The 121,896-nt window shown below is 42.1% G+C and overlaps 1 protein-coding gene across 1 annotated transcript; it reads left to right on the plus strand.

Moving 5' to 3' along the window:
• Positions 1–4,382: 4,382 nt before the first annotated feature.
• LOC308293223 (protein NLRC3-like) lies at positions 4,383–120,084 on the plus strand (the record flags this gene model as incomplete). Its single annotated transcript, XM_080735659.1, has 8 exons — positions 4,383–4,455; positions 95,203–95,383; positions 96,017–97,759; positions 104,665–104,793; positions 106,991–107,031; positions 107,893–107,942; positions 119,549–119,865; positions 119,956–120,084. The coding sequence occupies exons 1-8, from the start codon at positions 4,388–4,390 to the stop codon at positions 120,082–120,084; spliced, it is 2,658 nt and encodes an 885-aa protein (XP_080591785.1). The 5' UTR covers positions 4,383–4,387.
• Positions 120,085–121,896: the final 1,812 nt, after the last annotated feature.

Genomic DNA, 121,896 nt, shown 5'->3' on the forward strand with positions numbered 1-121,896 from the left:
CTAGAGCAGTGGTTCTCAACCTGTGTGGTACATGAGCCCCCTCTGGTGGTACTCAGAGGACTCTCCCAAAAATAAGAAAACATATCCACCTGTTTCTGCGGGAGTTTACTGGAGATTATTTGGACCACATGTTCTAGACATTCTAATGATCATGAAAAAAATATTACAGGCATTTTACTTTTTGTGAGGAATAGCTTCAGTTAAAAAGTGAGATGTTGTTCGTCCAGATGCTGGAATTTCAACTTCTCCGGGAGGTGTGAATGTCAGTCTCTGTGGGGGGTATTTATATGCAAATATCGTGTAATACAAAACAATAGGATTTAATGGTGATGTTAATGTGAAAAAAGAACAGGAAAACTAATTATAACATTTTATTTAAAAATGGTTTAAAAAATGTTGCCAAAAAGCAACGCTGGGCCTTGCAGGGTTAACATCAGACATACAAGCTCACGTCGCGTCGCAGATGCAGCCCGTTGTGAGCTTGTAAATCACACTCGGCTGCGGCACCGGAAGCTCGGTACAGCGTCTGCGCAATGCACTATGGGGCGTTGGAAACCTGTGGATATAAGTGTAGTGAAATATTGATGTTATTCTACAGGTAGTTCTTCTGACCAAGCAATAGGCTCTCCAGCCATGATGAAATGAGGATGAGGGCACACCTAGCCGTTAATAAAGAATTAGAAATATCATCAGTTTGCACAGGATGTTCACACATGTAGTAGCTAAATGTGTCTGATGACCCGGTCATCAAATGATTGGTTTAGGAATGCAACCAAAACAACTACAGTAGGTTACTGTTGTTTCTGTCAGGAGCTTCAAAAGGGCACCTCTCTGTCCCTATCAGTGGCTATAGGTACCTCTCCAGCCACTCCCCCAGATTTTCTCAGCCGCGCCCCCTGGCTATATTGTATCTTATTTCAATGTGTAGTGTGGCTCTTCAGCCAGGGGGAGGCACTTTTTTTAGTGAGCAAGGGAGTTAAGCAAGCAGATTTCTCTCTGTTGATTTCTCCATGAATTCAAGGAATAAATGGTCCTCCTGTGTTAACTGTGCATAACTGAATAGGATGTGGTGGGTCTATGGAACCTGTATTTTAACATCAGTTATTATGGTGGTACTTGGAGAGAGACATATTTTCCAAGGTGGTGCTTGGCTTAGAAAGGTTGAAAACCACTGCACTAGAGGATAATCATGCTCTACATTTGTTCTTGATTTAGGCTCGGGAACAGAATACAACAATAATAGAAAAACAATAACACATATTTAAAAACTTGTCCTCTAACATTCTTATGATAATTATAGAAACATTTATATCTTTCCAGAAGTCTTCACCACAGACCAGAGTCTCCAACAGCCAGCTATGTGTCTATGAAGAGTGACTGGTCTAGAAGAGAACCTCTTAACTTCAGTAATGAACCTGGACCTCCACACACACAGTATGTCAATCCTCCTATACATTACACTACATTGTAAAGCTGCACTCACAACTATATGATTTAAAACACTCTCCTCACATCCCCACCCAGAAGGTTGAAAATGAATGAATATTGATTGGTTGCTTTGTTACGAGATGGTCAGAGTTTTTTCTTGTAAGTTATTATGATGTGTGCTGTAACATCATAATCACATAATTAATAATATAATTTTGCTGTTCTGTTTTCTTTTCTTGTTACTGCAATGTTGTGTGGAAAAACTCATAACCTTTCCCTTTCAAATGTACAATGGCACTTAACAATAATAGAATAATACTAACAACAATAACAAATATTGAACAACTTCAATTTACATTCACATGATAATTATAGAAACATTTGACATCATTCCAGAAGTCTGTATGAGTCTCCAACAGCCAGCTATGTGTCTATGAAGAGTGACTGGTCTAGAAGAGAACCTCTTAACTTCACTAATGAACCTGGACCTCCACACACACTGTAAGTCAATCCTCCTATACAATATATAACACCAGGGGTTTTCAAACTTTTTTGACTCAACACACCCCTGTAAATAACTTTTTCACCCACGGTTACACTGTTCATTTTTAAAATCTTACGTCATATTATTGGAGAAATATCCGTTTCCATCAGAACTGACTGAGAATAACGTTATACTTGACGTTTAACCACTTGAACCCCAGCATGCCTATTCTGGGGTGGGGGGGGAGGTTCACCAAAAACAGCCGATCTACAAGCTCACAACGTGTCACAACGTTTCACAATGTGACACGTTGTGAGCTTGTAGATCGGCTATTTTTGGTGAAGAGAGTTGTCGTAGATAGAAAAATAACTCATCAAATACAGTGCAAATCAGGTCTGTTTCACTAAGCATAGTGAAGTGATATTGATTTAGTGATATTGATGATGAATTCCAAATATTATCAAATTATCTCACCGCACCCCTGGACTGGCATCACGGCACCCCAGGGTGCCCCGTCACCCACTTTGAAAACCCCTGTATAACACTATAAATCATAATCGACAGTATCGACAGATAAATATCAACCGATTGAAAATCATCGGGACAGCCTCGAATGTCTGAGAGCAAATCTGCAAAAAGATTAGATTGTTGAACCTCTCACACTAGAGGATAATCATGCTCGACATTTGTTCTTGATTTAGAATTTAGAATAACAATAACACATATTAAACAACTTGACCTCTTACAATCTTATGATAATTATAGAAACATTTATATCTTTCCAGAAGTCTTCACCACAGAGCAGAGACTCCAACACCCAGCTATGTGTCTATGAAGAGTGACTGGTCTAGAAGAGAACCTCTTAACTTCACTAATGAACCTGGACCTCCACACACAACGTAAGTCAATCCTCCTATACAATATATAACACTATAAAGCATGACGAACAATAGCGATACAGAAAAATATAAACCGGTTGAACATTGTCAGGACGGCTTCGAATTTCTGAGAGCAAATCGGCAAAAAGATTGGATTTTTGAACCTCTCACACTAGAGGATAATTAGAGTTGGAAAGAGTACTAGAAAATCCTACTCAAAGTAAAAGTATTGTTACTTTTGTGAAATACACAAAGTAAGAGTAAAAGTACTTGTCCAGTAAATTACTCAAAAGTAAAAAAAAACATTAATTACATGTTACCGGTTACTTAAGCTGTCCCTATGCGATGTCATTAACCAGGAAGAGAAAAACACTATTCAGAAAACCACTTTTAACTCATTCGTAGTTTACGGCCGTAAAGCCCGTTAATTTCTCTGTCTTTCACTGCCGGCTTCTCCTACCTGTTAACGTGGGCGCTCGTCCAGTTCCCATCGTGCGTGATCGGACACTGCTATGCATCGTGTGTTCGCGTATTCCATCAGCTTCTCAAATCCGTTGAAACTTTTTCAATTGATCAATAAGTTCTCCATCTGTAAGCCGCGGAGTTCAGACAGAAAGTTAACGGGCCAAAATAGAGGAAGGACTTCCGCTTCCGGTTCAGGGACTCCAATGTTAAAGTTGTCCGCTCAATAATGTGTCCGTGTAGAAACCGATCACGGAGCATTAGTTCCGGCCTATTTTAGTTCGGTTCGATAAAAAAATGTTTTTTAATTATTTTTTATTACATTTACGGGTTCTACGGGCATGGCAGAGAAGGGGTACAAAGGGGGATTTTGATGGCAGAGTTTGAGTTTAATAACATTTGTTAATGAGTAGTTCAACCCAAAATGTTTTTTTTATTTTTTTTGGATTACTCACGCCTTGGAGATTTGAGTTCAATAATGTGTTTTTGTATTTGTTGTATTGCTGAGACAAACATGTGATTATAGTAAATGTATCCGCATTGATTCTGGTTGGGGACCCAAATGCATGGCACATGGATGGGGAAGCCATCAGGGAAAATATTATAGAAAAATATATATATTATTATTTAATTTTTGTCTTAGGAATGCGACAAACATAAAAAAAAAATATTATTGAACTCAAGTCTCCATGGCATGAGTAATCAATAGGAAAAAAAGTCATTTTAGGGGTGAACTACTCCTTTAAGAAAATATATGTATTATTTACTGAATTTAAATTACTCTTACTCATTGTCCAAATGAAAAGTAACAAAGTACAAGTATTTACCATTTAAATTACTCAAAAGCAACAGTAAGAGTAGAGCATTTAAAAATGACTTAGTACAGATGCTCAAAAAAAACTACTACTACTGAGTAATTACTTTTACTCGGGTATTTTCCACATCTCAGGATAATCATGCTTGACATTTGTTCTTGATTTAGGCTGGGGAACAGAATACAACAATAATAGAATAACAATAACTAAATTATTAAACAACTTGACTTCTTACATTCTTATGATAATTATAGAAACATTTATATCTTTCCAGAAGTCTTCACCACAGAGCGGAGCCTTCAACACCCAGCTATGTGTCTATGAAGAGTGACTGGTCTAGAAGAGAACCTCTTAACTTCAGTGATCAACCTGGACCTCCACACACAACGTAAGTTAATCCTCCTATACATTACACTACATTACACTGCTTCTGTATACTCTACTCTATGTAATAATCTATGTAAACTATGTATAGACTGTACTGTATTTATCAACTGTTATAGCACAGTATTGTTTGTCAAATGTTACTGTTTCTATTTTTAATAGTCATACTTTTGATGTTTTGTTGTCGCTGCAAAAGCAAAACATTTTCCAATTTAGACTTAACAATAACAAATCTGAACAAATTGACCTCTTCATTCACATGATAATTATAGAAACTTTTTTTTTGTGACTCCACTTGAATAGTAGCTATCCAGATATGATTGGTTCTGTTTTCTTGTTGCTGCAATGTCATGAGGGAAAACTTAATACTGAATAAATGAACATTCACATGATAATTATAGAAACATTTATATCATTCCAGAAGTCTGTATTACAGACCAGAGTATCCAACACCCAGCTATGTGTCTATGAAGAGTGACTGGTCTAGAAGAGAACCTCTTAACTTCAGTAATGAACCTGGACCTCCACACACAACGTAAATCAATCCTCCTATACATTACACAACACTGTAAAGCTGCGCTCACACTGCAATATTTAAAAAATCTCAAAGGATTTGTATTTCTGGTAGCGTCACACACTACAGGTGTCAGGATCTTCCCCTGTTCTGACGTGACTGTCTTGGCCCGGCCATTGTCTTGTTTTCCACTCTTTGCTTCTACAATTTACAATTTAGGCATTTAGCTCTTAATCCAGAGGGATTTACAATTAGAGTTCTCAACAGGCCTGAAAATTAAGGCCCGGCCCTAACTGGGCCCGAGTGGGCCGACCCGAAAACCCAAAAGCCAGAGAGAGAAAAAAACAAACAAATCGTCAGTAGGCAGCACCAGTGTCTCACATTGCAACAGTGAGAGAATGGACATATAATAGTTGGTGAAATGGCAACTTCACGTGTTAAATTGTTCATGAAACATGCAAGGTTCTGCACAAAATGGGCTAACGTTAAATCCCTGTTGTTGTCAACAGTCAATCTCAGTAATACAGCTCTCATTCTCTCTCTTTCTGCCGTTGTCGCTGCCTGCGTGATTTATGTTTCGTCCTTTCAACTGTGACGCATCAAACACAGGCAGCTGGCTCGGCAGATCTATAAACCCAAAACGTGTTCATCTTGCTTGCATTCTGGGCTTGCAGATCTGTTATGTTTAGTGCGCGACACCACCTGACCACCATGCTTAAACATACACAACTCAGGCATGTAATAAGCAGCGAGCTGTGGCTGTAAAGTATTTCATATAAATGCACACAGCAGCAAAGGACACTTGATTAACCAGAAAGCATAATGGAATTAATACTATCTTACCAGACGAGATGATCGTATCTATAAGGTAAGGCTGTCAACGTATGGTGCTTTTAGGTTGATCATGTTGATGTTGTTGTAATACAATCCTCTTAAGTCCTTGTCAATATATCCAGGTTGGTTCCGCTTTGAATGTACTTTTCTTGTAACTTATTACAAACTTGTGAAATTGCCTGCTGCCTTTTAATTTAAAATGCAGCTCGAAACTTTCATCGCAGCCGCTCCACACAGAGCTAACGCTGACTCGCTGCTGTGGCAGAATTTCCGTATATCCAAAAGGTTTCGATTGTGACGTCATCACAACAACCAGACTGCTCTATGAGACTGATAGATTATACTTCCGTATGTGTCACCGATTATCCTTGGTCCATTGGTTAGGAACTTAGGCAGTCTTCAGTGCTGCACTGCAGACGGGCAGACAGAGATATGCGCCTGTTCTCTGTTGCTTGAGTGACGGAGCCCGAGGCCCGGCCCGGCTGACTAATTATTGTAATTTTTGGGCCCGGTCGGGTAGGGTCGGGCTCGGGCCGAATTTGAGAACTCTATTTACAATATGCAAGGACGGTGTTGTGTCTTACAACAACCATATTCCCAGATATTCTTTATAAACTGTAAAACTATATTCTGCACATCTTGCTAATCATGAGTTGATTCTGCCATCTGGATGTGAAAACACATGAGGACATCCTTGATTTCTAGGTTGGATAGAAGATAAGAGACCGGGTAGGATATGAACCAGTATTAGCATTGCTTTGTTAAAGGGATATTTCACTTTCGTCTGATCAGGCTTTTATGAACACCCTGAACAGTTTTTAATTTGCTTGATTCAGTATTTAGATATTTAATATTCATTTTATCAGACACCATCATCCAGGGCCCCTTCCCACACACACCCATTGTAACTTCAAACTCCATGATTCATTAAAAACACCCATTATTTTTCATGGTGAGTCATAACTCCTAATACGTGAGCTGGCCGTATGTTTGTGATAATGTTTTTAGTTTATTTTTTAATATTTTTTATTGTTTGTAATAAAGAATTATTACAAATAAATTAAAAGGTTATAAAAATAAAACAAAACACGGCCAGCTCACGTATTAGGAGGGCAGTATGAGCCCTCAGAAATAAGGTTTTAATGCATCTTGCATGGTTAACATGGAGTTTGAAGTTACAATGGGTGTGTATGGGGAGGAGCCCTGGATGGGGCCCCGACTGGTAACATTTACATCAAATATCTAAATTCTGAATCAAGAAAATTAAAAACTGTTCAGGGTGTTCATAAAAGCCTGATTAGACGATAAAATGAAAAAGTGAAATATCCCTTTAATCTCTATGCAGCAGGGCATCGGCTTATTGTTTAGTAAACCGACATCCTGGGAACATCCCTGTGGCTTCATGCAATTCAATTCAAATGAGCTTTATTGGCATGAGAAAACATACGTTTACATTGCCTAAGCAAGTGCCAAAAATAAAATAAGAACAGTTGAAAATGGGGAACATATATACAGTTACACAGCAATGTGTAAACAGAGCTATGTTGCATTGTGGCCTTTTATAAAATAACGGTTTAAAATGAATTTAAACGTAGCAGCTCTGTTTCATACTTTACTGTGTGTGCAGTAGGTCTAGATATCAATCCATGGTCGGTAGGTGGTTGTGTTCCTACAAATCACAATGTGGTGTTCAGTGGTGAAGCTGCACTAGAGCGATTCCTTTTGCCCTGGATCTTTCTTTCGTTCTTGACAGTTTCTTCATGTGTTAATCTATCTGGAATATCTAAACCCATTTTTATTGCTGTTTCTACTGCTATTGTTTTGTAGTTTTTGCTGTTGTTTCAACATTGAAGTGCCAAAACCCCAAAAAGTGGTAATCTCACATACTGGATACAACTTTTTTCATTCACGTGATAAATGTAAAACATTTGTATGATTCCAGAAGTCACAGAGCAGAGTCTCCAACACCCAGCTGTGTGTCTATGAAGAGTGACTGGTCTAAAGAATTCAATCCTCCTGTCTTCAGTGAACCTGGACCTCCACACACACAGTATGTCAATCCTCCTATACAATATATAACACTATAACATGACAAAGTGATCTCATGCATGTGTAAACTACTATAACACAATACATTAATAACAGTGTGTCCTCCCTGTTCAATCTGTATCTATATTATCAGTTACTATGTGTGCAGTTTGTGAATGAAGTTGTACAAATCACAATGTGGTGTTCAGTGGTGAAGCTGCACTCTAAAGACTGACTGCTTGTTTACATGACCTATCTATGGATTACACTATGTTATATCTATCTATGTAACACACTATGTTATATCTATCTATGTAACACACTATGCTATATCTATCTGTTATATCTATCTAGGAAACCCCTTTTTATTGCTCTTTCTATTGCTATATTGTTTTGCAGTTTTAGCTGTTGTCCAAAAGGTTATACACTCTCATACTAGATACAAATAAAACAACCTTTTCATTCACATGATAAATGTATACACGTTTGTATGATTCCAGAAGTCACAGAGCAGAGTCTCCAACACCCAGCTGTGTGTCTATGAAGAGTGACTGGTCTAAACAATTTAATCCTCCTGTCTTCAGTGATCAACCTGGACCTCCACACACACAGTATGTCAATCCTCCTGTACAATATCTAACAATAACATGACCAGGGGCGTCAGTGGGACTGAGTTACTAGGGCCCAAGGTGGAGGGGCCTGGAATTATGTTATACTTTAGCTATTGAAAAAATAGCAGATATACAAGCTCACAGCGCGCCACCGAGTGTAGGGGTGCTGATCATAGATATAAAAAGCTGATGCCTCGTTCTCCTCTGCAGTTCATTGGAGCGACTGCAACAGTTGTAGTCTGTACTTCCTGGAAGAACCAAGGGATCAATGTCAGTCAAGTGACTACTGGCAAATCACATCACGTTTTTTTTCCGGGACTTATCCAAGGACTACAATTCTCAGCTGTTCTTACAGGCTGCCTACGTAAAGACCCGCCCCCACCTGCCTCTGATTGGCCCAGCAACTTCCCTATGGGTGACAAACGTGGAAGCGATGGACACAGATTCCCTTGGTCCCTCAGAAGGAGGTGTCTACCTCTCTATGTCTATGGTGCTGATCTCCATCACTGAGAAGATTCGATAAGCATCTCGATACACTGCCAGCGATACGATATATTTGCGATACATTGAAATCCTGCCGATACGATGCATTACAAATCATACTTGACCCCGATACGATGCGATACGATTTACCCCTGTTCCCGATACGATGCGATACACCCCTTTTCACGATTTTATTGTGATTTGGACTTAACATCACTATACAATAACAATACCAGTGATTCTCTAACGTTTACATTTTAAGGACCATCATAACTCAGAGAGTACAAATGGAATCAAATTAACCTGTAACAAGAGTTAAACTAAATGTAAAACTTACTGGCAGTCACAGCTGCAGTAAACGGTTCAAGATGCCTCGGAAACACAGGATAGAATGAAATACTACATCAAAAACCCATTCAGACATGCATCAAACGATACATCACAATATGATACGATACATCACTAGAGAATACGATACATCACGAAACGATACATCACGATTTCAGATGTCAATTGTAACGATACACACTGAATGAACTGATTCACTCCTATCGTGCACATTTGTATCACAATTACGATCCGTATCGATTAATCTCAGCAACCCTAACCGAGTGCCGCACTGCGAGCTTGTAGATCAAATCTTTGAATATAAGTGAACATTTGTGACTCAAATTTTGCTTCTGAGGGGTCCCTGGAACAAATTAATTTGAGATGGGGATCCGTGGCCAAATACATATCATTTTAGGGGTCCTTCACACGAAAAAGTTTGAGCACCACTGACATATCAGATCTACAAGCTCGCAGCGTGGCACTCGGTGCCGCGCTGTAATAACAGTGTGTTCTCCCTGTTCAATCTGTATCTATATTATCAGTTACTATGTGTGCAGTTTATGAATGAAGTTGTACAAATCACAATGTGGTGTTCAGTGGTGAAGTTATATAGGTCATGTACACAAGCAAAACCCCCAAAATCACTGTTTCATTCACATGATAAATGTATACACGTTTGTATGATTACAGAAGTCACAGAGCAGAGTCTCCAACACCCAGCTGTGTGTCTATGAAGAGTGATTGGTCTAAAGATTATCCTCCCAACTTCAGTGATCAACCGAGACCTCCACACACACAGTATGTCAATCCTCCTATACAATATATAACATTATAACATGATCTGTCTGCCTGGATGGACGTGTCTAATCTAGCAAGCTACTAGCCAATTTTCTTGTACATTATGTTTATATCTTCATGGTGGCGCTATACTAGCCCACTTTACATTTTGGCCTTTAAGTCTTGTGTCATCGGTCTTTGACCGAAAGAAGTGGTACAAATCACTATCTATGTAACACACTATGGTGTATCTATATGTAATATCTATTTATGTAACACACTATTTTACATAGGTCATGTACACAAGCAAAACCACCAAAATAACTGTTTCATTCACATGATGAATGTATAAACATTTGTATGATTCCAGAAGTCACAGAGCAGAGTCTCCAACACCCAGCTGTGTGTCTATGAAGAGTGACTGGTCTAAAGATATTCCCCCTAACTTCAGTGATCAACCGAGACCTCCACACACACAGTATGTCAATCCTCCTATACAATATATAACACTATAACATGACCAGGGGCGTCACAAGGGGGGGGGGGGGGGGGGGAGTTATTAGGGCCCAAGGTGGAGGGGCCTGGAATTATTGTATACTTTAGTTATTGAAAAAATAGCAGATATACAAGCTCACAGCGCGGCACCAAGAGTAGGGGTGCTGATCACAGATATAAAAAGCTGATGCCTCGTTCTCCTCTGCAGTTCATTGGAGCGACTGCAACAGTTGTAGTCCGGACTTCCTGGAAGAATCAAGGGATCGCTGTCAGTCAAGTGACTGACAAATCACAACAACTCATTCATAAACTGCAACTGTGACTGACAAATCACAACAACTTCATTCATAAACTGCACACATAGTAACTGATAAAGATTGAACAGGGAGAACACACTGTTATTAACTCATTCTGTGCCAATGACGTCTCTTGACGTTTTTTTTGACGGCGTTCAGTGCCAATGACGTCTTTGACGTCTTTTGAGTTTTTTGTATAAAAAAAAAAAAAAAAATTCATGGGTGGCACATGAACCTTGGAGCCATTTTGGCATTTGGCACAGAAAGAGTTTTAATGTATTGTTTTATAGTAGTTTAAACATGAATGGCATCACTTTGTCATGTTCAGGGGTGTCGCACCAATGAACTGATTCACTCCTATCGTGCACATTTGTATCGCGATTATGATCTGTATCGATTAATCTCAGCATCCCTAACCGAGTGCCGCACTGCGAGCTTGTAGATCTGCTATTTTTGAAAAGCTGTGAAAATGTGTGCAAATCTTTGAATATAAGTGAACATTTGTGACTCAAATTTTGCTTCTGAGGGGTCCCTGGAACAAATTAATTTGAGACACGTATCATTTTGGGGGTCCTTCACATGAAAAAGTTTGAGCACCACTGACATAGCAGATCTACAAGCTCACAGCGTGGCACTCGGTGCCGCGCTGTGAGCTTGTATATCTGCTATTTTTCAATAGTTAAAGTACCCAGGGCCCAGAATTTGGTGTGACACCCCTGAACATGACCTAGTGATGTCATGCATGTTTAAACTACAAAACAATACATTAATAACAGTGTGTCCTCCCTGTTCAATCTGTATCTTGATTATCAGTTAATTTGTGTGCAGTTTGTGAATGAAGTTGTACAAATCACAATGTGGTGTTCAGTGGTGAAGTTATATAGGTCATGTACACAAGCAAAACCCCCAAAATCAGTTTCATTCACATGATAAATGTATACACGTTTGTATGATTACAGAAGTCACAGAGCAGAGTCTCCAACACCCAGCTGTGTGTCTATGAAGAGTGATTGGTCTAAAGATTATCCTCCCAACTTCAGTGATCAACCGAGACCTCCACACACACAGTATGTCAATCCTCCTATACAATATATTATAACATGATCTGTCTGCCTGGATGGATGTGTCTAATCTAGCAAGCTACTAACCAATTTTCTTGTGTTTGTATTTTCATGGTGGCGCTATACTAGCCCACTTTACATTTTGGCCTTTAAGTCTTGTGTCATCGGTCTTTGACCGAAAGAAGTGGTACAAATCACTATCTATGTAACACACTATGTTGGATCTATATGTAATATCTATCTATGTAACACACTATGTTGTATCTATATGTAATATCTATCTATGTAACACACTATTTTACATAGGTCATGTACACAAGCAAAACCACCAAAATCCCTGTTTCATTCACATGATAAATGTATAAACATTTGTATGATTCCAGAAGTCACAGAGCAGAGTCTCCAACACCCAGCTGTGTGTCTATGAAGAGTGACCGGTCTAAATTTGAACCTCTTAACTTCAGTGAACCTGGACCTCCACACACACAGTATGTCAATCCTCCTATACAATATGTAACACTACTGTATAACATGACAACAGTGTTGGGAAAGTTAATTTGTGGGTACTCTGAACGGGGCGATCAATGAACTGAGAGGGCCGTGTGCCCGGACTGATGCGAACACTGATCGCTGAGCTGAGGCATTACGGAGATAACAACATGGAGATTGATCGTAAACTTTGATGGAGAGACTCACTGCCCTATACAGAGGACCAGGAAACGGACATTAGAGTGAATACTCTATTCTATTTCACTCGCTCTAAAACAAGCTGAATTCAACGGATTGGACCCCCCCCCCCCCATTCCCGCAAGGTTCCCATTGACACTGTGAAGAAAGCCTATCCCCCCCACACCCCCTCATGCTTCCCACCCTCCCACCCTCAAACACCTGTTGTTGTGTCTTCTGGACTGTTCCAGCCAAGGATGTCTCATAGCCCAAACATCGCGGAGAGACAATTATCGCACTGACACCAGCGGAAAAGACATTCTGACCTAGGCTGCTATCTGGAAGCCTCTACACAGACTCACGCTAACACAAACATGACTCCCAGACGTACACGCATGCACACACACAACCATACACCCGCCTTTCAACCCCCCCCCCCCCCCCCCACGCAACCCCCCCCCCCCCCCCCTCCACATTATGCCTTTTCTTTCTTCCCCTCCTGTGTTTTTGTTCGTCAACCTGTTTTGGTTTTTGTCTTCATGTGGGGACTACGGATGAAATTTAGCATTCTTGCTAATTCCGGTGTATTTACATTGCATTCATGTAGTGTTCATTAATATGCATTGTCCCGTCTAAATAAACAAATAAATAAATAAATAAATAAATAAATTTAAACATGAACAAGTTCAAGTTCAAAACTTCTAAAATTAACTAGTTTTATAGTTCACAATTCTACATTGGTTCCCCAAAATGAACTAACTTAGTTCTTTTTAGTTCTTTTTTTTTTTGCCATGATATTTTTATTTTTGGCTATTCAAATGTATTTTGAGCTACAGAAAGCACCGCTCAGGTACTCACATATCAAAGTTAGCGAGGTCTGCGAGTCTGCAGCTGGGTGCTATTGGAGCATGTGAATGAAAAGAAAGACGAGAGGGCAGACGACCACTGACCAAACCACTGCACAAACAATAACGTTCAAGCAGAAACAAAGAATGTTAAGTTCATGTTCGCCCAAAATATGAACGTGTTCATGAATGATCATTCATTGAACGGGTTCAGGTACAACACTGCATGACAAAGTGATCTGTCTGACTTGAAACCATGTTGCATGTTGACAATGCTTGTTTGCACACTTGTGAATGTAGGTCACATTTAGTATGAAAACCTGCAGGTCATAAGCATTCTGGGTGACGTCACCATCAACAAGTGCAACCTGATATAAATATCAGGGCGCGCTCTGCTGGAGCACAAGTAGGCCATACATGGCCATGAGTGCACAAGGCACAAGTTGGCACCTCGACAGAGTGCAGTCTAGTTTTGGTCAAAGTTGATTCCATGCCAAAGCACCAGCGCTCACCCAGCAGTCTGCTGTCACCCAGGTCCATGCCAGCTCCACATGGCCTGGCTGCCACCCAGCAGTCTGCCTGCGTGCGCTGATGTGCCGGAGGAGACGAGTGGCACCGCCGTCTGGCCAACGCAAGTCACACTTGCAAATTCATTCCGTCCTTGGACCCTTTTATGCCCATATATGGACATATTGTGTCAGTCTCATATGTGGTCTATGACTTCAGCCATCTCCATATTAAGGAAAATATGGACACATTTTGGCCACGTTTTGGCCACATTAAACAATCAACTTGGTCTGTGCATTCTTTGGTCAAAGTTGATCCCATGCCAATGCGCCAGCACTCGCCCAGCAGTCTGCCATCACCCAGGTGGATGCGTGCAGTGGTCGCTTCTTGGCCTTAGGGCGTCTTACTAGTATTAAGTTGAGGGCCTTGGAGTGATATTGATATGTATTCATAAGTCATTGTCTATGTTCATAATAAGTTGTCTATTCATCTACACAGAGAGAGGAAGAGGAGTGGTTGTGTTGTGACAGAGCAGGCGTCCAAGAGATCCAGAACCACACCTGGACAAAGTAAGACTAGATATAATTTGTACTAATTACAAATTCATATTAATAAATTGAATGCTTACATTTCGGAAATCATAGACTTAATATTCAAAATATTGTCAGTATCAATATCTATGTGCAAATAATGAAGCTAAACAACTATCAACATCTGGACAAAAACAACTGATATTGTGTTGTTACTTTTGGCTGGTTTTCTTAAATTGCACATTTTCTGGAGGGCATTTATTTAATAATGTGTGCATGTGTGCTGTAAAGATCCAACATTTTATATTAACCTGAATGTTTAAAACATGTATTTTTCTTATTTTCTCTCATTTCAGATGTCAGTCCGCAGGGTGATTTGAAGGATTATAAGGACAGTTTGGAGAGTCTTGATGAAGTGAAAGACCACATGACGGAAGAGTCTGGAACCTCCCTCACCAGCACCTACACAGAGCTCTACATCTCACATGGAGAGAGTGAAGGGGTTAATAGGCAACATGAGGTGATACAGCTTGAGACAGCGTCCAACATGAGGACCTTCCAAGACGAACCAATCAACTGCTGTGACATCTTTAAACCCCGCCCTGGCAGAAAGACACCCATCAGAAGAGTTCTGACCAAGGGCATCGCTGGCATTGGAAAAACATTCTCTGTGCGCAAGTTCATTCTGGACTGGGCAAGGGGTTTGGAAAATCAAGATATAGATCTCTTAATTCCCTTCTCATTCCGGGAGCTGAACTTGGTCAGAGATGAGCAGTACAGTCTTCTCTCACTGATCCATGATTTCCACCCGACATTAAAGAATGTCACAGCAGAGCAGCTCGCTGTCTGGAAGGTTGGCTTCATCTTTGATGGTCTGGATGAAAGCAGGTCTTCATTCCACTTCCAAAAAAACAGTTTTTCTGATGTGACATCATCAGTGGATGCTCTGTTGACAAACCTCATCGAGGGGAATCTGCTCCCCTCAGCCCTCCTCTGGATAACCACCAGACCTGCAGCAGCCAATCAGATCCCTCCTGAATATGTTGACCTGGTGACAGAAGTACGAGGGTTCACGGACCCCCAGAAGGAGAAGTACTTTAGGAACAGATTTGTTGATGAGGAACAGACCAGCCCAGACCCCCAGAAGGAGGAGTCTTTAAAGAAAAGTGAAGAGAAGTTGGCCGACAGAATCCTCTCACACTTGAAGACATCAAGGACCCTCTACATCATGTGTCACATCCCACTCTTCTGTTGGATCATTGCTACCGTTCTGCTGGACATGTTGATGACACACACGATAGGACAGCTGCCCAAGACCCTGACTGAGATATGCTGCCACTTCCTGTTGGTTCAGACAAAGAGGAAGAAGCAGAAGTATGGTGAGACAGATGAGGTTAATCAACAGCACCTCACAGAGACTGACAGGGAAGTTCTTCTGAACCTGGGAAGGCTGGCATTTGAACATCTGGAGAAAGGTAGCATCATGTTCTACCAAGAAGACCTGGAAGAGTGTGGTCTTGATGTGAAAGAAGCCTCACTGTACTCAGGAGTGTGCACACAGATCTTTAAAAGAGAGAGTGTGCTGTTCCAGAAAACGGTCTACAGCTTTGTTCATCTGATCATCCAGGAGTTTATGGCTGCAGTCTACCTGTTCCACTGTTTCACACAGAAGAACATGAAGGTACTGAAGACATTCCTGGAAGACAATAAATACAAGAGTGACAGCTCCCTCTCAGGCTTCCTGAAAGCTGCCAAGAAAAAATCCCTGAAGAGTAAAAATGGCCACCTGGACTTACTTGTTCGATTCCTTCATGGCCTTTCACTGGAGTCCAACCAGAGTCTTTTAGGAGGACTATTGGGTCAGACAGAATTCAGTCCAGAGGAGATCCAGAAAGCCATCAAGAACTTGAAGAGGATGTACTCAGGTGATGCCTCCCCTGACAGATGTATCAACATCTTCCACTGTTTGATGGAGATGAACGACAACTCAGTACATCAGGAGATCGAGAACTACCTGAAGTCAAAGAACGGGTCAAAGAAGAAACTGTCTGGGAGCCAATGTTCAGCTCTGGCCTTTATGCTGCAGATGTCTGAGGATGTTCTGGAAGAGTTTGACCTGAAGAAATACAACACAGCAGAGCAGTTTCGAAAAAGACTGATCCCAGCTGTGAGGAACTGCACAAAGGCTCGGTTAGTAGTCAAGTGAATAGAAACATCCTAGAGTCAATCTGCCATTACAGTTAACTTTTTAAACTATGACGGGTAGCAGTGGCTCAGGGGTGGGTAGAGAAACCGTCATTAGAACACAAAGGGTTCCCAAAGGATTCCCAGGCAGTTCGATCCCAGGCTTCCCCAGAGTTAGTGTGGAAGAGTCCTTGAGAAAGACTCTGAACCCCTAGTTGCTCCCTATGATCAGGTTGGTGCTTTGCATGGTTTCCTCCACCATCGGTGTATGAATGTGTGTGAATGGGTGAATGTATTGAATGTGTGTGTGAATGGGTGAATGTAATGCACAATCTCTCTAAAGTACCTTGGACCAAGGCACTATATAAATATACCATTTACCATTGATAAAGATTTATTAGAATTTAGGGTAGATAAAAGTTCCAATAATACTGTTAAATCCCCTTCACCATGGTGAAAGCACTCTGTAGTACAAGTTCAAAGATGTCTCTTGTCAACTACAAGCTTATTAGTCCCTCATGTGATGGATCAGTTGATTGTGAATAAATTATCCTTTTAAGGTTCAATGGAACAGAATTCCAAATACTAGGCTCATAAACAGTTGCTCACCTTTGCTAAACAAATAGATGATACTGGGATGCAGGACACTGGAACACTGTTACCTTATAGATTATGATACTAGGATGTATAGGACACTGGAACACTGTTACCTGATAGATTATGATACTAGGATGTATAGGACACTGGAACACTGTTACCTGATAGATTATGATACTAGGATGTATAGGACACTGGGACACTGTTACCTGATAGATTATGATACTAGGATGTATAGGACACTGGAACACTGTTACCTGATAGATTATGATACTAGGATGTATAGGACACTGGAACACTGTTACCTGATAGATTATGATACTAGGATGTATAGGACACTGGGACACTGTTACCTGATAGATTATGATACTAGGATGTATAGGACACTGGAACACTGTTACCTGATAGATTATGATAGTGGGATATATAGGACACTGAACACTGTTACCTGATAGATTATGATACTAGGATGTATAGGACACTGGAACACTGTTACCTGATAGATTATGGATTACTTTATATTCTTCACTGAGAGGACAGGAACATTTTAAAATAAAAGCTTATCCCAGAAAGAAATAATGGGTGTGTTTAACCCCCTGACCGTTAAAATGGAGTTTGAAGTTACAATGGGTGAAGGAAGACTGATAACATTTACATAAAATATCTAAATATTGAATCAAGCAAATTAAAAACTGTTCAGAGTGTTCATAAAAGCCTGATTAGATGATAACAAGACCAACAGCTTTTTTGAAAGTGAACTGTCCCTTTAATCTGCATTTACAGACTTGTTGGCTGTAAACTCAGAAAGGCAGAGGTTGAAGTTGTGGCTTCAGCTCTCAGCTCTAATCCTTCCCATTTGAGAGAATTGGACCTCAGTGAAAACGACCTGAACGACCCAGGACTTGTGGAGCTGCTCTGTGAAGGACTGAAGAGTATGCACTGTAGGCTGGAGATTCTACGGTAAGATACATTTACCTGATTTATATTGATCACTTCTGTAATATGTACTGTATTATGTGAATGTAATATGAATGCTGTGGTGAGAATATATAAGCTTGATATCATGATAACCCAAGCCTATGTGCCTGAGTAGACGTTACAATGACCACAAACATGTTTGACACAAAGCTCATGTGAGCTTGTAGATTTGCTACTTTCAACGTGTGACCCCAATGGGGTCCCAAAACTATTTTTGGGCGTCCCCAGCTTAATGTGCAACACACAGTATAGGTGTATACAGGGTATCTGCACATTTATAAAGGTACAATTTATTAACTTTAAAACCAAATTGACCAAATTGTCAAATATTCTGGAAGGAAGAGGCAAACATTCCGAAATAGCTGATCTACAAGCTCACTGCGAGGCATTGTTCCTAGTGCTTGTAAGGGTGGGGATTCCCAGTTCAAATATGATTATGAATCAATCAATCTGGTGTTTCATTCTTCATTCAGACTGGCTCACTGCAACTTGTCAGAGAGATGCTGTGAACTTCTGGTCTCAGCTGTAAGCTCTCATCCCTCCCTAAGAGAGCTGGACCTGAGCTCCAACATGATGGTGAATGTTCCAGTCCTGGAGAACTGCAAGTGAGTAGACTTGAGCTGTGTCCATGTTAGTGCACTGAATGTGCAGTGTTTCCCTCATGTGTCTCTGAACAGAGTATTCACTCTGACACAAAGTCACACATAGATGTGTACATATTTGTGTATTTAGTAGGGCTGTCAAATTTAATGTGATAATAACGAGTTAGCGCCCATTCCTTTTAGCGTGTGATTAGCGTGCTGTGGTGTTTAAAACGTGGTCTACTCCAAGCGCTGTGGTCCACTCTGTAGATTGATTAAACATAACATGCCACGAAAAAAAGAAAACTCATAGATTATTACCTCCCAAGTAAAGCCTAACTAAAGGGCTGTCCATTCTGTCTCCGACCACCAAACCTTTTGCAGCTTTCCCAACTCCATTTCGGGGTAATGCTTTTCAGTTGTGAGTGGCGCCATTTTGTAGTTTAGTTGAACCGGACCTTTCCGACGAAAAGTTTGTTGGTCGAAACAGTATGGAAAGGCCTTTAGACTTTGTCGTAAGACGTGTTGTATGCTGATCTGCAAGCATGCAAGGTGTGATTTAGCAGATTGGATATTTCCACTTGCAGGATGTGAGACGTTCAGTTCAGAAACGTTTGCCTTCACAATGATAAGCCTAATTGTTAGTAATCATTACTGCAATGTTACAGTTAGTAAATCAATATGCCATCTGTTGGGCTTGAGCTCTGGTCCTTAGTGTTAGAAGGAGTTCTCCTTAACAGTTTCTCAGCCAAATCGCCAAACATCGCCATTTTGAGGAGGCCCAGCCAGCCAGATCGCCAAACGTCGCCTTGCTGATGATTTTCTGATTTTTTTGGTATTTTTTTGACATTTTTAGAGCAAAAACTGACCTTTCTAGCTTCATTTCAGTCTAAAGAAACATATTACGATGGAAATGACATCATCGATGACGTAACCCGGAAGTCGTTCGGCCATAACATAGCATAGGCCTTTCCATAGCATTGAAAGCTGACGTTTTTCTTATCAAACTTTACCATATGTGTCCCAATCTCATTGAGAGCTAGTCATCTCGGCAAGTACAGCTTTAGACAGGGACTGAAAATACCTCTTTTTTTTTTTCTCACTAAAATGTGATAAAGCCACTAAAGCATTTCATAAATTTCAGGCTACATTTCACTTAAACGCCAGAGCTTAACTAATGTAATTAATGTGAGAGATCGGTACATAATTCTGTTAGTCCTCCCAGTTGATATTAGCTAAAATGCTAACTAATGCTAACAAAATATGCCTTTGTTAGCCGTTTGTAGCCAAATGCGGTAATATCGGGACTCCATTACTTAGCGATGCAACCCACAGTATTTATCCCATTAATTTAATGCCACGTGTGTTCCAAATGAACAATTATTAACCACGTAATGTTGTTATAATGATTTAGTGTATTATTTTATTTATTATTTTTCCGCCGTTCACTTCCGCTGTTTCTTCTTCTACGCGGGTGAAAATGATCCGTTCCTGCCTGGAGGCGTCTGTGACGTATGCGTTTGTCTTCCGTGAAGCCTTCCTTTGTCACTGAGTTAGCTTAGCATTGAATAGAACAGTGTCGTCGTCAGTGGTGAAAGTGGTTTGAAATTCTTGCCGGAACTGTCCCAAAATTGGCCGCGCGGCGAAGCTGCGCGGCCGGAAAAAAATTGGGAGGCTCTAACCCACCAAAACCCATGAAATGCATAGAAAACTGCATTTTGGCATAGTTATACACACAATAAAAACAGTACAGGTCCTACACCTGAATTAGGCAACGGCATTACACTTACTGTAACATGAATCATGATTGAAATCCTAAAGGAAATATCTATAATAAACCTCCTCAAATTGTTCATTGTTCCATACAGAAGGGTAAGCATGCAGGGCTAGCATTGATTGATTGATTGATTGAAGACTTTATTAGAAGTTTGCATAGGAAAAGGTACAGTTTCACGACGGTACAGTTCACTGGTACAAGGTCTAGGCCTACTAAAAGGAGATCCATGAAAAGACTAAGCTTATTTCCACAGGAAACCATTTAAGTATCTCATAAAAACAAAAAAGCAGAATCACCTAAGATAAGATAAGATGTTTATGGTCACTGTACAACAACATTTTGTTTAGTATATCCACATAAACACATATAGTAGCAGCATCAACAAAGAAAGAAATGCTGACAGAGCAACATTATTCTATCCTAGTCTAGTCACCATATCTTGCTCTCTTATTTGTTGTCTCCCCAGGCCCCCACACACATGTAAAGCATGTTTGAAAGCTTTATATAAATTCCAGATAATATAATATATTATTATTAATATTATTATAACCAGTTATCTAAAGTAACTAAGTACATTTACTAAAGTACTGTATTTAAGTACAGGTTTTAAGTATAGCCTAGCCTACTTTACTGGAGTATTTCCAATATTTAAGCTAGATGCAGAAATTAGAATGGAATCATTTTGGTCTATTCTGCCTTTGGTCTAGGCTGCATCGCATGCAGGCACCATGGCAGGCACAGTGCCACAGACACGACGAGTCTCTCCTAGAGATGGGATTTATGGCTCTTTGAAGTGAGCCGGCTCTCTGGGATCCGTTCCTTTCAAAGAGCCGTTCAAAAAGACTGGCTCATTCGAAGGAACGGCTCCCTACTGTGAACCGAATCCTATCGTTCATTTCAAAGAGCCGTTCAAACGACTCGATTCGTTCACGAACGTCCCACCTCTACTCTACCCGCTCCGTGTCAAACACTGAAACAGAATCGATTACACTGACCTACACAAACCCACGGGAATAATTTAGAAGCACTTCATCAGAAAATATAGTCTAACTAGTTACACTTGTGTAGCCTACTGTATGTTAATCTGACTTTAGTATAGGCTATTGTTTTCTTCCTGGACGTGCGTTTGTGGCAGGTTATTTAACATGGGATTTTGACAGCTGGCTTCTCCTTTTCTTAACGGAACTCCGTTCCGGCCCCAAATGTTTTAACGGAACGGGGGTTCCGGCCGTTCTAGCTCACTTTCACCACTGGTCGTCGTAACGTTCAGAGCGTTGTTTTTTTTTTTGGACAATAAATTGACAGCCAAGAAAACATGGATGGAATGCAATCGTTCACTCGCCGTCGGAAAGTTGACTTTAGAGTAGACTATTCTGGTTGACTGGCTAACTGGCTATGAGTGGCTAACGGCTAACGCTAGCTAGCGTTAGCTAGCGCTAGCTGCAGGCTAACGCAGGCATCGTATAAACAAATAAAACGTGACCCAACTATATTGTTGCTCTCTTCTACAAGCTCACAACGTGAGGCGGTTAAGCCTGTAGATTGTGTTTTATTATCAGGTCAGATTATACTTCTGACTGAAGTTACACAAACACTCATGTAACATGAAGCACTTAGTTAGCTATTAGCAATTAGCATAGCTACAGTTATCTATTGTTAGATGTTAGATGTATAACAACATTGAATGAACGGGATAAATACTGTGGTTTGCATCGCTAAGTAATGGAGTTCCGATATTACCGCATTTGGCTACAAAGATAAGATAAGATTGGTTACGAAATAATTCACACACAGTAACCAGTGGTGGAAAAAATAGCCGATCTACATGCTCACATGCGACGCGTTTTGAGCTTGTAGATCTGCTATTTTCAAATTACCGAGGTATAAAATAGGGCTAAAGTGGTCCGTGCATGTTTTATAATATTATAATTTATATCTGCAAAGTAATTAGTAACTAAAGTTTTCAAAAATTGTAGTGGAGTAAAAGTACAATATTTGGAACCGAGATGTAGTGGAGTAGAAGTAAAAGTATTGGAAATTGGATTTACTAAAGTAAAGAAATAGCCAAGTTCTCTAAGTTAGAGTGTATGTAAACGTTTGTGTTCTCATGCCAATAAAGCTTTTTGAATTGAATTGTGCCTCTCTACTTCCCCATGTGGCGGAGTCACGTCATTGCAGGTTAGAATTATATTTAAAAGGTAAATATCTCAGAAGTAGTATTTTAGCATGGCATCATTCTATAAGCCATATCTTCAAAACTGTTGGGTCAATCTCCACAACCAATATATCATTTTGTAGCTATGATCCCCAGCTTTCAAATGGAATGACAAAATGAAAATGAAAAAAATTGCAATGACTGGCTCTCAGTGAGATTGGGACACATATTTAGACAGATTTTCATTCGGAAAAAAATGGCAGGCTGACAGAGCGGTCACTCAGGAGCAAAAACGAGTGTGCACGGCGTGCGCACGACGTTCAGGGCGTGCGGGATCGCTCCCGTTCGGCGGACCGGGAGCCATAATGGCGGCTCCATAGGCGGCCATTATGGTCCACATGCTGTCCAGGCTTAGTCCAGACTGCAAGACCTAATCGTTGGGCACACTCTAGTGGTATAGTACGTGTACTACATTCTGCAATCATATTATCCCTGCTGGGTTAGGCTACTGATAACTTGGAAATTAATAATATTCCTGGCAGTATAGGCGCACAAGCATATTGTAAATGGCTGAGAGAGAGTTAACTCACTAAGGAAAGTACGCTTTCAACCTCAGATCTGTCTTTGTTTTGGTGAGTAGTTAAGTAGTCTACTTTTTATTTAAGACAACAGATGAGAGGCTGAGCAGGCTGGGCTACCGTGGCTGTGAGTGCAAGGGCTCATCGGTGACATAGCGTTAAGGATAACACCTTCTAACGCTATGGACCAGAGTTAGAACATGTAGAAATGTGTCCCTGCCCTTATTTACACCCTGCAAAGTGTAAATAATAACTTAACTAGACTGCAGAGAGAATAGTTTAGTGCCTCAAAGAAACTAGTTCTTGTGGTTGAGAAATAACAAGACATAGCCTATCCAAAATAAATCTGCATAGTAAAGTTGCATCAAGAAGGGATACAAGGAGAGTGGAGTTCTCTAGAGGTTAAGGTGGAGTCTGAGGAGGAGATGAGATCCAAACTGGGCAGCAGTGAGTACTGTATGTCTGGATGGGCTGCAGGACCAAGATAATGATAGGAGAAACACTGTAGTGTCAGCTAGTGGAGACGTTGTGTTAGACACTGAGACATTGATGCATTGTTGTTCTACTTCCTGCAGAGTGAAACATGGAGGAGAAGATTGGCTTAATCCTCAACTCATTACCAGATGTGAGTATCTGTCACACCCACCAGTTCACCGGGTTTTCACCTTAGCACCACCCACCACCCACAAGTGTACCAGGTTTTCACCTTAGCACCACCAACCTGAACCAGTCCCTCCGCCTCCTACAACAAGACCACCCACCTGTCCTAATCCCTCCTCATTCTCATGACAGGCTTTAAAAACTGTGCTCTCATTCAGTGTCAACTGGTAAAGTGTGAAATGTTTGATAGCTGTCAGCAGCATCTGGGCACAGAGCATAGAGCAACCTGGAGTTTCCCTGCCCACAAAGGTTGTACTAATATAATGAAATGATGATGAGGGGAGGTGCGTGGGTGGGTTCGATTATATTACGTTAGTTAATCGCTCTTTTTGCATTGGCACTTTTTACCCCAAGGTTTCATCCTCCAGGAAGAAATCCAAATACAAAGGGAATACATAATTGCTCATAGCAACCACACCAGGGGGTCTAATGAAATACTGTCAACCTCCTAGACTCATGAAAACCAGAAAAAGTAGAAAACTATGGCACCACCTCATTAACATTTCATAAACTATTGCAGGGATCTTCAACATTTTCAGGCCAAGGAACCCTTAGTTGAGAGAGAGACGATGCAGGGACCCCCACAACCTTGTCATAGATTCCATATGTTTCCATAAGTGTATTTTGGATTTGTGTAAATTTGAGTTTTCAGATATTTAATCACTTGAACTGTCAATACTTAATAAACTTGACCTTTGACCTTCTTAGTGTGTGTGTGTGTGTGTGTGTGTGTGTGTGTGTGTGTGTGTGTGTGTGTGTGTGTGTGTGTGTGTGTGTGTGTGTGTGTGTGTGTGTGTGTGTGTGTGTGTTGTTTTCTCATCAGATTTCCAGAGTTTAACAGGGAGGAACATGAAGGTCCTGGAGACATTCCTGGGAGATACTGTATATTCCCTCTCTGACTTCCCAAAAGCTGCTATGAAGAAATCCATGGAGAGTAAAAATGTCCACTTGGACCTCTTTGTCCGCTTCCTTCATGGCCTCTCTGTGGAGTCAAACCGGAGTCTGTTGAGAAGCCTATTGGAACAGACAAAGAGCAGTCCATGGGAGATCCAGAAAGCCACCAACAACCTGAGGGAGTTGTTAAAAGATGCCTCTCCTGATAGATGTGTCAACATCTTTAACATCTTCCGCTTTTTGATGGAGATGAACGACCACTCATTACATCAGGAGATCCAACAGTACCTGAAGTCAGAGAACAGAACAGAGAAACTGTCAGAGATCCAGTGTTCAGCTCTGGCCGTCATGATGCAGACGTCAGAGGAGGTTCTGGAAGAGTTGGACCTGGACAAATACACCACATCAGATGAGGGGCGAAGGAGACTGGTCCCAGCTGTGAGGAACTGCAGGAAGGCTCGGTTAGTAGTCATGTAGTCTCGAGTGGCCAGACTGTTGACTCCCACTATTTGAAAATGCTCCCGTCATACAGTTTGGGGGAAAGGAGGTCTTTGGATGAGTACCAGTTAAAGCGGAAGTGAAGCCTCCTCCACACTTTCGCAAATCACAACCTCCACCCCTCATTTCTCACCTGCCCCTCTTCTAGCGCCACCATGAGGTTGCCAACCTGACGATCGCTTATATCCCGATTAGATAGTCTTACTGGTTTTATATAGTGTATATAAAATGATTCATCGACGACTCGCATTAAACCCCCCGACTTGCCCTAATTTAGTTTTAGTAATATTTTAGTCAGCTGAAAAGTTACTCACTTTCTTTTAGTCTGGTTCTATTTGATTAAATACCATAAAACTATAGTTGACTAAATCTACAGTTGATTTAGTCGACTAAAATGCTTTTTTGAGGGCCGTGATAGTGTTGAAATGCCAGATTTTTACTGCTGTGTGCTGAAAATAACAGATCTACAAGCTCACAAGATGTCGAAGCACCACAAGTTGAGAGCATGTAGATCTGCTACTTTCTGAGAGAGTGACATCTGCACACAACTAAACAAAAAATGACTTGTCTTTTAGTTCTACTGGATCTCTCCTCCACTAGTCCCTCCCTAACAGTTTTGTTGAGGAAATAGTACGTATATTTAGTCATAGTTTTAGTCATCGTATCTTAGTTTTTATTTAGTTTTGTCATTGAAAAAAGGTAGTTGTCGAAAAGTTTTCATCATAATTTTATTTTTATTTGATTATTTGTGTTGTTAAAAAAAAGAAAAAAACTAAAAACTATTTACACCTCATTGGATATTTGTTATCTCTGTACCTGTGATGCTCTGTGTGGGAGCATCACTGGTATTTCCTGGTTCTGTCTCTTGTCTCTTCACATAACCTCCATATTGTAGCTTATGAAATGTTATAATATTGGGGGAAATGCAAACTAACGTTGTGTCGGTGCTCCGCCTCGAAGCCAGATCAAAGCCTGCAGTTGTGGCCCAGCTTGAGGAGACAGGGATGAGAAATAGAGAGACTGAATGCTGGTCTCTAGCAGCTTGTTTGTAAAGCTTTTACACAGTTTAGGCATTTATATACAATGTAGTTCAGTCTTCATTTCACACCTTTAACTGCTGGTTGAAAGCTTTAATATAAAATGTTTTATCTTCCTCCGTACAGTCATTCTGTGCTGTCAAGTGGTATAGTTTATTCCACACTCTGCTCCACTAAATACTGTTTATGTCTGGATAACTAGATAGTAGATCTTTTATTTAACTCCCATGACAGTAACAGTGTATAATTTGTTTTGATAATCTCTTATTTAATATGCATTTACAGACTTGTTGGCTGTAACCTCGGACAGACAGAGGTTGAAGTTGTGGCTTCAGCTCTCAGCTCTAATCCTTCCCATTTGAGAGAATTGGACCTCAGTGAAAACGACCTGAACGACTCAGGACTAGTGGAGCTGCTCTGTGAAGGACTGAAGAGTCTGCACTGTAGGCTGGAGATTCTACGGTAAGATACATTTACCCCGTTTATTTAGATATTTCTGTTTTATTATGTATGGAATTGTGTGAATTTAATATGAATGGTGTGATGAGAATGTATTACTGAGCTTGATGTCATGATAACCGAAGCCTATATGTGCCTGAGACGTTAAAATGACCCTAAACATGTTGGAAAGTGTAATATCCCTTTAAGGCAAATGTATAAGATACGTCATCATACAACAGGATTGCACATCTAAAATAGCTGATCTACAAGCTCACAGTGAGTTGAGGAAACAACACTTGTGAGCTTGTAGATCAGCTATTTTCAACATATGATATGACCCCCAAGGGGGTCCCCAAATTATGTTGTGGGGTCCCCAGATGATTAGCTTAATGTGCAACATACAGTACAAGTCTATACAGGGTATATGCACATTTAAAGAGGTAAAATGTAATGGCTTATGTAATGACCATTTAAAAAACAAATGGCCAAATTGTCAAATATTACAGAAGGAAAAGGCAAACAATGTCAAAATAGCAGATCTACAAGCTCACTGTGAGGCATTGTTCCAAGTGCTTGTAAGGGTGGGGGTCCCCAGTTCAAATATGATTATCAATCAATCAATCTGGTGTTTCATTCTTCATTCAGACTGGCTCGCTGCAACTTGTCAGAGAGAAGCTGTGAACTTCTGGTCTCAGCTGTAAGCTCTCATCCCTCCCTAAGAGAGCTGGACCTGAGCTCCAACATGATGGTGAATGTTCCAGTCCTGGAGAACTGCAAGTGAGTAGACGTGAGCTGTGTCCATGTTAGTGCACTGAATGTGCAGTGTTTCCCTCATGTGTCTCTGAACAGAGTATTCACTCTGAGACAAAGTCACACATAGATGTGTACTTACTGTATTTGTGTATTTAGTAGGGCTGTCAAAGTTAACGTGATAATAAAGAGTTGGTGCACATTCCTTTTAATGGCACAATTTGTTTTGATGTGCAATTAACACTTCAGCTGCCTTTGTCGATACTCCTCGTCATTGAAAGGGTTAATATCATGACACTGTTGACGACGCTCCTCGTCAGTCTTACTGTATTTACAGTAAAATAATTATTACTTACTATACAGTGCTCCGGTCCAGTCCACATCAACTTTTTAATCCCAAAGCTGGCATGTTTACAGCACAAACTAGGCTTGGATGGCGGCCGCCATGACACACTGTCATATGACACACTATGTTACTAGATGGACTAAACGTTGAAGTAAAGTGATAATCCATCGACGCAAAAACAATCCCGCCCGGCCCTTCAAAATAATAGCGGCGGCCTACGATGGAAGCGGCGCGGCACCAAGCATCCTTTCAAAGTAAGGGGCAGCAAAAGTGTTAATTCACTGTGGTGTTTGAACCGTGGTCCATTCCAAACTCTGAGGTAAACGTATTGTTGTAGTTTGATTAAACATAACATGTAGTTTGATTAAACATAACATGTAGTTTGATTAAACATAACATGCCAATGAAAAAAGGCTCATATAGCTTATTATCTCCCAAGTAAAGACACCTGCACAATAAAAGCCAGATCATTAGTAATCAATGTTCCCTCTAAGCTGCGCGCATGCACGCCCGCGCACAACTCAGGAGTGTGTCGCGCACAAGACATCTTTGTCGCGCACGGCACTTTAGTACCGATAGATTTGTGAAACGTAGTTGATTATTTTGTGGGTAAGCCTACTCATTCTCTGTCTGTCTGCAACTATAGACAGCGCTCTCTCTCTCTCTCTCTCTCTCTCTATCTCTCTCTCTCTCTCTCTCTGTCTCTCTCTCTCTGTCTTTCGGTGCCTCCCCCTCTTGCCAAAATCTCTCTCCCTCGCTCTCGACTCTCGCCTCGCCCAGTCGTCCTCTCTCACGATTCTCTCTCACACACGCACGCACGCACGCACGCACGCACGCTAAACAGAGACTTCTTCTGACTACTTTGTTTTACTGCCGTCATAAAACTGTCTCTGTAACTCTATGCGTGCGGTGCAGCTGCATTAACGTTAGCCCGTCTTCAAGTTTTAGCCACGCAACATCGTGGCAAAACAAAACAAACGCATGCGCTTTGCGAGTTTGCGTTGCGTATCCAGAAGCTCTGTAAAGGAGTCCATGAATGGATATAATGTGCAGTTTCATAAAGGTCTCAGAGAAAGAAATAGCCTAATCCATAGCCTAATGCATGTCAAACAGGCGGTCCTTGACATTAAAATGGAAGGGAATCACTGCTAAAGCCATACAAATATTATCTTATGGGGGTCCCTGGGATAGCTTTTCAAATGAGGGTCTGTGGGCTTGTCAAGTTGTAGGTCCTTGACATGAAAACGTTTGAGAACCACTGCTGCTTCACTGTCCCACAATGAAGGAGAGAGAGAATCTTTTTGCTATATTCCACCAATCTGTAAGGCCATAGCTATGTTTACATTAATGTTATTCAATATACATTTTAGCACAAACTAATGGCTATTCAAACCAGGTCCAGTTTCCATTATGTTATTGCATTTTCTGTGAATTAATAATTCTACACAATCTGCATTTGCTGTGAATTAATTATATTCTGCACAATCTACAGTTTAACCCAGTGATTATCTGCTGTTTCCTTCTCAAGGACCCCCAATTTGATATAAATTAGCCTAGCTGCCTAATGCCTATATATATATATATATATATATATAGGGCATTATTTGATATGATTTTAATCTTTGGGACACCAATGTACATGGTCAAAAGCCAGTGTTAATTTAATTGAGTGTGAAAATGGTAGGCCTATACCAAATGTTCATATCATATGCATGCATGCTTAAATTGGCACCTTGGCACAGACAGTAGGCTACACATACTGTATGCTCTTGGACTGTATTTTATTCATAATAATGCCACTTCATAGAAATGGCTAACCTTCTTTAGATGTGTCAATATCAATATGTCAATGTATTGTTATTTTGTTGGCTCATATTTTTTTATGCCCATTGTATTTACACAACATCAACCTGTGTATATACCAAGATCGATAGATATGCTACCTGTATTATCCCAAGGGGGAAAATCAGTCTGTAGGCCTAATACTGAATAATAATGGATATAAAACCCTTTAACCCTAACCCTTTTCCCTCCTCTTTTTGAATTTAACTGTCATAGTAGCCTACAGCCTATTAAAAGTAGTCAAACCTCTATTACTTATTCTGTAATTAGATTTTAATAAGCCATAACTTGACATGACTTGACGCACTGTGACGCGGTATACACTTGTGCACTTGTTGCTCAGCAGTGCTCAAGTTGTGCTCAGAAGGTTGGAGTGTTTGCTCAGACCAATGAAAAATTAGAGGGAACATTGTTAGTAATCAATACACCAACACGGAGCTAGAAAGGAACGCCCATAAACGTCACATCCGCTTTTGCCGTGGGGGAAAACAATGCACTTTTCTCCATGTAGTTAATACAGCGTACAGTACTACTATCGTTTTAATCACGTTCAGAGCGATTTTTTTGGACGATAAAACACTCGACAGCCAAGAAAAATCCATCAGAAGGACTTCTGGAACGCAATCGTTCACTCGCCGTCGTAAAGTTCACTTATTATTAAGATAACAAGCCTATTATGAATGACTTGATTGATTGATTGAACAGACCGCTGTGCTGCACGGAGCTACTTTACCTCGCCACCTCGTCTAAACTACTACTCCTCCCTCTTCAAAACCTCTGGAATAAAACGGGACACAATTTTACTCTTTACGTTGACCACATATTCAGTCTACTACACCAAATCTATTTTTGCCAATCTATGCAGTGCTGGCATATAGGATATAGAAGTCGGAGTTCAAGTGGTTTGTAGTCAGAATAATATTGCAAATTACATAAGCACTGACTGAGATGGAGATCTGTCGTTTCTGGAGGCTCCAAGTTACACAAGCATGAGATGAGTTCGGAGATCTGTTTTTCTACTTTTATCTACTCTACTCCCTGTGTTACAAAAAACATGTTTGCACATGCAGTGTTCAATCCTGGTAGAGACACTAATATTAAATTAAACGTGCCACAACCACAATATAAAACCAACAGCCAGGCCCATTAGTCGTCCATTGCCTAATACACTTACAATGGCATCCTCCTCCTGTGTCCTTCCCGTGTTCCATGAACATCATTGCTGAATTATATGGCCTTTGTTTTTTAATATTGTGATAAGTGTAATTGATCATGTTCATGAAAATGTGAAAGTGTGTCTCTTACCAGGTGATTAAATCAGTCAGATAACCATGGCATTGATCCGACCAGTCCTATAAGGACAATAATTAATCCCGATGCTACTGCAGATAGTTTTTGGTCCATTTGCAGTAAGGAATCAATGTAATTAAGTGGTTTATAATGATCAGACTCAGATTATCCCCCGTGCATGCGTCAAAGTTGCACAATACGCACCCGTGGGTCCCCCTCTTCCCTCTATGCTACAAAACCTGTTTACATTATGTCTTTAATCACCTAGTAGAGACACAATTACAATATATGATCAATTAAACTTACTATAATATCAAAAAACAACAGTTGTTAAGTCGTCAGTGATGTTTATAGAACACGTCGTAGTGAGTTCAAGTAGGATAGAGACCTGATCTTTGAATATATGGCAGGATCGACGCCAGTTTAAAAGTATTTTCTGCAGGTTTGAAATTAGGATAGAATTGTTGTGTTGTGTCGTGTCAGTGTGTAAATCCTTGCATGATAACAAGCTGTTAATGGCTGTAGACAACTGGAATTAATTTAATGTGCTCTATAACCATCATTGATTAATTAATGCTTTTCGTTTTTTGATATAAGTTTAATTTATCATAGAAAATGTAACAGTGTCTAATACCAGACGGATAGTCTAGATAACCCATGGTCTTTGATGATGCGACCAGTCCTTAATAATATCAGACAATATTTAATCCCAATGCTGTTTAATTTTAAATGCATCATTTTTTGTCCATTGGCAACCAAGGAATCAATGTAAGACATTGCAATTAATTAAAACATCGCTATACTATTACAAAATCGGATTTGAAAACATGGAAAACCCCATTCTACTAATGGGGGTTGTTAAATATTTCCCCCACGCTTGACTCCGCCCCCAGCTATGACGCGCTGATGACAAAGCTCCGTGTTGGTGTATACTGCAATGTTAGTAAATAAATATGCCCATCTGTTATTTGTTGGGCCTGAGTTTATCATTTCAGCTTTTTTCTCCCATTCACACCTTTTGTTACTTGAAGATTCCGGACTGTAGTTGTCATTGTTCCAATATTAATTAACTGTTATTTGCATAAAGCAAGCATTTGTCTACTGCCATGTTGATCATAATCATGTGATTAATTGTATTTTACAAAAAAGTGAAGAACAGTAAAAGTGCAGTAAAAAAAAGGTAGTATAGCCTAGTAGGAACTAGGCCTGGGGCGGTATCGACATTTTGTTACCGCGATTACCGTCTTCCCATTTACCGACGGTACTGCGCTAATTACCGCACCCCCGTATCTATTAATTAAGGTTCGGCGATAAGCCAAAATATTGCAATCATCTTCCCTAAAGTCGCCTCTCCACTGTGGAGAGGCGACACAGCCTGACCGCCCGAGTTATACTTCTCCGTACAGCACAGCGGGTATGGCTTTGAAAGGAGCAGATCTACAAGCTCACAACACATTGCATCCGCGACGCGTTCTGAGCTTTTAGATCTGCACTGTCGGGTTACCATAGTAACGTAGGCTAGCTAGTAGGCTTTTCAGACACAAACAGCTGTGTGAACAAACCAGAAGAGGACGGGTAGTCAGATCGTGTACAGTGATTCTGTAAACTCACGTCACGTCTCAACTCTCAAATCCCAGTGATTGGGTGCTGCTATATACAGGTTTTAGTTACAAGACTTGACAGAAAAGGTTATAAAATCTCCGACGCGCCGCCGAACGGGCACAACGTGCGACGCGATGGAAAAAGTAAAATAGTTTCACTTTCGGTTTTAGTCCACGCGGCCCACGTTCCGCCAGTAATCCGTATGAATAAAAAAAGATATGCCACAACACAAGGTATGTATTAACATCCTTGTGTCGTGTGGATTACAAAGAAAGTTTACGCTGCTCTGTACTCCTCTACGCAGGCAGCAGCAGTGACTGTCTGTGTCTCTGAGAGTGAGAGTGACGTATGTGGCTTCCAAACTGTGGTACACGGCCCAGAGCAGAGCGGCATGGAGCGCATGCGGTCCTCGCTTCTCCCCTGTTTTAAAACTCGCTTGTTTTCCAATAAAAAATAGACTTTTTTTTGTCTTTTTTACCGCGGTAAGCACACTGACACCGCGGTAGACCTCGGTTTACCGCGGTACGGCGGTACGGCGGTTACCGTGTCCAACCCTAGTAGGAACACCTACTCCGTTGGAGGTCTTGGTATTCAGATTAAATATTTTAATCGATTGAAAGCCCTAGTATTTGATTAATCAGATCGAACATAATATGTTTTTCCTCACTTAGAGTGAAACATGGAGGAGAAGATTGGCTTAATCCTCAACTCATTACCAGATGTGAGTATCTCTCTGTCTGTGTCAATATCACACATTAACATTTTATACACTGTTGTATGCTTGGTTGGCTCCTCCCCAGATGCTGTTCTGGAAACTCTTCAGGAGAGCTTCCAGGGAATTCAGGTTTCTCTGCTCTTGGCCTGGTCCTTAACACCAGCAAGACTAAGTTTAAACACACCACCAAATAACAGGCTAATAAAACATGTTTTCTATTAAAGAATGCTCACATTTGACGGAGTTGACATGTTGATGCTGGAATCCAGGATCTCAGAGATTACATTATATGGACCAGAGGGCTTGTAGATTGGCTATATTTCCAAAACAACCGATCTACAAGCTCACCATGCGTGGTGAGCTTTTAGATCATCTATATTTGAAAATTAGACAAAAATCACAGATCTACAAGCTCAAAATGTGTAACATCCTGACGGGTTCTGAATTTGTAAAGTATGTTTGAAAAAATACTCGATCTACAAGCACACAACCTGATGTATTTTTATGGACCTTGGTATCATACAGGCTGCATGCTGAAAATAGCAGATCTACAAGCTCACAATGTGCCGCAGCATGACGCGTTGTGAGCTTGTATATCCGCTATTTTCAGCAACATTTATTGTATTTCTATTGCATCTCTTCTGCGTAGTGACTGTGTGTGTGTGTGTGTGTGTGTGTGTGTGTGTGTGTGTGTGTGTGTGTGTGTGTGTGTGTGTCAGTCAGTGAATGTTGTATTTAATGTTTCTGTGTTGTTTTCTCATCAGATTTAACAGGGAGGAACATGAAGGTCCTGGAGACATTCCTGGGAGATACTGTATATTCCCTCTCTGACTTCCCAAAAGCTGCTATGAAGAAATCCATGGAGAGTAAAAATGTCCACTTGGACCTCTTTGTCCGCTTCCTTCATGGCCTCTCTGTGGAGTCAACCCGGAGTCTGTTGAGAAGCCTATTGGAACAGACAAAGAGCAGTCCATGGGAGATCCAGAAAGCCACCAACAACCTGAGGGAGTTGTTAAAAGATGTCTCTCCTGATAGATGTGTCATCATCTTCAACATCCTCCAGTGTTTGATGGAGATAAACGACCACTCATTACATCAGGAGATCCAACAGTACCTGAAGTCAGAGAACAGAACAGAGAAACTGTCTGAGACCCTGTGTTCAGCTCTGGCCGTCATACTGCAGACGTCAGAGGAGGTTCTGGATGAGTTGGACCTGGACAAATACAACACATCAGAGGAGGGGCGAAGGAGACTGATCCCAGCTGTGAGGAACTGCAGGAAGGCTCGGTTAGTAGTCATGTAGTCTTGCGTGGCCAGACTGTTGACTCCCACTATTTGCAAATGCTCCCGTCATACAGTTTGGGGAAAAGGAGGTCTTTGGATGAGTGGAAGTGAAGCCTCCTCCAAACTTTAGCAAATCACAACCTCCACCCCTCATTTCTCACATGCCCCTCTTCTAGCGCCACCATGAGGTTGCCAACCTGGCGATCGCTTATCTCCCGATTAGAGAGTCTTTCTGGTTTTATATACTGTATATATAAAACGATTCGTCAACAACTCTCATTAAACCCCCCCCCCCCCATAGTCAGCTGAAAAGTTACTCACTTTCTTTTAGTCTGGTTTTATTTGACTAAATACCATAAAACTATAGTTGACTAAATCTACAGTTGATTTAGTCGACTAAATTGCTTTTTGGCGGGCCGTGATAGTGTTGACATTTTTACTCCGCTGTGTGCTGAAAATAACAGATCTACAAGCTCACAACATGTCGAAGCACCACAAGTTGAGAGCATGTAGATCTGCTACTTTCTGAGAGAGTGACATCTGCACACAACTAAACAAAAAATGACTTGTCTTTTAGTTCTACTGGATCTCTTAGCCCCTCCCTAACATTTTTGTTGAGGAAATAGTAAGTATATTTAGTCATAGTCAGGGGCGTCAATTGGGTATGGCAGGGGTATGCAGCTGCCATACCCTGGTTCCAGGGGGGAAAATAAGTTACTTTTAAATACAAATCCATGAATGTCTCTTTGTCTATCTGCGTAGTAAAATAACTTTACTTACTTTACTTATGTGAGAGTTACGGAGCATAGGCTGTTGATCACAGTCCGCCAGAGTCCTCTATCCTGGGCCTTCTTTTCCAGTTCTTTCCATGTCAGTCCACACTGCTTGATGTCAGTCTCAAGGTCCCTGTGCCAGGTGTTCTTTGGCCTTCCTCTCTTTCTTGTGCCTTGCAGGTTCCATCTAAGGGCTTGTCTTGTGATGCTGGTAATGGGTTTCCGGAGTGTGTGGCCGATCCATCCCCACCTTCTTCTCTTAATCTCCTCCTCTACTGGTGGTAGACCCGCTGTCTGCCAGAGATCTTTATTACTAATGGTGTATGGCCAGTGGATGCTCAGGATCCTCCTTAGGCAGCTGTTGATGAATGTTTGTACCTTCATCGTTGTGGTCTTTGTTGTAGTAAAATAACTACAAATGCAAAATTTAACAAAATGGTCACTTTAACAAGGTATTATAATTATATTCTCCACACTTGTAGACTATTCTTATCAGCTTGACAGAATGGTATATTCCCAGGCTCCGCAGGTCAGCTGCACAGGAGCAATACATTATTTAATTGTAGCACGTTTACTAACATGCTAAGTTTAGCTGCGCTTGAACAACCATTCCAGGCTGCCATATCCAGCCCAAGAATCCGTAGAAACCTGTGTAAAAAACTGACAAAACTCGTTTTTTTCTTTCTTTTTTGTAGATCTGCTATTTTCACAATAGAACCGTGTTATACAAAATGTAAGGCCTCTTTTCCATGACGACTCCCATCTTTGCCATACCCTAGCTTTTGCTGAACTGATGCCACTGGTCATAGTTTTAGTCATCATATCTTAGTTTTTATTTAGTTTTGTCAGTGAGAAAAGGTAGTTGTCAGTTTTATTTTTATTTGTTTATTTGTGGTGTTAAAAAAGAAAAAATGAAAAAAACTATTTGCACCTCATTGGATATTTGCTATCTCTGTACCTGTGATGCTCTGTGTGGGAGCATCACTGGTATTTCCTGTTTCTGTCTCTTGTCTCTTGACATGACCTCCATATTGTAGCTTATGAAATGTTATAATATTGGGGGAAATGCAAACTAACGTTGTGTCGGTGCTCCGCCTCGAAGCCAGATCAAAGCCTGCAGCTGTGGCCCAGCTTGAGGAGACAGGGATGAGAAATAGAGAGACTGAATGCTCTGCTAAATACTTTTTATGCCTGGGTAACTAGATAGGAAATATTTACCTCCCATGACAGTGAACTATGTATCATTTGTTTTGATAATCTCTTGTTTAATCTGTATTTACAGACTTGTTGGCTGTAAACTCAGACAGACAGAGGTTGAAGTTGTGGCTTCAGCTCTCAGCTCTAATCCTTCCCATTTGAGAGAATTGGACCTCAGTAAAAACAACCTGAATGACTCAGGACTACTGGAGCTGCTCTGTGAAGGACTGAAGAGTCTGCACTGTAGGCTGGAGATTCTACGGTAAGATACATTTACCCCATTTATTTAGATATTTCTGTTTTATTATGTACTGTATTGTGTGAATATAATATGAATGGTGTGATGAGAATGTATTACTGAGCTTGATGTCATGATAACCGAAGCCTATATGTGCCTGAGTAGACGTTAAAATGACCCTAAACATGTTGGAAAGTGTAATATCCCTTTAAGGCAAATGTAAAAGATACGTCATCATACAAAAGGATTACACATCTAAAATAGCTGATCTACAAGCTCACAGTGAGTTGAGGAAACAACACTTGTGAGCTTGTAGATCAGCTATTTTCAACATGTGACCCCAAGGGGGTCCCCAAATTATGTTGTGGGGTCCCTAGATGATTAGCTTAATGTGCAACATACAGGGTATATGCACATTAAAGAGGTAAAATGTAATGTCTTATGTAATGACCATTTAAAAAACAAATGGCCAAATTGTCAAATATTACAGAAGGAAAAGGCAAACAATGTCAAAATAGCAGATCTACAAGCTCACTGCGAGGCATTGTTCCAAGTGCTTGTCAGGGTGGGGGTCCCCAGTTCAAATATGATTATCAATCAATCAATCTGGTGTTTCATTCTTCATTCAGACTGGCTCACTGCAACTTGTCAGAGAGATGCTGTGAACTTCTGGTCTCAGCTGTAAGCTCTCATCCCTCCCTAAGAGAGCTGGACCTGAGCTCCAACATGATGGTGAATGTTCCTGTCCTGGAGAACTGCAAGTGAGTAGACTTGAGCTGTGTCCATGTTAGTGCACTGAATGTGCAGTGTTTCCCTCATGTGTCTCTGAACTAGGGCTTTCACATCTAGTATTTTTTACAGATCGACTAGTCGAAGACACTAGTAGTCGAATAGTCGTTAACATATTATGTCATAATAAGGAGCACGGTGGCACTGCTTTCCACAGCTGCCAAGTTACCATGACAACATATTCCCACACAAACCCACATGTGCCTCGTTACGTGTGCAACATAACAAGACCAGCATAGTTGGTACAGTAATAATAAGGCATGGAAACCCATGTACTCACCAAAATATGCCGTGTCCACAAAATCCATTTGCCGTCGGCTAGGCTAGGCTTTAGGCTAGCTCGCTAGTCACTACACAAACAAACCACCGTCTTTTAATTACTTCTAATCAAACAAACGTCGGGCAGTCTGTTGTGAACTAAGGCTATGTCTTCATTCTTCTCTTGCTGCTTTGTTCGCGCTACCATTTTAAACTGACAACTATTCTGTACTGTAGTGTAGTCCCGTAGTGGACAAGCTGCGGTGTGCAGCAATGAGTCTGACACTGGATGAACTTTGGGTGAACTCTGAGATTAACCCCAGCCGGTGAGGGAGATGCTGCTGCACTGGATAATTCACCGTTTGTCAGCCTTCTGATTGGTCCCTGAGACTCCCTGACTGGCCAACCAGAAAAAATCATTCACTTTTTGCTATCGGGGGTGGAGTTTGTGCAGTGGAGAGGAGAATGTTGCTTTAGGCTTTCATCACCGTGCGCACTGCGCGACACGGCGAGCGTGCAGTACGGCGACGCGGGACAATAGCGATTTCGATCATTATAATGAATAAGCTTCAACAGACTAGTTCACATGGACCTTATCAATGTAACTAAGAGTTTCGATTGGGTACATATATTTTAAATGGGCAGAATTATGAAAGCCAGCCTATTATGTGAGTAGAACTATAGGCTCGCTGTCATCTTCCTACCCAAGATGCACTGCGCTTTCTCTTTCTATTTCTCTCCTCTTTCTGATCCAGAGGATTAAACAAATTAAAACATATATTTTCCGGGGAAAACTACTGTTTTGCTATGTAACTACTGTACTTTTTTCTTCCCTTTTTATTAATATCACGTAGATGTGTTTTTTTTTGTACTTTATATAGCTGTAATGAGTCTATGAAAAATCCTTTTTCCCCATTCTTTTCCAATATAAAAACAGTCTGGCCAGGTATTTCTGTCCCACTGGGATTAAACTAATCAAAACATATATTTTCGGGGGAAACCCCCTGTTTTGCAATGTAACTACTGTACCTTTGTCTTCACTTTTTATTAATATCACCTAGATGTTTTTCCTTTGGTATTTTAAATAGCAATAATGAGGCAATGAAAATACCCTCTCCCCCCATTCACTGCCACTATAAAAACAATCTGCCTGGGGTAATTTGTACCACCATAGTAACAGGGCAGAATGGGGTGGGATTTGACAAACAGTGAATTATATTCAGTTTATAATGGTTGTTAAAAATAAAACTATAACTATGATCGAATTTGAAATTAGCTTGCTAGGCCTACTAAATGTAGGAAAAAAAAAAGAAAACAAGAAAGATTTTTTTTTAACGACTAGTCGACCAGTACCTACAAGATCGACTAGTCGAATAATCGACTAGTCGGTGAAAGCCCTACTCTGAACAGAGTATTCACTCCGACACAAAGTCACAAATAGATGTGTACGTATTTGTTTATTTAGTAGAGGAGTCAAAGTTAATGCACGTTCCTTTTAATAATTAACCTTCATTTGCATAAAGCAAGAATTAGTCTACACCCATGTTGATAAGAGTATTTAAAAATGTAAAAAAAATCTGTTTGAGGTAGATTTAGAACGCATAAAAACTTGTGATTAATTTGTGATCAATCATAATCACAATAAAAATCACAATCTTGTGATTCATTGATAGATTGATTTAGTATTTTATTAGACAAACATGAAGAACAGTACAAGTGCAGTCAAAACAACAAAACGATAGTACAGCACAAGTCCAGTCAAACACCCTGCCTAAAAGGAACCCCAGAAAAGCCCTTGCGGTCTTGTGTCCGTTGGAGGTCTTGGTATTCAGATTAAATATGTTAATCGATTGACAGCCCTAGTATTTCGTTAATCAGATTGAATAAAAACTCTCCTCACTAATGTTTCACTGGCCATCTATCCCATCATTCATTGCATTGAGAAAGATGGGAGGCAGTAGGAAATAAACTGATGATCATGCATTATTGTCATCTCCACATTTGACGTTTAATTAGTTCTGACATTCAGGAGAATAATTATGAATCTGTGTTTAACACATCTTTGATTTGCACAGTGTACAGTTTAGCAAAGTGTAAATGATCACTGAACTAGACTGCAGAGAGAAAAGTTTAGTGCCTCAAAGAAACTAGAATATCAGCTAAACATTGAACCTAGCGTCTGTCTAAACAACATGCTATCTAAATAACATTCTGTACTGTATTTGTGGTTGAGAAATAACAAGACATATCCAAGATAAATCTGCATAGTAAAGTTGCATCAAGAAGGGATAAAAGTAGAGTGGAGTTCTCTAGAGGTTAAGGTGGAGTCTGAGGAGGAGATGAGATCCAAACTGGGCAGCAGCAGTGAGTACTGTATGTCTGGATGGGCTGCAGGACCAAGATAATGATAGGAGAAACACTGTAGTGTCAGCTAGTGGAGACGTTGTGTTAGACACTGAGACATTGATGCATTGTGTTTTCTACTTCCTACAGAGTGAAACACGGAGGAGAAGATTGGCTTAATCCTCAACTCATTACCAGATGTGAGTATCTGTCTGTCTGCGTCAATATCACACATTAACATTTTATATACTGTTGTATGCTTGGTTGCCTCCTCCCCAGATGCTGTTCTGAAAACTCTTCAGGAGAGCTTCCAGGGAATTCAGGTTTCTGAATCTTGATGAATCCTGAATGACCCGGCAAAAAATATATAGAAAAAGTGCTCCCCTCTAGATCGGCTTGTAGATATAAATACTGTAGATGCTGAATGTTTTCTATGTAACACAGTGGTTTCCAAACAGGGGGTCGGGACCCAGATGATTAGTTTAATGTGGAACATTGGTTTCTCAACAGTAAACAAACCAACAAAGTATATGTGTATACAGTTAAAATATGATTATTTTGGTGGGTCCCCCAGTTCAAAAATGATTATGCTGGGGGTCCCCAGTGTCATAGGCGACAGGTAATGAAGGCAAATGCTATGCTAGGTATTTGACAAATGATAATAGCCTAATATATGTGCGCAGCATTATATAGGCTGCTTTGTGTGTGTGTGCTGTTGCTGCAGCCCCCCAGTGGCGATCAGGTGATAATTCAGCAAGGCTAAACTGGTGGTGGGGCTTCAACATGTGATGATGAGCGCTGTGGCAGCGTCCGGTCTGGCACTGTGTGAGCTGGTTCTAATGCAGCAGCATGGGTGGTAGACTTCACTGTGTGTGTGCTGGTTCTAATGCAACAGCATGGTGGTAGACTTCACTGTGTGTGTTGGTTCTAATGTAGCAGCATGGTGGTAGACTTCACTGTGTGTGTGATGGTTCTAATGCAGCAGCATGGTGGTAGACTTCACTGTGTGTGTGCTGGTTCTAATGCAGCAGCATGGGTGGTAGACTTCACTGTGTGTGTTGGTTCTAATGCAGCAGCGTGGGTGGTAGACTTCACTGTGTGTGTGTTGGTTCTAATGCAGCAGCATGGGTGGTAGACTTCACTGTGTGTGTGTTGGTTCTAATGCAGCAGCATGGGTGGTAGACTTCACTGTGTGTGATGGTTCTAATGCAGCAGCATGGCTGGTAGACTTCACTGTGTGTGTGTTGGTTCTAATGCAGCAGCGTGGGTGGTAGACTTCACTGTGTGTGTGCTGGTTCTAATGCAGCAGCATGGTGGTAGACTTCACTGTGTGTGTGTTGGTTCTAATGTAGCAGCATGGGTGGTAGACTTCACTGTGTGTGTGCTGGTTCTAATGCAGCAGCATGGTGGTAGACTTCACTGTGTGTGTGTTGGTTCTAATGTAGCAGCATGGGTGGTAGACTTCACTGTGTGTGTGCTGGTTCTAATGCAGCAGCATGGTGGTAGACTTCACTGTGTGTGTGCTGGTTCTAATGCAGCAGCATGGGTGGTAGACTTCACTGTGTGTGTGCTGGTTCTAATGTAGCAGCATGGGTGGTAGACTTCACTGTGTGTGATGGTTCTAATGTAGCAGCATGGGTGGTAGACTTCACTGTGTGTGATGGTTCTAATGCAGCAGCATGGTGGTAGACTTCACTGTGTGAGCTGGTTCTAATGCAGCAGCATGGGTGGTAGACTTCACTGTGTGTGATGGTTCTAATGCAGCAGCATGGGTGGTAGACTTCACTGTGTGTGATGGTTCTAATGTAGCAGCATGGGTGGTAGACTTCACTGTGTGTGCTGGTTCTAATGTAGCAGCATGGGTGGTAGACTTCACTGTGTGTGCTGGTTCTAATGCAGCAGCATGGGTGGTAGACTTCACTGTGTGTGTGTTGGTTCTAATGCAGCAGCATGGGTGGTAGACTTCAGCAGTAAGCACGTAGCAGGTCTCAAACAGCAAACACTGAGCTGCTAAATGTGTTGACAGTGTTGTTATGGTTTGATTGGACGTGGCGTGCGGCCAGGGAGCTCGTAGCTCGGTGCAGTGTTCTCCACTTCTGTCCATTCTTTGGATGTTTATTTTGCAGCGCTATGTGCAATCGCCTCGTCCGTCCAACACACACACATCTGCCAAGTAAAGCCTGACTCATACTACGTAGTACGACGTGTTGCATGCCGAAAGTGGCTGATCTACAAGCTCACAAAGCATTGCATCCGTGACGCGTTGTGAGCTTGCAGATAGTCTATTTTCCAGACGTGGATTTTGAAACAGAAACCTTGTTGTTATTATGATATATTTATCCTTTCTAATATAGGCTACTGTTGATTGTTATTATTAGTTCATATTTCATGATTAGTCGTTCATGTCATTCTGGTGCAGTGTATAAATTGGTCAAATTATGCTAAATAAAGTTGTTTTTCCTCTCCAAACGCTTGTCTCTCCCGCCGCCTATGCCCAGTGTATTTTCCACATTGATGTCATTTCACATAAACTTCATGTAAACATATTTTCTCACAGAATTAATATCACTTCTTAACCTGGAGGCTTTAAGACATCTTACTGTGTTGTCATCAGATACAGACCTGGTTGTGAGCTTGTAGATCTTACTGTGTTGTCATCAGACACAGACCTGGTTGTGAGCTTGTAGATCTTACTGTGTTGTCATCAGACACAGACCTGGTTGTGAGCTTGTAGATCAGTTATTTTTTCCACTATTTTAAACCCCCAAAACTACTTTTTTTCTATTGATTAGTCACACCATGGAGACTTGAGTTCAATAATATGTTTTGTATTTGTCACATTCCTGAGACAAAACATGTATTATAGTAAAATTTACCCCCATTGATTCTGGATGGAGACCCAAATGCATTTGTGTGAGAATCAATGGGGGTACATTTACTTGACCCTTGACCCTAAGATCTGCTATTTTCAGCAGCATTTATTTAATTTCTACTGCATCTCTTCTCCACTAGTCCCTCCTAACATTTTACTACTGCATCTCTTCTCCACTAGTCCCTCCTAACATTTTACTACTGCATCTCTTCTCCACTAGTCCCTCCTAACATTTTACTACTGCATCTCTTCTCCACTAGTCCCTCCTAACATTTTACTACTGCATCTCTTCTCCACTAGTCCCTCCTAACATTTTACTACTGCATCTCTTCTCCACTAGTCCCTCCTAACATTTTACTACTGCATCTCTTCTCCACTAGTCCCTCCCTAACATTTTACTACTGCATCTCTTCTCCACTAGTCCCTCCTAACATTTTACTACTGCATCTCTTCTCCACTAGTTCCTCCTAACATTTTACTACTGCATCTCTTCTCCACTAGTCCCTCCTAACATTTTACTACTGCATCTCTTCTCCACTAGTCCCTCCTAACATTTTACTACTGCATCTCTTCTCCACTAGTCCCTCCCTAACATTTTACTACTGCATCTCTTCTCCACTAGTCCCTCCTAACATTTTACTACTGCATCTCTTCTCCACTAGTCCCTCCTAACATTTTACTACTGCATCTCTTCTCCACTAGTCCCTCCTAACATTTTACTACTGCATCTCTTCTCCACTAGTCCCTCCCTAACATTTTACTACTGCATCTCTTCTCCACTAGTCCCTCCCTAACATTTTACTACTGCATCTCTTCTCCACTAGTCCCTCCCTAACATTTTACTACTGCATCTCTTCTCCACTAGTCCCTCCCTAACATTTTACTACTGCATCTCTTCTCCACTAGTCCCTCCTAACATTTTACTACTGCATCTCTTCTCCACTAGTCCCTCCTAACATTTTACTACTGCATCTCTTCTCCACTAGTCCCTCCTAACATTTTACTACTGCATCTCTTCTCCACTAGTCCCTCCTAACATTTTACTACTGCATCTCTTCTCCACTAGTCCCTCCTAACATTTTACTACTGCATCTCTTCTCCACTAGTCCCTCCCTAACATTTTACTACTGCATCTCTTCTCCACTAGTCCCTCCTAACATTTTACTACTGCATCTCTTCTCCACTAGTCCCTCCCTAACATTTTACTACTGCATCTCTTCTCCACTAGTCCCTCCTAACATTTTACTACTGCATCTCTTCTCCACTAGTCCCTCCTTAACATTTTACTACTGCATCTCTTCTCCACTAGTCCCTCCTAACATTTTACTACTGCATCTCTTCTCCACTAGTCCCTCCTTAACATTTTACTACTGCATCTCTTCTCCACTAGTCCCTCCTAACATTTTACTACTGCATCTCTTCTCCACTAGTCCCTCCCTAACATTTTACTACTGCATCTCTTCTCCACTAGTCCCTCCCTAACATTTTACTACTGCATCTCTTCTCCACTAGTCCCTCCTAACATTTTACTACTGCATCTCTTCTCCACTAGTCCCTCCTTAACATTTTACTACTGCATCTCTTCTCCACTAGTCCCTCCCTAACATTTTACTACTGCATCTCTTCTCCACTAGTCCCTCCCTAACATTTTACTACTGCATCTCTTCTCCACTAGTCCCTCCTTAACATTTTACTACTGCATCTCTTCTCCACTAGTCCCTCCCTAACATTTTACTACTGCATCTCTTGTCCACTAGTCCCTCCCTAACATTTTACTACTGCATCTCTTCTCCACTAGTCCCTCCTAACATTTTACTACTGCATCTCTTCTCCACTAGTCCCTCCTAACATTTTACTACTGCATCTCTTCTCCACTAGTCCCTCCTAACATTTTACTACTGCATCTCTTCTCCACTAGTCCCTCCCTAACATTTTACTACTGCATCTCTTCTCCACTAGTCCCTCCTAACATTTTACTACTGCATCTCTTCTCCACTAGTCCCTCCTTAACATTTTACTACTGCATCTCTTCTCCACTAGTCCCTCCTAACATTTTACTACTGCATCTCTTCTCCACTAGTCCCTCCCTAACATTTTACTACTGCATCTCTTCTCCACTAGTCCCTCCTTAAAATTTTACTACTGCATCTCTTCTCCACTAGTCCCTCCTTAACATTTTACTACTGCATCTCTTCTCCACTAGTCCCTCCTTAACATTTTACTACTGCATCTCTTCTCCACTAGTCCCTCCCTAACATTTTACTACTGCATCTCTTCTCCACTAGTCCCTCCTTAACATTTTACTACTGCATCTCTTCTCCACTAGTCCCTCCTTAACATTTTACTACTGCATCTCTTCTCCACTAGTCCCTCCTAACATTTTACTACTGCATCTCTTCTCCACTAGTCCCTCCCTAACATTTTACTACTGCATCTCTTCTCCACTAGTCCCTCCTTAACATTTTACTACTGCATCTCTTCTCCACTAGTCCCTCCTAACATTTTACTACTGCATCTCTTCTCCACTAGTCCCTCCTTAACATTTTACTACTGCATCTCTTCTCCACTAGTCCCTCCTAACATTTTACTACTGCATCTCTTCTCCACTAGTCCCTCCCTAACATTTTACTACTGCATCTCTTCTCCACTAGTCCCTCCTTAACATTTTACTACTGCATCTCTTCTCCACTAGTCCCTCCTTAACATTTTACTACTGCATCTCTTCTCCACTAGTCCCTCCTAACATTTTACTACTGCATCTCTTCTCCACTAGTCCCTCCCTAACATTTTACTACTGCATCTCTTCTCCACTAGTCCCTCCTAACATTTTACTACTGCATCTCTTCTCCACTAGTCCCTCCCTAACATTTTACTACTGCATCTCTTCTCCACTAGTCCCTCCTTAACATTTTACTACTGCATCTCTTCTCCACTAGTCCCTCCTTAACATTTTACTACTGCATCTCTTCTCCACTAGTCCCTCCCTAACATTTTACTACTGCATCTCTTCTCCACTAGTCCCTCCTTAACATTTTACTACTGCATCTCTTCTCCACTAGTCCCTCCTAACATTTTACTACTGCATCTCTTCCCCACTAGTCCCTCCCTAACATTTTACTACTGCATCTCTTCTCCACTAGTCCCTCCTTAACATTTTACTACTGCATCTCTTCTCCACTAGTCCCTCCTAACATTTTACTACTGCATCTCTTCTCCACTAGTCCCTCCTTAACATTTTACTACTGCATCTCTTCTCCACTAGTCCCTCCTTAACATTTTACTACTGCATCTCTTCTCCACTAGTCCCTCCTTAACATTTTACTACTGCATCTCTTCTCCACTAGTCCCTCCTTAACATTTTACTACTGCATCTCTTCTCCACTAGTCCCTCCTAACATTTTACTACTGCATCTCTTCTCCACTAGTCCCTCCCTAACATTTTACTACTGCATCTCTTCTCCACTAGCCCTCCCTAACATTTTACTACTGCATCTCTTCTCCACTAGTCCCTCCCTAACATTTTACTACTGCATCTCTTCTCCACTAGTCCCTCCCTAACATTTTACTACTGCATCTCTTCTCCACTAGTCCCTCCCTAACATTTTACTACTGCATCTCTTCTCCACTAGTCCCTCCTAACATTTTACTACTGCATCTCTTCTCCACTAGTCCCTCCTAACATTTTACTACTGCATCTCTTCTCCACTAGTCCCTCCCTAACATTTTACTACTGCATCTCTTCTCCACTAGTCCCTCCCTAAAACTTTACTACTGCATCTCTTCTCCACTAGTCCCTCCTAACATTTTACTACTGCATCTCTTCTCCACTAGTCCCTCCTAACATTTTACTACTGCATCTCTTCTCCACTAGTCCCTCCCTAATATTTTACTACTGCATCTCTTCTCCACTAGTCCCTCCTAACATTTTACTACTGCATCTCTTCTCCACTAGTCCCTCCTAACATTTTACTACTGCATCTCTTCTCCACTAGTCCCTCCCTAACATTTTACTACTGCATCTCTTCTCCACTAGTCCCTCCCTAACATTTTACTACTGCATCTCTTCTCCACTAGTCCCTCCCTAACATTTTACTACTGCATCTCTTCTCCACTAGTCCCTCCTAACATTTTACTACTGCATCTCTTCTCCACTAGTCCCTCCTAACATTTTTCTACTGCATCTCTTCTCCACTAGTCCCTCCCTAACATTTTACTACTGCATCTCTTCTCCACTAGTCCCTCCCTAACATTTTACTACTGCATCTCTTCTCCACTAGTCCCTCCCTAACATTTTACTACTGCATCTCTTCTCCACTAGTCCCTCCCTAACATTTTACTACTGCATCTCTTCTCCACTAGTCCCTCCCTAACATTTTACTACTGCATCTCTTCTCCACTAGTCCTCCCTAACATTTTACTACTGCATCTCTTCTCCACTAGTCCCTCCTAACATTTTACTACTGCATCTCTTCTCCACTAGTCCCTCCCTAACATTTTACTACTGCATCTCTTCTCCACTAGTCCCTCCCTAACATTTTACTACTGCATCTCTTCTCCACTAGTCCCTCCCTAACATTTTACTACTGCATCTCTTCTCCACTAGTCCCTCCCTAACATTTTACTACTGCATCTCTTCTCCACTAGTCCCTCCCTAACATTTTACTACTGCATCTCTTCTCCACTAGTCCCTCCCTAACATTTTACTACTGCATCTCTTCTCCACTAGTCCCTCCCTAACATTTTACTACTGCATCTCTTCTCCACTAGTCCCTCCCTAACATTTTACTACTGCATCTCTTCTCCACTAGTCCCTCCATAACATTTTACTACTGCATCTCTTCTCCACTAGTCCCTCCTTAACATTTTACTACTGCATCTCTTCTCCACTAGTCCCTCCCTAACATTTTACTACTGCATCTCTTCTCCACTAGTCCCTCTCTAACATTTTACTACTGCATCTCTTCTCCACTAGTCCCTCCCTAACATTCTACTACTGCATCTCTTCTCCACTAGTCCCTCCTAACAATTTACTACTGCATCTCTTCTCCGCTAGTCCCTCCCTAACATTTTACTACTGCATCTCTTCTCCGCTAGTCCCTCCCTAACATTTTACTACTGCATCTCTTCTCCACTAGTCCCTCCCTAACATTTTACTACTGCATCTCTTCTCCACTAGTCCCTCCCTAACATTTTACTACTGCATCTCTTCTCCACTAGTCCCTCCCTAACATTTTACTACTGCATCTCTTCTCCACTAGTCCCTCCATAACATTTTACTACTGCATCTCTTCTCCACTAGTCCCTCCTTAACATTTTACTACTGCATCTCTTCTCCACTAGTCCCTCCCTAACATTTTACTACTGCATCTCTTCTCCACTAGTCCCTCTCTAACATTTTACTACTGCATCTCTTCTCCACTAGTCCCTCCCTAACATTCTACTACTGCATCTCTTCTCCGCTAGTCCCTCCTAACATTTTACTACTGCATCTCTTCTCCGCTAGTCCCTCCCTAACATTTTACTACTGCATCTCTTCTCCGCTAGTCCCTCCCTAACATTTTACTACTGCATCTCTTCTCCACTAGTCCCTCCTAACATTTTAGTACTGCATCTCTTCTCCACTAGTCCCTCCCTAACATTTAGTCTGGTGTGAAAAAATAACAGATCAACAAGCTCACGGTGCCTCGCTGCGAGCTTGTAGATCTGCTATTTTAGAAACATTTGTGCAGGTCTTAGAATATTTTTTACCCGATTCCATTCTAAACCTTCTAAATCAGTGGTCCTCGAACCTTTTAATGTCACAGACTCCCAAAATTACATGGATTTGGTCACGGACCCCCATCTCAAAATGTGTTGTTCCAGGGACCCCCGGAAGCAAAGTTGTTTTTGGAAAATACACCATTCAAAGGTTTGCACAAATGTTCATGCTTTTAAAAAAATAGCAGATCTACAAGCTCACAGCGCGTCATTTGGTCACTGGGTGCCAGAGTAGTGGGCGGCGACATCCACCTGTCCGGGGACCCCACAGGGGTCCTTGGAGGCATACCAGGGGGTCCCCACCCAGTAAACTAGTTCACGCCACATTTTATGCACTTTAACCTTATTGTTCTCTATTGGCTATTCAAAAATACAGATCTACAAGCTCATAGGGCGTCATTTGGTCATTTGTTGCGAGAGTAGTTGGCGGGGATCCCCCCCGCGTCCGCGGACCCCCAGGTGTCACAGACTGTGCACCAGGGGGTCCCCAGTAAACTCGTTTGTGCCACATTGTATACTTTGAACATATCTATTGGTTATTCTAAAAATATCAGATCTACAAGCTCATAGTGCGACATTTGGTCATTTGGTGCGAGAGTAGTTGGTGGGAATCCCCCCGGGGTCCGCGGACCCCCAAGGGTCACGGACTGTGCACCAGGGGGTCCCCAGTAAACCAGTTCACGCCACATTATGCACTTTAACCATACTGCTTTCTATTGGCTATTCAAAAATACAGATCTACAAGCTCATAGGGAGTCATTTGGTGCCAGAGTAGTTGGCGGGAATCCCCCACGTGTCCGCGGACCCCCAGGGGTCACGGACTGTGCACCAGGGGGTCCCCAGTAAACTAGTTTGTGCCATATTTTATACTTTGAGCATTGTTCTCTATTGGCTATTCTAAAAATAACAGATCTACAAGCTCATAGGGCGAATTTTTTTTCAATGGGTACCAGACTAGCGGGCGGCGGCCTCTACTTTTCCGGGGACCCCACAGGGGTCCTTGGGGGCTTACCAGGGGGTCCCCAGTAAACTAGTTTACACCACTTTTTATGCATTTTAACCATACTGCTTTCTATTGGCTATGCTAAAATAGCAGATCTACAAGCTCATAGGGCGTAATTTAGTCGTTTGGTGCCAGAGTAGTTGGCGGGAATTCCCCATGCGTCCGCGGACCCCCAGGGGTCGCGGACTGTGCACCAGGGGGTCCCCAGTAGTTTGTGCCACGTTTTATACTTTGAGCAGCAGTTCTCTATTGGCTATTCTAAAAATATTAGATCTACAAGCTCATAGCGCATCATTTGGTCACTGGGTGCCAGAGTAGAGGGCGGCGACATCCACCTGTCCGGGGACCCCACAGGGGTCCTTGGAGGCTTACCAGGGGGTCTCCAGTAAACTAGTTCACGCCACATTATGTACTTTAACCATACTGCTTTCTGTTGGCTATACAAAAATACAGATCTACAAGCTCATAGCGCGTCATTTGGTCACTGGGTGCCAGACTAGGGTGCGAGGACCCCCATCCGCCCGCTTCACCCACAGGGGTCAAAATAGCAGACGTAAAAGCTCACAGAAATATTTTCATCCCATTCTATAAATGTCTTCCAAATCAGTGCTTCTCAAACTATTTCATGTCAAGGACCCCCAAAATGACACGCGTTTGGCCGCGGACCCCCATCTCAAAATATCTTGTTCCAGTCACAAATGTTCGCTTTAAAAAATATGTATTCAAATAAGAAATAGCAGACCTACAAGCTCGCAGCGCGGCACTCGGTGCCGCGCTGTGAGCTTGTAGATCTGCTATTTTTCATTAGGCCTAGTTAAAGCATAAAATAATGGTTAAAGTGCTTCCATGTCTTATTTCAAGTGTGTGTGTGTGTGTGTGTGTGTGTGTGTGTGTGTGTGTGTGTGTGTGTGTGTGTGTTGTGTGTCAGTCAGTCAGTGAATGATGTATTTAATGTTTACTGAGTTGTTTTCTCATCAGATTTCCAGCGTCTCACTCTGGACACAAACACAGCACACAGACTCCTCTCTCTGTCTGAGAACAACAGGAAGGTGACACGGGGGGGACAGCGTCAATCATATCCTGAACATCCTGACAGGTTTGATGGGTATGGTCAGGTTCTGTGTACAGAGGGTCTGACTGGACGCTGTTACTGGGAGGTGGAGTGCAGTGGATGGGTTAAGATAGCAGTGACTTATAGAGGAATCAGCAGGAAAGGAAGTGGTGGTGACTGTTGGCTTGGACACAATAACATGTCCTGGAGTCTGGAATGTGATGGTCTTAATGGTAACAGTTACAGTGTCAGACACAATAGAGAGCAGACTGTCCTCCCTGTCAGGCCCTCTAGGGGCTCCAACAGAGTAGCAGTGTTTGTGGACTGTCCTGCTGGGACTCTGTCCTTCTACACAGTGTCCTCTGACTCACTGGCACACCTGTACACCTTCTACAACACATTCACTGAACCTCTCTATGCTGGGTTCAGGTTACCCTCCTCCTCCTCCTCAGTGAGTCTGTGTGAGCAGAGATAGAGTCTCTATGTGAGGGTGACATCAGGTCGCCATGGTTACTCAACATGTTTGAGTGAGTGCAGGTTGTCATGGTGACTCATGGACTCCATATTTGGGCATGAGTGACTCACGGTGACATCATCATGATGATGTAATCAGCATCACAGTGACATCACACATTCCAGCTCCTGTAGATTCAGTGTTTCTCTGACGTTGTCATGACAACACCCCCATGCGTTTGACCTTTGACCCCGGACCCCCATAAGACAACATTTGTGTTGTTGAAAATGTTACAAATTATATAAAAGAAACACAAACATTTCCCTAAAATAGAAGATCTACAAGCTCACAGCTCGGCACTGAGTGCCGCGCTGTGAGCTTGTAGATCTGCTATTTTTTTTTTATCATAAACATTTGTGCAGGTATTAGAATATTTTTGACCCGATTCTTCTAAATCAGTCGTCCTCAAACTTTTTCTCGTCAAGGACCCCCAAAATTACATGGATTTGGCCATGGACCCCCATCTCAAAATATGTTGTTCCAGGGACCCCTGGAAACAAAGTTGGCTTTGAAAATTACACCATTCAAAGGTTTGTACAAAAGTTCATGCTTTAAAAAAAATAGCAGATCTACAAGCTCACAGCGCGTCATTTGGTCACCAGACGTCATTTGGGTGCCAGACTAGTGGGCGGCAAGATACGGGGGAACACAGGGGTCCTTGGGGGCTTACCAGGGGGTCCCCAGTAAACTAGTTTGCGCCACATTTTATGCACTTTAACCATATTGCTCTCTATTGGCTATTCAAACATACAGATCTAGAAGCTCATAGTCCGTCATTTGGTGCCAGAGTAGTTGGCGGGGATCACCCCCACGTCCGTGGACCCCCATGGGTAAAAGACTGTGCACCAGGGGGTCCCCAGTAAACTAGTTTGTGCCACATTTTATACTTTGAGCATTGTTCTCTAATGGGTATTCTAAAAATAGCAGATCTACAAGCTCACAGCGCGTCATTTGGTCACTGGGTGCCAGACTAGTGGGCGGCGAACTCCACCCGTCCAGGGACCCCACAGGGGACCTTGGAGGCTTACCAGGGGGTCCCCAGTAAACTAGTTCATGCCACATTATGCACTTTAACCATATTGTTCTCTATTGGCTATTCAAAAATAGCAGATCTACAAGCTCATATAGTGTGTCATTTGGTCAATGGGTGCCAGACTAGGGTGCGAGGACCCCCATCCGTCCGCTTCACCCACAGGGGTCAAGACAGCAGACGTACAAGCTCACGGTACACTGCAAGCTTGTAGATCACCTCTTTTTTTTAAATCCTGAAAAGGTGTGAATATTTTCACCCCATTTTAGAAATATCTTCCAAATCAGTGCTTCTCAAACTTTTTCATTTCAAGGACCCCCAAAATGACACGCATTTGGCCACGGACCCCCATCTACAAGCTCACAGCACGTTACCAAGTGCCGCGCTGTGAGCTTGAAGATCTGCTATTTTTGAAAAATCGTGAACATTTGTGCAGGTCTTTGAATATTTTTGACCCAATTCTTCTAAATCAGTGGTGCTCAAACTTTTTCTTGTCAAGGACGCATTTAGTCACAAAAAAAGTGAAACGTTCAGATGGGGGTCCCTTGTACAAATATGTTCAAATGGGGGTCCCTGGTACAATTATGTTCAAATGGGGGTCCCTGGTCAAATCCATATTAATGTCAAACTCTATGGTATAAAATGAGTCATCACCACAGGGAGCTTTAGATCTTAGATTAGATCAGATAGAAGTGCACAAACCTCCACTCCACACGTTTATAAATATGTATCATAAATACTGTCTGATGATGTAAATATCAGTGTCATACTTGTGTCTCTTATGTTGATACAAACTCATATTTTATCTATATTCTATTTTTGATATTTTTTCACACAACAGAGATAAAGTGTATATTTGATCATGTAATTGTCACAGTATCAATATTGTTTCTTGTATATAAACCTTTATACTGAACCACTTGAACCCCATTATACTTTATTGACTGGGGTTCCCCAGGGTTCTGTAATTGGTACCCTGCTTTTCCCCCACCTCTACACCAGATCTCTTGTAAATAGCAGATCTACAAGCTGTCTAATAGCTAAGATCTACGTAGCAAAGTGACACATTGAGAGCAGTGTTCATTTTGAGAGCAAATTATTGTCATATTTTCTTTTTCTGTTTTTTTTTTTTTTTGTTTGTTTTTTACTAAATGTCATAAGATTTTAGTTGACTAAATGTCATAACATTTTAGTTGACTAAATCTACAGTTTATTTAGTCGACTAAAATGTATTCTTGGAGGGCCGTGATGGTGTTTTAATGCCTGATTTATACTGAGCTCTGTGCCAGAAAATAGCTGATCTACAAGCTGATCTCAAGTCTTTTACGCGTTGTGAACTTGTAGATCGTCTATTTTCAGAGAGAGCTACACCCGAGCTCAACCAAACATAAAATGACTTGTCTTTTAGTTCTACTGGATCTCTTCTCCACCAGTCCCTCCCTGACATTTTAGTCTAGTTTTTATTTGTTGATGAAATTGTAAATATATTTTGTCAGAATGTTGTCAATCACTCTGGATTCAAACATCTTCTGAATGTGTTGTTAATGAACTCCAATCAATAATTGTTTATTCATTGATTCATTATCAGATCATTATTTCCTCACTCATTCCATTATTGTGCTTTTCATTGAATATTAATGTGATGCTGTTCTCATTGTTCACATGTTATTGTATGATCATGTGTAGAAGTAATAATTGTTTAATAAATTGATTGTTGATAGTCTGTCGTTGTTCCTGTGTATTAATATTCATAGTGTTGTCATGACAACATGGCCACAGCTCATTGGTCATGTATAATAACTAGGTTGGATCCGTTGGAAAAATGCCTTTTTCTTTGTTTGTTTTGAGAACTTTATACCAGTTACAGTTACCTTGTAGATTTTGACTATTATTACAAAACCTCTTCACTTTCAACACTTTATAAACATTGGATATTTGAAAATAGCAGATCTACAAGCTCACCCACTTGTAGATCTGCTATTTTCAAAAGATATCCATGCATTTTTGAAAACGTGTGAAATGAGACGTTCACTGGTAATTGAGTGAAAACTGCTGTTTGGACGCCCTCTAGTGTCCGTTTGCAGAAGTACTTCATATGATGTCTGATCATGGATGTCATGTTGTTGTTTTTAGATGTTTAAATAGTTTTATTTTTACTCTAGATTTAAATTCATGGATGCACTGGCTGTCTGTGGCTCTGTTTTGGTCTCATATGTATTGCATTGTGTTTACTAATCATTTTAAGTAACTAAGTGCATTTACTTAAGTACTGTGCTTAAGGATAATTATCAGGTATTTGTACTTTACTTGAGTATTTCCAATTTCCAACAGGCCTACTTTTACTTCTACTCCACAACATCTCAGACCCAAATATTGTACTTTTACTCCACTACATTTATATGGAAACTTTAGTTACTTTGTAGATTTGGATCATTATTACAAAGCATCCATCCATTGATAAGCACTTAATATTTAGTGTTGATATATTTGTGGAGATACAGGCCTTAAACAAGGAGCTCCAAACACTTTGTTGGGCTCAAAACAAAATGAGATCCAGGCTTTTTGCAATCAGAGCTCCGAACAAATCTCTCCTGAAACTCACAACCAGTGGTGGAAAAAGTAGAAAACTCACATTATTTACTTTAAGTAAAAATATCAATACCACAATGTAGACATAGAAACAGACTGTCAGTGATCAGTGCCGAGGGAAGTAGGGGTGCTGGGGGTGCGGCCGCACCCCCTCCCCCACGTCCCACCGCACCCCCCACCGCACCCCCTAAAGGGGGGTTGGGGGAAAAATATTGCCGATCGGCAAGTAGAGGCTCTGACATCAGTGGCGTGAAGTAGGAGCTATTGGCTACTTCTATTTCCAGTACAATTTCAAAATAAACATGTGTTGAATGATCGATTGTATAGACAAAAAAAAAAAGAAAGGCTCTTGTTTTGAAATGTGCTTCTGGGCACTGTTTAGACAGGAAATGGCTTTCAAAGGACTTCCCTTTTAACTTGTCTAAGCGTCTGTCTCTCCGTGCGTAACATATGCGTCATGGACTCTGGTGAATTATAACAATACGGGCATAAAAGGAATATACAGAACACCAAGACAACACAACCTAGGCTATGAAGGCATTAAACATCGCCCTCTGCTAGCCCTGGCGTCCTCACTGGTGAGTCGTGGCTAAAGACTTGTAATGATGAATGCTATGTTATGCTGCTGTGCTGCCTGGCTAGGCTAATGTTTGGGCTAGCTAGTGGCTAATGGCTATGGTGTACCAGAAGTTGACCAGCTGTTTCCTAACACTGGGGTCTGGACCGATGCGGCGGACAATATAGCATCTAATAATATCCTGCTGGCTGCAATCAGATCAGTGGCATATGGCCACTGTGTGCGCATTTTTTATATGTCTCCGCACTGTCCACAGCCCGTTTGGAGAGGCAAAGGGAAAGTTTAGTGTGCAGTTCCCAATTGTGTTACATTTAGCTATTTAGCTAAAACGCGCGCGGGGATCGTGTCACTGCACGTGCGCTTCGCGCGCGTGCGTGACACGATCGACAGCCCCTCCTGCCTCAAATTAGTTCCCACGGCTATGGAAGTCTCTCTAGGAGATGTCTAGCCCTAGAATGTCTCCAATGTTCGGTCGATTGACTCTCCGAGTAATCCCTCAAATCTGGAGCCATAGAACACTCCCATGGTTGCGGCGGTTAGCAACTAATCTGCGCGGCCCTAAAGTGCTGCGCGCTTCTTGTGTACTCACCCAATAATGTATTCCTCAGCCTGGGAGAACGATATTGTCCTATAGTGTCACATCCATTTGAAAGTTCTGGCTGAAAACGTGTACTTTGTAAAATATCTCCACTTATCACGAGCCAACACGGACGACTTACACGACCGGGCGAGGGGCCCGGAATGACTGCTGGACTGAATATATGGGAACATCCGCTGATCGTCACAAACGTCATCACAAATTGACAGGTGCGCTGACATTTGATCATGGGCACCAATTGAGACGTGCCACTGGTGGTTTTGCGTAAGCCGAGTTAATAAAACAAGCACCCCATTCACAGGCAACCCCTCTCACAATAAACGCTCCTCAGACCGGGCTATTGTGTGTCTGTCGTGTGCATTAATTAAAATAAAACATTTAGAAGTTATAGAACTTTATTTTTCACATCCAAATATCATTTCACATCATGGCACTCACAGATGAAGATTTTGAAAATTTGCTTTTGAGTATTAATTTTGGGGTAAAATGGATGTTTTGGCCATTTTACCCACTGGATTTGGGAAAAGTGCCTGTTTTGGGCTTGTTAGTCAAATAATGGACAAGGTAGGTTTAGCCTATAACATACAATTATGAGTGAGTCATTTTAACTGGTATCAACATATAATCTAAACTATGCAACATCTAAAAGCTACATCCAGGTAGTGAGCACTACATGCTCATTATAAGCCCTCTTAAGGCACTGATGTCAGATCAGGTGACACATTGGACAGAGCTTGGGGTTCCAGCTGCAGCCATCCATAGTGACATCCCACAAGACATCAAACTTCGTGAGTAAACTATACAACCTTTATGCCTATGTTCTAATACGGATTGATTGATGTACTAATGGAAATTACTAATTTTGTCACAGAGATTCTTGCTGGAAACATAAAGATGCTTTTCATCTCCCCTGAGAGCATGTTTGTGGACCCTTGGTGGGACAGGTTGAAGAGCAAAAGAAAACAAATATGTCTTGTCACTGTAGATGAGGCTCACTGCATCACTTTATGGTATAGTGCAATATGCTTAATATACCGTAATCTTTTTCATTTTTGATCAAGTAATGAAATAAGTAAACAAAAACAAACAAATGCCACAAAATCATTTTAATTTCAATAAAGATATTCCACATTGAGTGGCTAATTTTCACATACGGTAGCCCACATTGTTTAGGCTATTTGACAGATGAATAACAAAATAATGTACTAACATCCTTACTGTGGAATCTTTTTTTGTTATTTGATATTTTTAGGGGAGACACATTTAGAGAGGCATATTTGAGAGTGCCAGAGGTCACAAGTATCCTCAAATGCCCTGTGTTGATGCTTACCGCCACTGCCACACAGGAGATGGCTGATGACATCATCCATCGGATGCATGTTGAGAAGGAATCGGTGCTAACTGTATCAGTCAGCTGTAACAGGTATATCTAGTTAATTGTGTTTCCCATAGGTAATAGGATCACTACATAAAGTATAATTTACAACACACAGTAAGTAAGTAGCCTTGGGAAGCAACGGTTTCTGAGCCATGTGGTCAGGAGCCTATCTCCTATTTATGTAGCGTGATCCAGCTTGTACAAATATACATCCCCTGGACATGACGCTAGTATGACACTGGGACTTACCCCTAATCCACCCCGTAGTGCTTAGTGCCTAGCAGGGAGTACCAGGGTACCATTTTTATAGTCTTTGGTATGACTCTGCCAGGGATTTAACCCCAACCTGCCAATCTCAGGGCGGACACATTCTTACAAGGCCACTGACCTGCAACACACAATATATACAATGTCATTTTCATCATAGCCTACAATATTATGACAATTCTTTTCCAGGCCAAACATCCATATAACTGTCCAGGGAACCACTGGTACAAACATAGCTGCAGAGGTTGGATGGCTGGTGCAGGATTTTTATACTGTCAATTGAGATTTAGTGTCTAGATTGGTTCTGAAGATGATATATGACTACAAAGTATATTTCCTTGTGTCTTACAGATCCATGTCAAAATTGACACAAGCCTTTGGCATGTTTAAGGAGAGCCTTGGCAGTGCTATGTGTCATATTGATGAAAAAAAAAAAAGAAACACATCTCCTAGTGGATATGTTTCATAGCCACACATCCCCTAGAAAAAAGGAAGAAATCCTTGCCACATTTGCCACACAAAAGAGCCCCTTAAGATGTGTGCTGGCCACTGTAGCATTTGGGTTAGGGGTTGATATAGGGGATGTGAGGCATGTGTTGTCCACTGGGGGCCATCTAATGACCTCCTGTCATACTGGCAGGAGGTAGGAAGGTGTGCACCAGATGGTTTGCCAGGAAAAGCACACGTGTACGTCTACCCAGGGTCAGTGATTAAGGGCCACATAAAGCCTTGTATGCTGTCCCTGGTGGATCAGTACAGGCAGAAACGCTGTCTCCGTAAGAGGGTCCTTGACCATCTTTTTATCAAGGGCACAAACAAGTCAGTTACACATGATGTGTGCATGATGCCAGGCTGCTGCAGTGTGTGTGACAATATAGAAACAGTGACAGACACAGAGAAAATGGTTCATTAAACCCAATTCCAAAGCTCTACAAGGCATGTTTTCTTTTTTTTTTCTTTTTTTATCTGGTTAAGAATATTTTCCATCAAGAAATTAAACTGTTAACGGTCTATTTTATTTTTTGTTTGTTTGTGGTTGGTTGGTTATTCACATTACTTATGGATACAGTAAGTATCATACTCACGTTACACGTAAGTCCCACAGATCAATTTCAAATGCCAGGCGTTTTATAGTTTTCCCCAGTTTCTCTGGCTTTGTGATGGACTGTGGGTACGTGAATGTATCGTAGCCCTTGTGGTGTCGTCCCGGTATAAAAGAGAATAGGGCATCCTCTCTATATTCCTCAACAAAGGTAACAATGTCTGATTTAATGCATGGAGAGTTGTTACTGTGGGAGGAAGAGAACTGGCCTATGCCCGAGGACAGGAACAATTGTTCGAAGGCTTTCCCAAATGGCCCAGACATTTCTGCACACCTTGCCACCTGCTCAGCAGTATAGCGGCCCGCGTCCACTTGAGAGTTTCTGAGAGAAAAAAGCAACAACGTCATTGTAAGTTGGCTGTGTACTTTATAATCTGTTAACTGGCAAAGAGCACTATGTTAATAGATACCTTTGAATTCATTGTTCATAAATTCATTAACCAGGTCTAAGGGGATATTCTTCCCAGGCCCACCACTTAGGTTGGCCACTCTGCCCCACACCATCTCCATGGCAAGCCGATCGGGCAAATAACCCTCAATTCCTAATGGACAACATAAACCAAGGCATAACAAATTGTAAAGACATTAACCACTATAGATGTTAATTGCATCATACTGCAATCACATTGTTACCAATGATCATTATACCAGTTAGCATTCTGTGGCCAAGTATGAAGTACTTGTGATGTTTTTTTTGCCAGAATGACAGAAGGTCATGCTTCCAGAGTTGCATCAAAGCTGGTCCATCACCCTCTGGGACACAATCCTGCCTGGCCATGTGGCAAAGGCCCCTCCACATCAGTGCCTTGGTATAGGTCAGAACTTTGTCCTGACCTTGATGTGCGCACTCTGGTGAGCAGTACCATTCACCTTTTAGTGGAAATGCAAAAGATTAGTCCAAGTAAGACACATAATATTTTGTATTAAGATCATAATGTCAGTAAGTGGTTTCATTGAGGATGAACCTCTATAGAGGTCAAGCAATAGACACAGTTAATACACTATAATACCCTCAGTTTTCTTCCGCTCCTCAGGCCTCAAACAGCGGATGTGGTACCACTCATTGTGGAGGCATTGGTCTCGGAGATGGCACTGTACCATGGTGCCTCCTTTTTTCATGGCATGTGCAGTATATGTAGTCTACACTGTCCTCACATATGGAACTACAGAACCAATCCCCTTCTGGCGCAGACGGCAGATCAGTACAGGCCAAGTGGGTCCATATGTGAGGACAGTTGTAGTTGCAGCACAGTAGCATTTCTCCGCCTTTCTCTGTTGAGGAAACGGAACAGGCTTGTTCAATCACACACAACTTGTCTCACATCTGAAGTAGCTGTCTTTAATATAATGTGTATTATTCACATTTATCTTCACCATGTGTGGCCTTTGTCTATGTACAACAAAGTGCACCAACAACGTAAAAGAGCCTCCAAATGAGACTTTCCAGTTTGGCAAGCCACGATTTGACCACAATTGCACTTTTGGTGATTAAATGTTCTTTACCTTCCTGGCAATGACAGAAAGGATAGGTATGTTGGTTGCCACTATCTTTTTGGGCAATTGCTGCCACCAGCTCAATCTCCTCCTGTTTAGGTGCCAACCAACAGAACTCCACCACCTTTTCTGCGAGGTCATGGAGCCATTGCAGTTGGTCAGCAGCCAGGTCAAAATCTGGGACATTGGCATCTGCCCGTTCAATGCCCAGTAAACTGCCTGCATAAGCTGTAATGTAGGCAGAGCAACTGAACTGAAAATGAAAGAGATGAATTATTATTAACCTACCAGCTGACAATACAGTACATACAAGCATATTTATTTAATAGGAGATCTTACCACCATCATGTCTGCAGCATGTTGGAAGTTTTTCTTCACCTCCTTTTTTAATGACCTGTGGTCAAAAGCAATCTTGAGCTGAGCAAGTGTGCCCCGTGCTGCCATGCTTTTGTCAGAGTACAGAAGGTCAAAATCATCCTGTAGAAGAAAATGACAGAAGCATATTCTACATGTGATACAAACTAGATGTGATAACATGGATGGTAATACTTGAAAATAACATTTGATCTACCTGCAGAAGGAGCATTTCTTTGTGAAAGTCTTGAGGAGCTTCAACAAGCCCCTCAAGCCTTTCTACTGGGGTGTTATGGGTGACCCTTGTGTGGTGGGCTTCTGTCATGTGTTCGATGCTCAAGCCATCCCCACAGCAGAGCACAGGGAATGGCTTGCCATCTATGATGGGGACATGCTTGTGTAAGGCATCCATCATTTCGATAACCCCAGGAAGAGAGCTGGGATTTGTCTCTATGACACCCAGGTTCACCTAGAGGTGGAATTAATGGAACATTTCATCATATCATTTCAAGAATGGTCTTTTATCTTCCAATTATATAGTGAAATAATGTGAGTGACGTTGCTTACTAGTTCACTTTTTTGTCGATATAAATGGTCAATGTGGCGAATGACCAACTTTTGGACAGGCTGCAAGGCTGACAGGTTGTCTGCCAGCACACGCATGACCAAGATGGTCATCCTCTGTTTGATGGCACTGTTATTTTTATTTTATTTTGTATCTCTGCAACTGTAGAGCTTACTTTTATTGAGTATTGTGTATCTGTAAAGCACTCTGTGCATTTGTGCTGTGAAGATGTGCTATATAAATAAAGTTCATTCATTCATTCATTCATTCATGTAATCCTACAAGCAACAGATTATTAGCAGACCCAGATTCACGTGAATTGTTAACAATAGAATGATTAAGATTTATATTTAACATATCTGCCAAGATAAAATATATGACTTATTCCAGGGACCTACCTCCTTCGATGGTAAGATGTGGTAGGGGGACACTTCCATTGCCTTCATTCCAGATCCAGTTAACTGGCTGAAAGACACCTTGTTCAGGTGGGCAAATGAAAGCGCCCATAGGAGGACCTTATTGCCTGGGCTGTCCCTTCTGTGGTGCTTTTCTTGCACATATATCTGCAATGAATTATCATATTATTATTGTAATTTCTTGGTGGATAATTATATTGTCTTATGATGCAGCACTTAGTTAAGCTATATGTCTGAACAATGAATTGGAAGCATAACTGTAACATTCACCTGAACATTGTCCCAAGTCAGGGAAAATGACAGCACTTTCTCAGCTGAAGGATCTTGTGTCTGAAAGTGGAAAAATAGTTCCAATCCTGAACACACATATACTGTGTGTGTGTGTGTGTGTGTGTGTGTGTGTGTGTGTGTGTGTGTGTGTGTGTGTGTGTGTGTGTGTATATATATATATATATATATATATATATATATATATATATATATATATTCGCAGATCATCGATGAGGCGCCTAGATGCTGGTTTGGACTGGCAGACACCCAGGGAGTTGAGGGTTTGAAATACTTTACCTGGGCACCCCTGTTTCCACATCGATAATGCTATGCAGCCCTGAACAAAGACAACCTTTGGAACAAAAGTGTTTATTTGCTTTTATGCATCAATGAAAACGTACAAACATCTTGTCGGCAAATAAACGAAAGTGAACCTTTGACATGCATGCTGTGTTTTGCATGATTGCAAGTGCCATGCCTTTCCTCTTGTTCACAAAGGCCTCAGCTTCCTCCTCTGTTTGAATACTGAAACAATAGAAATGTCTGGAATTAAGGGACGCTTCATATTTTGATTCACCCTGGGTGCATTTTCTACTTATCAACCAACGATGGAAGGGTTGGAAATAGCACAAGGGTTCCACATATTGTAACTATATTTTATGGTAGTAATTATATTGTGAATGAAATGATTCTGTTGCTACATGTATATGTTGTATCATACCGTCTACATCTAAGACGTCCAACAGATCTGTGGGACCTGATGCTTTCAGGGGAAGGAAACATGCAATTAACCCTGCAAGGCCCAGCGTTGCTTTTTGGCAACGTTTTTTAAATCATTTTAAAAAAAATGTTATAGTTAGTTTTCCTGTTCTTTTTTCACATTAACATCACCATTAAATCCTATTGTTTAGTATTACAATGCCATTGGCCACGATATTTGCATATAAATACCCCCCACAGAGGCTGACATTCACACCTCCCAGAGAAGTTGAAATTCCAGCGTCTGGACGAACAACATCTCACTTTTTAAGCTATTCCTCACTAAAACATAAGTAAAATGCCTGTAATATTTTTTTTCGTGATCATTAGAATTTCTAGAACATGTACATATGTTGTTATTGTGAAAAATATCCCCAATATGCAAATTATAGCATGATTTATGATTTATGATTTATGGCTATAAAACCTTACAAAAACATTATTAATTTTTTAACATTACATTTTCCTGTGATTAGGCCTGCTACAACACCATCTGATTTTTTTTTTTTTTTTTTTTGACCGGTAGAAATTAATTCGGGCCTTGCAGGGTTAAGGCCCTGTTTGTAACAGGGGCCTTTATGGAAAGCCACCCCATTGTGTCCTCCCAGGAGAACGTTTCACCACATTGTGTCCTCCCAGGAGAACGTTTCACCCCATTGTGTCCTCCCAGGAGAACGTTTCACCCCATTGTGTCCTCCCAGGAGAACCTTTCACCACATTGTGTCCTCCCAGGAGAACGTTTCACCCCATTGTGTCCTCCCAGGAGAACGTTTCACCCCATTGTGTCCTCCCAGGAGAACGTTTCACCCCATTGTGTCCTCCCAGGAGAACGTTTCACCACATTGTGTCCTCCAGGAGAACGTTTCACCCCATTGTGTCCTCCCAGGAGAACGTTTCACCACATTGTGTCCTCCCAGGAGAACGTTTCACCCCATTGTGTCCTCCCAGGAGAACGTTTCACCCCATTGTGTCCTCCCAGGAGAACGTTTCACCACATTGTGTCCTCCCAGGAGAACGTTTCACCCCATTGTGTCCTCCCAGGAGAACGTTTCACCCCATTGTGTCCTCCCAGGAGAACGTTTCACCCCATTGTGTCCTCCCAGGAGAACGTTTCACCACATTGTGTCCTCCCAGGAGAACGTTTCACCACATTGTGTCCTCCCAGGAGAACGTTTCACCCCATTGTGTCCTCCCAGGAGAACGTTTCACCCCATTGTGTCCTCCCAGGAGAACGTTTCACCCCATTGTGTCCTCCCAGGAGAACGTTTCACCACATTGTGTCCTCCCAGGAGAACGTTTCACCACATTGTGTCCTCCCAGGAGAACGTTTCACCCCATTGTGTCCTCCCAGGAGAACGTTTCACCCCATTGTGTCCTCCCTGGAGAACGTTTCACCACATTGTGTCCTCCCAGGAGAACGTTTCACCCCATTGTGTCCTCCCAGGAGAACGTTTCACCACATTGTGTCCTCCTAGGAGAACGTTTCACCCCATTGTGTCCTCCTAGGAGAACGTTTCACCACATTGTGTCCTCCCTGGAGAACGTTTCACCACATTGTGTCCTCCCAGGAGAACGTTTCCAGATTCTCCACAGAGGGGTTTTTTTTTCGCAGGGGACTATCTTTGTCCTGGACCATTGCTTTTCTCTGAAAACCAAACAAGATTGAAAATAAGATAATATCACAGATAGAAATGTATTTGCTTCAGACATTTTAGTAGAGCTCTTTGTGAATAAATATGAACGAGATAGATAATGTGACCCAAAACAGATCAATTGGTAAAAGTAAATAGGATTAATTACCTCTTGGCTAAGTGCCTTGCAAACCACCTGCAGCATGGACTTTCTGGCCATGGTGGTAAAAAAAAGCCTTCATTGCTTTTAAGTATTGGCGATGTTTTAAATAGGCAATGGCTTGGCCAACGGTAGTTTGTTTTCCTGTTTTAATAGACACTCTCCGTTGCTTTAGGGGCCGGACAGTAGTAGAGGTGCCAGAAGACCCAGTGTCTGGGTTTGAAGGATGGTTTCTTTTTCTCCCTGGGCCCTTTGGAACAGTGTTCCTCCTTAACTGGCGTTCACATGTATAACATATGAATGTGTGGCTCACTGGATCCAGATCTGGAAAAACTATTCCCACAGTCCTTGGACTGGCAATGGATTCTAAATTTGTCCTTTTGAACCCCTTTCTTTTCTTTAGAAATGTTGTGTTGCAAATGCAACATTCAGATGCACTCATTTTCACAAATAAGGATTGTACACCTGTATAATACAGGTGTACACCTCTAAAACTGAGGTAGTTAAAAGTAAAAAACAATATAATAATAATAATAATAATAATGACAAAAAATAGGTATAATATATATAAGTTGTATACAAATCTACATAGACTTGATTTTTCAATCTCTTAGTTAGCTTTTTAGTTTCTGGATGACCAAACCTTTCTCAGTTCTCAACAGACGCCAAAGTGCGTTTGGGATGCGAGAGAGGTTGCCTGTGAATGGGGTGCTTGTTTTATCAACTCGGCTTACGCAAAACCACCAGTGGCACGTCTCAATTGGTGCCCATGATCAAATGTCAGCGCACCTGTCAATTTGTGATGACGTTTGTGACGATCAGCGGATGTTCCCATATATTCAGTCCAGCAGTCATTCCGGGCCCCTCGCCCGGTCGTGTAAGTCGTCCGTGTTGGCTCGTGATAAGTGGAGATATCTTACGAAGTACACGTTTTCAGCCAGAACTTTCAAATGAATATGACACTACAGGACAATATCTTTCTCCCAGGCTGAGGAATTAATTATTGGGTGAGTACACAAGAAGCGCGCAGCACTTTAGGGCCGCGCAGATTAGTTGCTAACCGCCGCGCTATGGGAGCGTTCTATGGCTCCAGATTTGAGGGATTCACGGAGTGTCAATCGACCGAACATTGGAGACATTCTAGGGCTACAGCTACCTGTGGTCTGTGTCCCTCTTTCAACACCACCACCACAACACAACAACCAGCAGCTACCTGTGGTCTGTGTCCCTCTTTCAACACCACCACCACAACACAACAACCAGCAGCTACCTGTGGTCTGTGTCCCTCTTTCAACACCACCACCACAACACAACAACCAGCAGCTACCTGTGGTCTGTGTCCCTCTTTCAACACCGCCACAACACAAGGTACCCGTTACATACAGGGTATAGAAAGCTTGAATTATCCTTTCTATCTGCAAAGTGTTTGTTTCATAAAAATCCACCGTAGACATGTTATGACTGAGCTACTTTCTGTAAAGAAATTCCCTGCAGGTGATTATTTGTCTTCATATTTTTTTCTAACTGTTGGAGTTTGGAAGCATTTGTTTTCGATAACACGTCCCGCTGCCTCCTGCATCATATGACATTTAGAACCAGCCGCAAATTGCAATCTAAGGTTGCAATACCTCCCATAGGGATAGGGTCAATGCATGAAAACGCTTTTATTTTATTTTTTTTATTTTTTTTTGCTATCTGTTTTAAACAATGTCAAACTCAGTGATATTGTGGCTCTATGGAAAGCTTGAATAATCCTCTTTCTATGTGCAAAGTGTTAGTTTCAGAAAAATCCACCATAGAGAGTTACTTTATGTCAAATCCAAGCAGACTTCGTAAGCGCTCGTCTTCTATAACTCTGTGTCCCTGCCTCCTGCATCATGTGACATTTAGAACCAGGTGGTACACATGCAGGACCATTGAGTGATTTCCTACAAGCGCTTCCAAACTCCAACACACTCCAAAATATTCACCTGCATGGAATTTCTTTACAGAAAGAAGCTCATGATCCTCACCACTCTCCTCAGTGCAACCACACTTGAATTAGAATTACACCTTTCTAGTTCCACATTTAACCTAAAGTGTTTTTTACACCCAAAGAACAATGATCACATTAGAAGTCCTGGAAACATAAAGAACAATGATCACATTAGAAGTCCTGGAAACATAAAGAAAGCATGGATTCCACTTTTACTAAACACTTAAAGTAGCTCAACTCTACCTTTGAAATGAGCTCAGTGCGGTGCTTCTCAAACTGGGGTCCAGGGACCCCCAGGGTTCCTCCAGTGGGTTCTAAATGGACCCTTACAGGTCCATGTGTTTCCATTTATTCATTCTCCAGAACCAACCGTCTCAGTTCAGTCAGTGTGTTTGTGTTTGCATGACTTTCATCATTGACTGATTATTGTTGTGGTAACTGAAGTGCAGTTACCCAATGTGGCCACAGGGTGGCATCTCAGTGCAGCATCATGTGGTAAAAAACAGACAGTTATTGTAGAAGAGGCATATTTATCATCAGCAGTTATAACAGAGTGGTACTACATTTTCATTTGTGTTTATGTTTTACTAAATAACTACTTTAGCATTGTTTTCATTGTTATTGTTGTTGTTGTTGTTGTTGTTGTTGTTGTTGTTGTTGTTGCCTAGTACATATTTAAAGATGGCTGCCACAGTTCTGAGCTTTTTTCTGTTTTGTATGTGTCTATGGAGTTAACATTACTCTAACAGACCCCCAGGTGTGGTTATAATATGTTTTGTATGTGTCTATGGAGTTAACATTACTCTAACAGACCCCCAGGTGTGGTTATGATATGTTTTGTATGTGTCTATGGAGTTAACATTACTCTAACAGACCCCCAGGTGTGGTTATAATATGTTTTGTATGTGTCTATGGAGTTAACATTACTCTAACAGACCCCCAGGTGTGGTTATAATATGTTTTGTATGTGTCTATGGAGTTAACGTTACTCTAACAGACCCCCAGGTGTGGTTATAATATGTTTTGTATGTGTCTATGGAGTTAACATTACTCTAACAGACCCCCAGGTGTGGTTATAATATGTGTTGTATGTGTCTATGGAGTTAACATTACTCTAACAGACCCCCAGGTGTGGTTATACTATGTTTTGTATGTGTCTATGGAGTTAACATTACTCTAACAGACCCCCAAGTGTGGTTATGATATGTTTTGTATGTGTCTATGGAGTTAACATTACTCTAACAGACCCCCAGGTGTGGTTATAATATGTTGTATATGTGTCTATGGAGTTAACATTACTCTAACAGATCCCCAGGTGTGGTTATACTATGTTTTGTATGTGTCTATGGAGTTAACATTACTCTAACAGACCCCCAAGTGTGGTTATGATATGTTTTGTATGTGTCTATGGAGTTAACGTTACTCTAACAGACCCCCAGGTGTGGTTATAATATGTTGTATATGTGTCTATGGAGTTAACGTTACTCTAACAGACCCCCAGGTGTGGTTATAATATGTTTTGTATGTGTCTATGGAGTTAACATTACTCTAACAGACCCCCAGGTGTGGTTATAATATGTTTTGTATGTGTCTGGTTATAATATGTTTTGTATGTGTCTATGGAGTTAACATTACTCTAATAGACCACCAGGTGTGGTTATAATATGTTTTGTATGTGTCTATGGAGTTAACATTACTCTAACAGACCCCCAGGTGTGGTTATAATATGTTGTGTATGTGTCTATGGAGTTAACATTACTCTAACAGACCCCCAGGTGTGGTTATAATATGTTTTGTATGTGTCTATGGAGTTAACATTACTCTAACAGACCCCCAGGTGTGGTTATAATATGTTTTGTATGTGTCTATGGAGTTAACGTTACTCTAACAGACCCCCAGGTGTGGTTATAATATGTTTTGTATGTGTCTATGGAGTTAACATTACTCTAACAGACCCCCAGGTGTGGTTATAATATGTGTTGTATGTGTCTATGGAGTTAACATTACTCTAACAGACCCCCAGGTGTGGTTATACTATGTTTTGTATGTGTCTATGGAGTTAACATTACTCTAACAGACCCCCAAGTGTGGTTATGATATGTTTTGTATGTGTCTATGGAGTTAACATTACTCTAACAGACCCCCAGGTGTGGTTATAATATGTTGTATATGTGTCTATGGAGTTAACGTTACTCTAACAGACCCCCAGGTGTGGTTATAATATGTTTTGTATGTGTCTATGGAGTTAACATTACTCTAACAGACCCCCAGGTGTGGTTATAATATGTTTTGTATGTGTCTGGTTATAATATGTTTTGTATGTGTCTATGGAGTTAACATTACTCTAATAGACCACCAGGTGTGGTTATAATATGTTTTGTATGTGTCTATGGAGTTAACATTACTCTAACAGACCACCAGGTGTGGTTATAATATGTTTTGTATGTGTCTATGGAGTTAACATTACTCTAACAGACCACCAGGTGTGGTTATAATATGTTTTGTATGTGTCTATGGAGTTAACGTTACTCTAACAGACCCCCAGGTGTGGTTATAATATGTTTTGTATGTGTCTATGGAGTTAACATTACTCTAACAGACCCCCAGGTGTGGTTATAATATGTTTTGTATGTGTCTATGGAGTTAACATTACTCTAACAGACCACCAGGTGTGGTTATAATATGTTTTGTATGTGTCTATGGAGTTAACGTTACTCTAACAGACCACCAGGTGTGGTTATAATATGTTTTGTATGTGTCTATGGAGTTAACATTACTCTAACAGACCACCAGGTGTGGTTATAATATGTTTTGTATGTGTCTATGGAGTTAACATTACTCTAACAGACCCCCAGGTGTGGTTATAATATGTTTTGTATGTGTCTATGGAGTTAACATTACTCTAACAGACCACCAGGTGTGGTTATAATATGTTTTGTATGTGTCTATGGAGTTAACATTACTCTAACAGACCACCAGGTGTGGTTATAATATGTTTTGTATGTGTCTATGGAGTTAACATTACTCTAACAGACCACCAGGTGTGGTTATAATATGTTTTGTATGTGTCTATGGAGTTAACATTACTCTAACAGACCACCAGGTGTGGTTATAATATGTCTTGTATGTGTCTATGGAGTTAACATTACTCTAACAGACCACCAGGTGTGGTTATAATATGTTTTGTATGTGTCTATGGAGTTAACATTACTCTAACAGACCACCAGGTGTGGTTATAATATGTTTTGTATGTGTCTATGGAGTTAACATTACTCTAACAGACCCCCAGGTGTGGTTATAATATGTTTTGTATGTGTCTGGTTATAATATGTTTTGTATGTGTCTATGGAGTTAACATTACTCTAATAGACCACCAGGTGTGGTTATAATATGTTTTGTATGTGTCTATGGAGTTAACATTACTCTAACAGACCACCAGGTGTGGTTATAATATGTTTTGTATGTGTCTATGGAGTTAACATTACTCTAACAGACCACCAGGTGTGGTTATAATATGTTTTGTATGTGTCTATGGAGTTAACGTTACTCTAACAGACCCCCAGGTGTGGTTATAATATGTTTTGTATGTGTCTATGGAGTTAACATTACTCTAACAGACCCCCAGGTGTGGTTATAATATGTTTTGTATGTGTCTATGGAGTTAACATTACTCTAACAGACCACCAGGTGTGGTTATAATATGTTTTGTATGTGTCTATGGAGTTAACGTTACTCTAACAGACCACCAGGTGTGGTTATAATATGTTTTGTATGTGTCTATGGAGTTAACATTACTCTAACAGACCACCAGGTGTGGTTATAATATGTTTTGTATGTGTCTATGGAGTTAACATTACTCTAACAGACCCCCAGGTGTGGTTATAATATGTTTTGTATGTGTCTATGGAGTTAACATTACTCTAACAGACCACCAGGTGTGGTTATAATATGTTTTGTATGTGTCTATGGAGTTAACATTACTCTAACAGACCACCAGGTGTGGTTATAATATGTTTTGTATGTGTCTATGGAGTTAACATTACTCTAACAGACCACCAGGTGTGGTTATAATATGTTTTGTATGTGTCTATGGAGTTAACATTACTCTAACAGACCACCAGGTGTGGTTATAATATGTCTTGTATGTGTCTATGGAGTTAACATTACTCTAACAGACCACCAGGTGTGGTTATAATATGTTTTGTATGTGTCTATGGAGTTAACATTACTCTAACAGACCACCAGGTGTGGTTATAATATGTTTTGTATGTGTCTATGGAGTTAACATTACTCTAACAGACCACCAGGTGTGGTTATAATATGTTTTGTATGTGTCTATGGAGTTAACATTACTCTAACAGACCACCAGGTGTGGTTATAATATGTTTTGTATGTGTCTATGGAGTTAACATTACTCTAACAGACCACCAGGTGTGGTTATAATATGTCTTGTATGTGTCTATGGAGTTAACATTACTCTAACAGACCACCAGGTGTGGTTATAATATGTTTTGTATGTGTCTATGGAGTTAACATTACTCTAACAGACCACCAGGTGTGGTTATAATATGTTTTGTATGTGTCTATGGAGTTAACGTTACTCTAACAGACCCCCAGGTGTGGTTATAATATGTTTTGTATGTGTCTGGTTATAATATGTTTTGTATGTGTCTATGGAGTTAACATTACTCTAATAGACCACCAGGTGTGGTTATAATATGTTTTGTATGTGTCTATGGAGTTAACATTACTCTAACAGACCACCAGGTGTGGTTATAATATGTTTTGTATGTGTCTATGGAGTTAACATTACTCTAACAGACCACCAGGTGTGGTTATAATATGTTTTGTATGTGTCTATGGAGTTAACGTTACTCTAACAGACCCCCAGGTGTGGTTATAATATGTTTTGTATGTGTCTATGGAGTTAACATTACTCTAACAGACCCCCAGGTGTGGTTATAATATGTTTTGTATGTGTCTATGGAGTTAACATTACTCTAACAGACCACCAGGTGTGGTTATAATATGTTTTGTATGTGTCTATGGAGTTAACGTTACTCTAACAGACCACCAGGTGTGGTTATAATATGTTTTGTATGTGTCTATGGAGTTAACATTACTCTAACAGACCACCAGGTGTGGTTATAATATGTTTTGTATGTGTCTATGGAGTTAACATTACTCTAACAGACCCCCAGGTGTGGTTATAATATGTTTTGTATGTGTCTATGGAGTTAACATTACTCTAACAGACCACCAGGTGTGGTTATAATATGTTTTGTATGTGTCTATGGAGTTAACATTACTCTAACAGACCACCAGGTGTGGTTATAATATGTTTTGTATGTGTCTATGGAGTTAACATTACTCTAACAGACCACCAGGTGTGGTTATAATATGTTTTGTATGTGTCTATGGAGTTAACATTACTCTAACAGACCACCAGGTGTGGTTATAATATGTCTTGTATGTGTCTATGGAGTTAACATTACTCTAACAGACCACCAGGTGTGGTTATAATATGTTTTGTATGTGTCTATGGAGTTAACATTACTCTAACAGACCACCAGGTGTGGTTATAATATGTTTTGTATGTGTCTATGGAGTTAACATTACTCTAACAGACCACCAGGTGTGGTTATAATATGTTTTGTATGTGTCTATGGAGTTAACATTACTCTAACAGACCACCAGGTGTGGTTATAATATGTTTTGTATGTGTCTATGGAGTTAACATTACTCTAACAGACCACCAGGTGTGGTTATAATATGTTTTGTATGTGTCTATGGAGTTAACATTACTCTAACAGACCACCAGGTGTGGTTATAATATGTTTTGTATGTGTCTATGGAGTTAACATTACTCTAACAGACCACCAGGTGGTTATAATATAAATATGTCTTCCCTGTGTATTTTTGGTTTCTTCCTGATAGCTGAAAGCAGGGGTGTGAGTCCTGAGTTACTGGGGGCCCAAGGTGGTGGAGGGGCCTTAATTATTTTATACTTTAACTATTGAAAAATAGCAGATATACAAGCTCACAGCGCGGCAACGAGTGCCGCGTTGCGAGCTTGTAGATCTGCTATTTTTGAAAAGTGTTAAAATGTGTGCAAATCTTTGAATATATGTATTTTTTTAAGCGAACAACTCAAATTTTGCTTCTGGTATTTTGAGATGGGGGTCCGTGGCCAAATAGATGTCATTTTGGGGGTCCTTGACATGAAAAGGTTTGAGCACCACTGACATAGAAACAGAGGTTTTTCAAAAAGCCTTAGAAGGATTTGAAATATTCAGACTCTGCACACATTTTCACGATTAAAAAAATAAATAAATCTGCCTTTGTTCCATTTTGGGGGCTGGGCAGCCAACAAAGTAAATTGTCACTGTCGGGCAGAAACCTCGTACCTCCAAGTTTCAAATTTGTACGTTTTTTCGCAAAGCAAAGCCCAGCTTCATCATACAAGGCCGTCGCACAAAAGTAGTGAAAACAGCAGATCTTGTAGATCGGCTGTTTTCACTAGTTTAAATAATTTTTAAAATGATAAATACAAAACAAACGGTTTGGAACTACAAGATTTCCACCCAACAACGACAAAATTTAACTCATGTAATTGGCCCACTCCACTGGCTTGTCACTTGCCATGATCTGAAATGGCAAATCTTTGAGTAGCAGCTGCGCAATAGAGAGAGATCTCTCTCTATAGCGCGCAATGAGGGCCTCTCCAACTCTTTTTCCCGGGCTGAATCAGGGGCCCAGCACGTCCCTGACGTGCATGTTGGAGACCATGTTCCTGTAGGATGGGAGAGAAATCCATCTGCAGACTGCTGATCTGCCAAGGGCCGGCAGAGCCGTCTGGGAGAAATGACAGGCCCTGAGCCAATTAGCAAAGAGATACAGTAAATCCCATAGCCCGAAGGGACGGTCAGCCGTTTTACTGGTTGTTGTCGGTTGTCAGGGAGATATCACAGCCAATGGGTTGACAGGCTCTGTCTCGCGTCCTGCAGGTTGCCGTGTTTGTGTGACAATTTAATATGAAAACAAAACTAAATTAATTGACCAAAACCCAGATCCCCTTCATCACTACACCATGCTGTGATTATTATTAAACCCAGATCATCACTACACCATGCTGTGATTATTATTAAACCCAGATCATCACTACACCATGCTGTGATTATTATTAAACCCAGATCCATCACTACACCATGCTGTGATTATTATTAAACCCAGATCATCACTACACCATGCTGTGATTATTATTAAACCCAGATCCATCACTACACCATGCTGTGATTATTATTAAACCCAGATCATCACTACACCATGCTGTGATTATTATTAAACCCAGATCATCACTACACCATGCTGTGATTATTATTAAACCCAGATCATCACTACACCATGCTGTGATTATTATTAAACCCAGATCCATCACTACACCAGGCTGTGATTATTATTAAACCCAGATCATCACTACACCATGCTGTGATTATTATTAAACCCAGATCATCACTACACCATGCTGTGATTATTATTAAACCCAGATCCATCACTACACCATGCTGTGATTATTATTAAACCAGATCATCACTACACCATGCTGTGATTATTATTAAACCCAGATCATCACTACACCATGCTGTGATTATTATTAAACCCAGATCATCACTACACCATGCTGTGATTATTATTAAACCCAGATCATCACTACACCATGCTGTGATTATTATTAAACCCAGATCCATCACTACACCATGCTGTGATTATTATTAAACCCAGATCATCACTACACCATGCTGTGATTATTATTAAACCCAGATCATCACTACACCATGCTGTGATTATTATTAAACCCAGATCATCACTACACCATGCTGTGATTATTATTAAACCCAGATCATCACTACACCATGCTGTGATTATTATTAAACCCAGATCATCACTACACCATGCTGTGATTATTATTAAACCCAGATCATCACTACACCATGCTGTGATTATTATTAAACCCAGATCATCACTACACCATGCTGTGATTATTATTAAACCCAGATCATCACTACACCATGCTGTGATTATTATTAAACCCAGATCATCACCACATCATGCTGTGATTATTATTAAACCCAGATCATCACTACACCATGCTGTGATTATTATTAAACCCAGATCATCACTACACCATGCTGTGATTATTATTAAACCCAGATCATCACTACACCATGCTGTGATTATTATTAAACCCAGATCATCACTACACCATGCTGTGATTATTATTAAACCCAGACCATCACTACACCATGCTGTGATTATTATTAAACCCAGATCATCACTAAACCATGCTGTGATTATTATTAAACCCAGATCCACCACTACACCATGCTGTGATTATTATTAAACCCAGATCATCACTACACCATGCTGTGATTATTATTAAACCCAGATCCATCACTACACCATACTGTGATTATTATTAAACCCAGATCATCACTACACCATGCTGTGATTATTATTAAACCCAGATCATCACTACACCATGCTGTGATTATTATTAAACCCAGATCATCACTACACCATGCTGTGATTATTATTAAACCCAGATCATCACTACACCATGCTGTGATTATTATTAAAATCCAGATCCCCTCCACCACTACACCATGCTGTGATTATTATTAAACCCAGATCATCACTACACCATGCTGTGATTATTATTAAACCCAGATCATCACTACACCATGCTGTGATTATTATTAAACCCAGATCATCACTACACCATGCTGTGATTATTATTAAACCCAGATCCATCACTACACCATGCTGTGATTATTATTAAACCCAGATCATCACTACACCATGCTGTGATTATTATTAAACCCATATCATCACTACACCATGCTGTGATTATTATTAAACCCAGATCCATCACTACACCATGCTGTGATTATTATTAAACCCAGATCCATCACTACACCATGCTGTGATTATTATTAAACCCAGATCCATCACTACACCCCATACTGTGATTATTTAGGAGGATTCATCATGTGAGCAAACCTATATTTTAGGTCTGTGATGGAATGTGATTTAAAAAAAGTGATTCTGTTGAAAGAAAAAAAAAATAGCGCGAGGCCCTCCAGGTGCGAGGCCCTTTGCTACCGCACAGTACCCAAGCGGCGACTCTGAGGGCCGGCTATGTTTAGATGATGCTGTGTGTGTCCATTAGAGCTTGGAATTTCAGCCTGAGCCCAACGGGACCTGATGGGTCACATAGTCACATAGGCCTGTATGTCGGGCTTCGGGGTTGGGTCGGGCTTTTATAATCCGGTAGGCAAGCGCAGCGCGGTATCATGATGTCTCTGTGACTGTGTAAACTGCTCGCTCATAACTCTATGGTTGCACGGCACCACTGCGTGGTTGCGCAACTTGACAGTTGAGCGTGTGTGAGTGTGTGTGTGTGTGTTTGTGTGTGTGTGTGTGTGAGTGTGGCTGGCTGTTGTGGCATGTGCATGCATACGCTGCAGCGCTGGTCGAGCAGAGCAGAGCAGAGCAGAGGACATCATTGAAACAGTCCACAGACACTTTTGCATATCCTAATAATAATAAACGTTGTGCCAACTTGAAAGTGAATGTTGTAGCTATAACAGCCTGTACGCCTGCTGCAGCGTGCTGCCTGATTTAGGAGTGGCCGTCAGCTGTGTTTTCCAGCGAGGCTCCGATGTTTATTTGTTCCATAATTAGGACGTTGCTTGCTACAATGTATTTTGTATATAAAGACAGTTGGAAAAGGACTCTGTTCTTAACAAATCACCATATGTCGGGCTGCGAGCTGTGTCGGTCTCCAATTGTCAATTATGTATGGGGCTTTGGGTCGGTCCCGGGCTGAAGTTCTGTTGGGCTGGGTTGGGCCAGGCTCACTTTTTTTAGGCCCGATCCAAGCTTTAGCGTCCAGGGCTGATCCAAGCTCTAGCGTCCAGGGCTGATCCAAGCTCTAGTGTCCAGGGCTGATCCAAGCTTTAGCGTCCAGGGCTGATCATTTGGGGTTGAACATGAGTTTGGCCTTACTGGTTATGTGTGTGCTTCTGAAGAGATGCGTGAGGCATAATATACAGTATAAATAAAGTGTGTGTATGTTACAAATATACAACAGATACAACAAAGGTTTACAAAGTTACAGAGAGAAAAAAGAACAAAAATACTGTATTTAGATACAGTATTTAGAAGAAGAATTTATACATAAAGTGTCAAAACAGTCAACGATCATAAGTGTTACGTCACACACAACTAGCTCACGTGGTGTGCAGTGTTATTGTATGTGGGCTACAGCCTGTAGCCTACTGTGTGTGTGTGTGTGTGTGTGTGTGTGTGTGTGTGTGTGTGTGTGTGTGTGTGTGTGTGTGTGTGTGTGTGTGTGTGTGTGTGTGTGTGTGTGTGTGTGTGTGTGTGTGCTTCCCCTCTGTCTCTGCTTTACCGCACAGGAAGTGAAAGCCGTTGCAAACAGGAAGTGGTAGAGTTTGTATCTTTGCCTTTGAGGGGAAAATGGTAAATGGTGCATTTATAAAGAGCCTTTATCCAAGGCTCTTTACATAGATTGTACATTACATTCACCCATTCACACACACATTCATTACATTCACCCATTCACACACACATTCATTACATTCACACACACACACACACACACACACACACACACACACACACACACACACACACACACACACACACACACACACACACACACACACACATTCATTACATTCACCCATTCACACACACATGCATTACATTCACCCATTCACACACACATTCATTACATTCACCCATTCACTCACACATTCATTATATTCACCCATTCACACACACATTCATTACATTCACGCACGCACGCACGCACGCATGCACGCACGCACGCACGCACGCACGCACGCACGCACGCACGCACTCACTCACTCACTCACACATTCATTACATTCACCCATTCACACACACATTCACACACCGATGGCGAAGGAAACCATGCTTGGCACCAACCTGCTCATCAGGAGCAGTTCAGAGTCTTGCTCAAGGACTCTTCCACACTTGTATTGTATTTTATTATATTCAGAGGCTACAGTAACAATGATCCCTAAAGAAATCTAGGGCTCTATTTGGATTGTCTTAAGTACATTTGAACTCATCTTTTATTTGTTCCAATAAAACACATCTAAAATATGAACAAAGCTGTCCTTTAAGTTAAGGCATAAGACCTGCTACTAAGGACACTCAAAATAGGACCCCATGCAGTCTCTTTGGCACTTCTAGGGGTCACAGTCTGTAGGACCCCCAGTCTCTGTGACCCTTCTAGGGGCCGCAGTCTGTCTGTAGGACCCCCAGTCTCTGTGGCCCTTCTACGGGCCGCAGTCTGTAGGACCCCCATGCAGTCTCTGTGACCCTTCTAGGGGCCGCAGTCTCTGTGACCCTTCTAGGGGCCACAGTCTGTAGGACCCCCAGTCTCTGTGACCCTTCTAGGGGCCGCAGTCTCTGTGACCCTTCTAGGGGCCACAGTCTGTAGGACCCCCAGTCTCTGTGACCCTTCTAGGGGCCGCAGTCTCTGTGACCCTTCTAGGGGCCACAGTCTGTAGGACCCCCAGTCTCTGTGACCCTTCTAGGGGCCACAGTCTGTAGGACCCCCAGTCTCTGTGACCCTTCTAGGGGCCACAGTCTGTAGGACCCCCATGCAGTCTCTGTGACCCTTCTAGGGGCCGTAGTCTCTGTGACCCTTCTAGGGGCCACAGTCTGTAGGACCCCCAGTCTCTGTGACCCTTCTAGGGGCCACAGTCTGTAGGACCCCCAGTCTCTGTGACCCTTCTAGGGGCCACAGTCTGTAGGACCCCCATGCAGTCTCTGTGACCCTTCTAGGGGCCGTAGTCTCTGTGACCCTTCTAGGGGCCACAGTCTGTAGGACCCCCAGTCTCTGTGACCCTTCTAGGGGCCACAGTCTGTAGGACCCCCAGTCTCTGTGACCCTTCTAGGGGCCACAGTCTGTAGGACTTCAGTCTCTGTGGCCCCCAGTCTCTGTGGACCCCAGTCTCTGTGACCCCCAGTCTCTGTGACCCCCAGTCTCTGTGGCCCCCAGTCTCTGTGACCCCCAGTCTCTGAGCCCCCAGTCTCTGTGGCCCCCAGTCTCTGAGCCCCCAGTCTCTGAGCCCCCAGTCTCTGTGGCCCCCAGTCTCTGAGCCCCCAGTCTCTGTGGCCCCCAGTCTCTGTGACCCCCAGTCTCTGAGCCCCCAGTCTCTGTGGCCCCCAGTCTCTGAGCCCCCAGTCTCTGTGGCCCCCAGTCTCTGAGCCCCCAGTCTCTGTGGACCCCAGTCTCTGTGACCCCCAGTCTCTGTGACCCCCAGTCTCTGTGGCCCCCAGTCTCTGTGACCCCCAGTCTCTGAGCCCCCAGTCTCTGTGACCCCCAGTCTCTGAGCCCCCAGTCTCTGTGGCCCCCAGTCTCTGTGACCCCCAGTCTCTGTGGCCCCCAGTCTCTGTGGCCCCCAGTCTCTGTGGCCCCCAGTCTGGTGCTCCCTCACTCAGATCAAAGCCAGCAGCAGCAGCAGACCTTGCTGCACACAGTGCACAGAGCCAGACTAGCACTGCAAACACATGCAGGGCAAAAATCCACTCGTCCGAGACAGTTTGCCCTCCTGGCCCCAAAGTTGTGGAACAAACTCCCTGTCGCACTTAGAACAACGGACTCACTCGCTAGCTTCCGCCGTGGACTGAAGACCCACCTTTTCAGACTCCACCTAAACCCTTAGCACTACTGAAACACTCAATGACCATACATGAAGCTAGTTAGCATCTGTTTTTAGGTTTTTTAGACCTTTTATTTCCTTGGCTGATTATATTGTTTCCTAGATAGATATACATTTGCATTTGTTATATTGCTGTTGATGTACTGACATATTATCTTGTTTATTATTGTGATGTTTTATCTGCTTATTGTAAGTCGCTTTGGATTAAAAGCGTCTGCTAAATACCTAAACTGTAAACTGGCATGGATTAATATGAGTGGCTTATGGATTATCATAATTGAGTAAAATAAAGTACACATAGGCCTACGTGATCATTACGTGCTTAAACATTCGACAATTAAGGTCTGATATTTCTACAATTGCTACAAATGACAAAACCTGTATACATCTAGTCATTTATGGGCATAAACAAGAAAGTTGAAGGATACAATTAAGTCTGATAATGATGTACTGTGCATGTTCACATCACGCATACATAAGACATAAGCTTAGATTATATTGTCATTGTCGGGTGGAAACCTCGTTTCTCCAAGTTTCAAATTTGTACGTTCTTTCGCCAAGTTAAGCCCTGCTTCATCATACAAGGCCGCGCAGAAGTAGTAGTGAAAGCAGCAGATCTACAAGCACACAACGCCTCGTGACGCGAGGCGTTGTGTGCTTGTAGATCGGCTGTTTTCACAAGTTTAAATCATTTTTAAAATGATAAATGCAGAACGAACGGTTTTGGACATACAAGGTTTTCACCCGACAGTGACGATATATTTCTTTAACATTTTGGACATAATATTCAGTTTTCCATGGAGGAGTCCAGATGTCTCTCTAGCGCCACCACCTGACCGTTATGTGTGGAGCCGCTCATCATCATCATCATGTCAGACCATAAAAGTATAGTTCAGGGGTCTTCAACAGGGGGTCCGGGACCCCAAGGGGGTCCTCAGAGTTACTACAGGGGGTCCTCCAAATCTTTGTTTGATAGAGACTTTTTTGTCCTTTTTTTATATCAACCACTTGAACCCTAGTCAGTGTCCATATTCTGAGAACTTTAGCCAAAAATAGCAGATCTACAAGCTCACAACGCCTCGCACAGCGAGGCGTTGTGAGCTTGTAGATCGGCTATTTTCGGCAAAGACGGTGGGGGTAGAGGGGAAAAAGAGCAGACCAAGTACAGAGTGAAATGTCAAGTTATGTATTGACGATTCAAGTGGTTAAATATGTATTTGAAAACACAAATTGACACGAATCCAAAATACACTGATGATTTTGCTGTCAAACAATGAAACTATATGGAATCCATGAACAGGTTGTGGGGTCCCTGCTTCATCTCTCTCTCAACTAAGGGGTCCTTGGCCGGTGGCCAACGGCTCTTGCTGTGTTTCTCTGCCTTCCCTGACTCTCTGCAGGAGGCGGGGCAACGGTGCCACTGCAGAGCAAAAAGCCGGTAGAAACAGGAAGGGAACCATTTTGATGTGAGACTCATAACTGTGAACTTAATGTCAGGACAACACAGTGGGATTACAAAACAAACCAGAAGAACCAAAACTTAACATAAAGTAAGTGTTGTTGTTTTAATATCACTGCTACAACCACTTGGTTCTCACAGAAACACTTTAGAGCCTACTTATGGTTTCTAGTGATAATAATAATACCTCTTCCTGTCTAGTAGTCTGCCTGTCTTTACTTGCTCTTAAGCCCTTTGCACACAGGCACGTTTATCTGCACGGATAAAACGGACGATTTAGTTTTTTTAAAAGAAAACAAGTATTCTCTACAACCCCATGCACACCAGATCTGAATTAGCCGTGCGATGAGTGGCTGCGGCCCTGCGTTTTTTTCTCGATCGAACCCAGTTCGATTCGTGTGTCTTGTCGCATGCGGTAAAAAACTCATCACTCCCTTTTATGACTCCTTTTGGGATCCGCAGCGCCGATTCCGCACAGCATTGCACACCAAATCCAATGCGTTTTATTCATGCAGCAAACGAAAAAAACGCAACTGTCCTGTGTGCAAAGGGCTTTAGTCTTGGTCTTTGTGGTTTTGACGTCAACTGCAGAACAGGTCTAAACAGAGCAGAACACCAGAACAGGTCTAAACAGAGCAGAATATCAGAGCAGGTCTAAACAGAGCAGAACATCAGAACAGGTCTAAACAGAGCAGAACATCAGAACAGGTCTAAACAGAACAGAACATCAGAACAGGTCTAAACAGAACAGAACATCAGAACAGGTCTAAACAGAACAGAACATCAGAACAGGTCTAAACAGAGCAGAACATCAGAACAGGTCTAAACAGAACAGAACATCAGAACAGGTCTAAACAGAACAGAACATCAGAACAGGTCTAAACAGAACAGAACATCAGAACAGGTCTAAACAGAACAGAACATCAGAACAGGTCTTAACAGAGCAGAACATCAGAGCAGAGCGTTCTGAAATAATGCTGTCAATAATTGTGTAACCCTGTGAATGACAGGTGGATTTGGTATGATTATTTATCACATGTTATGATGGTACGCTCTACGGCTGAAACCTGCTTGGTTTCCATTGTGAGTTAACAGTGAGATCCGGTCTAGAGCCCGCCTACTGTATCCTGTCGTTTGCACTCTCACATGCATACACGCAGTGTTTCCTTTCCAGACCGGATCTGCAACATGCAAAGAGACTTTATTTTATATCCTCTATGGTGGAAATACTTCACCAGTTTACTGTAAACCATGTGGTTTTGAGGAAGATGCAAGAGAAGTAGTTTTCAGCAGGGTTTCAGTGTGGTTTCCTTTGAGTTTACTGTTTGTGAATGTAGTATAAGATATTTTACAATGAATGGTTTTAGGCTACAATCAAAATAATCAGATCATGGAAAATGTCTATTTTAAATTCAAATATTTACATAATTTTTAATGATTTATTTATTTTTTATTAAAGGTACTGCTGAACCAGTGGACATCTCAAAGCTGCAGTCCATAAATTAGTTTAATGAATAAAACATTATTTTAACCATGGTAGAGGATGTTAATTAATAGTATTATTAACATGATATTCCAACCTCTATGTCAGACCAACTGTTAGTTCTGTTGTTGCAACAGCTGTGTCTCTGTGGTCTAGTAGGACCCCTGTTGGTTGACAAGAGCTACTGCATGCATCAGCATCTACTGTAGTCTCAGCATTATGTTGGTGACATTGTTGCCTCATAGCAGGTTCACAGTTAATATTTGAATGTAATCACCGTATGTCAATAGCATATTGATAATACAGAATGAGATAAAAACTGACTGACTGTTCTAGAAACGTAAATCATTTTTAATTTTACTAACTGTGTGTGCGTGTGCCACACTGGGCAAATGGCTACAATAAAGGATGCTGAGGGTTAATGCCATGCATCTCTAGCATGTTGTGTTTTCTGATCTATTGTATTGACAGGTTTAATAAAGAGCAACATGGAGAGCAAGAAGGAGAAAGCTGACAAACATCACATCCACAGAGCAGAGTCTCCAACACCCAGCTGTGTGTCTGTGAAGAGTGACAAGTCTATGGGAGAACCTCCCGACTTCAGTGAACCTGGACCTCCACACACACAGTATGTCAATCCTCTGATACAATATACATTATTACTCCAGTTTTAGCTTCACTGCACTGACTCCTGGTTGTTTTACTTTTACTTGTTAAAGCTCTCTTTGGTCTGGCACCTTCGCACCTCGATGACTGCCTGCCTAGATATGTTCCAAATCGCCCCTAAGGTCTTCTAGTGCTGACCTGAACTTTTTAATTCTTGTAATAAATGTATACACATTTGTATGATTCCACAAGTCACAGAGCAGAGTCTCCAACACCCAGCTGTGTGTCTATGAAGAGTGACTGGTCAATGGGACAACATCCTAACTTCAGTGAACCTGGACCTCCACACACACAGTATGTCAATCCTCCTGTACAATATATAACAATCAAACACTACACACAACACTACTAGAATAACATAGTTATGCAATCATTTGGCCGACATCGTTATCCAACTATTAATTTAGCAAATGTCCGTCCGTCCGTCCGTCCGTCCGTCCGTCCGTCCGTCCGTCCGTCCGTCCTACTACACAGTTTCGCCGCCATGGTAACTGTCTGTCTGCATGCTAACAGCACGTCATACTCTGATGTGATAGTACTGACATCACAGACTGGCCTGGACATGGAACACCATGTATGGGCATAAAGATCTGCCCAACGAGCACTCCTACATGGAACACCATATATGGGTATAAAGATCTGCAACTCCAACATTACTTCTGAGACTCCTACATTCAATCCCTTAGATATTGTGCACACGTGCACAGCCCCCGAGCACAGGACTAGTATCATTAATTATCCTAAAATGGAAAAAGAAAGAAAAGAAAAGAAGAAAGAAAAATAATAAAATGAAATTAAATTAAATAATCTGAATAATAGTCAGTCTCTGTCTGCAGCAGTGTTGGGAGTAACACGTTACAAGTAATGTTGTTACTGTAATCACTTTTTTAGTAACAGAATAACCTAACACGTTAGTTTTGCAACAGGGTGCTAAGTTATTTGTTTTTTAGTTACACTGAAGACCTTGTATTGGGACGGTCCTCACACCAAGGAGCGGAGGAGAAACCTCGTTCCAAGCCTCTCTGGGGCATTTTAAAACTCGCTCACTTGTATTCAAAACCTTGTATTCTTATTCTTATAGGCCTACTCTTATTAATACAAGGCACATAAGAACAGGTGATTATTCTTATTTATTTTTTCACATGAGAGTGGTGATAACCCGCCCGCCCGCCAATAGAGTCTGAAACCTTGACCCATCCACCCGCATCGCGGGCGGGTTGGCGGACGCCACGGTCACCGGGTCGGCCCGCGCATCACTGTTGCCCAGAATAGCATTCTCGTTAAGGTGATCGGTTGAAGTGGTTAATAATGATATTCTAGGAAAAGAAAAGTCACAATATATTGTATTTATTTACAACTGTATTTCAACTCAAATTATGTCAAATGTTTGTGTGATTCCAGAAGTCTTCACCACAGAGCAGAGTCTCCAACACCCAGCTGTGTGTCTATGAAGAGTGATCAGTCTATGGGTCACCCTGGGAACTTCAGTAATGAACCTGGACCTTCAAACACAAAGTAAGATCACTGATCTCTATGAACTTTAACTGGAAAAACTAAAATAACAGAACAGTTTATCATTTTCTTCCAGATGCTAGTTATGATGATTTATTTGCCCTGCATTGGTTTACCTGCATGTGTGCTGACATATGATTGTAAATAAATACAATACAATATGATTTTGCTCCCCATAAATATGTTTCTACCTTTTCTAACTTTGCCTAGAATAGCATTCTCGTTAAGGTGATCGGTTGAAGTGGTTAACAATGATATTCTAGGAAAAGAAAAGTCACAATATATTGTATTTATTTACAACTGTATTTCAACTCAAATGATGTCAAATGTTTGTGTGATTCCAGAAGTCTTCACCACAGAGCAGAGTCTCCAACACCCAGCTGTGTGTCTATGAAGAGTGATCAGTCTATGGGTCACCCTGGGAACTTCAGTAATGAACCTGGACCTTCAAACACAAAGTAAGATGTTTATATATATATTATACATTGTGATGTCATCATGTGAAGTATGACATCAGTGACAACAGAGGGTGAAGCATTACCAAAATCTTCACTTTTACGTTTGTGCTCCATATATGGAGCTATAGATCGCCCTGGTCCAAATATGGAGTTTATGAGGTCAGAGACCTAGGGTATCTCTATATACAGTATGGAGTAACAATATTCGGTGGGTTACAATGGCTACCTATCAACTTATTCTGTAAAACTTTATAATAAACAAAAAATGAGCGAGTGCTACGGTCAGTGCTATAGACTTTATTCACACCGCGGCCATCTTGCATCACATGACCACATGGGGTGGCAGGCTGCATTACAAACCATTGTAAACAATGGAGCGATGATCCCAAAATATGAGTTCTGTTCAACCAATTTTCTTTTGACCAAATCAACAAATGTGCAGATGACAACATCAACATCCCCAAAAGGATTCAATAAGAATCCACATCCACAATATTATTCATGGTAGTTATAGGTTACAATGTTACTCTGTACAAAGACTTGCTACAGTATCTGTGCAGACTAGTGCTTGCTCTGCCATCATGTTAACTTACTGTATTGTGTTTTTTCTATATTAATAAGGAACAATTGAACAACAAATAGTTAATATGATGGCAGAGCAAGCACTGCCGATAGAAAGTCTGATCATCTGCATGATGACATCACTGATACTACACAGTTTCGCCGCCATGGTAACTGTCTGTCTGTCTGTCTGTCTGCATGCTACTCTGACATCTTAGTACTGACATCACAGACTGGCCTGGACACGGAACACCATATATGGGCATAAAGATCTGCCCAACCGGCACTCCAACATGGAACACCAAACATGGGAATAAAGATCTGCAACTCCAACATTACTTCTGAGACTCCTACATTCAATCCCTTAGATACTGTGCACACGTGCACAGCCCCCGAGCACAGGACTAGTATGATTAATTATCCTAAAATGGAAAAGAAAGAAAAGAAAAGAAGAAAGAAAAATAATAAAGTGAAATGAAATTAAATTAAATAATGTGAATAATAGTCAGTCTGTCTGCAGCAGTGTTGGGAGTAACACGTTACAAGTAACGCTGTTACTGTAATCACTTTTTTAGTAACAGAATAACCTAACACGTTAGTTTTGAAACAGGGTACTAATTTATTTTTCTTCTTTCTTTTCCCAAAACGATGGCATTATTTAGTTACACTGAAGACCTACAGTATATTGTATTTACATGTTCCTTCTGTTACCACAAGGGAAAAATAAACAGAAACAATTGTCTTTTTTTTTCTCTTTTTTTGTGATTCCAGAAGTTTTCACCACAGAGCAGAGTCTCCAACACCCAGCTGTGTGTCTATGAAGAGTGATCAGTCTATGGGTCACCCTGGGAACTTCAGTAATGAACCTGGACCTTCACACACAAAGTAAGATCACTGATCTCTATGAACTTTAACTGGAAAAACTAAAATAACAGAACAGTTTATCATTTTCTTCCAGATGCTAGTTATGAGGATTTATTTGGCCTGCATTGGTTTACCTGCATGTGTGCTGACATATGATTGTAAATAAATACAATTGTTACGCCCACAGGGCCTAGGGGTGTTTGCGGGGTAACAAAGGCAGGTTGTTGAATGCCAAAAAGTAGTTTTATTACACCAAGTTAACTCATTTAGTGCCACCCCTTTCACCACTAGAGGGCGCCCAGTGGCCAGAGAAAATCCCATAGAGATATGCTGGTATATGCAGAAGCCCTGCAGCCATGACTTGCCTGAACACTTTCCTTTGTGCATGACTGCATGTACAGGAAGAGGATGAAGTTAGCTTGAAGTTAGCTATTGGCTACCAAGCATTTTAGAAGCCTTATTTTCGTCAACTTAGCCATGATTAAACCTTGCACACCTCATGCATGGGAAAAAAACAGAGAAGAATGAGCTCTGAAAAATCCAATGCAATCCTGGATTGCATTGGAGTGGATTTGTGCAGTTTGTTCACAGCTTTCAAACAAAAAAATCCGATTGGAAATCCGTTCAGGCATTCTTGAGATAATCGCCCTTATGTTTTACATGTAATGTAAACAAAAATGGCTGCCCTGTATGTTAGATGGGGTTGTATGGGGGTGGAACATGCAAAATCGCGATTGAAATCATGTTCACCAGATTTGATGGGGTCCAAAAAAAAAAAAAAAAAATTCAAAAAAAATTTTTTCAAAAAAAAAAAAATTTTTTTTTTTTTTTTTTTTTTTTTTTTTTTTATATCCCGAACTTGTTCGGGATAGGCACCCTGTGATACGATCATATATCCCGAACTAATTCGGGATAGGCACTCAATGAGTTAATAAAGGTTACAGATAATGTAAATTAGGTTGCTCTGTGGAACTGGGTGAGACAGGGCTGAGCAGGCACCTAAAACAGAAACAACAATACAGAACTATCCCTATCCTAAAGATGAACCCCCAACTTTACCTAACTGACTACTTATCCAAATACTTCCCTGTCTGACTACTCTAACCTTGACCTAACAAACATACAGAGTGAGGAAACCTGCCCTACCTGAGTGATAACACAATGACACCTATAATAGCGAAAATACTTACTAACAATACTATACCCTACTCACCACAGTCAAATGTGGACTCTAAGGCAGCACTCGTTATTTATTGAAGGGGGTTATAGGAGCAAATAAATAAGCTCTGATATAAAATGCCATGACCCTCCCTCTCAATTGGGGAGAAAATCAATGACCCTCCCCAGTCCCCAGGCATTTAAAAAAAAAAGATTGACCCTCCCTTAACAACATGACCCACTGAGCAATAGTCGGATATTACACGACTAGTTATTTTTTAGCCATCATTTCAACCAGCTAGAATCCGGTTATATTCACACCGAAAATATACTTTGCAATTTATTCCATAATTCGATAACTATTTATTAAAAAAACAACAGTAAGGTGCTTAGCTGATCTCCTAATATTGGACTAACATAATTATAATATCCGTTGATCATTATTAAGTATAGTTTAGATCTAGCCGAGATTTAGCCGACTAAGTATAGTCGGCGTATCTACGTTTATATTTAGACAGAATTTAGACAATTGAAGTTAATCCCTGTTTTAATAAATATTTATGCACGTTGCAGAACTGATAGCCAAATATTGGTGTAAAATAGCCATTCATCACTATAAGGTATACGTCTGGACGGTCTGGGTGTAGTCGTTTTAAATACAGCATTTCAACGACTATCTTTAGACCATATGTAAAAGTTATCCTTGGTACTAAGGCGCGGTAAGCCGGTAGAGTGTTAATTAATTACTGTGATTGTGTGTAGTCACTCACTGTAAAGTGGAAACGTCCAGACAGCATGCTACTCTGAATTACATTTCTGACAGCAACACACACAGTCAAACACAGCCGCGGCGCCGCAGCGGACGCACACGCACACACACACACACACACACACACACACACACACACACACACACACACACACACACACACACGCTAAGGCTGTTACATTTAGTTTCCTCAACAATGTGCACTACCCTAAAATGAACACAGGTGGGCAATGTCACCTTTTAATACGGCCAGAAAGTCTATACTATCATATCAGCATTGATGGCCGAGTGGATAGCGTCGCCGACTTGAGTGCCAGAGGTCACTGGATCGAATCTCACCGTCGCCCTACTTTTCACTACTTTCGACGGCCGCTAACGGCGAAATGTAGACTTTTTCTATCCGACTAATAGTGGTCTAGTGTAGCAACCCGTGTAAATATAGCCGACTAAACAACTAGCAAAAAATTGCAAATCTAGACCTTTACAACACTGATTTTCAACGCGTGGTGTAGAAGATAAAAACACCACTATTAGGCAACTAATAAACCTCAAAATGCTCAGTGGGGACATTTACCACAATTTACCACAGTAAAATTATGCCTAAAACCTTAACTTATAGGGCTTTCGAGACGATTAATCATCATACAAAATAATTGCTATTGACAAATAATTAATTATATAATGCCAGTTCACTGCAGGTCATTTCAATTAAGCTCTCACTCCAGTTAGCTGGTGTGAACGATAAAATGACATAATAGGCTATAGAATGGATCAGTTGCAGTTAATAATAATAATAATAATAAAACTTTATTTGTATAGCACCTTTCATGACATGAAATGCAGCTCAAAGCGCTTTACAGAGCAGAAAATGAAGCACAAGTGCTTAACAGAGAAACAGTAAAATAAAATAAAAAATACAGAATAAAAAGAAATAATTAAAATTATTACAATTAAGCAGAGAAATAACAATTTCAGAACAGTGCGGACGTCAATTAGCAGCACAGGGATTTAAAAATGTAGCTAAAAGCAAGAGTAAAGAAATAGGTCTTGAGCTGTGCTTTAAAGCTATCCACAGAGGCTGCCTGTCTTAGGTGTAGTGGGAGTTTATTCCAAGCTGTCGGTCCATAGAAGCAGAAAGCTGCTTCACCATATTTTTTATATTTCATTGTTGGCGCCTCAAGTAGGTCTGCACTAGAGGACCTGAGTGGGTGGGTTGGAACATATCTATGCAGGCAGTCATAGAGGTACGAAGGTGCCAGACCATTTAGAGCTTTATAAACAAGTAAAAGTATTTTAAAATCAATCCTAAAAACAACCGGGAGCCAGTGTAGCGACGCTAAGACTGGAGTAATATGTTCTCTTATCTTAGTTTTAGTTAAAACTCTGGCTGCCGCATTTTGAACAAGTTGTAGTCTGTCAGTTGTTTTCTTTGGCAGACCAGAGAGAAGTGCGTTGCAGTAATCCAGCCGAGAGAAAACGAAAGCGTGGATCAGCGTTTTTGCATCGTTCAGCGACAGATAAGCTCTAATTCGTGCAATATTTCTAAGGTGAAAGAAGGCAATCTTTTGTGAATGAAAACGTAGTCCTGTGCTTTCTTATTGTCCTCACCTCAAATTAAACGCTGAATTATTTACTTTTCTTCAAATTGACTGGATCCAACCTGGATCACGCGAGGTAAAATCCAGGTCTTTATCCTTCACAATGCTTTCACATCAAACAAAGTAGCCTAATCACTCAAACCTATATGTGTGAGTGACCAAGTTTAACATCTTAATGAAGAAGGTAGAGACAGACAGTGCACTATGAGTTTGTGCACACTGTGCACTTTTAGCTTTTGGACAGATGCAACATCTCTCCAGCTCTCTCTCTTTGTTTTTGCTTTTTGAGAGAGCGACACACACACACACACACACACACACACACACACACACACACACACACACACACACACACACACACACACACACACACACACACACACACAGCAAGCATCGGCGTCTCAGTCTCAGCCGCCTCTCCTCCTAGTAGAACAGCCTTTCGGACTTTAAGGACTTTAAGGCCATCGGAAAATCACCACACATAATTTTTGTCTATTTCCCCCCTTCATTAGGCTATGATAGCTTTGATAATCCACATACTGTAGGCCTACTGCTTAATGAAGAAAATGATCAATTTAATTGCTTTTTGAACATCAAGAAAGTGTAAAATGTTAGCGAGGGACTAGTGGAAAATAGATCAACCCAGTTGCGTTCGGGTGTTGCGCTCTGAAAATAGCAGATATACAAGCTCATAACGCGTCGTGTTGATGGGCTAGACTAGGCCAGCTGCTGTTGGACTGTCTACTGCCGTTTTATTTCCCAGTTCGGCGTATTGTTGTGGGCGGTGGATCTGTAGTGTTGTATCTGCGACACAGGCCGTTGGAGCCAGCGGACCAGACGGACCGAACGTTGATTGGCTGGAGGTGACAGAGTGACGGGAGCCCTCCTCCACTAATAGCGGCAGCAGGGATCTGCAGACACTGACAAAACAAGGCGCGCGCGCACAAGACAACACATAACACTATGGCTTTAATCATTGCTCTTGTCGGTAACACGCAGCACTACCATAGAGGTATAAGGTAATGAGTGCAACGAGGCATGACGTGATGCCAATCCGATATGCCTTTAAGTGGTCACAGCTGAGCTGTTTCTTTTATTGTGGACTAGGCTAGTGGACATTCATGAAAAATTATCAAATTACACACACAGACACAAGCATTCAGAGATTTAGGTTTTTACTGATAGATATATTATGTCATAATTTATTTCGTGCATTATTTCATCCAAAAATAATTAATAATTATATTTGGTTGATCCAAATCCGCCCGCACCGCGGATCACTGTTTTGGAGCTCTCCAAGCTGCTGAAAAGACTGAACGTTTTTAAACCGCAGCGGCACACGCCCACCCACGCGACTCCCTTGAGAAACGTAATCTCCACTCCTTTGATGTCCAAATTGGCCAATTAGGTATACAGCTTGTAGCTTAATAGGCCATTGTCAATTCTTTGTTTGATCTCTCAGCTGGTAGTTAACAAGTTGGAGATGGCTGTGCGCTATCGTGATGGATGGACAGACAGGTCAGACCGTGGTGGGTCTACAGACTCTATACACAACAGATCTGCTATTTTCGGTGAGCTGCCTATAAAGCTTTGATTAAAAGATCTGATTAAATAAGCCATGTCACAGCGACCCTCATATTGTAATTTGGCAGAGCCTATTTATTGTTAAATCAAGTAGGCATATATATGGACCTATAGACTATGTATTTATTCATTTCACCTAATAATTAACAAATTAAGCACTGCATGGTGGGCATTACAGCTACAGATGTCATTTATTATTGACTATTATTCATTCATGAATGGGGAACGGCGCTGGGTGTCCCTGAAAAAAAGACAGCCAACAAGCAGTGAATGCACCGCTTCATGGCGTGTCGACATTTCATTTTAATATTTAATTTTTTACTAAGCCTGTAGCTTTGGACGCTATGGACAACAAATGTAACTTGACGTTAATGGAGTGAATAATACGTTTTTAGAGAGGTCAGCAGCTGCAGGAAAGATGAAACACAAATAGCCGACATTTGGAGAGAGATTTACCGACGCTAGAAAAATGTCCTCTCATGGAGAATACGATCATTTTGTCAAGGTATTAAACAAATGCCAAGTTAACTGAAGGTCAATAGTTGATGCTTAGCTAAACACATTTGTTTTATTTCGCCGTTTTAATATGTAAATGTTATGATGAAAAAAAAAACATGCCCAGCTCTGTGCATGGCTCAGGCCGTGCGGAAAAGGAAAGGGGAGGGGGAATGTATTTAGTATATATATTGGGCTTGTCATTCATTAATGCATAAAATAAGGATTGCCAAGGAGCCATTTGATCTCGAGAAGTATAGGCCTAGTTGGGAATATATTTGCTTCCCTGAAATTAAACAAACAGTTTCACACGTGCGTGCGTGCGTGCGTGGGTGGGTGCTGGATAATTTTATTGACTGCTCGCCCCTCGGATAAATGTTTTTTTTTCATGTCAAACTTTGAGTTTGGTCGCAGTTATCAATTTCTATTGCTTGTTGGATGATAATACTCTTTTAATTCGGGGGTTCTGCTGTGTTTTGTCTCGTTTATGAATTATAGGCTAGGCCTATGTGTCTTTTATCCAAACGTCGGGTTAAACTAAAGTTTGATTCGCACATGGATTTGCACAGCGGCTCTGCAAAGTGCAGACAGCCGCCATGCATTGCCAAGTAATTAAACAACACAAGTTCTATAGTCTATACTCTATAGTCAGACATCTATATTTCTCTGTGGATTTTCACATAAGCCTACACACCTTACTTCACCGCAACATGAAAAATCAGAGTTATAGCTACAGCACATGTGGTGAGTGAACGACACACGAGAGGCAGCAGCTCCAGTAGTGTTGGCTTGCGTCTTGGACTATTATACTGCACTCTGCTAGATAATTCTGGTATTGCCCACAAATAGGCCTATATAACTCAGGGTTTCATGCTCTCTCCGCAGACACGTTACAGACAATTAATATCGGACATCGGTGGAATAATTCACCGATGTTCGATACCCCTCCGATTGCTCCAAAACGACCGATATATCGAATTGACCGATCTATCTGTCGGGCTCTACTCCAGACGCTCCATCGATCCAGCACTCCAATGGAACTACACATATAAGCGTTTGAAGGTACACGCTCACCTGTAAACACGTCTCGTGTAACCTTTACAGGTAAGCGTGTACCTTCAAACGTTTACGTGTAGTTCCATTGGAGTGCAGACTCAAGCTCCGTTATGCCAAAATCTCACCTCCGCGTACCTCACGGGCGCACTCTCGACACACCTGTCAACGTGTTGTGTGGTTTTCCCCTTGACTTAGAGCAGCCAGGCCATCACAGGAGACGGTTACACTCAGGGCGGATTCACACTGCAATCCGTTTGATTAGAACTGATTCTGAAAACGGTTGCTGGTTCACGCTGGCCAGCATTCACATTGGCAGACCTTCTGGGCTCCCGGGAGATCACTAGCACTATATATCCCGGTCCATAGGTGGCGGTATGCACATAGTGTCATCAACTATGCGACATTGCTGATGCTGGTCGCCAATAAATTCAGGCACGAAAGTTGGTGTAACAATCCAATGATGCGCGACAGCGCAGTGTGGAACAGTCTTGGGTCCCACACCTCGACAACTGTTTAACAAAGAAACAAGCCTATTTGCATATCCATAGACCTGTAGGTGTCGAGCCGCTGATCTACAAGCTCACAATGCCTCGCATCCGCGACGCGTTGTGAGCTTGTAGATCTGCTATTTTCCAGGCGCATAAACGTGCAGAATGATGAGCGAGACGTGCAGTTATATTTTTATCATTTAATAATCAACGTGGCCTACAATTGAAACGCTTTCACAAGCCACAGTGTGGCTTAATATTCACATTAAGGGTAACAAGCACGCCAAGCAGGCACAGCAGTGCACAAATAACACCGTTAAAACAAATAAAACTTCTCCGCTAGGCCAACTCTGCCCCGTCGCAAGCAGCGCGCAGTAGAGATGAGACATTCGCGAACGATTCGACTCTCTTGAACGGCTCTTTTAAATGAACGATGGGATCCAGTCCGCAGTCGCGGGACACAGAGCAATGAGTCAGTGTCGAGAACGGTATGAGAAAAAACGGATGGGGGAGGCACAGCTCATGGATGAGAGCAGTGTGGACATGTCATGGACACAGGCTGCGAACACAAACAGCATTTGGATTACAAAAACACTGGAACAATTCAGAAGCACTTAATTAGAAATTGTAACTAGTAGCTGTGTATGTTAATCTGACATTAGTAGGCTAGATTGTTTACTTCTTGGACTTGGACATCCGTTTGTGCTGGCAGGTTATTTAATATGGGATTTTGACAGCTTGCTTCTTCCTCTTAACGGCTCCGAATGTTTTAACGGAGCGGCGGTGAATGTTTTAACGGAGCGGCGGTTCTGGCCGTTCCGTCTCACTTTCACCCCTGCGCTCAGTGCGCTGGTGCGAGACAATAAATAACTGTCTCCAATTGCTACTTCTCTCAGTCCATCGCACCGCAGTATAGTAGGCTAACTGGTGATGTAAAAATATATACATTTTTGACTCCTCGACTCAAACAATTGGCGTTTGAGTCCTACAAGCAAGCAATCTCTCTGTTAGACCAGGCCATGTCGACAACTGTTACCCAGTGTTTATTTGTCACGACGCCTGACTCGTCTACTTTATATGAGGTTACGTTCCGGTTTTGAGGCCGGTTGCTTCACACTGCGGCTCACCGGTCTCGAGGTCGCACAATGCAGTCTCGAGACTACCTCTTGAGGTGGTTTCGAGGCTATCCGTTTCTGAGGAAAACCGCACGCTTCACACTGTCAAAACCGGTTTAAACATCTGCCAAGTAGCCTCAAGACCGGTCTCGAGACCGCAGTGTGAATCCGCCCAAAGACGTGTGATTGTGTATCAAGCGTTGTTGTGCGTTGTTGTGCGTTTAAAGAGAGCGATCGACCTCCATACGCACACAACACACACACACACACACACACACACACACACACACACACACACACACACACACACACACACACACACACACACACACACAGCCACATTGCTTGTGCATACTGCCAATACATGGTAAATGGTGCATTTATATATTGCCTTTATCCAAGGTGCTTTACATAAAGTAGATTGTACATTACATTTTGTGTTAATGTTGCTAAGGTGTTAAGTATGTTTCAGGCCTTGGAGTGATATTGATACATATTGATATTACATACGTCATTGTCTATATTCATTTACTACTTTTTCTTCTCCCCCACAGAGAGAGGGAGAGGAGTGGTGGTGTTGTGACCGAGCAGAAGTCAAGGTGTTCAGTGTGTGAGGAGGTTCTGAAGGATCCAGTCTCTAGCAGCTGTGGACACTGGTTATGCAGACAGTGCATCACAGTGTTGGAGCAGTCTGCTCCAACAGGACTCCATGACTGTCCCCAGTGTGGACAGACATTCAGAACCACACCTGGACTGAAGACACCCAGTCACACCAGCAGTGGACAAAGTAAGACTGGACACAATGTACATTAATTAACACAGTTAACTGAAATGTTTGAGATGACAGAAGTCATTGTCAGACTAAATATCCACAATGTGTCATCAGTATCCATGTTTAAATAATGATGCTAAACATGGATCAACTCTGTATGAAAAACAGTGATCCACTGTTGTTTCTTTCGCCTGTTTTTCTTAGTTTTATTAACCACTTAAACCCCTTATGTTGTTTAGTGGAGACCCTCAGGGCTCTATACTAGTGTATTTTCTTTTTTCACTCAAAGAAAATATCTTTGCTGAAGATAGCAGATCTACAAGCTTACAGATCAGTTTGTAAGCTTGTTGATCTGCTATTTTCTGTCAAAGGTTTCCCCTGAATACGGAAGCTGGGGTTTAAGTGGTTAAATTAATAATGTGCATAGACAGCTGTAAGGATGTACAGTTATAAATTCAACTGAATGTTTAAAATGTCTTCATTGTCTTCTCATAGCAGGTGTCAGTCCCCAGGAGGTTCTAAAGGTTTATAAGGTCGGTTTGAACCGTCTTGATCGTGTGACATACGTCACTGAAGTGCCCTCCCTCAGCAGCATCTACACAGAGCTCTACATCTCAGCGGGAGAGAGTGAAGGGGTTAATACCCAACATGAGGTCTGGCAGCTTGAGAAAACCTCCAAGAGGAAGACCCTTCATGACCAACCAATCAAATGCTGTGACATCTTTAAGCCCCTCCTCCTTGGCAGAGACAAACCCATCAGAAGAGTTCTGACCAAGGGCATCGCTGGCATTGGAAAAACCTTCTCTGTGCGCAAGTTCACTCTGGACTGGGCAAGGGGTTTGGAAAATCAAGATGTCATTCTCCTGGTTCCCTTCTCATTCCGGGAGCTGAACTTGGTCAGAGATGAGCAGCACAGTCTTCTCTCACTGATCCATCGTTTCCACCCAGAATTAAAGAAGGTCACAGCAGAGCAGCTCGCTGTCTGGAAGGTTGGCTTCATCTTTGATGGTCTGGATGAAAGCAGGTTTCCGCTGAAATTCGAGAACATTCGCATTGGTTCTCATGTCTTCCAAGAGAATGACATTGTTTCTGATGTCACAGTGACATCATCAGTGGACTTGCTGTTGACAAACCTCATCGAGGGGAATCTGCTCCCCTCAGCCCTCCTCTGGATAACTACCAGACCTGCAGCAGCCAATCAGATCCCTCCTGATTGTGTTGACATGGAGACTGAAGTACGAGGGTTCACAGACCCCCAGAAGGAGGAGTTCTTCAGGAAGAGATTCAGTGATGAGAAGATGGCCAGCAAAATCATCTCACACATGAAGACATCAAGGAGCCTCCACATCATGTGTCACATCCCAGTCTTCTGTTCGATCACCGCTACCGTTATGGAGGACATGTTGAAGACAGACGAGACAGAACAGCTGCCCACGACCCAGACTCAGATGTACAGCCACTTCCTGTTGGTCCAGACAAAGAGGAAGAATCTGAAGTATGACAAGACACATAAGGAAAATAATAAAGACAAGAAAAAGAAACCAAACAAGAGACAGAGAAAGAAGCAGCAGCAGCTCACAAAGCTCATGGAGAAGGACAGGGAACTTCTTCTGAAGCTGGGCAGGCTGGCGTTTGAACATCTGGAGAAAGGCAGTGTCATGTTCTACCAAGAAGACCTGGAAGAGTGTGGCCTTGATGTGAAAGAAGCCTCGCTGTACTCAGGAGTTTGCACAGAGATCTTCAAAGAAGAGACTGTTCAATGTGAGAGAAAGGTCTACAGCTTTGTTCATCTGAGCATCCAGGAGTTTATGGCTGCAGTCTACCTGTTCCACTGTTTCACACAGAAGAACATGAAGGTACTGGAGACATTCCTGGGAGGAGGAGGACCCTTGCTGACCCTGGAAGACTTCCTGTACAGAGTCATGAAAACATCCCAGAAGAGTAAAAATGGCCACCTGGACCTCTTTGTCCGCTTCCTTCATGGCCTCTTACTGGAGTCCAACCAGAGTCTGTTAGGAGGTCTACTGGTTCAGAAAGAGAACCATCCAGAGAGCATCCAGAGAGTCATTAACAACCTGAAGGAGATGACCACTAAAGATCACTCTCCTGAGAGAATGATCAACATCTTCCACTGTTTGATGGAGATGAACGACCACTCAGTACTTCAGGAGATCCAACAGTACCTGAAGTCAGGGGACAGTCTGTCTCCATCCCAGTGTTCAGCTCTGGCCGCCATGCTGCTGATGTCAGAGGAGGTTCTGGATGAGTTTGACCTGCTTAAATACAACACAGACGACTGGGGGCGATGGAGACTGATCCCAGCTGTGAGGAACTGCAGAAAGGCTCGGTTAGTAGTCATGTGAATAGAAACATCCTAGAGTCAATCTGCCATTACAGTTAACATGTCTTTAACTAGAAACTAATAGTGACTGGTGGTATTGTGTGTACGTGCAAAGTTCACAACAAAGCAGAGAAAAAAATAGAGAGATGAAATTCAGGGAAATTGCAAGTGTGGTTGCTGTGACGCGAGTCACGAGGAATCCTCTGGGAAATTAATTCTGTCTTACCTTTTATATTAGATACTGTGGTGTCATTCATATTAGATACTGTGACATCATTTATATTAGATACTGTGATGTCATTTATATTAGATACTGTGATGTCATTTAGATACTGTGATGTCAAGTGAAGCATGACTAAAAGCTTCACCTTTCTGTTGTTCAGTCGTCCAACCTGGATAACATTACTCAGAAAGTTTACAAAACACAGCTTCACTTTGCTGGGAAAACATTCTCTGAGTGAATACAATAGTGTGTTGCTATGGCAACCACACTAACTAAACTAAGAGTGTAAAATCCCTGCTGGTTGAACCCACCAGACCAGTGGTTTGAACCCACTGACACTCAGTAGTGGAACTTAAAATAAAAATCACACCCAGCGTGAAGTCAGTGGTGCCTTTTATGAGTTAATTACAACGTCTGTCCGGACGGACATACACACAAAGCCAAATGTAGGCGTGGTATGCACTGCTCAAAATGGACCAGATCATTATTATTTTCAGTGGGTCTCTTTCACTCAGCTCTTTACATTTCTGCTATATTCTTTACTATAGGTTTGCTTCTAAATAAAGAGCCACGTCTGATTCATGACAGGCTGTGTAAAGCCTTGATTTGTGCATCTCAGGATCATCAGATGATGAATTCCACCAAATCAAATGTGCCTTCATCTATGGACAACTTATAAACAATATATGTGTGTCGGTGCTCCGCCTCGAAGCCAGATCAAAGCCTGCAGCTGTGGCCCAGCTTGAGGAGACAGGGATGAGAAATAGAGAGACTGATTGCTGGTCTCTAGCAGCTTGTTTGTAAAGCTTTTACACAGATTAGGCAGTAAATATACAATGTAGTTCAGTCTTCATTTCACACCTTTAACTGCTGGTCGAAAGCTTTAATATAAAAGGTTTTATCTTCCTCCGTACAGTCATTCTGTGCTGTCAAGCGGTGTAGTTTATTCCACACTCTACTCCGCTAAATACTGTTCATGTCTGGATAACTAGATATTAGATCTTTTATTTAAATCCCATGACAGTGAACAGTGTATAATTTGTTTTGATAATCTCTTATTTAATATGCATTTACAGACTTGTTGGCTGTGACCTCGGACAGACAGAGGTTGAAGTTGTGGCTTCAGCTCTCAGCTCTAATCCTTCCCATTTGAGAGAATTGGACCTCAGTGAAAACGACCTGAATGACTCAGGACTACTGGAGCTGCTCTGTGAAGGACTGAAGAGTATGCACTGTAGACTGGAGATTCTACGGTAAGATACATTTACCCGATTTATATTGATCACTTCTGTAATAGGCCTATGTACTGTATTATGTGAATGTAATATGAATGCTGTGGTGAGAATGTATTAATAAGCTTGATATCATGATAACCCAAGCCTATGTGCCTGAGTAGACGTTAAAATGACCCCAACCATGTTTGAAAGTGTAATATCCCTTTAAGGCAAATGTATACGCTACTTCTTCATACAACAGGATTGTGCATAAAAATAACTGATCTACAAGCTCACAACGTGTCGAGGACACAAAGCTCATGTGAGCTTGTATATTTGCTATTTTGAACGTGTGACCCCAAGAGGGTCCCAAAACTATTTTTGGGCGTCCCCAGCTTAATGTGCAACACACAGTGTATACAGGGTATCTGCACATTTATAAAGGTACACTTTATTGACCTTAACCAAATTGACCAAATTGTCAAATATTCTGGAAGGAAGCGGCAAACATTCTGAAATAGCCGATCTACAAGCTCACTGCGAGGCATTGTTCCAAGTGCTTGTCAGGGTGGGGTCCCCTCCCCAGTTCAAATATGATAATCAATCAATCTGGTGTTTCATTCTTCATTCAGACTGGCTCACTGCAACTTGTCAGAGAGATGCTGTGAACTTCTGGTCTCAGCTGTAAGCTCTCATCCCTCCCTAAGAGAGCTGGACCTGAGCTCCAACATGATGGTGAATGTTCCAGTCCTGGAGAACTGCAAGTGAGTAGACTTGAGCTGTGTTCATGTTAGTGCACTGAATGTGCAGAGTTTCCCTCATGTGTCTCTGAACAGAGTATTCACTCTGACACAAAGTCACAAATAGATGTGTACATATTTGTGTATTTAGTAGGGCTGTCAAAGTTAACTCGATAATAACGAGTTAGCGGCCATTCCTTTTAACGTGTGATTAGCGCACTGTGGTGTTTGAAACGTGGTCCACTCCAAGTGCCGTGGTCCACTCCAAACGTGTTTGGTTTAACATAACATAAGGTAAACGTGTTGTAATTTGATTAAAAGTAACATGCCACGAAAACAAACTCGTAGCTTATTATCTCCAAAGTAAAGCCTGACTAAAGGGCTGTCCATGCTGTCTCCGACCACCAAACTTTTTGCAGCTTTCCCAACTCAGTCGGTGACAGTATGGACAGGCCTTTAGACTTTGTCGTAAGACGTGTTGTATGCCAAAACTAGCTGATCTGCAAGCATGCAAGGTGTGATTTTGCAGATTGGATATTTCCACTTGCGGAAACTTGCAGGATGTGAGACGTTCAGAAACATTTGCCTTCACAATAAAAGCCTAATTGTTAGTAATCATTACTGCAATGTTAAAGTTAGTAAATCAATATGTCCATCTGTTGGGCTTGAGCTCTGGTCCTTAGTGTTAGAAGGAGTTCTCCTTAACTCACTAAGGAAAGTAGGCTTTCAACCTCAGATCCGTCTTTGTTTTTTGTGAGTAGCTAAAGTCTTTTTTTTAAAGACTACATATGAGAGGCTGAGCAGGCTGGGCTACCGTGGCTGTGAGTGCAAGGGCTCATCGGTGACATAGCGTTAAGGATAACTCCTTCTAACGCTATGGACCAGAGTTAGAACATGTAGAAATGTGTCCCTGCCATTATTTACACCCTGCAAAGTGTAAATAATAACTTGACTAGACTGCAGAGAGAACAGTTTAGTGCCTCAAAGAAACTAGTACTTGTGGTTGAGAAATAACAAGACATAGCCTATCCAAGATAAATCTGCATAGTAAAGTTGCATCAAGAAGGGATAAAAGGAGAGTGGAGTTCTCTAGAGGTTAAGGTGGAGTCTGAGGAGGAGTTGAGATCCAAACTGGGCAGCAATGAGTACTACATGTCTGGATGGGCTGCAGGACCAAGATAATAGGCTATTTAAGCAGAGACGTTGTGGACGACGGCTACGGCGAACGGAAATGAATCGGTGCTCGATGTATAAACCTCGCTGCCGTAGCAGTCAGTTCTACAACGGCAGAAGGCACCTCTTCACGTAGCGCTCACAACGTCGAGATCAGCTGATTGATTTTACTACTGTGGACGCATTTTTTGCATGATCTCGGCTTATAATTACACTGTATTGTTATTACTGCTTTTCTCCTTTTTTGTGAAGCAATCGTGATGTTTGTTCTTTACATGTGAAGCACTTTGAGCTGCAGTCTCTGTATGAAAGTTGCTGCTATATAAATAAAGTGTGTTATTATTAGTATTATTGTTAGGCCTGTCATTATATTATCTGGGATAAATGAATTTACTAACTGTGCGAAAGTAAGATAGGCTACACTTTTCCACACAGCATGTTGAATGAATAAGCTCTGCCGCGAGCTGTCCCCATCTAGCTCAGTCGGCCAACTCAAAGACTAGAACAGGATTTCTCAGCCCCTACGAGGCATCAACTTCAGTCACAATAAACTAAACCACTTCGCTACTCACCCATCCAAAGGTCGCTTTTCGTTGTTGAACGTCTATTCTCCGCGGTGGGCAACCTAACAGCACCAAACCCACTCTGTAAAATACATAATTTTTGTCTTGAAATAAAACACACCCACTTCGAACCACCGCAGACACAACCCAGGAATAAGCGGCGGTTGAGTTGGATGCGTTTTATTTCATGCCAAAAATAATGTATTTTACAGAGTGGGTGGGGTGCTGAGAGGTTGCCCACCGCGGAGAATAGAATTTCAACAACGCAAAACTACCTTTGGTTTGGTGAGTAGTTAAGTAGTTTAGTTTATATTGATTGAAGTTGAGCCCTCGTAGGGGTACAGATATCCTGGTCTAGTCTTAGAGCCCGTCGCCTGTCATAGGGAGCTGACGCTTTGGACCAGAGCTGTGTGTGCCACTGACACACGCATCATATAGCGCACACGCACACACACACACACACACACACACACACACACACACACACACACACACACACACACACACACACTGTATATGCGATCAGCAGGCATCTTTTGAGTGTTGTCTTTGTTTCTGTCCGTATTTATGTTCAACACGTGTGGCATAGACACGTCACCATGAGAACCACAGCTGTCAGTGGAAGGGGTGTTTTACCACCGCCAGGCGGTGGCGTTGTGTATGGTTGGTTCCGACGCCGCCGGCTGTGAGCTTAACGGTTTGGACCGCAACGGCGATTACGTCATAGCAGCCGTAGTCCCGCCTCACGTCGCCGTATCAGAAAGGCGCCGCTTAAATAGCCTAATGATAGGAGAAACACTGTAGTGTCAGCTAGTGGAGACGTTGTGTTAGACACTGAGACATTGATGCATTGTTGTTCTACTTCCTGCAGAGTGAAACATGGAGGAGAAGATTGGCTTAATCCTCAATTCATTACCAGATGTGAGTATCTGTCACACCCACCAGTTCACCTGGTTTTCACCTTAGCACCACCCACCTGAACCAGTCCCTCCGCCTCCTACAACAAGACCACCCACCTGTCCTAATCCCTCCTCATTCTCATGACAGTACTGCCCATGGCTCTTCCCAGTTGTTTACTAAATGCTCTAGAACAGTGATTGTAAACCTGGGGTCTGGGGACCCCCAGGGGTCCTTGAGGGAGTTCCAAAGGGTCCACAGCAAAATTAGTTTAGTGTCAAAGTCAGTGTAACCAGTTGAAACCTATATACAGATTGGCTATTTGAAAATAGCAGATCTACAAGCTCATGTGACACGATTGTAGATCTGCTATTTTCAAATGCATAATTGGATTAATCTGGTTACACTGATTTAGCTATTCACTGTTTTCAATTTATCTTGGGGATTCTTCCCCCTTTTTCTTACAACTCTACATTTTAATTTGGTTTTAGTTTACATGAAAAGGTTTAAGAACAAGGTTTGATATGGCACTCAATCAACACCTACAACTTGTAGCCTATGGGATATAGGCTTTAAAAACTGTGCTCTCATTTTGTATATTCATTGGAGCCATCTCCACCATTCTATTTCCTCAAAATTATATTTATTTTCACCTAGGAGTACTTCATGTCCATAGCTGATAAGTGTTGCGTGTATAGGCAATTCAAAAGCACGTCAACTGGCTCTAGCCTCAATCTATGCCCAAACAGTGTAACTCGAGTGGGTCCCGTCGGGTCGGCAATGTCCAATTTTCTTATTCTTATGAAAAATGTAGCAAATCCCAAGTTTAATTGTGTTGGATAGTGAAGCAGTGATCATGGGAAAAAAAAAAAAAAAAAAAATACACACACGAAGGGGGAGAGGGCTGAGGGAATCAACCTGTCTTTATAAACACAATTCAACCATTGATCTCATTTGTCAGTGTCAACTGGTAAAGTGTGAAATGTTTGATAGCTGTCAGCAGCATCTGGGCACAGAGCATAGAGCAACCTGGCGTTTCCCTGCCCACAAAGGTTGTACTAATATAATGAAATGATGAAGAGGGGAGGTGCGTGGGTGGGTTCGATTATATTGTGCCAGTTAATCGCTCTTTTTGGATTGGCACATTTGACCCCCAAGGTTTCATCCTCCAGGAAGAAACCCAAATACAAAGGGAATACATAATTGCTCATAACAACCACACCAGGGGGTCTAATGAAGTACTGTCAACCTCCTAGTCACATGAAAACCAGAAAAAGTAGAAAACTATGGCACCACATCTTTAACATTTCATAAACTATTGCAGGGATCTTCAACATTTTCATGCCAAGGACCACTTAGTTGAGAGAGAGACGGTGCAGGGACCCCCACAACCTTGTCATAGATTCCATATGTTTCCATAAGTGTATTTTTGGATTTGTGTAAATTTGAGTTTTCAGATATTTAATCACTTGAACTGTCAATAATTAATAAACTTGACCTTTGACCTAGTGTGTGTGTGTGTGTGTGTGTGTGTGTGTGTGTGTGTGTGTGTGTGTGTGTGTGTGTGTGTGTGTGTGTGTGTGTGTGTGTGTGTGTGTGTGTGTGTGTGTGTGTGTGTGTGTGTGTGTGTGTGTGCGTGTGTGTGTGCGCGTGTGTGCGTGCGTGTGTGCGTGTGGGTCTGTGTTGTTTTCTCATCAGATTTCCAGAGTTTAACAGGGAGGAACATGAAGGTCCTGGAGACATTCCTGGGAGATGCTGTATATTCCCTCTCTGACTTCCCAAAAGCTGCTATGAAGAAATCCATGGAGAGTAAAAATGTCCACTTGGACCTCTTTGTCCGCTTCCTTCATGGCCTCTCTGTGGAGTCAACCCGGAATCTGTTGCGAAGCCTATTGCAACAGACAAAGAGCAGTCCATGGGAGATCCAGAAAGCCACCAACAACCTGAGGGAGTTGCTAAAAGATGCCTCTCCTGACAGATGTATCAACATCTTCAACATCCTCCAGTGTTTGATGGAGATAAACGACCACTCATTACATCAGGAGATCCAACAGTACCTGAAGTCAGAGAACAGAACAGAGAAACTGTCTGAGACCCTGTGTTCAGCTCTGGCCGTCATACTGCAGACATCAGAGGAGGTTCTGGATGAGTTGGACCTGGACAAATACAACACATCAGATGAGGGGCGAAGGAGACTGATCCCAGCTGTGAGGAACTGCAGGAAGGCTCGGTTAGTAGTCATGTAGTCTCACGTGGCCAGACTGTTGACTCCCACGATTTGCAAATGCTCCCGTCATACAGTTTGGGGCAAAGGAGGTCTTTGGATGAGTGGAAGTGAAGCCTCCTCCACACTTTCACAAATCACAACCTCCACCCCTCATTTCTCACATGCCCCTCTTCTAGCGCCACCATGAGGTTGCCGACCTGGCGATCACTTATCTCCCGATTAGAGAGTCTTACTGGTTTTATATAGTGTATGGTCGTCAACGACTCGCATTAAACCCCCCGACTTGAAGACAGCCCTAATTTAGTTTTAGTAATAGTCAGCTGAAAAGTTTTAGTCTGGTTTTATTTGACTAAATACCATAAAACTATAGTTGACATTTAGTCGACTAAATTGCTTTTTGGCGGGCCGTGATAGTGTTGAAATTTTTACTCCGCTGTGTGCTGAAAATAACAGATCTACAACTCACAACATGTCGAAGCACCACAAGTTGAGAGCATGTAGATCTGCTACTTTCTGAGAGAGTGACATCTGCCTAACCCTAACCCTAACTAAACGAAAAATGACTTGTCTTTTAGTTCTGGATCTCTTCTCCACTAGTCCCTGCCTAACAGTTTTGTTGAGGAAATAGTAAGTATATTTAGTCATAGTCAGGGGCGTCAATTGGGTATGGCAGGGGTATGCAGCTGCCATGAGTGAGCATGTAGATCTGCTATTTTCACAGTAGAACCGTGTTATACAAAATGTAAAGCCTCTTTTCCATGACGACTCCCATCTTTGCCATACCCTAAATTTTGCTGAACTGATGCCACTGGTTATAGTTTTAGTCACCATATCTTAGTTTTTATTTAGTTTTGTCATTGAGAAAAGTTAGTTGTCGAAAAGTTTTCGTCAGTTTTATTTTTATTTGTTTATTTGTGGTGTTAAAAAAGAAAAAAGGGAAAAAAAAACTATTTGCACCTCATTGGATATTTGCTATCTCTGTACCTGTGATGCTCTGTGTGGGAGCATCACTTGTATTTCCTGGTTCTGTCTCTTGTCTCTTCACATAACCTCTATATTGTAGCTTATTAAATGTTATAATATTGGGGGAAATGCAAACTAACGTGTCGGTGCTCCGCCGCGAAGCCAGATCAAAGCCTGCAACTGTGGCCCAGCTTGAGGAGACAGGGATGAGAAATAGAGAGACTGAATGCTCTGCTAAATACTTTTTATGTCTGGATAACTAGATAGGAAATATTTAACTTCCATGACGGTGAACTGTGTGTAATTTGTTTTGATAATCTTTTATTTAATCTGCATTTACAGACTTGTTGGCTGTAACCTCGGGCAGAAAGAGGTTAAAGTTGTGGCTTCAGCTCTCAGCTCTAATCCTTCCCATTTGAGAGAATTGGACCTCAGTGAAAACAACCTGAACGACTCAGGACAAGTGGAGCTGCTCTGTGAAGGACTGAAGAGTCTGCACTGTAGGCTGGAGATTCTACGGTAAGATGAATTTACCCAGTTTATTTAGATATTTATTTTTTATTATGTACTGTATTGTGTGAATATAATATGAATGATGTGATGAGAATGTATTACTAAGCTTGATGTCATGATAACCAAAGCCTATTATGTGCCTGAGTAGACGTTAAAATGACCCTAAACATGTTTGAAAGTGTAATATCCCTTTAAGGCAAAGATACGTCATCATACAACAGGATTGCACATCTAAAATAGCTGATCTACAAGCTCACAGTGAGTTGATGAAACAACACTTGTGAGCTTGTAGATCAGCTATTTTCAACATGTGACCCCAAGGGGGTCCCCAAATTATGTTGTGGGGTCCCCAGATGATTAGCTTAATGTGCAACATACAGTATAAGTCTATACAGGGTATATGCACATTTCAAGAGGTAAAATGTAATGGCTTATGTAATGACCATTTAAAAAACAAATGGCCAAATTGTCAAATATTACAGAAGGAAAAGGCAAACAATGTCAAAATAGCAGATCTACAAGCTCACTGCGAGGCATTGTTCCAAGTGCTTGTCAGGGGGTCCCCAGTTTAAATATGATTATCAATCAATCAATCAATCAATCTGGTGTTTCATTCTTCGTTCAGACTGGCTGACTGCTACTTGTCAGAGAGAAGCTGTGAACTTCTGGTCTCAGCTGTAAGCTCTCATCCCTCCCTAAGAGAGCTGGACCTGAGTTCCAACATGATGGTGAATGTTCCAGTCCTGGAGAACTGCAAGTGAGTAGACTTGAGCTGTGTCCATGTTAGTGCACTGAATGTGCAGTGTTTCCCTCATGTGTCTCTGAACAGAGTATTCACTCTGACACAAAGTCACACATAGATGTGTACTTACTGTATTTGTGTATTTAGTAGGGCTGTCAAAGTTAACGCGATAATAAAGAGTTGATGCACATTCCTTTTAACGGCACAATTTGTTTTGATGTGTAATTAATGCACTGTGGTGTTTGAACCGTGGTCCATTCCAAACTCTGAGGTAAACGTATTGTTGTAGTTTGATTAAACATAACATGTAGTTTGATTAAACATAACATGTAGTTTGATTAAACATAACATGTAGTTTGATTAAACATAACATGTAGTTTGATTAAACATAACATGACACTGAAAAAAGGCTCATATAGCTTATTATCTCCCAAGTAAAGACACCTTCACAATAAAAGCCAGATCATTAGTAATCATTACTGCAATGTTACTAAATAAATATGCCCATCTGTTATTTGTTGGGCTTGAGTTTATCATTTCAGCTTTTTTCTCCCATTCACACCTTTTGTTACTTGAAGATTCTGGACTGTAGTTGTCATTGTTCCAATAATAATTAACTTTCATTTGCATAAAGCCAGCATTTGTCTGCTGCCATGTTGATCATAATCATGTGATTAATTGTATTTAACAAAAATGAAGAACAGTAAAAGTGCAGTAAAAAAAAAAAAACACAGATATAGCCCAGTAGGAACAAAAAAAGCCCTTGCGGTCTTGTTTCCGTTGGAGGTCTTGATATTCAGATTAAATATTTTAATTGATTGACAGCCCTAGTATTTGGTTAATCAGATTGAACATAATATGTTTTTCCTCACTTAGAGTGAAACATGGAGGAGAAGATTGGCTTAATCCTCAACTCATCACCAGATGTGAGTATCTGTCTGTCTGTCTGTGTCAATATCACACATTAACATTTTATACACTGTTGTATGCTTGGTTGGCTCCTCCCCAGATGCTGTTCTGAAAACTCTTCAGGAGAGCTTCCAGGGAATTCAGGTTTCTCTGCTCTTGGCCTGGTCCTTAACACCAGCAAGACTAAGTTTAAACACACCACCAAATAACAGGCTAATAAAACATGTTTTCTATTAAAGAATGCTCACATTTGACTGAGTTGACATGTTGATGCTGGAATCCAGGATGGCAGAGATTCCATTATATGGACCAGAGGGCTTGTAGATTGGCTTTATTTCCAAAACAACCGATCTACAAGCTCACCATGCGTTGTGAGCTTTTAGATCGTTTATATTTAAAAATTAGACAAAAATCGCAGATCTAAAAGCTCAAAATGTGTAACATCCTGACAGGTTTTGAATTTGTAAAGTATGTTTGAAAAGTACAATATAAGTATAAAATAATTAAGGCCCTTCCACCTTGGGCCCTAGTAATTCAGTCCCACTTCCCCCCCCTTGTGACGCCCCTGCCCATAGCCTCCACTGCAGCCTATGCCAAGGCAGAGCTGAAACACTTCACGTTGTAGGCTGTTCATTCAGCCTACATGAGGCTTCTTCAGTAGCTATTTAACATAACAAATAAGGTGTTGTAGTCATGGGTCATGGCGTTTTAGCCAATACAGTGTATTCATATTTAAATCGATCTGAGTCAGTTGCCTTATTCCACTCTGTTACGTCCTTATATTCCTCTGTCGTTTTGTTTTAATTCTCGTGTAACCCTGCATATTTTTTCAATGCATGCCAGGCCTTGTTGACAGATTTGGAAGAGATTGTGAAGCTTTGGGTCCAAAACAGAATTAATATTTAATGTGTAAAAATCCGCTGTATTAACATTGAAGTGAATGAGCCCAATAGAGGCGGCTGTGATAGTAGTCGGAGGTCGAGGCGGAGACAGCGTTTGGAGGGGCGGAGTTGCGATTGGTTTATTCAGCAAGGCTAAATTCACTGTTTGTCAAATCCCGCCCCATTCTGCTCTGTTACTAAGCGGTACAAATTACCCAGGGCAGATTGTTTTTATAGTGGCAGTGAATGGGGGGAGGGGGTATTTTCATTGCCTCATTATTGCTATTTAAAGTACCAAAGGAAAAACATCTAGGTGATATTAATAAAAAGGGAAGACGCTCCACAGTGCGCACCGTGGTGAAAGACTGAAGCAACGTTCTCCCACTGCACAACTCCACCCCCGGTAGCAAAAAGTGAATGATTTTTTCTGGTTGGCCAGTCAGGGAGTCTCAGGGACCAATCAGAAGGCTGACAAACGGTGAATTGGTGGTGGGGCTTCAACATGTGATGATGAGCGCTGTGGCAGCGTCCGGTCTGGCACTGTGTGTGTGCTGGTTCTAATGCAGCATCATGGTGGTAGACTTCACTGTGTGTGAGCTGGTTCTAATGCAGCAGCATGGGTGGTAGACTTCACTGTGTGTGAGCTGGTTCTAATGCAGCAGCATGGGTGGTAGACTTCACTGTGTGTGAGCTGGTTCTAATGCAGCAGCATGGGTGGTAGACTTCACTGTGTGTGAGCTGGTTCTAATGCAGCAGCATGGTGGTAGACTTCACTGTGTGTGAGCTGGTTCTAATGCAGCATCATGGGTGGTAGACTTCACTGTGTGTGAGCTGGTTCTAATGCAGCATCATGGGTGGTAGACTTCACTGTGTGTGTGCTGGTTCTAATGCAGCAGCATGGGTGGTAGACTTCACTGTGTGTGAGCTGGTTCTAATGCAGCATCATGGGTGGTAGACTTCACTGTGTGTGAGCTGGTTCTAATGCAGCATCATGGGTGGTAGACTTCACTGTGTGTGTGCTGGTTCTAATGCAGCAGCATGGGTGGTAGACTTCACTGTGTGTGTGCTGGTTCTAATGCAGCAGCATGGGTGGTAGACTTCACTGTGTGTGTGCTGGTTCTAATGCAGCAGCATGGGTGGTAGACTTCACTGTGTGTGATGGTTCTAATGCAGCAGCATGGGTGGTAGACTTCACTGTGTGCTGGTTCTAATGCAGCAGCATGGGTGGTAGACTTCACTGTGTGTGTGATGGTTCTAATGCAGCAGCATGGGTGGTAGACTTCACTGTGTGTGTGCTGGTTCTAATGCAGCAGCATGGGTGGTAGACTTCACTGTGTGTGAGCTGGTTCTAATGCAGCAGCATGGGTGGTAGACTTCACTGTGTGTGTGTGCTGGTTCTAATTAGGCCTGTCACGATTTACGAAAAAATCGATTTAAATCGATTTTATTGGGGGACGGTGAAAATCGATTTTTTTTAAAACGAATCGCGATTCGACCACCAGAGGTCGCCCTCGACTTAATCTCCATTCTGTCTTCAACGTCTCTGTGTGTTCAACGTCTAACGTCAGGCAGACACAGGCAGCGGCAGCTACAGTAGGAAGGCTCACCCAGACCCACTCACAGCTGCCAGCGTGCCTCCATTGGGCTGCAGAGCAGAGCTCCGCGATTTCGATTGACAAAGAGAGCAGTTAGTTGAGTGCTGTGTCATTACTTTGCTGCTACAGAGCATAGCACTAATCAGTGCTAAGGGCTAACAACAACAATGCTACGTACAGATGCATGTCTCTGCCACTGGTTACAATGTGGAAACAACGTTTCTAGTGAAAACAAGAATTGACACAGTCAATATATAAGCCGGTGGAATGGTAAACAAGAATTGACACATTCAATATATAAGCTGGTGGAATGGTGTGTTAGAAAGTCAGGGACTTTGAACAGTCTATCCACAATGAGACACTAGGTCTTGACTTTGATGAATTATTGATTTTGAAAAGAGGGTAAGAGTTGTTATTATGCCTTAGTTTGTGCCTGGCTTACAGTACAGTTGGCTTGATATGTACCACAAAAAAATGCATTCTTTGATACAGTATTGAAAAAAGTGTAAGAGTGTTGTTTAAAAAAAGAACAGGATTTGACATTTAAGAATTGATAAGTTTACACTATCTGTCATTTGCTATTTGCTACTGTATAGAGGATACGAGAACATCTAAAACATACAGGATTCCTTGTAAGAGAAGACAAGTGAACTGAAATGTTATTGTTGTTTTTTGTCATTTGATAGTTCTACTGTATTGAAAAGAGCATAAGAGAAAACAGTATTGTTAAAAGCAAAAAAAATACTGGAATTGTAAGAATTGTGGATTTTTTTGGGTAATTTCTCTGGAAACTAAATTTGTTGAAAAAATTGTGAAAAAATTGTGACATTGTGAATCGTCAACCTTGAATTGTGATTCGAATCGAATCGTGGGTTTATTAAATCGTGACAGGCCTAGTTCTAATGCAGCAGCATGGGTGGTAGACTTCACTGTGTGTGATGGTTCTAATGCAGCAGCATGGGTGGTAGACTTCACTGTGTGTGTGTTGGTTCTAATGCAGCAGCATGGGTGGTAGACTTCACTGTGTGTGTGATGGTTCTAATGCAGCAGCATGGGTGGTAGACTTCACTGTGTGTGATGGTTCTAATGCAGCAGCATGGGTGGTAGACTTCACTGTGTGTGTTGGTTCTAATGCAGCAGCATGGGTGGTAGACTTCACTGTATGTGTACTGGTTCTAATGCAGCAGCATGGGTGGTAGACTTCACTGTGTGTGTGATGGTTCTAATGCAGCAGCATGGCTGGTAGACTTCACTGTATGTGTACTGGTTCTAATGCAGCAGCATGGTGGTAGACTTCACTGTATGTGTACTGGTTCTAATGCAGCAGCATGGTGGTAGACTTCACTGTATATGGTTCTAATGCAGCAGCATGGGTGGTAGACTTCACTGTATGTGTACTGGTTCTAATGCAGCAGCATGGGTGGTAGACTTCACTGTGTGTGTGATGGTTCTAATGCAGCAGCAGCATGGCTGGTAGACTTCACTGTATGTGTACTGGTTCTAATGCAGCAGTATGGGTGGTAGACTTCACTGTGTGTGTGCTAGTTCTAATGCAGCAGCATGGGTGGTAGACTTCACTGTGTGTGCTGGTTCTAATGCAGCAGCATGGGTGGTAGACTTCACTGTGTGTGCTGGTTCTAATGCAGCAGCATGGGTGGTAGACTTCACTGTGTGTGATGGTTCTAATGCAGCAGCAAGGGTGGTAGACTTCACTGTATACTGGTTCTAATGCAGCAGCAATGGGTGGTAGACTTCACTGTGTGTGTGATGGTTCTAATGCAGCAGCATGGCTGGTAGACTTCACTGTGTGTGTGATGGTTCTAATGTAGCAGCATGGGTGGTAGACTTCACTGTGTGCTGGTTCTAATGCAGCAGCATGGGTGGTAGACTTCACTGTGTGTGTGATGGTTCTAATGTAGCAGCATGGGTGGTAGACTTCACTGTGTGCTGGTTCTAATGCAGCAGCATGGGTGGTAGACTTCACTGTGTGTGTGCTGGTTCTAATGCAGCAGCATGGCTGGTAGACTTCACTGTGTGTGTGATGGTTCTAATGCAGCAGCATGGGTGGTAGACTTCACTGTGTGTGTGTGTGTGATGGTTCTAATGTAGCAGCATGGGTGGTAGACTTCACTGTGTGCTGGTTCTAATGCAGCAGCATGGGTGGTAGACTTCACTGTGTGTGTGATGGTTCTAATGTAGCATCATGGGTGGTAGACTTCACTGTGTGCTGGTTCTAATGCAGCAGCATGGGTGGTAGACTTCACTGTGTGTGCTGGTTCTAATGCAGCATCATGGGTGGTAGACTTCACTGTGTGTGCTGGTTCTAATGCAGCAGCATGGGTGGTAGACTTCACTGTGTGTGTGATGGTTCTAATGCAGCAGCATGGGTGGTAGACTTCACTGTGTGTGTGTGCTGGTTCTAATGCAGCAGCATGGGTCGTAGACTTCACTGTGTGTGTGCTGGTTCTAATGCAGCAGCATGGGTGGTAGACTTCACTGTGTGTGCTGGTTCTAATGCAGCAGCATGGGTGGTAGACTTCACTGTGTGTGTGCTGGTTCTAATGCAACAGCATGGGTGGTAGACTTCACTGTGTGTGTGCTGGTTCTAATGCAGCAGCATGGTGGTAGACTTCACTGTGTGTGTGCTGGTTCTAATGCAGCAGCATGGGTGGTAGACTTCACTGTGTGTGTGCTGGTTCTAATGCAGCAGCATGGGTGGTAGACTTCACTGTGTGTGTGCTAGTTCTAATGCAACATCATGGGTGGTAGACTTCACTGTGTGTGTGTGTGTTGGTTCTAATGCAGCAGCATGGGTGGTAGACTTCACTGTGTGTACTGGTTCTAATGCAGCAGCATGGGTGGTAGACTTCACTGTGTGTGTGCTGGTTCTAATACAGCAGCATGGGTGGTAGACTTCACTGTGTGTGTTGGTTCTAATGCAGCAGCATGGGTGGTAGACTTCACTGTGTGTGTGCTGGCTCTAATGCAGCAGCATGGGTGGTAGACTTCACTGTGTGTGTGCTGGTTCTAATGCAGCAGCATGGTGGTAGACTTCACTGTGTGTGTGCTGGTTCTAATGCAGCAGCATGGGTGGTAGACTTCACTGTGTGTGTGCTGGCTCTAATGCAGCAGCATGGCTGGTAGACTTCACTGTGTGTGTGCTGGTTCTAATGCAGCAGCATGGGTGGTAGACTTCACTGTGTGTGTGCTGGTTCTAATGCAGCAGCATGGGTGGTAGGCTTCACTGTGTGTGAGCTGGTTCTAATGCAGCAGCATGGTGGTAGACTTCACTGTGTGTGTGCTGGTTCTAATGCAGCAGCATGGGTGGTAGACTTCACTGTGTGTGATGGTTCTAATGCAGCAGCATGGGTGGTAGACTTCACTGTGTGTTTGCTGGTTCTAATGCAGCAGCATGGGTGGTAGACTTCAATGTGTGTGTGCTGGTTCTAATGCAGCAGCATGGGTGGTAGACGTCACTGTGTGTGCTGGTTCTAATGCAGCAGCATGGGTGGTAGACTTCACTGTGTGTGAGCTGGTTCTAATGCAGCAGCATGGGTGGTAGACTTCACTGTGTGTGTGATGGTTCTAATGCAGCAGCGTGGGTGGTAGACTTCACTGTGTGTGTGATGGTTCTAATGCAGCGGCATGGGTGGTAGACTTCACTGTGTGTGTGCTGGTTCTAATGCAGCAGCATGGGTGGTAGACTTCACTGTGTGTGATGGTTCTAATGCAGCAGCATGGGTGGGAGACTTCACTGTGTGTGTGATGGTTCTAATGCAGCAGCAGTGTTGTACCCGAACGTGTTCAATGACACGTTCATTTTTTGGGCGAACGTGAAATGAACGCTCTTTGTTTCTGCTTGATGAACGTTATTGTCGAACGCGTTCATTCTGACGTCCGTGAACGGCGCTCGTCGGCCCGTCGGCCCTTTCGTGCGGCGGTCTGCGGTTGCCTGTCCTCTCGTCTTTCTTTGCATTCACATGCTCCAATAGCACTCAGCTACAGGCTCGCAGACCTCGCGAACGTTGATATACTGTGTGCTTCTCTTTACATGAAGCGCTGAGTCTCCTCCTCATTACGTTGTCTCCCACCCAAGTAAAGTCTGACTATACTTCGTCGTGTGGCGTGTGTTGCATGCCAAAATAGCTGATTTGCAAGCTCACAATGCATCGCATCCACGAGACAACGTGAGCTTGTAGATCAGCTATTTTAACCAACGCGACGGTTAAAAACGTCTGCCTTCACAATAAGGGTGCACAAAGACTGGGCACTGGGCACCTAAATATTGTGGGCACCTCAATATTAAGTTGGATGGAATAATTGCTATGTGTGGTTCTATATGGGCTGTGTCAATAATTATGACAAATAATATCTTGCAGCAATGTATAAAAAAAATACATTTGAATAGCCAAAAGTATAAAAATAGTATGGTTAAAAAAACAACAAAAAATAACTAAGTTAGTTCATTTTGAGGAACCATGAACTTTAATTCAAAATGAAGAATTATGAACTACTATTTAGAAGTTTTGAACATGAACTTGAACTTGAAGTAGTTCATTTTGAAAATGAACTTTCCCAACACTGTGCAGCAGGCATGGGTGGTAGACTTCAGCAGTAAGCATGGAGCAGGTCTCAAACATCATGGGTGGTAGACTTCACTGTGTGTGCTGGTTCTAATGCAGCAGCATGGGTGGTAGACTTCACTGTGTGTGCTGGTTCTAATGCAGCAGCATGGGTGGTAGACTTCACTGTGTGTGCTGGTTCTAATGCAGCAGCATGGGTGGTAGACTTCACTGTGTGTGCTGGTTCTAATGCAGCAGCATGGGTGGTAGACTTCACTGTGTGTGCTGGTTCTAATGCAGCAGCATGGGTGGTAGACTTCACTGTGTGTGCTGGTTCTAATGCAGCAGCATGGGTGGTAGACTTCACTGTGTGTGCTGGTTCTAATGCAGCAGCATGGGTGGTAGACTTCACTGTGTGTGTGCTGGTTCTAATGCAGCAGCATGGGTGGTAGACTTCACTGTGTGTGCTGGTTCTAATGCAGCAGCATGGGTGGTAGACTTCACTGTGTGTGCTGGTTCTAATGCAGCAGCATGGGTGGTAGACTTCACTGTGTGTGCTGGTTCTAATGCAGCAGCATGGGTGGTAGACTTCACTGTGTGTGTGCTGGTTCTAATGCAGCAGCATGGGTGGTAGACTTCACTGTGTGTGCTGGTTCTAATGCAGCAGCATGGGTGGTAGACTTCACTGTGTGTGCTGGTTCTAATGCAGCAGCATGGGTGGTAGACTTCACTGTGTGTGCTGGTTCTAATGCAGCAGCATGGGTGGTAGACTTCACTGTGTGTGCTGGTTCTAATGCAGCAGCATGGGTGGTAGACTTCACTGTGTGTGTGCTGGTTCTAATGCAGCAGCATGGGTGGTAGACTTCACTGTGTGTGCTGGTTCTAATGCAGCAGCATGGGTGGTAGACTTCACTGTGTGTGCTGGTTCTAATGCAGCAGCATGGGTGGTAGACTTCACTGTGTGTGCTGGTTCTAATGCAGCAGCATGGGTGGTAGACTTCACTGTGTGTGCTGGTTCTAATGCAGCAGCATGGTGGTAGACTTCACTGTGTGTGTGCTGGTTCTAATGCAGCAGCATGGGTGGTAGACTTCACTGTGTGTGCTGGTTCTAATGCAGCAGCATGGGTGGTAGACTTCACTGTGTGTGCTGGTTCTAATGCAGCAGCATGGGTGGTAGACTTCACTGTGTGTGCTGGTTCTAATGCAGCAGCATGGGTGGTAGACTTCACTGTGTGTGCTGGTTCTAATGCAGCAGCATGGGTGGTAGACTTCACTGTGTGTGCTGGTTCTAATGCAGCAGCATGGGTGGTAGACTTCACTGTGTGTGCTGGTTCTAATGCAGCAGCATGGGTGGTAGACTTCACTGTGTGTGCTGGTTCTAATGCAGCAGCATGGGTGGTAGACTTCACTGTGTGTGCTGGTTCTAATGCAGCATCATGGGTGGTAGACTTCACTGTGTGTGCTGGTTCTAATGCAGCAGCATGGGTGGTAGACTTCACTGTGTGTGCTGGTTCTAATGCAGCAGCATGGGTGGTAGACTTCACTGTGTGTGCTGGTTCTAATGCAGCAGCATGGGTGGTAGACTTCACTGTGTGTGCTGGTTCTAATGCAGCATCATGGGTGGTAGACTTCACTGTGTGTGCTGGTTCTAATGCAGCAGCATGGGTGGTAGACTTCACTGTGTGTGCTGGTTCTAATGCAGCAGCATGGGTGGTAGACTTCACTGTGTGTGCTGGTTCTAATGCAGCAGCATGGGTGGTAGACTTCACTGTGTGTGCTGGTTCTAATGCAGCAGCATGGGTGGTAGACTTCACTGTGTGTGCTGGTTCTAATGCAGCAGCATGGGTGGTAGACTTCACTGTGTGTGCTGGTTCTAATGCAGCAGCATGGGTGGTAGACTTCACTGTGTGTGATGGTTCTAATGCAGCAGCATGGTGGTAGACTTCACTGTGTGTGATGGTTCTAATGCAGCAGCATGGTGGTAGACTTCACTGTGTGTGCTGGTTCTAATGCAGCAGCATGGTGGTAGACTTCACTGTGTGTGCTGGTTCTAATGCAGCAGCATGGGTGGTAGACTTCACTGTGTGTGCTGGTTCTAATGCAGCAGCATGGGTGGTAGACTTCACTGTGTGTGCTGGTTCTAATGCAGCAGCATGGTGGTAGACTTCACTGTGTGTGTTGGTTCTAATGCAGCAGCATGGGTGGTAGACTTCACTGTGTGTGCTGGTTCTAATGCAGCAGCATGGTGGTAGAATTCACTGTGTGTGTTGGTTCTAATGCAGCAGTATGGGTGGTAGACTTCACTGTGTGTGCTGGTTCTAATGCAGCAGCATGGGTGGTAGACTTCACTGTGTGTGCTGGTTCTAATGCAGCAGCATGGTGGTAGACTTCACTGTGTGTGTTGGTTCTAATGCAGCAGCATGGGTGGTAGACTTCACTGTGTGTGCTGGTTCTAATGCAGCAGCATGGTGGTAGACTTCACTGTGTGTGCTGGTTCTAATGCAGCAGCATGGGTGGTAGACTTCACTGTGTGTGCTGGTTCTAATGCAGCAGCATGGGTGGTAGACTTCACTGTGTGTGCTGGTTCTAATGCAGCAGCATGGGTGGTAGACTTCACTGTGTGTGCTGGTTCTAATGCAGCAGCATGGGTGGTAGACTTCACTGTGTGTGCTGGTTCTAATGCAGCAGCATGGGTGGTAGACTTCACTGTGTGTGCTGGTTCTAATGCAGCAGCATGGGTGGTAGACTTCACTGTGTGTGTGCTGGTTCTAATGCAGCAGCATGGGTGGTAGACTTCACTGTGTGTGCTGGTTCTAATGCAGCAGCATGGGTGGTAGACTTCACTGTGTGTGCTGGTTCTAATGCAGCATCATGGGTGGTAGACTTCACTGTGTGTGTGTTGGTTCTAATGCAGCAGCATGGGTGGTAGACTTCACTGTGTGTGTGCTGGTTCTAATGCAGCAGCATGGGTGGTAGACTTCACTGTGTGTGTGTTGGTTCTAATGCAGCAGCATGGGTGGTAGACTTCACTGTGTGTGTGCTGGTTCTAATGCAGCAGCATGGGTGGTAGACTTCACTGTGTGCTGGTTCTAATGCAGCAGCATGGGTGGTAGACTTCACTGTGTGTGTGCTGGTTCTAATGCAGCAGCATGGGTGGTAGACTTCACGGTGTGCTGGTTCTAATGCAGCAGCATGGGTGGTAGACTTCACTGTGTGTGTGATGGTTCTAATGCAGCAGCATGGGTGGTAGACTTCACTGTGTGTGTGATGGTTCTAATGCAGCAACATGGGTGGTAGACTTCACTGTGTGTGTGATGGTTCTAATGCAGCAGCATGGGTGGTAGACTTCACTGTGTGTGTGATGGTTCTAATGCAGCAGCATGGGTGGTAGACTTCACTGTGTGTGTGTGTGTGTGTGTGTGTGTGTGTGTGTGTGTGTGTGTGTGTGTGTGTGTGTGTGTGTGTGTGTGTGTGTGTGTGTGTGTGTGTGTGTGTGTGTGTGTGTGTGTGTGTGTGTGTGTGTGTGTGTGTGTTGGTTCTAATGCAGCAGCATGGTGGTAGACTTCACTGTGTGTGTGATGGTTCTAATGCAGCAGCATGGGTGGTAGACTTCACACCACATTTTATGCACTTTAACCTTTCTATTGGCTATGCTAAAATAGCAGATCTACAAGCCCATAGGGTGTCATTTGGTCATTTGGTGCCAGAGTAGTTGGCGGGAATCCCCCCCGCGTCCGCGGACCCCCAGGGGTCACGGACTGTGCACCAGGGGGTCCCCAGTAAACTAGTTTGTGCCACATTTTATACTTTGTTTATATCTATTGGCTATTCTAAAAATTGCAGATCTACAAGCTAATAGTGTGTCATTTGGTTACTGGGTGCCAGACTAGTGGGCGGCGACCTCTACTCTTCCGGGGACCCCACAGGGGTCCTTGCGGGCTTACCAGGGGGTCCCCAGTAAACTAGTTCACGCAACATTTTATGCACTTTAACCATACTGCTTTCTATTGGCTATTCAAAAATAGCAGATCTACAAGCTCATAGCGTCATTTGGTCACTGGGTGTCAGACTAGGTTGCGAGGACCCCCATCCGTCCGCTTCACCCACAGGGGTCAAAATAGCAGACGTACAAGCTCACAGCAATATTTTCATCCCATTCTATAAATATCTTCCAAATCTGTGCTTCTCAAACTGTTTCATGTCAAGGACCCCCAAAATGACACGCGTTTGGCCGTGGACCCCCATCTCAAAATATCTTGTTCCAGTCACAAATGTTCGCTTTTAAAAATATGACTTCAAATAAAATAAGACATAGCAGACCTATAAGCTTGCCGCACGGCACGCGGTGCCGCGCTGTGAGCTTGTACATCTGCTATTTTTCATTAGGCCTAGTTAAAGCATAAAATAATGGTTAAAGTGCTTCCATGTCTTATTTCAAGTGCGTGCGTGCGTGCGTGCGTGCGTGCGTGCGTGCGTGCGTGCGTGCGTGCGTGCGCGTGTGTGTGTGTGTGTGTGTTGATTGTCAGTCAGTCAGTCAGTGAATGATGTACCGTATTTAATGTTTACTGTGTTGTTTTCTCATCAGATTTCCAGCGTCTCACTCTGGACACAAACACAGCACACAGAGACCTCTCTCTCTCTGAGAACAACAGGAAGGTGACATGGGGACAGGATCAATCATATCCTGAACATCCTGACAGGTTTTATTGGTATTCTCAGGTTTTGTGTACAGAGGGTCTGACTGGACGCTGTTACTGGGAGGTAGAGTGCAGTGGAGGGGTTAGGATAGCAGTGACTAATAGAGGAATCAGCAGGAAAGGACGTGGTGATGACTGTAGGCTTGGAGACAATAACATGTCCTGGAGTCTGTACTGTGATGGTCATCGTGGTAACAGTTACAGTGTCAGACACAATAGTAAGCAGACTGACCTCTCTGTCAGGGCCTCTAGGGCCTCCAACAGAGTAGCAGTGTTTGTGGACTGTCCTGCTGGGACTCTGTCCTTCTACACAGTGTCTTCTGACTCACTGACACACCTGTACACCTTCCACAACACATTCACTGCACCTCTCTATGCTGGGTTCAGGGTTCATGGTTCAGTGTGTCTGTGTGAGCAGAGATAGAGTCTCTATGTGAGGGTGACATCAGGTCGCCATGGTTACTCAACATGTTTGAGTGAGTGCAGGTTGTCATGGTTACCACTGCTGCCAGGGTACTTTGAGACCATATTTGGGCATGGTGAATCACAGTGAAATCATAATGATGATGTAATCAGCTGCACAGTGACATCACACATTCCAGCTCCTGTAGATTCAGTGTTTCTCTGACGTTGTCATGACAACACCCCCATGTGTTTGACCTTTGACCCCGGACCCCCATAAGACAACATTTGTCGTATTTCTTTTTACAAATTATTATAAAGAAAAAAAAATCTCCCTAAAATAGCAGATCTACAAGCTTGTAGAGCTTGTAGATCTGCTATTTTTGAACCGTTTCTATTCTAAACCGTTCTTCTAAATCAGTGGTCCTCAAACTTTTTCATGTCAAGGACCCCCAAAATTACATGTAATTGGTTGCGGACCCCCATCTCAAAATGTGTTGTTCCAGGGACCCCCAGAAGCAAAGTTTGTTTTGGAAAATATACATTCAAAGGTTTGTACAAATGTTCATGGTTTCAAAAAAATAGCAGATCTACAAGCTCACGTAAGCACGTATTTTGGTCGTTTCGTGCCTGAGTGGTGTTCGGTGACCTCCATGCGTCTGGGGACCCCACAAGGGTCATGGACTGCGTACCAGGAAAACTAGTTAACATAGCATCACAATCATTTGAACCACTTTATCCATTTGTATGTTGGCTATTCAAAAACAGCAGATCTACAAGCTCACAACCCGTCGCAAAAAAGTGAAATGTTCAAATGTGGGTCCCTGGTACAATTATGTTCAAATGGGGGTCCCTGGTACAAATATGTTCAAATGGGGGTCCCTGGTCAAATCCATATTAATGTCAAACTCTATGGTATAAAATGAGTCATCACCACAGGGAGCTTTAGATCTTAGATTAGATCAGATAGAAGTGCACAAACCTCCACTCCACACATTTATAAATATGTATCATAAATACTGTCCATCAATGATGATGATGATGTAAATATCAGTGTCATACTTGTGTCTCTTATGTAGATATATTAAAATTGTTGGGTCAAAAACAACCCAAGTTGGTTATTTATGTAACCCAACACGTAACACTGTTTTGGACCAGCCCAACATGGGTTATTGCAGACCAACAGGGTTGGGTTAAGGCTGTGACCCAGCATGTTGGGTTGGGATTGTACAACCAAGTAATGGGTTAAAAGTAACTTTGCTGTTGGGTTAATGTGATACTGCTGATGGGTTGGAATCTAACACCCAAAAATGGCTTAAAAGTGACCTTGTTGTTGGGATTGTACGCTCATTCACATTAAATGTATTCATTTTTTTACAACATTTTCTTCAACGACAATTTTCATGCTTAATCTACTCAAGGAATAATGCATGCGGAGTAAATTATGCATTTAGTCATGGCAATATATCACAACTTTGAACACAACAGATTATGTGGTGCTTCACATTAAAAGAACAGCAAACCTGTTTGTATGTGTCAGTCTGGACCATCTTAGTCATGGTTTCTGTTTCTGTAAGCAACTGTTTTTTTATATATTTTTTAATTAGGGATTATGACTGGGCTACATCCACTGCGATCATCTACAAAACAATGTTGTTTTCTCTATCTAAAACCATAAAATAATGGAAAAGTTTGTAAAAAATATCTGTATGGGAGCACAGTTGCATGCTGGGTAACTGCCCACCCACTTAGTTTAACCCAATAGTGGTGCAATTCACAAACCAATGTGTTGATAGACAGAGAGGGCGGGTCTATTTTAACCCAAGTTGGTGCA

This window comes from Nannobrachium achirus (genome assembly GCF_963921795.1).
Source record: "Nannobrachium achirus genome assembly, chromosome: 10".
In the NCBI taxonomy this organism is placed as follows: Eukaryota; Metazoa; Chordata; class Actinopteri; order Myctophiformes; family Myctophidae; genus Nannobrachium; species Nannobrachium achirus.